Source organism: Dendropsophus ebraccatus, chromosome 3, assembly GCF_027789765.1.
Source record: "Dendropsophus ebraccatus isolate aDenEbr1 chromosome 3, aDenEbr1.pat, whole genome shotgun sequence".
NCBI classification, from domain to species: Eukaryota; Metazoa; Chordata; class Amphibia; order Anura; family Hylidae; genus Dendropsophus; species Dendropsophus ebraccatus.
In genome coordinates, this window is record NC_091456.1 from 4,985,523 (window position 1) to 5,107,418 (window position 121,896).

General features: G+C 45.7%; 1 protein-coding gene across 1 annotated transcript; it reads right to left on the bottom strand.

Moving 5' to 3' along the window:
- Positions 1–74,705: 74,705 nt before the first annotated feature.
- On the bottom strand, positions 74,706–114,899 carry SUDS3 (SDS3 homolog, SIN3A corepressor complex component). Its single transcript, XM_069963966.1, has 12 exons — positions 114,672–114,899; positions 109,240–109,309; positions 99,875–99,930; positions 96,926–96,997; positions 96,415–96,434; positions 96,168–96,324; positions 92,677–92,772; positions 90,283–90,344; positions 86,730–86,751; positions 85,749–85,854; positions 78,296–78,380; positions 74,706–75,332 (listed from the first exon to the last, which is right to left on the bottom strand). Exons 1-12 carry the CDS (start codon positions 114,793–114,795, stop codon positions 75,234–75,236), a joined length of 969 nt encoding a protein of 322 aa, XP_069820067.1. The 5' UTR covers positions 114,796–114,899; the 3' UTR covers positions 74,706–75,233.
- Positions 114,900–121,896: the final 6,997 nt, after the last annotated feature.

Sequence of the window (121,896 nt, forward strand, 5' to 3'; positions counted from 1 at the left end):
CCAATGTTCCAGAAGAAGAAGAAGAGGAGGATGGGGAGTAATATGAGATGAGGGAAGATCATGTTGTAGAATGCTGATGTACACACCGCAGTAATACACAATACACACACCGCAGTAATACACATTACACACACCGCAGATAATACACAGATAATACACAATACACACACCACAGTAATACACAATACACTCACCGCAGTAATACACATTACACACACCGCAGATAATACACAGATAATACACAATACACACACCGCAGTAATACACAATACACACACCGCAGTAATACACAATACATACCGCAGTAATACACAATACACACACCGCAGATAATACACAATACACACACCGCAGTAATATACAATACACACTCCGCAGTAATACACAATACACACACCGCAGATAATACACAATACACACGGCAGTAATACACAATACACACACCGCAGTAATACACAATACACACACCGCAGTAATACACAATACACACCGCAGTAATACACAATACACACACCGCAGTAATACACAATACACACACCGCAGATAATACACAATACACACCGCAGTAATACACAATACACACACCGCAGTAATACACAATACACACACCGCAGTAATACACAATACACACCGCAGTAATACACAATACACACACCGCAGATAATACACAGATAATACACAATACACACACCGCAGTAATACACAATACACACACCGCAGTAATACACAATACACACACCGCAGTAATACACAATACATACCACAGTAATACACAATACACACACCGCAGATAATACACAATACACACACCGCAGATAATACACAATACACACCGCAGTAATACACAATACACACACCGCAGTAATACACAATACACACACCACAGTAATACACAATACACACCGCAGTAATACACAATACACACACTGCAGTAATACACAATACACACACCGCAGTAATACACAATACACACACCGCAGTAATACACAATACACACACCGCAGTAATACACAATACACACCGCAGTAATACACAATACACACACCGCAGATAATACACAGATAATACACAATACACACACCGCAGATAATACACAATACACACACCGCAGTAATACACAATACACACACCGCAGATAATACACAATACACACACCGCAGATAATACACAGATAATACACAATACACACACCGCAGATAATACACAATACACACCGCAGTGATACACAATACACACACCGCAGTAATACACAATACACACCGCAGATAATACACAATACACACCGCAGTAATACACAATACACACACCGCAGTAATACACAATACACACACCGCAGTAATACACAATACACACACCGCAGATAATACACAATACACACACCGCAGTAATACACAATACACACACCGCAGTAATACACAATACATACCGCAGTAATACACAATACACACACCGCAGATAATACACAATACACACACCGCAGATAATACACAATACACACCGCAGTAATACACAATACACACACCGCAGTAATACACAATACACACACCGCAGTAATACACAATACACACACCGCAGTAATACACAATACACACACCGCAGTAATACACAATACACACCGCAGTAATACACAATACACACACCGCAGATAATACACAATACACACACCGCAGTAATACACAATACATACCGCAGTAATACACAATACACACACCGCAGATAATACACAATACACACACCGCAGATAATACACAATACACACCGCAGTAATACACAATACACACACCGCAGTAATACACAATACACACACCGCAGTAATACACAATACACACACCGCAGTAATACACAATACACACACTGCAGTAATACACAATACACACCGCAGTAATACACAATACACACACCGCAGATAATACACAGATAATACACAATACACACACCGCAGTAATACACAATACACACACCGCAGATAATACACAATCAGGGCCGCCGATAGGGCAGTACAAGTGGTACTGCCGTATGGGGCCCGGACCCTAAGAGACACGGGGGGGGGGGCCCGGCGGGCCAGCCGGCCGCCGCCCCCCGACCGCTACGCTAGGGGGGCCCGCACGGCCCCCCTTGCCAACTGTTTTTGAGCATCCCGAGAAGCTGCGGCCACACAGCTTCTCGGGATGCACTGATCGCTTTAATATTCCGCCCGCACAGCGGGCGGAACATTAAGGCGATCAGAATACAGGAGAAGGACCTGTCAGCGTCCTCCTCCTGTATTCTCTCCCATAGGCTGCCGGCACTTCATACCAGCAGCCTATGGGAGGCCGGGCCGTGATCATGTGCCCCTCCGGCAGGCGTGATGATGTGACGTCATCACGTCTGCCGGAAGTCCCGTCCCTGCGGCTCGCAAGATGGAGCCCGAAGAGGAGGAGGAAGAGTTGCTGCCTGCACAGCGCGGATTAGGTGAGTAGGATGTTTGTTTTTTTTAGGGGCACCTCTGGGGGCGTTATTAGTGTATGGGGGGCACCTCTGGGGGCATTATTAGTGTATGGGGGCACCTCTGGGGGCGTTATTAGTGTATGGGGGCACCTCTGGGGACATTATTAGTATATGGGGGCACCTCTGGGGGCATTATTAGTATATGGGGGCACCTCTGGGGGCATTATTAGTATATGGGGGCACCTCTGGGTAGTATATGGGGGCACCTCTGGGGACATTATTAGTATATGGGGGCACCTCTGGGGGCATTATTAGTATATGGGGGCACCTCTGGGGGCGTTATTAGTGTATGGGGGCACCTCTGGGGACATTATTAGTATATGGGGGCACCTCTGGGGGCATTATTAGTATATGGGGGCACCTCTGGGGGCATTATTAGTATATGGGGGGCACCTCTGGGGGCATTATTAGTATATGGGGGCACCTCTGGGGACATTATTAGTATATGGGGGCACCTCTGGGGGCGTTATTAGCTCATGGGGGCACCTCTGGGGGCATTATTAGTGTATGGGGGCACCTCTGGGGGCATTATTAGTGTATGGGGGCACCTCTGGGGGCATTATTAGTGTATGGGGGCACCTCTGGGGGCGTTATTAGTGTATGGGGGCACCTCTGGGGGCATTATTAGCTCATGGGGGCACCTCTGGGGGCATTATTAGTGTATGGGGGCACCTCTGGGGGCATTATTAGTGTATGGGGGCACCTCTGGGGGCATTATTAGTGTATGGGGGCACCTCTGGGGGCATTATTAGTGTATGGGGGCACCTCTGGGGGCGTTATTAGTGTATGGGGGCACCTCTGGGGGCATTATTAGCTCATGGGGGCACCTCTGGGGGCATTATTAGTGTATGGGGGCACCTCTGGGGGCATTATTGGTGTATGGGGGCACCTCTGGGGGCATTATTGGTGTATGGGGGCACCTCTGGGGGCATTATTGGTGTATAGGGGCACCTCTGGGGGCATTATTAGTATATGGGGGCACCTTTGGGGGCATTATTAGTATATGGGGGCACCTCTGGGGGCATTATTAGTGTATGGGCGCACCTCTGGGGGCATTATTAGTGTATGGGGGCACCTCTGGGGGCATTATTAGTGTATGGGGGCACCTCTGGGGGCATTATTAGTGTATGGGGGCACCTCTGGGGGCATTATTAGTGTATGGGGGCACCTCTGGGGGCATTATTAGTATATGGGGGCACCTCTGGGGGCATTATTAGTATATGGGGGCACCTCTGGGGGCATTATTAGTATATGGGGGCACCTCTGGGGGCATTATTAGTATATGGGGGCACCTCTGGGGGCATTATTAGTATATGGGGGCACCTCTGGGGGCATTATTAGTATATGGGGGCACCTCTGGGGGCATTATTAGTATATGGGGGCACCTCTGGGGGCATTATTAGTGTATGGGCGCACCTCTGGGGGCATTATTAGTATATGGGGGCACCTCTGGGGGCATTATTAGTTCATGGGGGCACCTCTGGGGGCATTATTAGTATATGGGGGGCACCTCTGGGGCATTATTAGTTCATGGGGGCACCTCTGGGGGCATTATTAGTTCATGGGGGCACCTCTGGGGGCATTATTAGTATATGGGGGCACCTCTGGGGGCATTATTAGCTCATGGGGGCACCTCTGGGGGCATTATTAGTATATGGGGCACCTCTGGGGGCATTATTAACTCATGGGGGCATCTCTGGGGGCATTATTAGTGCATGGGGGTACCTCTGGGGGCATTATTAGTTCATGGGGGCCACCTCTAGGGGCATTATTAGCTCATGGGGGCACAGCTGGGAATCCTACATACAGGGGGCATCCCACACAGCGCAGTTACTATGGGAGCCTACAGGGGGGAGAAAGGAAAGGAAGTTGCTAGAAATGTGCGGAGCCTAAATTGTTTGTCTCGCAGGTTCTAAGGGGATGAAACGTATCTGGAAGGACTCATCATGGAGGTCCGGGCCGGATGGAGAGGAAAAGGGAAAGTGACGCCTCAGATCAAAGAAGACGTCACCTGTGAGTCCCTGTATGACACTTTTCTTATTTTGTAGAACATCATTTAGTAGGGGCGCCCCGAGGTGACAGCTACTACATTATCTGTACTCAGAGATATCACTGTGTTATCTGTGCTGTTACATAGGACTGCAGGTGACATCTACATTATCTGTACTCAGAGATATCACTGTGTTATCTGTTGTGTTACATAGGACTGCAGGTGACTACTACATTATCTGTACTCAGAGATATCGCTGTGTTATCTGTGGTGTTACATAGGACTGCAGGTGACAGCTACTACATTATCTGTACTCAGAGATATCACTGTGTTATCTGTTGTGTTACATAGGACTGCAGGTGACTACTACATTATCTGTACTCAGAGATATCACTGTGTTATCTGTGCTGTTACATAGGACTGCAGGTGACAGCTACTACATTATCTGTACTCAAGAGATATCACTGTGTTATCTGTGGTGTTACATAGGACTGCAGGTGACTACTACATTATCTGTACTCAGAGATATCACTGTGTTATCTGTGGTGTTACATAGGACTGCAGGTGACATCTACATTATCTGTACTCAGAGGGATATCACTGTGTTATCTGTGCTGTTACATAGGACTGCAGGTGACTACTACATTATCTGTACTCAGAGATACCACTGTGTTATGTGGTGTTACATAGGACTGCAGGTGATATCAGGTGATTTCTCCAGGTTGCAGAAGTTCAAACTTCATCGTGCCCTGGTGTGCTGGTGTCTGTATACATGTGTGCTGGTGTCTGTATGTGTGTATACATGTGTGCTGGTGTCTGTATACATGTGTGCTGGTGTCTGTGTGTGAGATCAATTCTAGAGAACTGGCTCATATATCCCATTTTCCCCAGTGGCTTAAAATGTAACCTCTGTTATACAGTTATAAAATTGTAGAACCTAAAGGTGAACAAGGTGCAATTCAAACAGACACTTACTTGTATAGCTGCCTCTTGTGCTCTGTATGCAGTGCATTATATTCACCCTTGCAACGTGAAATTTATAGCGTGTCTACAAGCCCAGCGGGGCTCATTATGATGGAGACTAAAACTTATACAAGAGTGGGGTAGGGGTTCCCCTGTATTCAGAATGCTGCTGAGTGCTCGGCAATGCCCCATCTGGGATTATTGAATTTCGAGGGTCTATGCAGAGCAGGATAAAGACACCTCTGCTGCACAAACAGGATCTCCTAGAAAGCGTTCTCACCGCCATGTATTCCCTATCACTGGCTTGGGTGAGCTAAACTAGTCTGCCTGGGGGGGGGGGGTGATTTGTATATGCTCACTAACATGGAACAGCCTCATTATATTAGCCTTATCAACATATTCTATGTTAGTGAGCATACCGGGGGGGGGGGGGGTGATATTGGTGAACATATACAAATCAAACAGCCCCCCAGACCCTCGAAATTCAATAACCCCAAACGGGGCATTGCCTAGTACTCAACAGCATTCTGAATACAGGGGAACCCCTACCCCACTCTTGTATAAGTTTTAGTCTCCATCATAATGAGCCCCGCTGGGCTTGTAGACACGCTATAAATTGTACGTTGCAGGGGTGAATATAATGCACTGCATACAGAGCACAAGAGGCAGCTATACAAGTAAGTGTCTATTTGAATTGCACCTTGTTCACATTTAATTTCTACAATTTTATAACTGTATAACAGAGGTTACATTTTCAGCCACTGGGGAAAATTGGGAATATGAGCCAGTTCTCTAGAATTGATCTGAACCAAATTATACCTCCCAGCAAGGCGTGGGGCCAACACACTATTTTTTTTTTTTTTTTATTAATGTGGGGGGCCCAGACACTTTGGTTGTATGGGGCCCCGAAATTCCTGATGGCGGCCCTGTACACAATACACACACCGCAGATAATACACAGATAATACACAATACACACACCGCAGCAGGGGCGTAGCTAATGTCTCCTGGGCCCTGGTGCGAGAGGCCAACTTGGGCCCCCCCCCCCTCCTTTCACGACCAAGTGATGCTATTGGTGTATATATATATATATATATATATATATATATATATACACACACCAAGACAGATATTACCACTAACACCAGCATATTGGAAGAAGAGTATTATCACCGTACATATTACCGCCATACTGTTACCGACCAAATCCTGTATACTGAGACCAATATTACCAGTAATACCAGTATATAGGAAGGAAACATTACCGCCACACCACAACCACTACCATCACCACCATATTGTTACTGACCAAATCCAGTACACTAAATCACCTCATCCAGTCATATAGAGGTGGCCCCAGCTCTACACAGGCTCTATACACCATATACATTACAGTGCAGTTATATCAGGTGACTCACAGGAGACGTCTTTTCTGATCGGAGTTCTTCCCTTTTCATCTTCTTCTCCATCTCCCCTGGGCCGATATGAGAACTTCTCCGAGCCACGAATCCACAGAATCTGCCAGACAGACATATTAGTCTCCTCACTCTGGCACCATCCTCATCTCTATACACACTGCACATTTGTATTGGCCCCTTTACACCCTCATTAAGTGGGTAGCCCTGACTCTATGTGACCCCCTAATAATATATGCCCCCCTCTGTGTATTCCCTCTCCCCCTATGTTTCCCCCCCCCCAAATAGATGGCCCCTCTACCCCCATGTTGCCCTCCTTATAGATGGCCCCCTCTCCCCCCACCCTCCCTTATAGATGGCCCCCTCTCCCCCCACCCTCCCTTATAGATGGCCCCCTCTCCCCCCACCCTCCCTTATAGATGGCCCCCTCTCTCCTCACCCTCCCTTATGGATGGCCCCCTCTCTCCTCACCCTCCCTTATGGATGGCCCCCTCTCCCCCCACCCTCCCTTATAGATGGCCCCCTCTCCCCCCTCCCTTATAGATGGTCCCCTTCCCCCCCCCCCCTCCCTTATAGATGGTGCCCTTCCCCCCCCCTCCCTTATAGATGGTCACCTTCACCCCCCGTCCTCCCTTATAGATGGCCCCCTCTCTCCTCACCCTCCCTTATGGATGGCCCCCTCTCCCCCCTCCTTGATAGATGGCCCCCTCTCCCCCCACCCTCCCTTATAGATGGCCCCCTCTCCCCCCACCCTCCCTTATAGATGGCCCCCTCTCCCCCCCCTCCCTTATAGATGGCCCCCTCTCCCCCCACCCTCCCTTATAGATGGCCCCCTCTCCCCCCACCCTCCCTTATAGATGGCCCCCTCTCCCCCCACCCTCCCTTATAGATGGCCCCCCCTCTCCCCCCTCCCTTATAGATGGTCCCCTTCCCCCCCTCCCTTATAGATGGTCCCCTTCACCCCCCCTCCCTTATAGATGGTCCCCTTCACCCCCCCCCCTCCTCCCTTATAGATGGTCCCCTTCACCCCCCCTCCTCCCTTATAGATGGTCCCCTTCACCCCCCCCCCTCCTCCCTTATAGATGGTCCCCTTCACCCCCCCCCCCTCCTCCCTTATAGATGGTCCCCTTCACCCCCCCCCTCCTCCCTTATAGATGGTCCCCTTCACCCCCCCCCCCCCCTCCTCCCTTATAGATGGTCCCCTTCACCCCCCCCTCCTCCCTTATAGATGGTCCCCTTCACCCCCCCCTCCTCCCTTATAGATGGTCCCCTTTCCCCCCCCTCCTCCCTTATAGATGGTCCCCTTCACCCCCCCCCCTCCCTTATAGATGGTCCCCTTCACCCCCCCCCTCCCTTATAGATGGTCCCCTTCACCCCCCCCTCCCTTATAGATGGTCCCCTTCACCCCCCCTCCTCCCTTATAGATGGTCCCCTTCACCCCCCCTCCTCCCTTATAGATGGTCCCCTTCCCCCCCCCCCCCTTCCTTATAGATGGTCCCCTTCACCCCCCCCCCCTCCTCCCTTATAGATGGTCCCCTTCCCCCCCCCCCCTTCCTTATAGATGGTCCCCTTTCCCCCCCCCCCCTCCTCCCTTATAGATGGTCCCCTTTCCCCCCCCTCCTCCCTTATAGATGGTCCCCTTCACCCCCCCCTCCTCCCTTATAGATGGTCCCCTTCACCCCCCCCTCCTCCCTTATAGATGGTCCCCTTCACCCCCCCCCCCCTCCTCCCTTATAGATGGTCCCCTTTCCCCCCACCCTGCAGGCTGATAAAAAACAAAACAAGACTTAACTCACCTGACAACGCGCTCCCATGTTGATCCTCACTCCTTCGGTCTGTCCCCGGCAGCGCGCGCATCCCAGAGCTCCCTGCGTGCCGGAACCGGAAGTCAGGGCCCAAGGCGCGCAGGGAGCTCTGGGATGCGCGCGCTGCTGGGGATAAGACGCGACACAAGACGGAGTCGGACTCTTGTGACCGCAAGCAAAACAATGCTTGCGGTCACAAGAGTGATTGATCGGGAGGGCCTTGCGGGCCCCCCTTTGTGGCGGGCCCGGTCGCGGCGGCGACCCCCGCGACCACGGTAGCTACGCTACTGCACCGCAGTAATACACAGATAATACACAATACACACACCGCAGTAATACACAGATAATACACAATACACACACCGCAGTAATACACAGATAATACACAATACACACACCGCAGATAATACACAATACACACACCGCAGTAATACACAGATAATACACAATACACACACCGCAGATAATACACAATACACACACCGCAGATAATACACAGATAATACACAATACACACACCGCAGTAATACACAATACACACACCGCAGTAATACACAATACACACACCGCAGTAATACACAGATAATACACAATACACACACCGCAGATAATACACAGATAATACACAATACACACACTGCAGATAATACACAGATAATACACAATACACACACCGCAGTAATACACAATACACACACCGCAGTAATACACAATACACACACACCGCAGTAATACACAGATAATACACAATACACACACCGCAGTAATACACAATACACACACCGCAGTAATACACAATACACACACCGCAGTAATACACAATACACACACTGCAGTAATACACAATACACACACCGCAGTAATACACAATACACACACCGCAGTAATACACAATACACACACCGCAGTAATACACAGATAATACACAATACACACACCGCAGTAATACACAGATAATACACAATACACACACCGCAGTAATACACAATACACACACCGCAGTAATACACAGATAATACACAATACACACACCGCAGTAATACACAGATAATACACAATACACACACCGCAGTAATACACAGATAATACACAATACACACACCGCAGATAATACACAATACACACACCGCAGTAATACACAGATAATACACAATACACACACCGCAGTAATACACAATACACACACTGCAGTAATACACAATACACACACCGCAGTAATACACAGATAATACACAATACACACACCGCAGATAATACACAGATAATACACAATACACACACTGCAGATAATACACAGATAATACACAATACACACACCGCAGTAATACACAATACACACACCGCAGTAATACACAATACACACACACCGCAGTAATACACAGATAATACACAATACACACACCGCAGATAATACACAATACACACACTGCAGTAATACACAATACACACACCGCAGTAATACACAATACACACACCGCAGTAATACACAATACACACACCGCAGTAATACACAGATAATACACAATACACACACCGCAGTAATACACAGATAATACACAATACACACACTGCAGATAATACACAGATAATACACAATACACACACCGCAGTAATACACAATACACACACCGCAGTAATACACAATACACACACACCGCAGTAATACACAGATAATACACAATACACACACCGCAGATAATACACAATACACACACCGCAGTAATACACAATACACACACCGCAGTAATACACAATACACACACACCGCAGTAATACACAGATAATACACAATACACACACCGCAGATAATACACAATACACACACTGCAGTAATACACAATACACACACCGCAGTAATACACAGATAATACACAATACACACACCGCAGTAATACACAATACACACACCGCAGATAATACACAGATAATACACAAGACACACACCGCAGTAATACACAATACACTCACCGCAGTAATACACAATACACACACCGCAGATAATACACAGATAATACACAAGACACACACTGCAGTAATACACAATACACACACCACAGTAATACACAGATAATACATGACTGCAGCTCTGATACCATGTTAGAATTTGTTTAACAAAATGACAACTAAAACTTTATATTCTTATGAAAACTGATAATTCCAAATGAAACCAGGTGAGTTCATACTAAGAAGAGGATATAGTTACCAGTGACCTCTGAACTTGCTATAATATCAGTGAGTTGGCAGGTGTTTGGCCAGAGCACTGCATTTAGAGCAGAGTGGTGGCTGGTAACCTGGACAACAAGCTGTCAGCAATGACGAGCCCTACAAGTTTATCTCTATTAGTTAAAGAGGTTGTTGACCATTTTTTTTCTTTTAAATTAACTGGTGCCAGAAAGTGCCAGAGATTTGTAATTTACTACTATTAAAAATCTCCAGTCTTCCGGTACTTATCAGCTGCTGTATGTCCTGTGGGAAGTGGTATATTCTTTCCAGGCTGACACAGTGCTCTCTACTGCCACCTCTGTCCATGTCAGGAACTGTCCAGAGCAGGAGAGATTTTCTATGGGGATTTACTGCTGCTCTGGACAGTTCCTGACATGGACAGAGGTGGCAGCAGAGAGCGCTGTGTCAGACTGGAGAGAATACACCACTTCCAGCATAACATACAGCAGCTGATAAGTACTGGAAGACTGGAGATTTTTTTAATAGAAGTAAATAACAAATCTCTGACACTTTCTGGCACCAGTTTGAGAGAAAAAAAATTGGGTGAACAATCCCTTTAAGATGTGGATACCCCTTTAAATGATAGTGCGATGCCCTGGCCCCTGGGGGCCACTTCCGCAGTGCTGGTGTTATGAGCGGGCAATGACCGGGGCAGCTGCAGGGGTTATACTTGTCACGGTATAGGCCTGAGGGCGGCACAGCTGTAGGGCCGGTCTGTGGAATCTGCGGGTGATGATGGGCATGCGATTCCTCGCTGCACTTAGTCAGGGCACCAGTTAGTGGACACCAATGCCAGGGTTCAGTAACAGCGGTTTTATTATAGATGAGGTAACTAGTAGCAACAGTCTGTCCGGATGCAACCGGGTATATAGCAGGCTTTGACAAGTAAAGCAGGAGTGGTGCTGCATAGGCTGTGAGAATACGTGCCGGATGATGGGAGTAGGAGTAGGAGAGAAATAGCGTTGCTGGGTGGATTAGCTTGAGAATAATACTTGCTGTGAATCCTTGTAGTGATGATGAGAGATAACGGAATGACACCCAGATGAGAGAGAAGAATCCGGACACTTGAGCAGGCAGATACAGCCGAAGACTTGAATATAGCAGAGCACCTGATCCACACTTCTAGTGGTGAAGTGGGAGCTGCAGAGAAGAAGCCCAACCCCTCTGAGGCAGGAGAGGGACGACACACATCCTCCTTGCTTGGAAGCAGGGGGAAGACTCACTTGTTAGGAGGAAGTGGGAGGTCACATGGTTGCTCCTGGCCAGAGCTAGTCGGCCATTGGAGGAACCATGGTTACAGGTCACGTGATCAACAGCCTTGCATACCACTGTACAATGTAATAATACACAGGAATACATGAGAATCCACATGAGAATGCACATTACCAGAGAATACTAGGGGAAAACCAGCAGAAGTTGCAGTGCAAACACTTACCAGAACAGGCATTGACACAGCAATAGAAATGGCCATAATAGGAGTAGTAGTCTGCATGTTCTGGGACACTGCATACCTCCCTAGCAAATTTGAGCCGACCTCAGCGAATCTAGAAGGCAGCAAACATGAATAGACTGGACAATCAAACAACAGGAATGAATTATGAGAGTGAGTGTGATGAGGTGTGTGTTTCCCACGCCCAAGGCACAGGTGAGAAGAGAGAGAGAATGAGAAACTCTAGTGGCAGGACTTCACCTAGGGGTGCCTAACGTACTCTGGCGACCAGGTAGCTAGTGCGTGAACCATCTGACGTGTAAGCCAGGACAACTTAACTGCTGGCAGGTGACCCTCCATATTCCAGCCAGTTAGACAGTAGGTTTTCTGTTAAATGTGTTACCCTACTGGAGGAGAACGTGAAGACCTGTGTACTACCTTGGCGAGTAGTGTCTTGGATACCTGGAAGAGAAAAGAACAAAATAATAAAAGCAAACATACATGGGGAGCTCCCTTTCATACCACTCAATCACACACACAAGCACTCCACAGGCCAAACACACGAAAAGGTATCCAAGGTGCGATATGTATGGACAAGTGTGAAGGTTAGGTATGACTATGTGTGATAACTACTGTGTTGGGACAAGACAGAGGCGAACAAATACTGGAAACAAAAGGAAGGGAAACACAAAAGACAATAAATACTGCGAGGTCTTGAAGAGAACTGTCTCGCATAAATCTGAATGAAAATCTGAGAAAAATCTGAATGAAAATCTGAGGAAATCTGCATACGAATTGGCTCAACTAAATCTTTCCACCTATAGATATGATAATAATACACAATACTGAGACTGGATGAGAAAATACACTCCTACATAAACTAGGCTTTCTCTGAGGTATATGTAAACTGACTTCTCTTACTCAGAGGAGGAGCTATCTGTCTTAGACACTGGAAAAATATACTGTTTTACAAAAGAGGCGCTCTACTCTGAGGCAATCTATATAACCTTTTGCTTACTCAGAGGAGGAAATACAAAGACTTCGATAACACTGGAATGCAATAGTACAATAAGTGCAATAATACCCTGTGTGGAACACACAATCACAGGAAAGTGCATTAGGAAGGAATGGGTTAAGTGTCTCTGTTAGGTAGAGTCTCTTTTAGGCAATTGGAACATCGTCCATGTAAAAGGCTCTGGGACAGGCACTAGAGAACCTTTTGTTATGGTAAGTGTCCATCAGCTCATGGCTGGTTAGTACAGGGAACTTGGTCAGGAGGACCAGGCACAAACCTTGAACGTTGCAGGAACTGGAACAAAACAGTTAGACAACAAAACAGTTTAAGGGCTCTGGTCTCTATAAGGATACTTAGCAGAAATGTCCTGGAGGACCTGAGTAGGCTTCTTCTTTTTCTTCTTCCACGGATAGCGATAGCATGAAGGGCCTGGAGCAGAAGCATCACTGGATGCCGTAGTGACTACAATGCTGGGCGTCACCGTGGTGATAGGAGAGATGATGGGGGCCACATGATAGGTGACGGTCGTGGTAGAAGAGGCAGCCTTAGCCACAGCAGTGGGGGCAGTAGAGGGGACTGCGGTAGTAGACGGGCCCGCTGTAGTGGAAGCTGCAGGAGTAGCGCTAGGCATAGCGGTGGCAGCTGTAGTGGCAGGCGACAGGGCAGCGAGGGCCTGCTGAATGTCCTCGATCAGCTGCATAATCTTAGGCCCCGGCCCGAGCATCCATTGCGGCAGGGGCGGCGAATCACGTCCTGGAGGTTGCCACAGACCCGGGGATATGAAGGCCTTAGCAGAGTTCTCCCCTTTAGGGCCAGGGACTGAGGACAACAGAGTCGGTCCACTTACAATCTGTTCGCTGTCCGGTGATGTGGACCCTCCGGTACAAGAAGCGAGGTCAGCGGCGCTGGAGTGACCGGGTCCCGGAGAAATGCTGGTCTCAGGTATGGGCCCCTCATTCTGATCAGCAGAGGCCGGGATGAAGGCCCGGCGAAGACTTCCGTCGTCCGACGGGGCAGCGGCCCAGCTGGTGTCGCTGTAGGATGGGAGCGGTGCTAGCAGGCAGGCAGGATTGCTCTCCGGCAGCTCCGGCATCACTGGTGCTGCGGCTGCAGGCAAACGTTTCTCGGGGGCCGCCATCTTGTCACGCTCTGGCCGGAACTTGTAGCAGGACGGGGAGGAGCGCCAGGCTGGAGGATCAGGTTCCAGAATCTGCCCAGCAACAGTGACGTCATCCGGCCTAGGCAGCCAATCAGGAGCAGTCAATGAAAAGTCTATGGCGCCGGACGATTCCCGCGCTTTGGCAGCATGGCTGTTAACCCCCTCCTCTCCGGGGTATGGCACAGCCAGAAATTGAAGAAGATGGTGGCCATCTTGTGTACAGTTCAGGGCCCGAAACACTTCAATCAACCCCATAGCAATCAGCAAAGTCTCTAGGGGGTTTCAGTACAGTTCTGGGGGCACTGACAGTTGGCACAACACAGTCTGTATCCTGTTCGTGACGCCAAAAATGCGATGCCCTGGCCCCTGGGGGCCACTTCCGCAGTGCTGGTGTTATGAGCGGGCAATGACCGGGGCAGCTGCAGGGGTTATACTTGTCACGGTATAGGCCTGAGGGCAGCACAGCTGTAGGGCCGGTCTGTGGAATCTGCGGGTGATGATGGGCATGCGATTCCTCGCTGCACTTAGTCAGGGCACCAGTTAGTGGACACCAATGCCAGGGTTCAGTAACAGCGGTTTTATTATAGATGAGGTAACTAGTAGCAACAGTCTGTCCGGATGCAACCGGGTATATAGCAGGCTTTGACAAGTAAAGCAGGAGTGGTGCTGCATAGGCTGTGAGAATACGTGCCGGATGATGGGAGTAGGAGTAGGAGAGAAATAGCGTTGCTGGGTGGATTAGCTTGAGAATAATACTTGCTGTGAATCCTTGTAGTGATGATGAGAGATAATGGAATGACACCCAGATGAGAGAGAAGAATCCGGACACTTGAGCAGGCAGATACAGCCGAAGACTTGAATATAGCAGAGCACCTGATCCACACTTCTAGTGGTGAAGTGGGAGCTGCAGAGAAGAAGCCCAACTCCTCTGAGGCAGGAGAGGGACGACACACATCCTCCTTGCTTGGAAGCAGGGGGAAGACTCACTTGTTAGGAGGAAGTGGGAGGTCACATGGTTGCTCCTGGCCAGAGCTAGTCGGCCATTGGAGGAACCATGGTTACAGGTCACGTGATCAACAGCCTTGCATACCACTGTACAATGTAATAATACACAGGAATACATGAGAATCCACATGAGAATGCACATTACCAGAGAATACTAGGGGAAAACCAGCAGAAGTTGCAGTGCAAACACTTACCAGAACAGGCATTGACACAGCAATAGAAATGGCCATAATAGGAGTAGTAGTCTGCATGTTCTGGGACACTGCAATAGATCTGTGCTATACACAAGCAGTCAGTTGTACGGAGAGGTACAAAAAATTATTTTCATGTTTATCCCAATTGTCTTTAAATGAGGTTCAGGGAAGAAAAAGAGTGCTGCACCTCACACCTATGGCTGACACCAGTACCTCTCGGCTGCATAAAAAACATCAGAATTCTGTATGTGAATTGATCAAGCCATACTGCCTCATGTACCATCGTGCAGGTATCTGATACACATGGGTCCCTACACTAAGTCCACACTGTGCCAGTCAGCGACCACCACCCCCGCAGGCGTGCACAGTCAGGGAAGGGAGGCCATGGAACGGCCCTGCAACCCCCATGCCACAGGACCAGACCCAAAAATGCCACACCAGAACCCAGCCAGCACCACCGGCGGAGGAAGCTGTGCTGTTTGGGGGCAGCTTCCTCCGCCGGTGGTGATGGCTGGGTTTTGGTGTGGCATTTTTGGGTCTGGTCCTGTGGCATGGGGGTTGCAGGGCCGTTCCATGGCCTCCCTTCCCTGACTGTGCACGCCTGCGGGGGGGGGGGGGGGGGGGGGCGCTCGCCGACTGGCACAGTGTGGACTTAGTGTAGGGTGTGAGGTGCAGCACTCTTTTTCTTCCCTGAACTGTCTTTAAAGGACAACTCCCACAAAAAAATTTTTTTGATCATTTAACACACATTACAAAGTTATATAACTTTGTAATGTGGTTAAATACCCGGCCTGGCCCCCTTCCCCCACTTTCGGACCCCCGACCCCCCACCCCGGAAGTTAAGGAATGTATACATTACCTATTACGATCGTCACGGTCCTCTTCTCCGGGGCGGCATCTGGTGACGACGACGTCAGAGCCGAGGGGCGGTCCGGGTCTTCTTCCTCCTCGGCGTCTTCATGCAAAGTGAATGGGGATGAAAAGGCTGCTGGTGCACATGCGCACCAGCAGCCTTTTCATTGGCTGGAGCGCATCACATGGCTTCCAGCTTGCTCAGCCCTGATTGGCTGAGCTTGCTGGAAGCCATGTGATGCGCTCCAGCCAATGAAAAGGCTGCCGGTGCGCAAGCGCACTGGCAGCCTTTTCCATCCCCTGGACCCGGAAGTTGGAGACATCGCTGGATGGCGGACGGCGGCGACGGAGAGGCGGACGGCGGGCGAATCGAGTGGCGATCGTCACCGGAGAGATGGTGAGTATGGTGTCTGTGTGTGTCTGTGTTTTGTTTTTTTTTGGGGTCCCGCGGGAGTTGTCCTTTAAATGAGGATGAAAGCCTTTTCCTTGGATCGATATGACGGATTGAGCTTTTTTGTGTTAAAACATTCTTGATGTACAAAGATTTTTAGAAGGAAATGTTTGCTGGAATCTCTTAGAATCTGTTCCAGATAACCACTGGCATTGCATCAACTACTCCTTCAGCTACATGAAGGGGTCATAGAGTTATATCAACACAATAACCTCCGCTCCCTGCAAAAAGTAACTCGGCTACTCACTTTAACCCCTCAAAGTAGCAGCCAATAAATTATTTTTATTTATTTTTTTGTGCTTTTTCCTCCTCGCCCTTAAGGAGCCAGAACTCTTCTCATTTTTCATCTGCAGATTCCAATGACTAGAACCAATTTATATATATTCTATACCTTCAGCTTTTCTTCTCCTACTTTTCAAAAATTATAACTTTTTCTTAAAATTCTATTTGATTAAAATTGTTCTATTGTGACCCCTATAACCTTTTTTTTATTTTTGTCAGTACTACAGGTGATTTTTGGATTACTTTTTATTCCATTTTATCTGCAATGTGATGTGACCAAATATCTGCAGTTTTAGAATTTGCCATTTGCCGTTTAAGTCGTGGTGCTCTTTAAAATGTTCTAGGCTATGTTCTATGTTCCCACATTGTGTTTTGGTCGGTATTTGTTACCAAAACCAGGAGTGAAACCAATAGAGAAAAAATAATAATGAAAAGATTTGCAAAGTTTCCTTTTTTCTTTAACCCATTTCTGGTTTTGGTTGCAAAAAATCCTGTGTGTGAACATAGCCCTGTAGTTTTAGACCTTACTGCCACTAACAGGTAACGGTGGGCACAAATAATGATCACTCTAATTATTTGCAGCCATCGTCAATAGATGGCCGCCTTTTCCCAATAAAATCCCATTGCCTCAAGAAGGGATTTATTAAGACACTCCCCTTAAAGGGATTATCCAGAGCTCCAAAAACATGGCCACTTTCTTCCAGAGACAGCACCGCTCTTTGCCTATTGAAGCCAAAAGAAATTGCAGCTCTTTTTTGTTACTGAGCCTTCAAAAATAAGTAAATGGACAGCTGACAACGTGACGACGAACGCCTTTTTCCAACAATTCAGAAGCATAAAAAAACGACATGGGTGTGTAGTCACAGTGACTGTTGAAAAAGTCTAAAAACACCACAATACATGAGTCTGTAAAATTGTTAATCCAGGGTCATGGGTCTCAGGGCAGCCAAAGCAGGAGGCTCAACACCTTATCCCACACTGTACAAATAGAAGTCTGATATACCACAAGGATTGATATTTGTAACGCCTGGAGTAGTGGATCCACTGGACCGTCACCAGCGATGGCACTAACCTCACCAGGGAGCGGAGTCTAAGGGGCCGCTGGTTTTCACCAGAGCCCGCCGCAAGGCGGGATGGACTTGCTGCGGCAGGCGACCCCCAGGTTGCTACCCCTGGCTTGGTTGCTAGTGACGGCAGGCGAGGGCCCAAATCGAGGGCCCAACTTGTAGCTGGGAATCTTGAGACGGACATATTTGGCCGAGAGCCAGACTTTGTCACCTGGGAGAAAATTTTTGGCAGGTCTTCTCCTCTTATCAGCCTGGTTCTTCATGCGTTCAGAGGCTTTGAGTAAGGACTGTCGAGTCTGTTCCCAGATCGATTGAAGGTCAGAGATCAATTCCTCCACGGCAGGAACCTCAGATGATGGAGAGAGAGGCAGAGGAGGACGAGGATGATGCCCGTAGACCACATAGAAAGGAGACTTGCCTGTGGAACTCGAGTCCAGATGGTTATAAGAAAACTCTGCCCATGGAAGTAGATCGGACCAGTTGTCTTGGCGGCTGGACACAAAATGACGTAGGTAGTTACCCAGGATCGGATTGACTCTCTCCACTTGCCCGTTGGTCTGGGGATGATAGGCCGATGAGAAGTCCAGCTTCACTTGGAGTTGCGAGCAGAGGGCACGCCAAAACTTGGAGACAAATTGAGAGCCTCGGTCGGACACAATGTGAAGAGGAAGTCCATGCAGGCGGAAGATGTGTCGGAAGAACAGCTGAGCCAGACGAGGAGCAGAGGGTAGTCCAGGGAGGGCCACGAAGTGAGCCATTTTAGAGAAGCGGTCAGTCACAACCCAAATGACTGTATTGCCCGCGGATGGAGGTAGATCCGTGATGAAATCCATCCCTATATGGTGCCAGGGACGGTCCGGGACTGGCAAGGGCAGAAGTAGGCCGGCAGGTCTTTGACGGGGTGACTTATTCCTGGCACAGACTGCGCAGGAAGCCACAAAGTCCTTGACATCCTGAAGGAGGTTGGGCCACCAGTAGTGACGGGAGATCAATTGCCCGGTCTTTTGAGCTCCTGGATCCCCGGCCACCAAAGAGGAATGACCCCACTTCAAGATGCGTTTACGGAGTGCAGGGCGCACATAAGTCTTGCCGGGAGGCAGTCTCTGCAGAGTAGAAGTGGCAACTGGTACTAGGCGATCGGGAGGTATTATGTGACGAGGAGATTCCTCTTGCCCCATGACATCGGATGCTCGGGATAATGCATCGGCCTGTATATTCTTCTCGGCTGGACGGAAATGAATGGTAAAGTTGAACCGAGAGAAGAAGAGGGACCACCTGGCCTGCCGGGGATTGAGGCGTTGAGCCGATTGGAGGTAGAGGAGGTTCTTGTGGTCCGTGTAGATGTTAACGGGATGTCTAGCCCCCTCTAGGAGATGACGCCACTCCTCCAGTGCCAACTTAATGGCCAGGAGTTCTCGGTCTCCAATCGTATAATTCCTCTCGGCAGGGGAGAAAGTCTTAGAAAAGAACCCGCAGGTTCTGGTCTTGCCTGATGTGTCCCTTTGCGAGAGGATGGCTCCTGCGCCCACAGAAGATGCATCAACTTCAAGAGAAAACGGCTTGGAGACATCCGGACGAACTAGAGCAGGAGCAGAGGCAAAGGTAGACTTTAGACTATTGAAGGCTTGTTCGGCCTCAGGAGGCCAACGTCTGGGATCCGCCTTCTTCTTGGTGAGAGCCACTATGGGTGCGAACAAGGTAGAGAAGTGAGGGATGAACTGCCGATAGTAGTTGGCAAATCCAAGGAAACGTTGGATAGCTCTAAGTCCCACAGGACGTGGACACTGGAGAACAGCTGAGAGCTTGGCTGGATCCATCTGTAAGCCCTGGTCGGAGACAATGTATCCAAGAAACGGCAGGCTGCGCTGATGGAAAACGCACTTCTCCAGCTTGGCATACAAATGATTGGCCCGTAGTCTTCGTAGAACCTGCCGTACATGGGACACGTGGGTCTGCTGGTCGTGGGAGAAGACCAGGATGTCGTCAAGATAGACAATGACGCAGACATAGAGGAGATCGCGGAATATATCGTTCACGAATTCCTGGAAGACCGCTGGGGCGTTGCATAGGCCGAATGGCATGACCAGATATTCGTAGTGCCCATCTCTGGTGTTGAAAGCGGTCTTCCATTCGTCTCCTTCACGAATACGGATCAAGTTATAGGCTCCTCTGAGATCCAGCTTGGAGAAGATCCTAGCTCCACGGAGACGGTCGAACAGTTCGGGGATTAGCGGAAGAGGATAACGGTTCTTGACAGTCACCTTATTTAAGCCCCGGTAGTCTATGCATGGGCGTAGGGAACCGTCCTTCTTCTGTACAAAGAAAAATCCAGCGCCAGCGGGAGACGTGGATTTACGGATGAAGCCCTTCTGTAAGTTCTCCCGGATGTAGGAGGACATGGCTTCAGTCTCGGGCACAGAGAGAGGGTATACTCGACCACGTGGAGGAGAAGTCCCTGGAAGAAGGTCTATAGGGCAATCATAGGGCCGATGAGGTGGTAGAGAGTCCGCCTCCCTGGCCGAGAAGACATCAACAAAGTCTTGGTATTCCTCCGGTAGTCCGGATAGAGGTTTGGCGTAAGCAGGTGACCTCGTAGAGCATTTGGGTTGAGGAGACCTCAGACACCGGTTTGGACAGTCCTGGCCCCAGCTGAGAACCTCCCCAGTTCTCCAGTCCAACTTAGGGGTATGTAATTGCAGCCAAGGAAGACCCAGCAGGATGTTGGAAGAGGAATGGCGCAAGACGTAGAAGGAGATCCTCTCCTGATGTAAGGCGCCCACCTGGAGGACTAGGGGTGTAGTCTGGCAGTGCACAGCTTCGGTAAGAATCTCGCCCGTGACCGAAGAGATAGACCGGGGTTGGGCTAGCTGTATCACGGGTAGCCGCCATCTTTGGACCAACGAAGCAGAAATGAAACTGCCAGCAGCACCAGAGTCGATGAGGGCAGTAGTCTGGAGAACTTGCCCTGAGGGTGTCTGGATGGAGACTGGCATAGTCAACCTTGGAGAGGTGGCATTCACACCTAGGGAGGCCTCTCCCACCGGACCTAGGTGCGAGCGTTTCCCGGACGCTGAGGACGTTGGGGACATCTCTGCCGATAGTGATCAGCGCCACTGCAATAGAGGCAGAGATTCAGCTCCAGTCGACGGGCCCTCTCATCAGTCGTCAGGCGAGCGTCAGTTCCACCTGCATAGGATAGGAACCTCTGGAGATGACTGGGGCATAGGAGCAACGGGATTCTGAAACACCGGTGCCAGCCGGGGATGGCGACGGGGCAGACTCAGACGCCGTTCTTGCCGGACCTCCTCCTCTCTCTCGGAAAACCTGGTGTAGACTCTGGTAGCCAGTAGAATGAGTTCGTTCAAGGAGGTAGGAAGGTCTCGGGCAGCGAGCACATCTTTCACTCGGCTGGACAGGCCCTTTTTAAAAGTGGCAATTAGAGCGGCCTCATTCCAGTCTAGTTCTGCGGCCAGAGTGCGGAACTGGATGGCGTATTCACCAACGGAGGATGTTCCTTGAGATAGATTGAGGAGAGCAGTCTCAGCCGAAGACGCACGGGCAGGTTCCTCAAAGACAGAGCGGAACTCAGCCAGGAAGATTCGGAGATTGGCAGCAACAGGGTCATCACGGTCCCACAGCGGTGTGGCCCAGGCCAGAGCTCTACCCTCCAATAGGCTGATAATGAAAGCCACTTTAGAGCGCTCGGTGGCAAACTGACTGCTTAGAAGTTCGATATGCATAGTGCATTGGGTCAGGAATCCTCTGCACAACTTGGGGTCACCTCCATATTTACTTGGGAGAGCCAGTCATAGTTTTGAAGAGGCTGCAGGAGGTGATGACTGCTGGGCTGTGGTATGCTGCTGTACGGCTGCAGTCAGTTGTTGGATCAGCTGTGACTGTTGCTGGATCTGTTGAGCCTGTAGGGCGACCACTCGGGCTACTTCACGGATATCAGGCACCTCGCCGGGATCCATGGTTGGAGCCTACTGTAACGCCTGGAGTAGTGGATCCACTGGACCGTCACCAGCGATGGCACTAACCTCACCAGGGAGCGGAGTCTAAGGGGCCGCTGGTTTTCACCAGAGCCCGCCGCAAGGCGGGATGGACTTGCTGCGGCAGGTGACCCCCAGGTCGCTACCCCTGGCTTGGTTGCTAGTGACGGCAGGCGAGGCGTGGCAGGAGCAGTAGGCAGGAGATGGTGATAGCAGAGGTCTGTAGGCGTAACCGCAGGTGACAGGCTGAACACAGGAGCAATAGAGTAACAGAGGAGCAGGAACCAGGAACAAGGACTAGGGACCAGGTAGCGGACAGGAATCAGGAACAAGGGCTAGGGACCAGGTAGCAGACAGGAATCAGGAACAACAGGGAGCTGGGCCAAACGCTATGGGAAGCAAGTAGAGGCTCCAACACCTGGAAGGGGGCAGAGCTGGAACTTATAGGGGAGTGATTGACATGTGGACCAATTAGGAGCGCACTGCCCCTTTAAACCTGAGACAGCCGGCGCGCGTGCGCCCTAGGAGGCGGGGACGCGCGCGCCGGCCGGCACAGCGATGGACAGGAGCGCGGTGAGGTGAGGCGCCCCCGGGGCCGGAGCAACAGCAGCGCCGGGTCCCTGCCTATGGACACCGGCTGCTGCAGGCGTAGGAGAGAGGGTGCGGCGGAGGTCCGGAGCACGGGACGCCGCCGTGGCCCTAACAATATCACTATAGGTAACTGAAACTACATGTAGCAAACAAACAATCCAACGTGTTTCCCTGGGTGAGGTTCATCAGGGGTTAAATCTTCCAGTTAGCCAAGTTTTTACAAAAATAATCATAAAAGATACAAAAATGTGCATAAGAGTGATAAGAGTAAGGTGCATCTATAGCCCGATTAGGTGCAGCAATACCAGCGGGCGGCCGCCCATAACCATGATGCACTCTGCTGCCAATACAATGAAAGCATTAGGCTGCTAGGATGTGAGACATCATTCACAGTAGTGGGGGCACAGTAAGAGGCTTGGATGAGCCGTATTAACTATTTTATGTTGTATATTGATTATATTGATTAGGCATTGGTGCAAGTGAGTGCTTTCATTGTATTGGCAGCAGAGTGCATCTTGGCTATGGGCGGCCGCCCACTGGTATCATTGTATCCTTTGTATGTACATACATAAGCTACAGATGCACCTTACTCTTATCATTACTGCATCAGGTTTTATTTGTGCACATCTTTGTATCGTTTATGATTATTTATACTGGAATATTGAACCCCTGATGAACCGCACCCATCAGTTATTATACAGGGAAACACGTTGGGTAGTTTGTTTGCCACACATAGTTACCTATAATGATATATCAGATTTATATTTGTGTACCGTGTGGGATAAGGTGTTGAGCCTCCTGGTTTGGCTGCCCTGGGACGTATGACACTAGGTCAGCAATTTTACTGGTATCACAGGTATTGTGGCGTTTTTAGACTTTTTTAACAGTGTTCAATAAAAGTGATATTTTAGAGTGTTATACCCCTTTGTGATAGTTGTTTTGCTTTTCTTTGTATCCTTTTGCCTCTGTTGGATATACAACAATACCAATGTATTGTATTCTTCCAAATTAAAAAAAAAAAAAAAGAAACAGAAACAGAAATGCTGAACAGATCGGTGTATTACTTTCATCATTCTGTTCAGCCGTTCTCCTAATATGCAGGAGAATAGGATTCTTACCACACCCCTCCCTCCGCCCTCCAGCTGCTGATTGACAGGTGGCTGCCTATATACAGCATGGTTAGATAACTCCCAATCAGCAGCCGGTGGGCGGAGTTTTCTGCTTCTCATAAATATCCAGGACTACTGAGCTCATGCACATAATGGAGAGGACTACTTATTGTCCATGTTATTCAGGAGGAGATTTCTGGATCAGCTGCACAGAACAATGTAAGTGATACATCATCCTGCTCAGCTTCTCTGTCACTATGTTATGCCACCCTGAGATAGGACGCCATAAACCTGCTGACAGAGTCTCTTTAAATAAAACCTATATGAAATACCTAGAATGTATCCTCTATATGTAGTAGAGTGGTACAAGGCCTTCTGATCATTGAGTGTCTGCTGTCTTCTGACATAGGTACTGACCATAAGATAATGATATATCCATAGAATACTATAAGCAGGACCAGGCTGGGTCAGGACGTGGCGGCTTCTTATCACCAGCAGAATTAAGAGCTTGTTACGTAAGAACCATCAATTCTCCTGCAGGACATTTATCTTGGTAACAACTAAGTCAGTCATGTGGAATCCATTAAAGAGGAGGTAAATATCCGTCCACTTCCCTCCTTTTATGCGGATTAAGAAGAATGTTGAAATAAAATGTACTTGGAGGTAAATGCCAGCCTAGGCCTGTAGTGCTCTTCTCTTGTATGTAATGCAAATCCTTCAGGGAGATTCGAGGGATAAAGTTTAACATTTTCTATAATCCCTCGGAGTCTTCTCTGTAGACTGCAGTTATTATACACAGCGAGATAGGAAATAAGAGTCAACCTATACCTTTATTATCTGTACTTAGCAGAGGGACAGGAGCGTATAGTCAGCAGTGAGTGACAGGGCAGCTTTGGCTTCAAGGTAATTTTATATTCAACCTTTCTTTAGAGAAGAAGATCCTGCTGTCTGCGTCTCCGGAGAAGAGTGATGGGTAAGGAAAAGAGAACGGCCAGTGGACGTGGTATAGGTTGTCTCTTAGGGATTTTACAAGTTAGGCTTATAAATCGCATAGTATATTATCTGCATGTATATATCAAATAAGTATAGAAAAATAATAATTCTGTGCAGGAATACGGTTTACACTATACAAACGTCTTTTATCCGTTTCCATGCAATATTCTTTTAAGAACAAGCTCCTTCAGATCATTAAATCCCCCACGGGTTATGTTCCCATTACATTTTTTCCTCTCCGTTTTTGAAAATAAAAGAAAGCGTCCATCATTTCGCTGTTTGGCCGCCATCAGTGCAGTGACATGGACTTGCTGCGGCAGGTGACCCCCAGGTTGCTACCCCTGGCTTGCTAACTGGAGTTACATAGGCAGGCAGCAGGAACGCAGCAGGACTCACATCTGGAACAGCAGGTGACAGGAACTACAGGCGGATGGGAACCACTGGCAGGAACAATGGGCAGAAACTGTGCTGGGAACACACGCTAAGGGAAGCATGCAGAGGCTCCAACAGGGAATATGAGGACAGGGGCTTTATTTATAGGGCAGGTGCAATCGACCAATTAGGGAAACACTGTCCCTTTAAATCTGTGACAGCCAGTGCACACGTGCCCTAAGGGGCGGGGATGCACGTTGGTCAGGACGAACAGGACCGTGAAGCGGGGAGCAGGACCGTGAAGCGGTAAGGCGCCCCCCAGGGGTAGAAGCAGCTACAGCACTGGGCCCCTGCCTGTAGGGTCCGGCATCTGCAACTAGAACACGGAATGCTGCCGCAGCCTTGACGGGCAGCTGTTGGTCTATTGTGGTGTCCCACCACGGGTGTCATTAGCATGTTACAACCCTCGCAACAGTCTGTACTTCAAGTAACTATGGTAATGAAGTAGTACCTAAGTTTTGCCACAAGATGTCGCAATTGTATGTAACTGTACTTGTATTTTGCACAGCTGCAGGTAACTAAAGGGTTATTGTTTGTTGTAATCTGTACACAAATGAAGACCTTCTCTTCTTCTCTACCTATCTCTAAGCTCCTTTCTTTCTATGCTTTCTTCTTCACCACTCACAAGGGACATTACACCTCCTGTAGGAAATTGTCACATGGGGAGAGGAAGTATACACCCACTCTTAGTCAGTCTGAGTCTGGGTTCCGTGTAGAGAGGACACAAGACAAGTTGGTCGCCGCTGTGGTCCAGCTGGGCTCTGGCCTTGCCAGATCCCCACTCCAGAACAAGTCCGCAGTCTTAGTCAGGTTCCTGTGCAGCACTTCTACACACTATGCAGTGTTAAGCTACTCAAGAGAGAGGACAAGTCAGAGAAACCCAACCCACGCCAAGAATCTAAAAGTGCAGTACAGTATCCTGATATCCGGATAGAGCCTACGTATCTCGCAGCACGGGTGTAACCGGAAAATTCTGGCCCCTCTGCTCAACTCAGGTAACAAGGTCTGGGGCTTGTGTCACCCTCGTGGGATGGGTCACCCGACATTGGTGTGCAAACAGGTGGTACATGGCAGATAAGGTCGAAACACGGGCACAAGTAAACGTCTACTTTCAAGTCTTCAGATTCTACTTCTTCTCCTTCTAAAGTTCTGGCAGAGCACACTTCTACCCTGGGTCGGGGCACTCACGACAAACCACTTCTCCACTACTCTGAACTTGAAGCACAAACTCCTCTCCACTGTTCTGGACTCTCAGTACAAACTCTTCTCTACTACTCACAACTCCTCCATGCTAAAGGTCCACAGTACAGCTCCTGTCTTGTCAAGTCTACAGTCTGCCATTCTTTAAAGTGTTCTCTCAGTAAAAAAGGTCTATTTATGATAACAGGACTCAGTGATTATTGTTCAGGCACCTAAACAGTAGATACCTCATCCTTGGGTCATCTCCCCTTTCTGTGGGTGGTGGTACCAATAGTCCGGGTGGGTCACAACTCCACTCCAGACCACCATGATAAGTACCCAAGAGACCCCCTCACAGCCCGGCAGGTCAACGACCACAGGAGAAAGGTATAGCTCGCCACTCTAAAATAAAGGTGTGCCAGCATACCTGTGTGCTCATCTGGCACTGGCGTCACGACAATTTACCATCTGGCTGAGCTATATCCCGACCAACCACCATAGCAGTGGCGTCACACGTTACCACCTAGCAAGTGACTGGTCGACCACTGTAAGGTGGCACCACACCATTACTCTAGGTCAGGTGGACGGATTGCCCTATGTCTTTAATTGAAAATTCCATTGAATTTAATAGTAAAAATGGTGACAGGACAGTGAAAAAAGAAAAACTGTGTGTGACCAACTAAACAACAACGTCCACTGTTTGCAAAAGTTGTCCGAAAATAATTGTCATGATCAAAATTCTGATGTCCGCACAGACAACGTCCATCATTTTATACATTGTGTGCATTGGATGTCCGTCATTCCATTGACTTCAATGCATTCTCTGCAACACCCCGCAACAGGCCGCCCCTCTAGGACCATGAGTGGCTGCTTTCTCTTCTGAGTTTTTGGGCTGATTTGCGATGGGATGATCTTTTGGGATGATTCGTGCTGTTCTGCCAATGGATAATACTCCGAGTCTAACACATAAAATACATTTAATTTTCACAACATTTGCCAAACTCCTCTAAAACCCCGACAAGAAGCCCTTGAAATCCCATTTCTACCTAAATTAGAAGCAATCTGGTAATAATGTAATTATCTCCTTTCTTTCCTCCCAGACCTCTGGCTGAATGGGAGGACGGCGATTATTCCGCTAGGTCCGTATTCCTCGCCTCGTTCTTATCGGGGAAGAAATTACAGTAACTGCAGAGAGAATGAAAAGATGTCTCCGTGATCAAAACGCAACTTTTTTTTTGTGTATACAAAAAACGTAGTTAACCGCATTTTTTTGTACACTAAAAAAACCGCATCTGTTTTGATCCATTATTTTTTTTAATGGAGACCGATGAAAAAACATCCAAATGGATTGCACACCATTGAATCCATTTTCCTAGCCGTTTTGGTTTTTTTTCCCCAAAAAATATATGGAAAAACATAGTGTGAACCTAGCCTTACTAAACCATGGTGAACATCCTTTCATGGTCACCATCATCCAATTGTCATCCTGGTTTTGAGCCTTCCATGAGGTTCTGCATAGACAGCCTCTGCAATCTACAGGAAGATCACACTCCCCGGACACACACTAAGGAACATGAACATGGCCACAACGTATAATATATCTACAAGATCAAAACAAGACAGCGAGCGCTCCATAGTGCAGAAACCTCAGCGTGAGCGGGTGGGAGTGCACAAGCAGAGCAGGACGGGATCTCACCTGAACCTGAAGCTCTCCCGAACTGACCTGAGATAAACTCTCACAAACTGCTCCACTCCAAGAGAACATGGGAACAAAACTGGTGCAGGACTTCAGTGGTGTATTCTCTCCAGTCTTCCAGTACTTATCCGCTGCTGTATGTCCTGCAGGAAGTGGTGTATTCTCTCCAGTCTGACACAGTGCTCTCTGCTGCCACCTCTGTCCATGTCAGGAACTGTCCAGAGCAGCAGCAAATCCCCATAGAAAACCTCTCCTGCTCTGGACAGTTCCTGACATGGACAGAGGTGGCAGCAGAGAGCACTGTGTCAGACTGGAGAGAATATACGACTTCCTGCAGGACATACAGCAGCTGATACGTCCTGGAAGGCTAGAGATTTCTAAATAGAAGTATTTTAGGGACATAGGAAACGTTCATGGGGCTCCAGTCCATACCACATTTATCAATTAGTACAAGTATTTATGTACGTTATGATCATTATTTCTACAATTACCTTCTCTCTGTCTGGTATCTTTCAATAATCTGCATTATAATGTTTACTAACCCTTCCTGTGTCCTGTATAAATGATAAATACAACTTTAGGCTATGTTCACATGCTGTAAGAGACCGGCCGTTCTGTGAAAAAATCATCCGGCCAACACTGCAGTACCGGCCAGATGATCTTTTGGGCCGCAGAGTTCTGATGCATCCATGCGCGCCCGCATCAGAACTCCCTACAGCACACTATTGAGCCTGTGGCCAGAGCCGCTCGCTCCATAGTGTGCACTAACAGGGTTTTCTGCGGCCGGAATTCACTGAATAACGGCCGCAGAAAACTGACATGTCAGCAGTTTGCGGCGCCTAGGAATCCCAGCCAGAGAGTATACTATATGTATGTATATATGTACTATGTGTATACACTCCAGCCGGGATCCCATAGGCAGCAGAGGCACGTATATTTTTGAAATAATCATGGCCGTTGTACAACGGCAATGGTTTTATGAGAATATACGTTGTGTGAACATAGCCTAAGTCTGAGTGGAAGTGACCTTCATAACAGATGTTTTGTCTGTGTCTGTACTCGGCGGGGCAGGGTGTGTGAATATGTACAGTAATATACCGTGGATGTTCACATGCATGTGGTGTACTGTCTATCAGTGCTATTAGTCGCAGCGTGCGGTGCCGATCAGCAGGATACCGCTGTGTATTTTAAGATGCATAATCCTCCCGCTTTAAAAAGCGTTACTGCGGTCTCATCTGGAATCCGCAGTTCAGTTCTGGGCGCCAGTTCATAAAAAGGATTCCCTGGAGATGGAAAAAGTACAAAGAAGAGCAACTAAACTGCTGAGGGGCACAGAGAGGGTTAGTAATGAGGAAGATTCAAATAAAAAAAACAAAAAAACTTTATTTAGTTTAGAGCTTCTGTATTGTCATAGATGGGAAACTCCGCAATAGTCATTTCAGGAACCGATTAACAAATCTGTAATGTGTACATGCCTTCATTTTATCCAAGTAACCTTAAAGGGAATGTGTCACTTACATTTTCTGTTACTGATTAGAGTCAGATACTACAATTTCTTTCTTTTATTATAATATTTCTATTTTTTTACTTACATTTTTTTATTTCCCTTTTGTACGTTGTTATCAGGGCGGCCATCTTGTTTTTAACAGCATTTAGTGACATGCTTTACATTAAGACTCATGGACATGGACGACAATAGACAGACTGTCCCCTTGAGATGAACGTGAGACATTACTGAGCGCGCTCTGTGACCTGTGAAGAGGTCATACCACAGGGAGCTGCTATTGTCTCCTTCATCTACTGGTGTTACATGACACTGCAATGCTGTACAGATCACTTTACTGCAGCCTCCTCTTATCACCACAGACACAACAGGAAGTCTCAGCTTAGTTTTAGCCCCAGTGGTGAGAATGAGAACTGTAAGATATCAGGATTATTTTATAATATAGATAGAAATATGGAAAATTTTGGGGAAAAAAATTAAAAATAAAACCATTATTTATACAATAAGTCATACTGTCCATTTAATTAACATAAGCCATTTCAACTCACCTAGCCTAGTTATTATATATGCAGTCATATTGCGGCTGAACTACAGTAGCCAGGAACTATTATTAGGTGAGAGGTGATGGGGCAGACATTGCACCTCCATGGCCGGCAACCATGAACTCATTGAAACGTCTTATCTAGAAGCCTCAACTTGAATTCCACATCTGTAATTATTGCTCGTTGTCTTTCAGGCCTCTTTCTGTTTGCGTTTTGTTAATGGAAATCTTATCTGTAAGTAAAGATAACACTTGAAATAATTAATGCTTAATGATAGAAAGGCGGCAACAAAAAGCGTATTTCCCAACATATGGGACTTAACCATTCCAACCAGAAGCAATTGTAAACCCTCGTAGTTTGAAGGGAAGGTGTCACCCAATAGTGTTTTTTAATAATTAGAATCGGATACTAAAACTTGTTCTTCTATTCTAATTCTATTTATTTTCTGACTTTAGTTTTATTTATCTCCCTTTTTGTACATTGTTATGGAGGCGGCCATATTGCCTGTGCTGTTTTTAACAGCATTTAGTGAAATGCTTTACAGCAAGACTCATGGACATAGATGACAATAGACAGACTCTGTCCCCTTGAGATAAATGTGAGACATTACTGAGCGCGCTCTCTGACCTGTGAAGAGGTCATTCCCCAGGGAGCTGCTATTGTCTCCTCTATCTACTGGTGTCACATGACGCTGCAATGCTGTACAGATCACTTTACTGCAGCCTCCTCTTATCACCACAGACACAACAGGAAGTCTCAGATTAGTTTTAGCCCCAGTGGTGAGAATGAGAACTGCAAGATGTCAGGATTATTTTATAATCTAGTGAGAAAAATTGAAAATTAGGAAAAATTCTTTAAAAATATGTTAAACATAAAATATTATTGAGACAATAAGTTATTGTCTAATGACACTGTCCCTTTAAACAATAAAATTTCCTATAGATACTGCAAATAGTTATGAATAAATTCTTACAGCTGGAGAATATGTACAGTTGAGGTCAGAAGGTTAAATAGCTGCTTATAAAAGTGTTTAGGGGAGCTGCTTTGTGTGCGCAAAGATGGCAACGGGGGAGCCCACCCCTGCTTATGGCTCCTCCCTCCCCATATCATCCATGTCTGTTATAACTGTTGCATTTCAAAACCCCGCCCTAAGCCAACGCCCTTATGTCCATATTAGCTCCTGGCATTACTGCCCCCAGTCCCGCCATCCAGTGTTCCGGAGTGGGCCGGCTTAGGACTCTCCGATAGGGATTAACAGCCCATCTATTAATGGATGTTTTCACCTGGTGGATAGGAAGGTTAGAAGAAGATTTGTGGAAAGTAGATTTTAGGGAAAAGCAACCAGGCTGTCTGAAAAAGCAGGGTCTATTAGACCAGACGAGGGCATGATTAAGTGTTACACAGTGTGTTAGTATGAGATATAGAATGAGCAAGTTTTACTATGAACGTCAAGAGAAAAGTGATAATTGGTAAACATTAGAGATGAGCGAGTACTACTCGATCGAGTAGGTACTCGATCGATTAGTACACTATTTCAAATACTCGATTTCCATCGAGTATTCGATCAGAAACGCAGTAAAAATTTGATTCCCCTCCCACCTTCCCTGGCTTTTTCTTTTTAATCAATAACTATGCAAGGGAGGTTGGACAGGCACTAGGAGCACACATTCATTGGCTGGCTAAACCATGTGACCTTTACAGTCATAGAATAGTGGATTTAAGATTCAGATGAGACTTGGAGCTAGAGAGGGAGACAGTATGTAGCAGGGACAGTCAGGTGTTAGACAGGGAGACAGTGTGTAGCAGGGACAGTCAGGTGTTAGACCGAGAGACTGTGTAGCAGGGACAGTAAGGTATTAGACCCTTGCCCGCTCCCAGGAGCTCTTTTCAGGTCCTTTTCCCGAATTGGACTCCATGAAAGAATCCCAGGAGTTATAATTTTTTCGGGGGCTTTTTCAAGTGCCTCCATATAATTTTTAAGAGGGCTATGCACATAATTTTTTCAGGGGCTATTTCAAGGGCCTCCATATAATTTTTTAAGAGGGAAATGCTCATAATTTGGGGGGGGGGGGGGGGGGCTCTTTCAAGGGCCTCCACAGAATTTTTTAGAGGGCTCACTTCAAGGGCCATCCATACAATTTTTCGGAGGGCTCACCTCAAGGGCCTTAAGGTAATTTTTGGAGGGCTCGCCTCAAGGGCCTTGAACTAATTTTTGGGGGGCTTAACTCAAGGGCCTATAACTCTGCTTTTAAAAGGCTCACCTCAAGTGCCTCAAGCTAATTTTTGTAGGGCTCACCTCAAATGCCTCAAGCTAATTTTTAAAGCCCTCATCTCAAGTGCCATGCATAGAATAGTGGATTTGAGATTCATTATCAGATGCTACTTGGAGCTAGAGAGGGGACAGTGTGTAGCAGAGTGAGTTAGTTATTATGTGATTTTAGGCAGGAAAGACCCCAAAGGCCCCCAAAAAACTTGTGTTAGACAAAAACTTTTATTTTCAACTTTCAATTATAATCTTGCTATTTTTGTAGGATCCTTGTGTTTACCACTTCAAACCAGTTCATTTCTGAATAAAAACTTGCTGAGGCTGTCCTCTGCCTTCCTTTCATTCTGTAGCCGTTTCAAAGGCAGAAGTCTACAGGCCGGTAAAGGCCACTTTATCCTCTGTTTTTTTAATCTTCGATTTCAAATTAACTCAAATTCAATCCAATCATTCATTTAACTTTTTTTTTTATTAAATCGAATCAATTTTTGGAGGACTCACTTCAAGGGCCTAGTAATTTTCTTTCTATATGTTTTTAAGTGAAAGAAGTCACTTTTTAGCAGTCAGGATCAATCAGGTTTGTAGAGGCGGTAGTAGTGGGTGGTTTTTCTATCAAATTCAATTTAAATTTGCCTTCTCTTAAATACTCTTTAAAGGATTTAAAGTTTGAACATTCAAATTCCAGGGTCTCTTAGAAAGACTGTATTTTTATCAGTTCTCCTGTAACTCCCAGGATTTTTGGAGTGCTCTTCTCACTTTACGTTTTTACATGGTTTCCATGAGAACCACACCCCTTCATGTGTAGAACGTGTCTGACCCCATCACACACAAACAAACACACTATGATAGTCAGAGGTGGGCGCTGTTTGATTTCCCCCATAATGTGTTGGGATTTTATTGTTGAAAGGCTGTGAAAGTGGAGTAATAATGCGACTTTGGCATCTTAGATGCACCCTGGCATGCTTCCCCTGCTGTCCCAGTTGCATATTTCTATGTAACTTTGTATAAAAAATTTTGTTAACTAAATGGGGGACATTTATCAAGATGCACCCCTGTTGTACGTCACTGAAAAGGGGAAGATTTGCCCCCTTTCCATGGTGTACACCAACTTTATCCCCCTCACCTGATGGGGGGATGGGGGTGGCTAATATTAAAGTTTATACCTGCTGAAGAGCAGGTGTAGATTTTCATGCAATGGCCGTGATGGGCACAGGTTGGTCAGCTTTACTAAGAGGCGTCCACCTAAATCCAGACGAGAAAAAGACAATGACTTCACCATTCTTGATAAATGTCCCCCAATATGTTTATTGTGTTTTTGGTAATTATTGTGATTGATATTTCAAATCTAAACGATAAAAAATGTAATTGAATCCCCAAATATTAATGGAGGTTTTATGTTTTTGTGTTGCGTTTGTGTTGTTCTTGCGTAGATAACCCCAGGTTTTACAAATATGGATCATACAAGACAGGATATATACGGTCCCCATGCAGAATGGGGTACCACTACAGTAACCACCCTGCCCGAGGTGTCAGATCAGAAGACAGAGGTGAATACAATCTCAGAGACATGTAAGACGATTGGAGGTAACTGGATGAAGCCCAGGTAGACTTTTAGATCACTGGCTATTTAGGGTCAATCGGCAAATTAGAGATTTTTTTCGGTCCCATGGAAAACCAATAAGTAAAACCGTCCAAAGATCTAGAGGTGCCATAGAGGGTGGCTGACGCAACGTTCAGGTTCACGCAGGCAACTTCTGAGGCCAAATGGTAAAAGGGACGATGGATGAAGCTGCCGATGCTGCAGTTTCCAGTCTCTTCCTGAGGTAACCGTACATAGTGTACAGGTGGATGGGGAGATGTGGATCCGTTTGTTTTTAAGTCTTTTCCAGAGACAAGCAGCGATAAGCTAAGAGACCAGCGGATGGAGAAGAGGTACAGGGGGAAGATGGCATCCGGACAGTAAGTAAGAAACTGGGTTTGCCGGCAGCCTTGTATCTCACCGTGAGTTATCTGACAAAACCTGAAGAAGGAAGCCATGTGTAATGTGGTGTAATACCCTCACACTGGGCGGCCCAGGGGTCAACAAATATAGAAAAGAGGTTTGTATACTATCTACACCTGTTATAACCTACTGTAGGTAACACAATAAAGGTGCCCGTCTGCATAGTCTGTGACCATCCTGCCTGTTCCAGGGACTGTAAGTGGACTTCATCCAACTGCCACAGGTGACCATATTGGCATGTCCTTACAGGTGGCCCATATAGGTATGTCCTTACAGGTGGCCCATATAGGTATGTCCTTACAGGTGGCCCATATAGGTATGTCCTTACAGGGGGCCCATATAGGTATGTCCTTACAGGGGGCCCATATAGGTATGTCCTTACAGGTGGCCCATATAGGTATGTCCTTACAGGTGGCCCATATTGGCATGTCCTTACAGGTGGCCCATATAGGTATGTCCTTACAGGTGGCCCATATAGGTATGTCCTTACAGGGGGCCCATATAGGTATGTCCTTACAGGGGGCCCATATAGGTATGTCCTTACAGGGGGCCCATATAGGTATGTGTAGTGACCCACCAGGCACTACAAAGTTTTATCTGCAATATGACGTGCTTTGTAGAAAGTAACTGTATAATGCTTTATCATTGGTGTCCAGCAGGTGGCAGTGCATTGCCAACATGTTGACAGTGAGCATTGGGACCCAGCGGCCTTCCACCTCAAGTGGGTTGCCTAGGCAACAGTAGGAGGTCTTACAGGTCTTGAGAGGAGTTGAGTAGATGTAGTCGGTGAGGAGGAGCAGACACGTGCTCTCCATCATAGTCAGATATAAGCAGTCGTGTGCTGACTAAAAACTTCAAGTAAGTGAAGTAACCTGCTGAGTGCAGAGCAGGCAAAGTAAGGAGAGAGAGAGAGGAGAGATTCTAACCAGCCAGATAAAGGCTATAACCACTAAGGCAGAGGGAACCCAATGCTCACTTCATGCAGCCTGACTGGAGAGTGACTGAACACCATTCCAATGTGCCGTATTACTGTGTAAACCAGAAAGTAAAGTCCCTCAGTTATATCACCGTCTATTCATTGTCTCCAAACACTGGAAACCAACCACCTCATTGCTGTGACGACCGCCCGGGGCCTCAGGGGAGCCAGGACCGCTAAGGTAGGAGTAAAGCACCGTGACACTATTGCCCCTGACAACACCACCGGCACCCTATCTGGTCCTAATAGAGCCTCCAGTCCACCGTGCAGACGTTGCAAAATTGGCGTCACGAACAGGATCGAGACTTCTGCGCCTTGATCCATCAGTACCCTACTAATATCCAGGGGTGCCCCCCTGACAGAGACTGAGATTAGAAACCCCAAAAGTGACTTTTACCTGCTTAAAACAGCTGAATACTGCATTCACTAATTCACACTGGCAGAAGAGGGGTTAATCGGCCATTTTAAGAGATTAGACTGCCCTCCTGCTGCCCATATATGGAGAGAGGCTGTGTGCTGGACTGTGCTATTACATGCTGTGTCTGTGTGGATTGCTTACAAGTCGCCCTGTGAATAAAATCTATGCTAAAGCCCCCTCTATAAGTGTCTCTTACAGAAATAAGAGTTCAGCAAGCTGCTTGACCAGAGGAGCCAACCTTCTTCAAGGGGGAGCACAAAAATACAGCCAGCATTGTGTGAAAGGAACCCAGCTAGGCTGTACACTAAGCAAGCTCCTAAGTCCCTGGAGTCCAGGATTTCATGCTGTGGACACATGAGTGAGTACTATTGGGGGAATAAAGCAGGGAAAAGTCTGTTTGAAGTATTAGCTATCTCCCTCAGTTGCACATTTTCCATAAACAAGTTGCTGCATTTATTCTTAAAGGAGCCACGTCCCAATTTCCTGCCCGTTGCCCATAGCAACGCTCCCAAAAAAATATAAGTTAGCTCAATTCAAATCTGCTAGGCTGGTGCAGAATGTTGAGGACAATGTCGGACAGCGAAGACAACACCCAAGTGGGCCACAGCAGTTCTTCAGCTCCCATTACATCCAGCTGCATTATGTATGCCATACTATCCAGGCGCATCATGGTATCCTCATTATGATGGAACACCTGGTACCCTTCAAGAATTTAGAGAATAAATGCAAAGTCATTTTAAACTGTGCTCTGTTACTGAAGAACAGAAAGTTGAAATTTTGATCAACCAATGACAAGGACCTGCACTCCGTGAGGTCAAGTCCTGGCCTGGACATGAGCGCCAAAACAGTAAACAGATCCTAGACCGACTGAGTGTTACATTTGAGTCTAGAACTGCTTCTGAGCTGAAGAAGCGTTTCTTTGGGATGAGACAACGCCCCAAGGAGTCGCTTAGAGACTATTCCCTGACCCTGCAGGAAGCATGGCGAGCTGTTATTTGGGTCGATCCTCATGAAGCAGTAGGTCAAGATCAAACCCTTCGTGAACAGTTTATTGAAGGTGTGTTAGACAAGACTCACAGGAGCCAGTTGAAAATGTCTGTACAACATCCAAATGCTTCTTTCCTAGAATTTAAAGAACTAGCCATAGAAATACTAGAGGAGAAATATCTGCCAGAATGGCAAGAAGATAACAGAAGTGTGATGACTCCCATACCAGCACCTGTAAGTCTGATGGTTGAACAGAGTGCTCAGTCCCCGACTGCTCAAGTCTCACATTGCGCTAAAGCTATGGAAAAAGTAGAGAATGAAGCAACACTGGCTAACCAAATATCACACCTCACCAAAGCAATGGAAAGAATGATGAAGCGGATGGATCGACTAGAAAACCCCTCTAGACAAGGAAGAGAAAGTCCTCCCATACGGAACCGAGAGCGACCACCACCACCTACAAGAGAAAGACAGTGGCAACCACCAGTTAGACTCTCAGATACCTAGTTTCAGAGTACCAGAGGATTACAGTGTAAATATTGTCACCGCAAAGGGCACCGTGAGGAAGATTGCTGGCAGTTAAACGACAATCCCCTGAGGCTGCAGGACACCCCTCAGGTGGAGAGGCGATAGGTCCCAGAGATGCTACATGGATGCCAAAGTATGTGGGTTCTAGGCCTACAGTCGAAGTCAGCATTAACGGTGTGAGCTTCCCTGCCTTGATTGACACTGGATCTCAAGTGACCACTATAAGGGCCGCAGCATTTGAAAAGTGTAGTAATGGGGCACAGTTAACAAAAACTCCAGAAGCCTTGCTCCACATCATCGCTACTAATGGAAAATCTGTACCCATACACAGGTATTGGGAGCCAACCTTGCAGATTGGCGACACAGAACTTCCCCGACAAGGAGTGATCGTGATTCAGGTCCCTGAGGATGAAAACTTCTCAGTGATCTTGGCCACCAACGTACTCCGCCATTGCTATACTGAAGTGCTGGAAGCCCTACGAAAGACTTTACTAAATGTGCCTAGAGGCTCTCAGAAGGCCATCCATAAAACTATGAAAGTGCTGGCAGCTCAGCAGAGGTTCACTAATATCAAAGGAGAAATATGCCGTGCTCGCATCAAAGACTCTCAACCAATCCGGCTGCAACCTGGCACTGAGACTATGGTGTGGTGTAGAGCTTCCATGGGACTACAAGGACAAGATTACCCGGCATTGATAGAACCGACCCTAATAGGAGATGACATACCTGTCATGGCGGCTAGAAGTCTTGTGACAGTATCTCGTGGCCAAGTACCCATTCGTTTGTTGAACGTTAGCAACCAGCCAGTGGACTTGAGAAAGTATCAGGCAGTAGCCAGCTTGTACAGTATTCATCAGGAAGATCTGCTTGAAACGTCTGTTACTGCTGCCCAACAAACTTCAGCAGGCAATTCAACTGAAGATCCAGATTCACAATCCTGGCTGTCCGAACTAAGTATCGGTGATGACACCACCTCCACTGAACAGATTCAAGGTGTGCTGGAGGTAGCCAAGCAACATCATCAAGTCTTCAGCAAACATCCTATGGACTATGGACAGACCAGTTTAATCCAGCATACCATACCAACCGGTACGCATCCTCCTATCAGGGAGAGATACCGGCCTGTGCCTCCTGCCATGTACCAACAAGTGAAGAAAATGGTCCAAGATATGAAAACCACCAACATTGTCCAGGATAGCCACAGTCCCTGGGCTGCTCCCCTAGTCCTAGTAAGGAAGAAGGACAGAACAATCCGCTTCTGTGTGTACTATCGTAAGGTCAACAACATAACGCATAAAGACGCCTATCCATTGCCTCGGATAGAGGAGTCACTTGCAGCTTTAGGCTCTGCAGCCTTCTTCTCAACTCTGGATCTGACCAGTGGCTACTGGCAAGTTCCCATGGCACCAGAGGACAAAGAGAAAACCGCCTTTACTACCCGATGGGCCTCTTTGAATTCAACTACATGCCATTCGGGCTCTGCAATGCTCCCGGAACTTTTCAGAGATTGATGGAGAGATGTCTAGGACATTGGAACTTTGAGTCAGTCCTATTGTACTTGGATGACGTAATAGTGTACTCCAAAACCTATGAAGAACACCTACAGCATCTGGCGGAAGTGCTTGAAAATCTTGCGCGGCATGGGTTGAAAGTTAAGCCTTCAAAGTGTTACTTGTTGAAACCACAAGTGAAATACCTTGGTCATGTTGTGAGTGCCGCTGGCGTGCAACCTGACCCAGACAAGATAGCTCCTGTGAAGAATTGGCCTGCACCTAGAACAGTCAAGGAAGTTAAGAGTTTCCTTGGGTTCGCTAGCTATTACAGAAGATTCATTCCAAAATTTGCCCAGATAGCTAGTCCTCTCCAAGAGCTCCTCAAAGGGAATCCTAAAGATCGTCAGATGGATCCCTGTGGAATGGACTAGTGAGAGAGAAGCTGCATTCCAGCAATTAAAAGGCAAGCTTACTGAACCACCGATACTGGGATATCCGGACTATAGCCTGCCCTTCTGTCTATACACTGATGCCAGTAAGAAAGGCCTTGGAGCAGTGCTCTCCCAGACACAGAATGGAACCGAAAGAGTAATCGCTTACGCAAGTCGATCATTGAGAGAACCTGAGCAAAATGATCAAAACTATAGCTCCTTTAAGTTAGAGCTTCTTGCTTTGGTATGGGCAGTGACTGAAAAATTCAAAGACTATCTAGCAGCTTCTACATTCACTGCCTACACGGACAATAACCCATTGGCGCACTTGAACTCGGCTCGCTTGGGAGCCCTAAAACAAAGGTGGGCTTCTCGACTAGCTAGTTTCAACTTTACCATCAAATACCGGTCTGGTAAGGCCAATGACAATGCCGATGCTTTGTCCAGATTACCCGCAGAGAAGGAACTAAAATCCATTGATGAGCAGTGGGAAGATGTGGAAATGCCCGCTTTACACGCTCGATTTGCACGGCAAGAGGCTCAGCAGATAAAGCACAACGCTCTCAGTAGTCCCCAGCAGAGTGATCTTGTTCCTCCAGTTGAAAAAGAATGCTGGCTAAAGCTTCAGGCGGAAAGCAGAGTAATCGGTGAACTATTGGATTACTTCTCCAGTGGGCGAGTTCCAGAGAGAATCCGAAAACACAGAGCCGACACAGAACTGACACGGCTTTGGCGACTGAGAAAATCCCTCTTCCTGTTGAGAGGTTTGCTTTATCGCATGTATCATGACCAATCTGGCCACTTTGGAGTTCAAAAGACAGAAACTACCATCCGAAAAAGATTCTTTTGGGTCAATATGAGAGCTGACATTGATGATTGGTGTCGTAAGGGCCCCACTTGTGTAGTGAACAAAAGTGAAAGACAGGATCAGCGTGCACCACTCCATCCAATTGTGAGTAAAAGTCCCCTTGAAATTCTAGCCAATGACCATGTGAAAATTGGACCAAGCCGATCTGGACACACCCATGTCTTAACCATGGTTGATCATTACACCAAATTTGTTGTAGCTGTTCCTGTAAAAGATCTCACTGCCAAAACTACAGCTGCCACCTTGTGGAAAAGCTTCATCCTACCCTATGGCAGCCCTGACAAGATTCTCACTGACAAAGGATCTGCTTTTGAATCTGAGCTGTTCCAAGAGTTGTGTGCTCTGTACAGTTGCAAAAAACTGAGGACAACAGCATACCACCCTCAAGGAAACGGATTATGTGAGAAAGTGAACCAAATCCTGATTAACAGAGTCAAAACCCTCTCCACAGAGAAGAAGGCAGATTGGCCAAAGTTTCTTCCAGAACTAGTGTTCCTTTACAACAATATTTCCCATTGTTCCACAGGATACACTCCTTACTATCTAATGTTTGGAAGACATGGAAAACTACCTGTAGACGTTGCTCAAGAAATCTCCATGCCAGATTCAGAATCTCTTCTTCCTCAATCAGATTGGGTTAAAGAACATCAGAGACGTCTAGAAGATGCCAAAGAAATTGTTGACTCTAGAATTGAGAAAGCTCAACAAAAACAGAAGCAGGATTATGATCTACATGCCTGTGCTGAACCCTTTCAAACAGGTGATTCCGTATGGTTGAAAAACAATCATCCTACTAGTAAGCTAGATAGCCATTGGGAGCGTGAACCGTACATTGTGCAAAATATTCTTTCTCCAGAAGTGTACAAAATTTATCGAGAAAATCACGGTACTCAGCGAGTACATCGCAACAGGGTAAAGAAATGTTTGAGGGAACCTGATCCTCAACCGCATTCAAGTAAAGAGCCTGAACCTTTTGCACAAGCATCAACACCTCAGCAAAGTACCACTACTGAAGTACTCCCTGGATTAGATCCGTTCCAGTGGTTCCTCCAACCTCATATCAACATACTGGTTCCAGGGCCTGCAAACCCTACTTCAGTGGAGACCCAACAGAGTCCTCTGCCTATGCCTCCTTTACCAACTGAAAATATTGACACTCCAGAGAACTTCTCTACTTCGCTTCATGGCTTGGAAGAAGAAGGTACAGAACCAGAAGGAAGTACCCAAAACACTTTGCGAAGATCCCGAAGGGAGAATGAAGGAAAGCTTCCCGCTCGTCTGAGAGATTATGAACTGTTACCACCGCCAAGGAAGTTATCCTGTGCAACAAAGACTTTCTTGATTTAAGCTAATAACAAGTAAAAGACTCCACATCTGCTCAGGATATCACCCCAGTTGCGCCATGTTTGCGCCAAAGTCCCTTGCTTTTCCCCTTCTCATGTTCAGATGAACTGTTCATTATCCCTGAAAGAAACTTACTCTATGGATCGCAGTCATCGCCTTGTGGATTACAATTATTTCTATTTTTGTGTTTTTGCTATGGAATAACTTATTTTTGAGAACTATGTGATTCCAAGGATGTTCTTGTTGATGCAATGTTCAAGTTGACCGCCCAGAGAAGAGACTCAGACCTATACTTGAGCTCTCTGTGTCCATTTTTGCACTGAAAAGTGATATGTTGAAACATTATTTTTGCATATTTTTATAATTTTTCGTTGGACTTCTCATGGTAACATGGACTCTTCACTAATGTTTTGCATTGCCTTTACTAAGTTTAGTCAGGATTTGCAGGTACCCCGAGCAGTCTTCACCCATTGGTCCAGACGATCCATTGCCTAGTGTCTGAAAGACGATCCAGCTGCTCCAAGTAAAGAACAAGTATAACTGGTTTTTACTTCCTGTTTTGTAAACATGTATTGATCAGCATGTTGTGACACAGTGAAGGCCTACACTTAGTTTGGTAGTTTGACACTAGTAGGTATCTTGGCGATAAAGCGTTCTGAGCAATTAAAGGCCTTGATATTCTTGAAGGGAAAACAGGATTAAGCCACCCTTCTAACGGTAGATTAGCCAACTTGTTAGGTGGTTGGGATAATTACCCCCACACTTTCTGTGTTTCCTGGCCAGAAACATCGGAAGGTTCAAGACTAGTCTTAGCCTTTAGCACACTAGTATAAGAGAGAAGAGTAAAACACATTAGCTATAGCATAGTCAGGGAACTGGGTATGAGTCTGTGGTAACTTTAGGTAACATTGGAGCTACATGCAGCATACAGAATAGCCTAGTCAATCTAGGTCCAGCTCGCATGACAATAGGAACATAGACACTGTACTATACGTTACATTAGGACCAAGGCATTCTTTACAGGTGCACTCCACCAAAAGCCTGGGTGAACATGGTACAATGCCCCGACATACAGGTAGTTTCGTTAGCACAAGCCGGGGGCGGCTTGGGTCTTCTTTAAGGGGGTATGTAGTGACCCACAAGGCACTACAAAGTTTTATCTGCAATATGACATGTGCTTTGTAGAAAGTAACTGTATAATGCTTTATCATTAGTGTCCAGCAGGTGGCAGTGCATTGCCAACATGTTGACAGTGAGCATTGGGACCCAGCGGCCTTCCACCACAAGTGTGTTGCCTAGGCAACAGTAGGAGGTCTTACAGGTCCTGAGAGGAGTTGAGTAGATGTAGTCGGTGAGGAGGAGCAGACACGTGCTCTCCATCATAGTCAGATATAAGCAGTCGTGTGCTGACTAAAAACTTCAAGTAAGTGAAGTAACCTGCTGAGTGCAGAGCAGGCAAAGCAAGAAGAGAGAGAGAGGAGAGATTCTATCCAGCCAGATAAAGGCCATAACTACTAAGGCAGAGGGAACCCAATGCTCACTTCATGCAGCCTGACTGGAGAGTGACTGAACACCATTCCAATGTGCTGTATTACTGTGTAAACCAGAAAGTAAAGTCCCTCAGTTATATCACCCAGTCTATTCTTTGTCTCCAAACACTGGAAACCAACCACCTCATTGCTGTGACGACCGCCCGGGGCCTCAGGAGAGCCAGGACCGCTAAGGTAGGAGTAAAGCACCGTGACACTATTGCCCCTGACAACACCACCGGCACCCTATCTGGTCCTAATAGAGCCTCCAGTCCACCGTGCGGACGTTGCATATGTCCTTACAGGGGGCCCATATAGGTATGTCCTTACAGGTGGCCTATATAGGTTTGTCCTTACAGGTGGCCTATATAGGTTTGTCCTTACAGGTGACTATATAGGTGTGTCCTTACAAGGGGCCTATATAGGTGTGTCCTTACAGGTGGTATATATACACTCACCGGCCACTTTATTAGGTACACCTGTCCAACTGCATGTTACCACTTAATTTCTAATCAGCCAATCACATGGCGGCAACTCAGTGCATTTAGGCATGTAGACATGGTCAAGACAATCTCCTGCAGTTCAAACCGAGCATCAGTATGGGGAAGAAAGGTGATTTGAGTGCCTTTGAATATGGCATGGTTGTTGGTGCCAGAAGGGCTGGTCTGAGTATTTCAGAAACTGCTGATCTACAGGGATTTTCACGCACAACCATCTCTAGGGTTTACAGAGAATGGTCCGAAAAAACAAACAAACATCCAGTGAGCGGCAGTTCTGTGGGCGGAAATGCCTTGTTGATGCCAGAGGTCAGAGGAGAATGGGCAGACTGGTTCCAGCTGATAGAAAGGCAACAGTGACTCAAATAGCCAACCGCTACAACCAAGGTAGGCAGAAGAGCATCTCTGAACGCACAGTACGGCCAACTCTGAGGCAGATGGGCTACAGCAGCAGAAGACCACACCGGGTGCCACTCCGCTCAGCTAAGAACAGGAAACTGAGGCTACAATTTGCACAAGCTCATCGAAACTGGACAGTAGAAGATTGGAAAAACGTTGCCTGGTCTGATGAGTCTCGATTTCTGCTGCGACATTCGGATGGTAGGGTCAGAATTTGGTGTCAACAACATGAAAGCATGGATCCATCCTGCCTTGTATCAACGGTTCAGGCTGGTGGTGGTGGTGTCATGGTGTGGGGAATATTTTCTTGGCACTCTTTGGGCCCCTTGGTACCAATTGAGCATTGTTGCAACGCCACAGCCTACCTGAGTATTGTTGCTGACCATGTCCATCCCTTTATGACCACAATGGACCCAACATCTGATGGCTACTTTCAGCAGGATAATGCGCCATGTCATAAAGCTAGAATCATCTCAGACTGGTTTCTTGAACATGACAATGAGGTCACTGTACTCAAATGGCCTCCACAGTCACCAGATCTCAATCCAATAGAGCATCTTTGGAATGTGGTGGAACGGGAGATTCGCATCATGGATGTGCAGCCGACAAATCTGCGGCAACTGTGTGATGTCATCATGTCAATATGGACCAAAATCTCTGAGGAAGCTTCCAGCACCTTGTTGTATCTATGCCACCAAGAATTGAGGCAGTTCTGAAGGCAAAAGGGGGTCCAACCCGTTACTAGCATGGTGTACCTAATAAAGTGGCCGGTGAGTGTAGGTATGTCCTTACAGGGGGCTGAGCAGGGGGGCACCTAGTTAAATACTGTTTCCAATGGGGCTCGTTCTTCAAGTCGAGAACTCGAGCATTGGAAAATACTCAACTGGAGCAATGTACTATTATTTTGGTGCTCGCTCATCTTTACTAACCACCCATTATATTCCATTTGAAATATCTGATGTTGTCTACAAAAACTCTTTAATAATCTGTGCGCTCGCTCGTTTCACATTCACTACAACACATAAGCGCTTTGCATATAAGAAATCCTTTTCCTGTATCCGGTCTGTTTCCCGGCTATTGCAGTACACAACCATCGGGTATTTTTTGTACCAGTTGCCAGCAGGCTACCATTGGTTTGAAATACTGTAAATGACTTTAGTATTAATGTTAACAGCGTGAAACTGTATATAACCTCCAAAAAAGTTATTCAAAAGTGCTTCAAATGGACGGACCCATTCCCATAAACATCCAGCCATCCAGCGCCTTTAACTTTCAGCTTTCTGTTTTGAAAGACGTCCTGCCGGCCGATAACAAAGGATACAACTCTCTCCCCGCATATATCGTATTCTCACTCCCTGAAATATAATTACTTGTGCATAGCTCCAGCCTAAAAGCAGAAGCCAATGCGGGTTACCACGGAGATATTAACCCTTACAGGAGGAAGTCTGGAAATGATTCTAAGCTTCAAAAGTATTGGAGCGAGAGAAATTTAAAGGATACAATTATGACATACTGTAGATATATCGATGACGTCATTCCTTGATAAGGGTCCATTGTTATCTTTATTGTCTGCAGTTATCTGTGTATAATAAATAGGATGTATCTAGGCATAATTATCCTGGCGAGCAGTTCCCTGTGGAGCGCTCCAGTAACCTGTGATAGCCACTACTCAATGACTGGAGCCATCTGCTTCTGGCCATGTTGAGTGAGTATATGCCGGAGCCGTGACTCTGCAAAACAGCTGATAGGACAGGGTGCTGGTGTCATGACCTTTATGATCGGACATTAATGGCCTACCCTGAGGATAGACCATCAGTATCAAGGTTCCAGGAATCCCCTTTATAGGGAACCTGACACCTGGGGCAGAATGCACATGACCCCCCCCCCCCCCCCAGATAGAGCCCGCAATACTTACCCCACTTCCCGGTCTGGCTCTTGAGGCCGGTCCCACCATGTAGAAATTAATACCCACTTGTCTAAACACTCCACCCAGCAATCCTGTATAATTTCAAGATTGGGGGGGGAGTTTTTTTAAATGTCATAATTTAAAATGGAAATAAGAACCAGCTAGAAATCTGCAGTTACTTCTATCTTGTCTAATAAATCAGAGTCCATCCATTAACATAGAAAAGTTCTGGTAGATTTGGTTGCTCCTGATTGTGATGCCTATGGGGGTCAGATACAAGGCCGGCTATACCTTTCTGTATCCTGAAATGCAGACGGTAATAAAGATGGTTACAGATCAATCAGTGACCGTAAAGCGTTAAAACGTCTGTGTCTATAACAGCAAATAAGCGCCGCTCTCCCATCAGACTGTACATAATATCCCTCTCTGCAGACGGCAAGAGCTAATTAAGTGGCGATGTTTTGGTGTGAGAGCCGGCGCTTTATCTGGAGGGAGTAGAGAGACGCTTTACTGTAGGTGACAGGATGACATCTTTGCATCTTGAAGAGACTCAGCGGGAAGAGACACCACCGGCCGTCATCACACTACACAAACTTACAGCCCTTCTGCACAGGAATGGATTCATCTTCTGGTCCACAAGGGAGGGAAAAACATGAGGCAATTTGCATATAATCAATACCATAAATCAACCCTGGCGCTATTGTAGCTATTTCTTATTCCTGAGCTTTTATTTTGGCAGCCAGACAAGTCTGTAGCATGGATTACAGAGGGAGAACAATGCTGGAACGTCTAAGACATTACAGCGATGAGAGAGGACAGCAGACAGGACACAATGCAGACGACTCCCCGCTCATACCACACCAAATATCCTCCGCTCCTATGTGCAGAGCGGCAGCCATCACACCCATCACACCCATCACGCCCAGCACACCCAGCACACCCATCACACCCAGCACACCCATCACACCCAGCACGCCCATCACACCCAGCACGCCCATCACACCCAGCACGCCCATCACACCCAGCACGCCCATCACACCCAGCACACCCATCACACCCAGCACACCCATCACACCCAGCACGCCCATCACACCCAGCACGCCCAGCACACCCAGCACGCCCATCACACCTTCCAGCCATGTTTGTTCCTTGTAGACTACTACTTAAAGGTGTGCTTCATAATATGGGCATTTAGGCAATGTGTTTGGAAATCTGAATTGGAAATAATGTGTAAGTCAAGTTTAGCATCGCCATCCCCCCTGGATTTATTACATATTAGATCACTGTCAGCAGTTACTGTGGATTCAAAAGGGCACTGAGGATGACTGTTTGTCTCTTACCTTCCTCCTCCCATGCTGTTAGCACTGAATCCTGGGTCCAAAGCACCATTAGGAGCACTGCCCCATCCCCAGAGCACTGATTTGGTCTGCCCGCTCCATTGATAATCATCAGAAGAAGCGGGCCAGGTTGCGCTCTGTGGGCAGTGCTCTGGACCAGGGATTACACTACTAACAGCACAGGAACGGCGCTGAGGAGGAAGGTAAGAGACATAGCTTCCTCCTCAGCTTCCTGTGCACAATGGGGGATATCAGGAGATTAGGTTTCCTCTTTAGCCTGGTGCCTCTTGGTAATGTGTCTGTGAAGTGGATTATGCACAATCTCAGGTCTCCTACTGTAATGAAGAGTCAAAGAGAAGTTGTGGCTCAGCATTTGTGCAGCACTCCGGTACACCTTACCACTCCATCCTCCTCTCTCTTCTTTATGAATAATCTCAGCCTCTTGCTCCCTCAGGCTGTCAGTGTCTCTGAGTGTTGATTTCAGACATAATTGTATCAACTGGAGTCGTGGATCCACTGCACCACCGCTAGCGATGGCGTTAGCCGCACAAGGGAGCGGAGACTAAGGGGCCACTGGTCTTCACCAGTGCCAAGGCAAGGCCGGATGGGCTAGCTGCAGCAGACCCCCCAGGTTGCTACCCCTGGCTTGGCTTGCTAATGGCAGTGGGTGAGGTGCAGCTGGAGACACGTTGGCACATAGGAACACAGCAGGACTCACGGCAGAAACCGATATGATAATATCGGCCACAGGAACATGTCAAACAGTGGCCATTGTTTACACATAGTGTGAACATAGCCTTAGAATGGGACGTCCTAAAAGCTCAGGTGCGTATAATGTGCCCCGATACTTGTCCATATAGTGTAAATCCTTATGGTTTGGACCCAGATTGTGTTATATCCGCATGTAATGGTTGTGCATTAATATTGTATGGTAATTACATTGACACTGTGTAGCCATTTATACTATAATCATGTTTATTTGGGGTTTCACAATAAAACTGAAGCCTTTCACAATGCAAGTCAGTAAAAGTCATACAATATACAATAATATAATCAGAGTAAGAAAACATCCGGCTGTAGCGCAGATAAGAGATGAGCGCAGTCTGAGCGTGCTCGAACCTAATCGTTCAGCATTTGATTACCGGGGGTTTAAGAAGTTGGATGCAGCCCTAGGACGTTTGGGAAAACATGGATACAGCATAGGCCACAGGCTGTATCCACCGGACCCTGTAGAGCTGCATCCAACTTCTTCAGCCACCACTAATCAAATGCCGAATGGTCGCACTCCAGCGTGCACGAGCTGCGCTCATCTCTGACACAGATACATAGTATTCCGGAAATATAACATAATAACCAGACAGCATTGCCAGGGTTGTAGTTGCCATTGGTTGTGTAGCATCTGAATACAAGTAATAGGAAATAAAGCAAATCATCCAAACACGAGTTGCTCTTGAACTGTTGATGAAACTGATCATTTTAAGGTTGATAGTAATGGAATCTGCTCAAGACTCAAGACATACCTTTAAGAAAGAAGAAGGGTGACAGCCCTTTACAATAGGTAGTAAAGCCGGAATAGACGGTCCCAGCAAAGAGAAAGAGGTGTAGTGCAGTGCGGAGAATGGCTGTATCATAAAGCTCATTTTATATCCGGTCATCACAATCGCTCCTTTTTATGGGTAATAAAAGATTATGTTCGGCCGTGGTTGTGGCCAGGACGTTACTAAGATCCAGGAAGATGGCTCAGGATGTTTTTATGTTAAACCTAATAATGCTGAAGCTAAAATGAGAGATTTCTGCCAAGAGATACAGAAGATGAGACTGTCGGACACATCAAGAACCCTTCAAGATGCCAGCAATGGCGGAGGCATAATACCGCTGCGGAAGAAGACAAAACCAAACCGCCATATCTACCTTACTAGACCTAAGTTGTGGACATTTACAGCTGCGAGACAGTGAAAGTGATAGGAACTTAAAGTGAATCTGTAGCGGCACGTAGCTGCCCCCAAACCTCCAGTAGCGTGTTGTAGTGGTCCTCACGCCAGGTCCGGTTTGGGAGTCGTCCTTTTTCCTGGTGCCGGTATTTTAAGTCAATCTGGCGTGGCCTACAGTATCCGTGCCCTAGGCCTGAGACGCCTCTCACCTGCCGCAGCAATGAAAGTAGGTTTGGGGGCAGCTAAAGATTCGCTTTAAGACCACGTTCACAGAAGAATAAACAGTGTTATGGACAGTGCCCAGATAATGTCCATAATTTCTGCCGTGTAAGAGAAGACCCTGGACTCCAAGGTTAGTAATAGGAAAGAATTCTCTTCAGCTCTAAAATAAATTCAAAGCTTTATTCTTATTTAATTAAAACACCCACGCGTTTCGAGCCCTACTGGGTTCTTAGTCATGGTTTCTTGCTGTATATATATCCTTTTGTCAATCCATGTGGGTGACTCAATAAGTTGCTAATATAGTTTCCAGTCCGGCATCCCGTGAGGGTGTGCGATCAGTAGGGTTTAAAACGCGTCAGTGTTTTAATGAAATAAAAATAAAGCATTGAATTTGTTTTAAAGCTGAGGAGTCAAGGAGTCCTGGGGTCCGGAAAGATGGTAGTCCCTTCTCTCAACCCGCGACCCCTGTCCCTGCCTACTTGTCCCCCTAGATTATACCTAGGCAGCAACTGGGCAACAGTCCCCAGCCTAACTAGGGATACGGGGTGGTGGACAAAACACACAGACAGGTATAATAACAAACAGAGTCGGCAACAGGAGGTAACGTCAAAATCCAAATCAGCAAACAAAGGGTCTTGTGATGGGGCGGCAAAAAACCGAGAATGGGCCCTGCTGACCGGGTAAATGGAACTCGCCTGCATTGGCGCAAATACTTTTATGTCATTAATAATCATTCTCAATTGATATTCTGTACGAGCTGTACTTGTAGCCCTAGTGCTTTATAGTTGCAGTAAGGGGCAGCCGACCGTACAATCACTTGTCCTGGCATTTCTGCATTAGGCTCAAACAGAATATTCATGAAAAGAATCAGAAAGCCGTCCATTACTTTAATGGATATTGTCCAAACACCGTTCTGATTCCGAGCAATCTGCTTCTACCTCCGTACACCTATGCTAATGCCGGCCGGTCGTCTGGTAGAAAGCACTTTCTGATGTTCGGGGCTATATTGCTGTATACATTGAGATGCAAAAATCCATTCTCACAGCTCCAGGATTTAGAAAAAAGAGAACAATTTTGGAGAGAAATGAGCTAATATGTCTGGCCACAGGAGTACAGAATGGGATTCGGTTTGCATATAATCACGGCTTTAAATCAAGCAGCAGATATCTCTAATCCAATGTAGAATAACGGCCTCAGCGTCTAACTCACGGCTAGAAACTGCATGAATCAGGACAATGGGAGGAACAATACAACGTGCACTGAAAGTTTCACTAAATCGGCCGTCACCACCATGAAAACTTTGTGATTTGTGGGAATCTGACGGTTATGGGTTATCCTTCTGGCGAGAACATTGCAGTGTTTGGTGACAGAACGCCGGAACCTGAACCCCCCTGTCATTCAGTACTATCCGTGTCCGAACCCATTACACTGACCTATTACAGACTCGTATTTATGTTAAATATTATACAAAAAGGAGAACCTAGAAGAAAACTTTGTCCATCAGGATTCATCACTATGCATTCTTAGGCTATGTTCACACAACCTGCTTTTTATGAAATGAACGGCCGCTGTTTTTAATAAAAATTTCATAATGCAATGATTTGCACTGAAGTCAATGAAAGCAACGGCAGTTGTTTCAAACAATGTATGAAACAACGGCCATCGAAAAAAATGATCATGTCAATTATTTTTGGGTGTTGCCCATAGACTTCAATGCACTGTCAGTTGTTTGTGGTGCCGCTAGGGATCCTGGCCGGAGCGTATACCATGTGTATACGCTCTGGCAGGGATCCCATAGACAGCAATTCATGTATATTCTCATAATAATCACGCCTGTTGTACAACGACCGTGATTTTACGAAAATTTACATTGTGTAAACATAGCCTAATACTGGATAACGATTGCAGACAGAACAACGGATGTGTGAATGAGGCCTGAGGGTGAATTCACATGCAGCTAATATGTTGCAGAAATTTCTGCAGCTGTCCTACTGATATGTCTATATACTGCAATTATTGGACAGAATTAGGGTACTATTACACGGAGCGGTAATTGGACGATTATCGCTCCATGTAATAAATACAACGATCAGCCGATGACAACGATCATCGGCTGATCGTTGATATAGGTTTGGACTTATTTTCATCGGGCGCCGACCACGCACCGCTACGTGTAATAGCGATATACATTACCTATCCACGTTCCAGGGCTGCTGCTGCCGTCTTCTTCTACCAGGGTCCTGCGCGCTCTAGCTTTAGAGTGGCCTGTCAGCTGACAGGCCGCTCAGCCAATCACAGGCCGCGGCGGTCCCGGCCTGTGATTGGCTGAGCGGCCTGTCAGCTGACAGGCCACTCTGGTATAGTTAAGCAAGGGCTGCAAGGACATTGGTAACGATGTTTACAGGTATTATTGGGCCCCCATCGGCCCGTGTAATACCACCCTTCGAAATGCTCCATGTAGCTGCCCTCGGGCTACGGCCGGCCATGCTCATTAGATGGCTGTCAGCTTAGCACTTGTTCAGACAATAGTTTTCACCATCGGCTCAAACATTTGCATCTTCTGCCGAGAAAACATGTACTCTAAAAAAAACTCCTCTGACAGCAGCTTATTTTCCTGAGAACAAAAGGATCAGACAGTTTTAAGCACGCTGCCCAATCTTTCTTTCCCACCACATCTGTTGTTAAGTCAGAACACATTGGAAGGTCGTTCAAGCAAAATGTAATTCCTGTTTTCATTAGCTAGTTTGGGCCTTAGACTAATCAGATAAGACTGGACAGGACGGCCACCAGAGCTTTGACATCGAGAACTCTTTGTTAATTAACAATGTGTCATGTGACCATAAAGACCAACGTATCGATGAGAAATCTACTGGGTTCTTCCAGAGGACGCCCTCTAGTCAGACAACATTTCAACCTGGAAAACCAAGATGAAAAATAGGAGTATCGGGAATGAGAAGATAAACGGGAGACATTTATCCTGTCTAACATGGAGGAGGACGTAACAGATTAACCGTGATTCTCACAGACAGATCAGATGGAGAATTTCTTCCAATATGATGTCCTATAAGTCCGAGACCTCTCTGTAAACGTTAGAGGGAAATTCTCAGCAGGTGAGATGAGTCCAACCTGCTGATATGTCCCTATAGGATGTCTCTTGTAGTATGTCTCTTATAGGATGTCTCTTACCTTCCTCCTCAGCACCCTTCTGGTGCAGTTAGTAGTTTGCTTCACGGTCCGGTGAGACTGTTAGGAGCACTGCCCGTCCCCATAGCACTGCCCGCCCTCATAGCACTGCCCGCCCCCATAGCACTGCCCACCCCCAAAGCACTGCCCCGCCCCCATAGCACTGCCCCGCCCCCATAGCACTGCCCGCCCCTATAGCACTGCCCACCCCCATAACACTGCCCGCCCCTATAGCACTGCCCACCCCCATAACACTGCCTGCCCTCATAGCACTGCCCACCCCCATAACACTGTCCGCCATAGCTCTGCCCCCCCATAGCACTGCCCACCCCCATAGCACTGCCCCCCTATAGCACTGCCCGCCCCCATAGCACTGCCCCCCCATAGCACTGCCCGCCCTATAGCACTGCCCCCCCTATAGCACTGCCCGCCCCCATAGCACTGCCCCCCTATAGCACTGCCTGCCCCCATAGCACTGCCCGCCCCTATAGCACTGCCCGCCCCCCATAGCACTGCCCGTCCCCCATAGCACTGCCCGCCCCCATAGCACTGCCCGCCCCCCCATAGCACTGCCTGCCCTCATAGCACTGCCCGACCCCACAGCACTTCCCCCATAGCACTGCCTGCCCTCATAGCACTGCCCGACCCCACAGCACTTCCCCCCATAGCACTTCCCGCCCCTATAGCACTGCCTGCCCCCATAGCACTGCCCCCCCATAGCACTGCCCGCCCCCATAGCACTGCCCGCCCCCATAGCACTGCCCCCCATAGCACTGCCAACCCTCATAACACTGCCCGCCCCCATAGCATTGCCCTCCCCTATAGCACTGCCAACCCTCATAACAATGCCCGCCCCCATAGCACTGCCTGACCCAACAGCACTGCCCGCCCCCATAGCACTGCCCGCCCCCATAACACTGCCCGCCCCCATAGCACTGCCCGACCCCACAGCACTGCCCGCCCCCACAGCACTGCCCCCCCATAGCACTGCCCGCCCCCATAGCACTGCCCGCCCCCATAGCACTGCCCGCCCCCATAGCACTGCCCCCCCATAGCACTGCCCGCCCCCATAGCACTGCCCACCCCCATAGCACTGCCCTCCCCCATAGCACTGCCCTCCCCCATAACACTGCCCGACCCCATAGCACTGCCCTCCCCCATAACACTGCCCGACCCCATAGCACTGCCCGCCCCCACAGCACTGCCCGCCCCTATAGCACGGCTCGCCCCCATAGCACTGCCCGCCCCCATAGCACTGCCCGCCCCATAGCACTGCCCCACCATAGCACTGCCCGCCCCCATAGCACTGCCCCCCCATAGCACTGCCCCCCCATAGCACTGCCCGCCCCCATAGCACTGCCCCCCCATAGCACTGCCCGCCCCCATAGCACTGCCCGCCCCCATAGCACTGCCCGCCCCCATAGCACTGCCCACCCCCATAGCACTGCCCGCCCCCATAGCACTGCCCGCCCCATAGCACTGCCCCCCCCATAGCACTGCCCCCCCATAGCACTGCCCGCCCCCATAGCACTGCCCCCCCATAGCACTGCCCGCCCCCATAGCACTGCCCGACCCCATAGCACTGCCCCCCCATAGCACTGCCCGCCCCCATAGCACTGCCCCCCCATAGCACTGCCCCCCCATAGCACTGCCCGCCCCCATAGCACTGCCCGCCCCCATAGCACTGCCCGCCCCCATAGCACTGCCCCCCCATAGCACTGCCCGCCACTATAGCACTGCCCGCCCCCATAGTGCTGATCCAGCCTGCTCCATTTATTACTATTAGAAAGGAGTGGGTCAGACGAGGACCGATCAGCGCTATGTTGGCGGCCAGTGCTCCTCACAGTCTCACCGAACCATGGAGCACATGACTATCTACACCAGAATGGCACCAAGGAGGAGGGTAAGAGACCTACTATAAGAGACCTACTATAAGAGACCTACTATAAGAGACACACTATAAGAGACACACTATAAGAGACACGCTATAAGAGACACGCTATAAGAGACACGCTATAAGAGACACACTATAAGAGACACACTATAAGAGACACACTATAAGAGACATCCTATAAGAGACCTACTATAAGAGACACGCTATAAGAGACATGCTATAAGAGATACGCTATAAGAGACACGCTATAAGAGACACACTATAAGAGACATCCCATAAGGGACATACTACAAGATGGCACATACTATAAGAGACACCTAATATTGCGCCTTACAACTGTGGACGTGCTACACATATCATATGTAAAAGGCGCGCTTTATGGGAACCGGAAATAACAGGGATTATCCAGGCAATGTCGATTAGCACTGACTTCCCCTAACGACACAATGACCCTATAATTGATATTGGCAATCAGTAATAACAGGCCAATAATGTATATGAATGGGTAAATGATTTACAGCGGTGATTACCACGAACACAAGGCTGATTACACGAACCTATGTTCATATATACATACATTGCTGAATCTGTTCCATCAGGGAAAAATAGAACAAAGAAAGAATCAAATGTAATTCTTCTTTATGGCAATCCTGTGGTTCACAATGGGGACATAGAGGACAGGACACTGGGAAATAGTAACTAGCCTACAGGAGGCTGGGACATGGCTCGGAGGCTGGCACCTCGCTCGGAGGCCCGGCTGGTTTCACATTGCTCATTTCTAGAAGCAGGCGTGACGCCAGTGATTGCACCATATTACACATTCTCTTCTGCTATACATTCTATAAAAACCCTGTAAAGGTGGAAGCACCATTAAAAACAAGCAATAACAATTAGCAATCTTGGGTTTCAGACATCTGCGCGCTCATATTGTTTTCAGAGACTTTGCCATGCAGCATGTGCAGCGTGACTGCTGTCATTGGCAGAGTGATGCAAAGGCCTGAGAAATAGCCTCAAACATCCAAAAGAACCACAAATTGGCATCAAGTTTTCCCATTTCAATGGGGTCGGGGCGTTTTATATGCTGATTTTAATCCCAGTTTGTTCCTGGCGGCTTCTGATTTTATAAACCGACATATCAGGGATTAAAAACTCACTTTGAGTCCAGCTCCCCAAAACGGGGTTAAACTCTCCATCTTTGAAGATATCAGTTCTCCCAGCTGCTATAAAACTAATTGAAAAAGCCGGAGAGATTCCTCAGGGAATTCTTATAAATGGTTCCAAATGCAAATAAAAATACCATTTAAATATCATTAACAAACGTTCTCAGCCTGTTGGGTAATGCAAGGAAATTGAATTTATATGGCAGAGAGATAGAAGTGGCGGTCGGTGGAATCATTCGAGGATGTCTGGCTGAAAGACGCAAAGTGGTTAAAAGACTCGGCCATTTTAGACAGCGCTTAAACAGTGAACATTCTGCAGACTGGCAATAAGCCGTACAGGTAATAGACTAGACAGGACCTGGCACCGCTCCCGCTCCCCCGGGGTATTCCTTGTTTGTTTTAATATTTAGAGAGAGATAAGAATTTCACCTATACGGCCGAGCAGATAGAAGGCGACTGGATGAGTTTTAATTAATAAAGTCTCTCGGCAGTAATATTACATTGACTATCTCTTATACGGGATAAGTCATAATGACGGTCGTTTTTATTGGACGGCCATTATCTGTTGTTTAATGACGGCCGTGCAATAAAACCAACTGACGGTGTGTGGATATAGCTATAGACTGCAGTACAACATTTCAATGTAGACTTTACGCCTGAAAGCGAATGTTCCACCAGGTACATCACTTTGTGTTTTTTTCCATGAACAGACAGGAGCTGGCGGGGGGTGCCGGGGCCGTGGTCCTTTTTTAGAACTGCTGTCTGGTTTCCAAGTACTGTACTGGTCTATTTCCAAGCTCTGGTCTCGCGCTGTGAAAAAGCGCGCTGTAATGTGTGAAACAGCCATTGCCTATTACTTATCTGCTATTTGTGTGTTGCCAGTTGGAATAAAGTTATTTTTTATTTTTGCTACAATGGGTGAAACTTGGACGGAACTACTATCTTGGCTTGGATGAAACTGTCTTATATTTGGAGAGCACCACTGGTAGCATTGTGTCTGAAGGACGCTATACTGATCACCCTGAGGTCCCATGCTCATCAAAGGGAGTGCCGAGGTTTACCTGCCTGTGCTTGACTGTTCTGTTCTACTGACTGGGCCAGGCCTCAGCAATGTAATGATCCCAGCTCAACGATCATTTACTAGAGGCTTCAGCGGCCCTTAGTAATCGAGTGCAGATTACATAGATCAATGCAGTACATATGTGCAAAACTGCAGATTTTTGGTCAAATGCTGGAAAATTTGAATAAAAAGTACAGAAAAAGTTGGGAATGCAGAACAGCCCCGAGCAGAGACATTCAAATCTAGGAAAATGCAAACGTTTCAATTTTTTTTACTGAAATTTTTGTTTTTCAAAAAAACGTCTCAACCAAAAGTTACTACTAACATAAAGCATATTTTGTCACAAAAAAGAGAATCTCGTTAGACAGTAGTCACGGCGCTACACAGCGTCCCAAACTAGTTTCGGTATAGTCAAGCTTGGAGGAGTGTCTTGAGGTTATCACCTCCATTGCTAGTATTGAAAAGTCGATAGAACTTGAAGTTCATTTGTGTAGTGTCCATGGCCGGGACACTTCTAGTGACTGTATGCCGATCTCTATAGGATTACTGTGCCTGCATTATAAAAACAAATCTAACCCCACTACATTTTTAAATCACTTACGCACTGTTTGTCCTTCGTGTGGGTGTTATTTGGGGAATTTATTAGTATAATTGTTTACAGTTTTATTAAAACACTATTAAAAGTTTAAGTTTTAAGCCGCCAAGGAAACCTAGGTACAATGGGACTTTGTCTCTTAGTAATTGTAATGGCACTGATGGCGCAATAGAACACCGATCTCATTGATCTATGCAGTATATGTATACTCAAAGCAGTAATACTAGAAGTCCTCCAGGAGCAATAACCCTAACCCCAGGCAGACTTCTAGTAAGTGTGTAAAAAAAAATAATGTTTTTTATCAATAAAAAAAATCCACTCCCCTAATAAAAGTCTGAATCCCACCCTTTCCCCATAAGCGCAAAAAAAAATCCAAAATGCTAAATTACGCATTTTTGGTCGCATCAAATCCAGGAAAATTGTAATGAAAAGTGTTCAAAAAGTCGCGTATGCGCAAACAAGGTACCGATAGGAAGTACAATCATGGTGCAAAAAATGACACCTGACACAGCCCCATAGACCAGAGTGATTTTAAGGAACATTTCTTTTTTAAAAAAGGTTTTAATTTTTTTTAAAAGCCATCAAATAAAATAAAAGTTACACAAGTTACATATCGTTGTAATCGTACTGACTTGAGGAACCTGTATAACAAGTCAGTTTTACCCTAGGGCGTAAACACAAAACCTCCCTAAAAAATTTTTTTTAAAAAATGTTTGTTTTTTTTCAATTTCACCACACATTTAATTTTTTTTCTGGTTTTGCAGTGTACTTTATGCAAAAAAAGTACAATTTGTGGTGCAAAAAATAAGGGCTCATCTGGTTCTCTAGTTGAGAAAATGCAAGTGCTATGGCCTTTTAAGAAGGAAAAAACGAAAATGCAAAAACGGAAATTAGCCCCGGCCTTAAAGGGTTCATTCTGATTTGGTAACATATGCTCTTTATGATTCCATACATTTGTTTAAATTTTATAGAGAAGAATTTAGATGTCCCGATAAGCTATAAGTCATTTATACAGAGAGCAGCGGATTCTTCTCCTCCATCTGACCTCTGTAATAACCGGTTCTAGGAGCGGCACTGACAGAATTGTGCGCTGAGATTCTATATGATCAGAGAGTTGTATTCCGGGGCCCCGGAGGGAGGCCAGAGACCCAGCATTACAGCACAGCGGCTCACACACTGAAGCGCACATTAGCATTGTAGGTGGTAATATCAGGGTTGCTGCATGTTATTTCCTCTATAACCTCCAGAACTTGAAAGAATTTTCAGGTTTAGTGGATTCTGGATATTCTGTAGTGTAACATAGATTAGGATTTATAGAATTAGCTAAATCAGTGGTGCAGCTACTATGATGGCAGACCATGCAGCTGCTACAGGGCCCAGGTGGTAGGGGGACCCAGGCCCTGGCAAAGTGTGGTCTGCCATCATGGCACCCTCAGAGCCCCCTCCGATTAACAGAAGGTGACAACAACCCCCCTGATCACCACAGCACCTAACCATACCTCCCTTCCAGCTGTCCTGGGGGAGGGGGGAGCGCTGTTGTGGCGTGCCATCACTGAACCCCATACTCACTCCATTCTCTTTACCTTCCCAGGACACAAGTGACAAAACTCATGTGCCGGAGACCTATCAGAGCGACACAATGCCGAGCCAAGTGAGAAGTAAGTATGGGTTGCATACACTGAGAGCATTCCAATCCCCCCCACACACACACACAGCGCACCAGATTGATGGGCCCAATGAATCCTAGCTACGCCCCTGAGCTAAATATATACTTTGAACTGAAAATAATTGATATATTAGTTAAAAAGGATTGCTTGTTTCCTTTGCTCTTATGAAATAAACAGGGAGTAAAATTGGGAGAAATATCAGAGGGAGCAAAGCAGCTGACGTGTGTGAATGGTGCCAAAAACACAAAGCTAACACAAATAGTAATCCATGAAACTATAAGCATCACTGTAAAATTACCAGAATATTCCGTCACTGTCCCTTTTACTATCATGTATTATGCATTATATCAGACGTCAGTATCTAAGGTGCAGGGAGTAGAAAGGTTATCTAAGGTTCAATATTACGTATGGCTATCCATCGTCTTCACTCCTGAAACATAAATCATTATTTATTTAATTAATTAATTAATTAATTAATATAAATAAATAATCAGAAGTAAGTCATGATTCTTTGGACAATATAAACATTTTCTTCATTCTATTTGCTTGGATACGTCCAATAAGTGTTTATTGAAGGGGCAATCTGGAAGGAACAAAATATTTTAAATAAGCTGGTGTCAGAAAGTTATGTAGATTTGTAAATTACTTCTATTTAAAAATCTCCAGTCTTCTAGTACTTCTCAGCTGCTGTATGTCCTGCAGGAAGTGGTGTATTCTCTCCAGTCAGACACAGCGCTCTCTGCTGCCACCTCTGTCCATGTCAGGAACTGTCCAGAGCAGCAGCAAATCCCCATAGAAAACCTCTCCTGCTCTGGACAGTTCCTGACATGGACAGTGGTGGCAGCGGAGAGCACTGTGTCAGACTGGAGAGAATGCAGGACATACAGCAGCTGAGAAATACTGGAAGACTGGAGATTTTTAAACAGAAGCAATTTACAAATTTACAAGATTGAGCTTGAGAAATTCCGTAAATCAACGGGACAGGCGGAACTTAAAGTGGAGACCGTCGCACGGCCTTCGCTTGAAATTTGTGTGCGTTTTCCGTAGTGGGAACATACCCCAAGGCGGGAAGAGAGGACTCAAGAACTGAGAAGCCCCGCCCCAGTGACACTCTACACTATTTATTTTTAGAATTTTTAGGTATTTTGCGACCGACCAGGAGAAGCTGGCAATGATAGTAAAGACTGCACCAACACACGGGGGGGAGTATACGTCTCAGGGCAGACCCCTGATTATTTCTGTTATCTGTAAATTCATTCCAGTTGTTTATTTATAGAGAAGATACAAAATTACAATAGAGAAGAATTTCCTCCAGGATTGTGCGGCTGTTTCCTTCCTCTACAAACATTCACACCAAGACGGGAAAGTGAAAATAATATTATTATGTCTATAGCAAAAAAACTCCGCAGCCTGGTCGGTAAATGTCACGAAACTCAGAAATGTTATTGTGGAGGAATCGGCAGCGGGAGAGAGACGTAATGTTGACTCTGCAGCAGGAGAACCGACCGCACTGCAAACAACACCGACCTGCATTCTGCGACCGGAGACGCCATATTGGCCGTTCTGTAACAAGGGTAATTGGGGGTGTTGGTTATTTTATAATAATTAAATTTTTATTCATCTCAGTTCTCCAGAAATTATTTAAGACGAAATCAGCAGCAGTGGCCTTTGTCATTAGAAGTAGTGGCTATTCCCGGTAGCAGCAGTGGCCGTCATCAGCAGTAGCAGTGGCCGTCATCAGCAGCATTGGCCGTCATCGGTAGCAACAGTGGCTGTCATTGGTGGCAGTAATGACTGCCCCTGGTAGCAGCAGTGGCCGTCCGCGGTAGCAGCCGTGGCCGTTCCCGGTAGCAGCAGTGTAGTTACCGTTGTCAGCTTCCACTGAATTTCTGATTCATGGTGAATTAAGTCAAAGTCAGATTATAAATCAGTAGTGATGATGATGATGATATAATATGAAGTAACCTCCACGCCCCTCTATATCCACACCCCCCACAATGCCGAGCCATGGAAACTTGGTCTTGTTTGAAACTGATCCTGGGTGGTCGGCGACCGCTGATCCTGACTTACAGATAATGAAGCATGTTTTTATTTTCTAATCTTTTTTCTAATCTGATTTTCTTTTTTTATCTCATTACTTTGCTTACAGGTCTTTAGTATGGAGCCATAAAGTCAGAATCCATCTCACTGGACCAGTCAGTGCGGAGTATACGGACACCTGGCGTCACTTGGTTTTGGTCTCTTTTTTTGCTCTTAATAAAGACTAAATGGCCTAAGGCCGGGTTCACACTGCATTTTTGCAGTCGGTTTAACGTATCAGTTTCATGAAAAAAAAAAAAAAGGATGAAAAAAACAAATGCAATTGTGTGCAATTTATTTGGATCAGTTTTTCCATTGACTTCCATTATAAAAAGGAAAACAGGTCAAAATGGATGTTTTTTCTTTCTTTTTTTGTAGTATAAACCACACAAATGTGGTTGACCATGTTTCTTTATACGTTAAAAAGCAACAATTCTATGGTGAGCTGGAACTTACTGTCAGTTTAAATGGGTTATCCGGCACTTCAAAACATGGCCGATTTCTCCCAGCACCACTCTTGTCTCCAGGTCAGGTGCGATTTTCAATTAAAGGGATTATCCAGCTCTACAAAAACATGGCCACTTTCTTCCAGAGACAGCACCGCTCTTGTCTCCAGTTTGGATGGGGTTTGCCACTTTGTTCCATTGAAGTGAATGGAGCTTAATTGCAAACCACACCTGACCTGGAGACAAGAGTCTCTGGAAGCAAGTGGCCATGTTTTTGTAGCGCTGGATAACCCCTTTAAGCTCAATTCACTTCAATAGAACTGAGTTACAAAACCTGCACCCTACCTGGAGACAAGAGCAGTGCTGTCTCTGGAAGAAAGTGGCCATGTTTTTGTAGCGCTGGATAAACCCTTTAACAAAAAAATTGGATTGAAACAAAAGGTCATTTTCTCATGATACATCCCTTTAAAAATGGCCTCTCAGATGTCCCTATCAGCTGGACGCCAAGGAGAAGTGTAAGTAGCAGAACTGATTCCGAGAGGAATTTTATCCACCTAAAATAAAGACTATTTATCAATCCATTTGATTAGTGACCCTAATCCTTCCGAGGAGCGTAAAGCGATAGGAGCGGGAGCGTATAGCAACAAACACCTAAAACAATTGCAGAAGGACTCCGATGCAGAATACTGAGCAGGTGCCCCAGACATTACTTCATAAGCCATAAAATCATCTCACGCCGCTTTCCTGGAATAGATGAAATTGAGACTAAATGAAATTCATCTGAATTCCAGAAATCCTTTCTAGCACTGAAGCCTTCGCTAGATACCGCTAATCAAGTTGTCATTCAAAGAGAAGACAAAATGTGCATGTACAACATTAAAATGGAAATTCAATTCTCCGAGGTGAATCCGTGTAGTAATAATCTCTGTAACCGCTCCGTGTGCAGACGACTGGCGGATCGGAGAGAACAGTTTAGGCCGTAATACACAATGCGCTTCAAACAGACGGCCAATTGTAGACCGTTCCCGTATTATTCTCTAATGAGGTGAGAGCTGATAGGTTAAGGAGGAGGACTACCCGGAATATGAGGAGCTCCGGAGATAAAACTCAACGCTTCCCTCCAGAGAGAACTATAAGGAGGGAAGGACTGATTTCTACCAGCAAATTTATTTACTTCCATCGTTCCATTTCAGCGGTGCCATGAGAAACCTCGGCAAGGACGGCAACCAATAGAGTGGTTCCATCCCATAACACCACTGTATGAATCACGTCACCACCATTGAGTGCTAACACTAGGAAATAAATATTACATTAAAGGGGTACTCCCATGCTGAGAAGTTATAACTAGCCGATCATGGGGGTCCAACAACTGCAATCTGCCCCCCATGAGCTGAGAAAAACAACCAAACATTGTACTGGGCTGTTTGTAGAATAAATGGAGGAGCGTGCCCTCCCGGTGAAGTGTGAGGAGCCCCAGTGGTCGTCCCCCCCCCCCCCCCCCCCCCCCCCATCTGCTGGTTATTCTCTATCCTCAAGGTCTGTTTCTTTGCTGCTTAGAGCCAGATACTCAGATATGTTCTTCCACTCTACTTCTATGGTCTAATTATATTTTTTAATTTCAGTCTAGTACATAATTCTGAAGACGGCCATCTTGTCTGATTTTAACAGCATTTAGAGATATGCTTTACAGCATAGACACATTAGACTGGCCCACACTCATAGAGGGGGAATGTTTTCTGGGCATATTCTGTGACCTGCGCAGAGGAGGGATGATGTGTGAGCTTCAGCTATATACAGGTCTCACCTTTTACTGTAAACCTGTCTGGGGTATAAAGGAGGACCCTGCTGAAAAGTGATTTGTACAGAACAGGAATGTCATGGGATGAAGTCTGTGCGCCCCTTAGCTTGTGCTCAGTGTTTTTGTATGTTTTGTGCAGTAACCTGAACCCTGTCTGAACACTGGCCTATTTCTAGCAAGATGTTCAGCTCCACCCGTCTGCTGTGTGCTCTGGCTATTAAGGAGTTATGGTGCGTTTACACAGACAGATTTATCAGACAGATTTTTTAAACCAAAGCCAGGGACAGAGTATAAACAGGGAACAGGTCATAAAGGAAAGACTGAGATTTCTCCTGTTCTCAAATCCATTCCTAGCTTTGACTTAAAAAATCTGTCTGATAAATCTGTCTGTGTAAACGCACCAAAACACTGCTGCCAGTTCTGGCCACAGGTGATCTTGTTTGGAACCAGGAGCCTTGGCCAATAGGGGCTGGGACTGTCTCCTTGTTCCCTATAAGTTTTTGGCTAAGGCTCATTCTAGTGCCGGATATTGAGCTTGTCTCTGCCTGCTTGTGTTTCTGCTATTCTCTGTATTTACCCTGACCCTTTTGCCTTGTATTCTGACCATCCCTGCTAGCCGCTGCCCCTGACCATATTGCCTGACTTTGACCTTGCTTATTGCATTGTGTTTTGTACTGTGCTGCCCGATTGTTGTGACCCGGACTGTCGACTCTTTTTTATTGTGCTTGTTTGTCTTGTTTTGTGTTCCACCTAGCCAGTGCAGGGGTTGCCGCCCAGTTGCTCGCAGTCTCCTAGGGCAGATTGAGGCAAGTAGGCAGGGCCAGTGGGCGGGGTTCAGCTTAGGGTCCACTATCTGTTTCCGCCATCTTGTCTTTCTGAGTGACCAGTCCTAACAAGGAAGCTTCATTTTTTTAAAGTCTTCTAGAGACTAGGTGACTCACTTCGATGAAATCTACTGTCCGCTGCCTGTTGTCAGTGAAACTTTGTCTTTGGCAACAGCTAAAGCAGGACAGATTACAGGAAATGAGTATGGGACATAGAATGAATTATGTGTAAGGAGACAGAAAGCTTAGGCTGTGTGCCTATAAGCTGAGCCCATCTGCCTGCTGAAAATGATCCCTCTCACCTCTGACTACCCATAAAGCAAATACAATGTACTTACTGCTGTATGTCCGCAGAGCTGCAGGGTAATTCCCCCCACCCCCTCAGCTTATTAGCAGCGACAGTAGCAGCTCATTGCAAAATGCATCCCTTTCCTTGCTGTGATCCTGCTACTCCTCTTTCTTTCTTTTCTATTCATATAGCACCTGGCAAACCCTGTCCATGTGGCATCTGTGGTAATGTACTGTGTAATTCATCAGCCCAGCAGTGCCAGTATGTTCAGTTCAGTGCACTTTCTCCAAGACTATATCATGGCATGGCAGAGAGGAGTATGTGTTGTGATTGTACTACTGGCATACAGCCCCAGGGGCCTACACAACGGGCAGTTCCATGGTTCTGGGGGCCAAAACACTAGGAACCTGTCTACCTATTGGAGTGATCTACCTAACTATTGGGGAGTCCCACCTAACTGTTGAACCCACCCACATTATTGTGGGAAACACCTAAAGGTTTTAGGTCTGGGAAAGGTAAGGAGGGTGTTGAAAAACTGCAAAGATGTTTGTCTGGCAGATTTAGCAGAGATCAGTCAGGGGTAGAAGAAACTACCATGGTAATCTGATGGAGGAATTAGAAAAGCTTTTAACCCTTACCACTACCTTGGTGTTGCTGTACATGAATTCCCTTACACTATGTGCTGGTCTCTTCTATTCTGATTGGCTGGTGCCATCCATAATATAGAAGAGTAATCAATATCAAGAGTGTAAGGATAAAGAATTAGATGCAAACATGTTCAGAAAATAAGCAGAAAATCCCAGAGCCCAGGCACACTTCCCTTTGTGTTCCTGCACTGAACTCCTCCGACCTCTCCATGTTTTAATCTCTGGTTCCTTTGACAGGGAGCAATGCTGTTTGCATGTGCTGAAAAGCTCTTTGTGGCTGTTTAATTTGTGTTTCCTTTATGGATTTATTCAGCACCTGAGATACAAGTGGAAAAGTCAGTTCTTTGTCCATGGATTTTAGACTTAGCATCGCAGGCAAATTATCTAATTGTGTGAGTGCGTTTCTGCAATGTTACCGTAAGCAGCGCTATCTGCAAAGCTTCAGAGACGCAGAAACGCCGAGAAGTAAACACTTCAATAAATGTCATGCAATTACGATTAAGAAGAATGGATAGACTGGAGCACACATTGCTTCATCACAGACAGCTCATTTAACTCCCATCACTTCCACATTATGAAGTGTACCTGGCTGTAACTGCAGGGATATCGTCTAAATGTCTCATAAGAATATAAACTGCTGCAGACCATGCTTTATAATAACAAAACCATTCCACAGTATAAGCTGTAAGAACAGAAGTAATGCTCCAGGCATCCACCTAACATTACAAACAACTCGCCGCGCTCAGACATTGGCCGAATCTGCCCGTTTTGTCCGTGTTATGTAGATTTGTGCCTAAGATTTACTAGTTTTATGCTTCTATGAGACCTGGATGCCAACCAGCGCTACACAGCAAAATATCAGCCAAGATTATCACGCTCAACTCTGAATGCCACTAACAGGTTAAAAAATCCAGGATTAGCAGTTACCATTTGTAGTCTTCCATGTGCTGAAAGAGACTCTGTCAGTAGGGTTATGGCGTCCTAAGGGTAACATAAACAAGTGACAGAGAGGCTGAACAGGATGATTTATCACTTACATTGTCCTGTGCAGCTGATCCAGAGATCTTCTCCTAAATAACATGGACAATACGTAGTTCTCTCCATTATGTGCATGAGCTCAGTAGTCCTGGATATTCATAAGATGCAGAAAACTCCACCCACCAGCTGCTTATTGGCAGTTACTTATCCATGCTGTGTATAGGTAGTGAGCTGTCAACCAGCAGCTGGAGGGCGGGGGGAGGGGTGTGGCAAGAATCCTATTCTCCTGCATATTGGGAGAACGGCTGAACAGAATGATGTAAGTAATATACCGATCTGTTCAGTATTTCTCATTTAGGGTGGAATATACCTAGTGACAGATTCCCTTTACGCATATAGATGTGCACTTTATTACATTTGAAATGTTACATTATTGCAGCATCTGGTTTTGCTGTGCTGTTTATGTTCATTTAATAGACAGGAAAGAACTGGATTATTTGATAATCTCTTTATCGTGGTTGTATAACTTACAACGTTTTGTTATACATAAATGTGATTAGTTATACTGGTTATACATTTTAATAAAACTGACCGGAAAAAAAGTGGACGATCTATACAATAAAGGTGAATCGAAACGGAGACTTCCCTATTATCAATAAACCTATAAATTGGGGGGGGGGGCTTCCTAGAGACAGGTGAGCAGGTTTAGGTATGAGCTGAAATTTTACGAATGCATATGCTACTGAAAATATGTAGAAATCTTCAAGCAGTATGGGGCCCAGTCATTTGGGGTGGGAGCCCTAAAGATTATCACACAGCCTTCAGGAAAAAAAAACCTGAAAGATGAAGAGAACAATAAAAATCAATAGTAGATTATTAAGGAAATGTCAAGTAGGCAGAACTGAGACAATAGAACACATCGCCAACTAAGAAAGCCTTTGGCCATAAGGAGCATAGTAGTTTCCCTATATCTAGACTCTCCTATTCCTGTACTGCCAGATGCAAAGAATTTGTGATATAATTTATAATTATTAAAGGGGTATTCCACTCAAACATAACTTTTGATATGTTGCTGCCCATGGTGAGACTAACAATTCCTTTCCTACTTGTTATCTATTTAGTCTGCCTTCCCCCAGTTCTCAGATTCTGCTTTCTGCTTAAGACACAAAAATCTGTGTGTGAGCCTCTCTCTGTCTCCCCTTCCTCACTGTGATTAACACTCTCGGCATCACAAAGCAGCTACAATGTTGCAGAAAAAGCCTGCTAGGGACTTGTTTATATCAGCTGTCTCAGAAGGGAGGGGGAGGAGGGGGAGACAGAGAAAAGATCATGTACAAATTTTTGTGTTTTCAGCAGAAAGCAGCAGCTAAGAACTGGGAGAAGGAGACTGAATAGATAATGACAAGTATGGAAGGAATTGTTTGTCTCACCATGGGCAGCAACAAATCAAAAGTTATGTTTGAGTGGAATATTCCTTTAATTTCTGTGTTTTTAAGTTATGGTAAAATTCCATCAAAAAAATTAGATGTGCAGTTGTTTGGTGGTGGGTGATGCTGAGTGACCTTACTGCTCTGCAAAGAGTTCAGCATTTACTATGGAACAGCAAAGTCCTGTATGTAAAGTAACAGATAGAAGACGAGGATGGACACAGCTGGGAGGAGAGCAAAGCAGAATTCAGAATTACACATAAAAAAACACAACATATGCACAAAAGCTTGTAAAATAATTCTCACAACCTGTCACAGTCCCACATCTTCCTCATTGTATAGGTGGATGCTAAGCTTTAATCTCACATTTTATAGTTGATATTATTCCAGGCAAAAGATATTAGAAACAAAAACTAGGACAGGATTCAACCCATAAAACCTCATGTATATTGTGCGATCTATACATCTAGACATCTACAGGTCCATACTGTGCCATTAGTGATTATATATATATATACACACACACACATATTCCATATGGCTTTGTGAGGAAAGAAAAGCACATTCAATGTCCCCCTTATTGTGCCCTTTTAGAAAAGATCTCACCCTTATTGCCTCTACTGAGTCTTTATGTCCCTTTATTGCCCCCAGTTAGTAATAATGCCTCTGTAGAAATGATACCCCCCTGTAATAATCACAGGGAGTTCATCAGCAACTTGACCTCAGAATAATCCTCCCAGCATTACAAAGAAACTACAATGTTACAGATACAACCTGCCAGGGACTTGTTTACATCAGCCATCTGAGAAGGGAGGGGGAGGAGGGGGAGACAGGGAGAAAAGCTCACCCACAGATTTTTGTGTCTTCAGCAGAAAGCAGCAGCTGAGAACTGGGGGAAGGAGACTGAATAGATAACAACAAGTATGGAAGGAATTGTTAGTCTCACCATGGGCAGCAACATATCAAAAGTTACACTTGAGTGAAATACCCCTTATATTTAATAGATAGATATAATAATGAGGATAATGAATCATAACCATCATTTATTTAGCACTAACATATTTTACCGCCCTTCACTACACAATGGGAGATTATACAGCTGTACAAGAGCTTGCAATCTATCAGGAAATATAAGAGGGGGGGGAAAAAAACGGTAAAAGAGTGACAAAAATGAGTAACACTATGAGCAATACTCTAAAGAACAAGTCTAAAGTCTCCGGCCCTTTTTAAATATTAACAGTCCCATTCATCACCTTTAAGATGACACATTCATAGAATATACTTTGTCTTACGTAATTGCTATAAACAATCCACAGGTAACATTCCTGTCCTCGGTTCCGATGCCGTAACGTGTTTTTGTATTTTTACTTTACGTCCACAACTTGGTTTTCTCATTTTGTTCGGTTAGGTGCGGTATTTGCTCAGATTGCCACTTTCTTATTTGTAAAGCTTTTATTTCTATAATCCATATCGATGTGTCTGGAGAGCCCCCTAGCTGCAGCTACAGAAACTGTCAGATATGAAAACCTGCTACAAGGTGGACAATATTTCTGTGACACACTGGGTTGGTTATGATAGATTCTGGGACTGTAAGGCTTCCTCTTTTATAGATTTAAAAAGTTAAAAAAAAATGTATGGTTTTAAAAAATATTACAAAGCCCCCCCCTTTCCCATTTTACAACAGAAAATACTGTATATGTATATATATATATATATATATATATATATATATATATATATATATATATATTTATTTATTTATTTATTTATTTTTTTTATATAAAAACAAAAAAAAACAGTATTCCATTGTGTGGAATTGTCCAAACTATTCAAGTATAATGATATTGTCCCCACATGATGAACAGCGTGATGGAAATGAGAAAAAAAAAGGCCACGATTGCACTTTTTGACACATTATATATTGGAATAAAAAAAACAAATAAAAAGGCGCACGGGGCTCAGCTCTATCCTCTCCTCCATTTTCTATAACTGATGAAATGGGAAATCAGGGAATAACAAATTGGGCCAAAGCAGATTCCGTGTTACGTGTAAATATATGAAGGTGGAGAATAGAGTCATACTGTGTTACCATTTATATAAACTGTAACATACCGTTCATCGTATACTCAGCCACATGGAATACATGGAGAATGTAGCCTACAGGACGCACAGATCTCCCCTTAAAGTGTCACTGACTTTTTTTTTTTTTTTAACCAGAAATCAATAGTACGGGCGATTTTAAGAAACTTTGTAATTGGGTTTATTAGGCAAATCTGCCATTATCTGCATTCAAAAAGACTTTCCCCAGCCCCCCCCCCCCTTCCTCTACTGCTCATTATATGAAAATTATGTCTTGTTGCATCAGACATGCCCCTATCTGTTCTATAGAGAGGGGAGGGGGGAGGAAGGAGATTAGTTGGCAGCAGAGAACAAAGGATTATACAGTGGGAGCTGTGTGAAAGCCGGTATTCAGAGGTTAGAGAGGTCAGTGCTGACTTAAGAGAAGATAGCCTGGTGATGTAGCTGTAAATTAACTCTTTGTTGTCCTGTTTTGGTGCCTCATCTTTCCCTTATATTACCCTTTCGGCTAATAACCCCAATTACAAAGTTGTACTATTGATTTCTGCAAAAAAAATTAAATGACAGTGACACTTTAAAGGTTACAATTCACTGACATGTCTCACATGTGAATAGTAATGCTCATTACCATGTTATCTCGCCATTGTAGAGACATTGTGCATTCTGGAGACTGCAGCTCCCTTGATTTAGTAGCTATACAGAAGTTTTTTGGGCCGATACATGGAAGAGATCATCAAAGAAAACGGTTAGTGAAATTTTTTTTGCATAAATCAATAGTCCAGGCGATTTTAAGAAACTTTGTAATTAGGTTTATTAGCCGAAAAAAACATTTTTATCATGAAAAAGCAGTTTGAAGCTCCCCTCCCTGTCTTCATTGTTCTCCTATGGAGAGAGCTAAAAGACCAAAACAGGACAACAAAGTTAATCTACAAATACATCGCCCTTTATCTCCTCTGACAGTCAGTACTGACCTCTCTGAGCTCTGATTACAGCTGTCACCCAGCTCTGTGCCTTCTCAGCTTTCTGCTGTTGGCTAACTCCCTCCTTCCTCCTCCCCCCTCCCCTCTCTATAGAACAGACTGGGTTGTGTCTGATGCAACAAGTCACAATTTCCTGATTTTTTTGCAGTGGATGGAAAAGAGGAGGGAGGGGGGGGACCCGGGAAAACGCTTTTTAAATGCAGATAATGGCATATTTGGCTAATAAACCCAATTACAAAGTTTCTTAAAATCTTCTGGACTATTGATTTCTGCAAAAAAACAAAACAAAAAAAACAGTAACTCTTTAAGCAGAGAGTCGTATCAGACGTTCCTGCTGGGGAGGAGAACACCTACTGCCTGATCTCATACTCATATCATTATTTTATATCCAGGTTACTCCGCTGTCACTCCTTACCGCTCACGTTCCCGACATTTGCATGTAAAATTATTGTATTGCCATATGATGAGACTTTTCCCTTTTTTGTACATTGTTCAGGTCTTAAATAGATTTTGGAGTCATGTGTCTTTCCCCATGGGTATTTTAGTCTGTCTGTTGATAGGATGCTACATGCCATGACTAAGTGTAGTTGGATCCGAAACATGTTGGTACGGGGTTTCATGTGGCAGAAAACCTAGAATCGATGAGCTGTGTCATACATCCATGTCAGGGACTTCCCCAAACACTACTAGGTGATACAACACTTCCAAAACGCTTGTGGGATGCTCCCTGTTCACAGTGGTTAGTACCTACAAAAACTGGTCTAAGGAAGTACAAGCAGCATATGGGCATCCATGATACCCAGCAGCGCCATTGTATACCATGCAATCAACTGCCTGCGCTGCCGGAACAATTCCGTCTCTAGGATGGTACAGCTTATCCTGTCTCTGTGATAGTCTGGGGGGACTTATGTGCATCATTCCCCCATGGACTGTTTAGGGGCCCTATGCGAGGACTGTATGGGGCTCAGCTCCTACATGGCCGCTCCCATTTTCCTAATCCTGGATAACCCCTTTAGTAAAATGTGAAGGGTGGTGGTGTTGGTCGTCAGCACCTGTGACAGGTTACCGGGGTGTGAACAAACATTTAACATCTGCAAAGAAAGAAAATCACACAAAATAGAAGTAAACATTTTATTTACAGATCCTGACTATGTCACATAGTTCCCCTGAATATACATGTAAGATTATGTATTAACCTGGAGACGGTGAGCTAAGCTCCGGAGCTGCAGAACAGCAGCAGCAGAACCCTGGCAGTGAAGCTGACCGTATGTGCTGACAAAGTACTGAATGTAAAACAGAGGGGGGGAAAATTATTGGCTTATCTGGTCTCATTGGTGCGATCATACAAGATGCAGCTTTCTATCCTGCATGGTAAATGTATCATGAGCGCCGGCTCAGATGAGGCTTGTGGCACTTACAAATACACGGGAAAAAATATACAAAATGCCAAGGGACATCAAATAAAATTCACATAAAGTCCTATGAAAATGACCGATAAAATAATAGTATAAAGCAATTCTATCGCATTAATCAAACCAAAAAAAACACAAAACCAAACAATAAAAACTTTAGATGTCATCAAACTGTCAACACTTAACAAAAAACTTTAAGGGCTCAGGAAGATTCAATGGATTTCCGAACGATACCTGTGTGTATTACTTTCTTGGATTTCCAATAGGTCGGCTTCCCCAGGTCTACACTGAACACCCCCCCCCCCCCAGTGGGTTTTCTTCATATGTTTTTTTTGTTAATAGTTTTTACCACCTTCCCAAACCACAAGATTTCCACCGAGACGACATTTACAGGAATATAATCTTTCAATTTCTGTGGAAACTAGTAAATAAATTTCACATAAAATGTGGCAGTGAAAACGGGATCCTGACTAACCACTGAAATACCTGTCCCCGATAGAACAATATGCTAACGCTAAGGCTAAGTTCAGACCGTAAAAATGTGTGAACAGGTAAATAACAAATAATGAGCATATTCATTGTATGGACGGTCATAATCAGTTACGGACGTTATTCTATACGCGCTTGCCGGCCAATTTCCCGTTTACAATTGTATTGAAAATACAGTTGTATTATGACCTCAAAATTACAGCTGCGTTTTTCTTTTATTTAACGGTGTAAGAACATAGGCTAAAGTCAGAAGGCTCCGTAGCTTTATCTAGGAATACACCTTCTAGACATTTCAGAACTTCGTAACACCCTCATGCTACGTTCACACACTGTTAAAACAACGGCCGTGTTTTATTCCTATTAGTTCTGTCTTTTAATCATTTAAGCATTAACTTTAATTGACTTATTTTTCACACACGAATTTGCAAACTTCCTGCACTGGAAAACTTTGCACCATACAAACTATGAAGAAGGTTCAAAGTTCAATTGTAGCTTAAAGGGGTTATCCGGGATTATAAAAACATGGCGTCTTCATCCAGAAACAGCGCCATCTTTGTCGTCCTCGGTTTGTGGGCAGTTTTGCAGCTCATTTCCATTTGTGTGAATGGAACAGAGTTTTAATACCACATTCAAGCTGGAGGACAGAGGTGGTGCCGATTCTGGAAGAAAATAGACTAGTTTCCCAATTCTCGATAATCCCTTTAATTTACTAAAAGCCATCTACCTACTACTTAAAGTAGAATACAGCTGGCTGGGGTCCAGGAGTGGGATGCGGCTTTGCGTGGGCACCGAGACAGGTGAATGACTTCTTTTTTATGTTCCGCCACCCTCAGCCCGGAGTCAGACTTCCCCTTTAATATTTAGCTTTGGTGGAACTGGACAAAATATAAGAAACCTGCTGTATTTCTATATAGCAGGCCTAGTTATAAAAGTATAAAGGAACACTGTGGTTCCAAAGAAACAGACTAGATCTTTATATATCAAGAGTCCAAAAACAATGAATTACAATCATGTCCATTAAGAAATCCATTGGCCAGGCTACAAACATGGATATCCTCCTCATAGTCCCCATAGTCTATTTTCTCTGCTCCTCAGAATGTTCCTCTATAGGAGGGACTCCGGCCATTACACTAAGACATATTATATCTCTCCTGTCCTCTATGTGCCGTATTTGCATATAGATTTCCCATCTGGCAGCATTTCATTTTGAACAGGGAAAAAAAAAAAAAAAAAAAGATTTCTGGCAAATTTTTTGATCATTGGAACAAAAAATTCACTCCATTGGAAACCAAAGATTATAATATCACAGAGACAACCATACTCATTAACTATGGTTGTTTACAGTCACATCCTTAAAGGGGTTGTGCACCAAAGATTTTTTTCTTTCAAATCAACTGGTGCCAGAGATTTGTAATTATTTTCTATTCCAAAAAAACTCCAGTCTACAGTACTTATCAGCTACTGTATGTCCTGCAGGAAGTGGTGTATTCTCTCCAGTCTGACACAGTGCTCTCTGCTGCCACCTCTGTCCATGTCAGGAACTGTCCAGAGCAGCAGCAAATCCCCATAGGAAACCTCTCCTACTCTTGATAGTTCCTGACATGGACAGAGGTGGCAGCAGAGAGCACTGTGTCAGGCTGGAGAGAATACACAACTTCCTGCAGGACATACAGCAAATGATAAGTACTGCAAGACTGGAGATTTTTAATAGAAGTAAATGACAAAACTCTGGCACCAGTTGATTGGAAAGAAAAAAATAGCTAAATAGCCCCTTTGAGGGTTTTAGAATAAAATTGACACTTTGGGGCAGTTCACACTGAGTAAACACGGTGCAATCCCGCCGCGCGTCTGTCCGCTTCTTCTCCGCTCAAAGAATGAACATGTTAGTTCTTTGAGCGGAGAGCGGCGGCGTGTTTGCTCAGTGTGAACTGGCCCTAACTGTCACTTAGCATTTTTGGGATGGATGATGTAGATAAACATATATACCAAAGTAATTAAAAATAATGTAAACCTCGTAGCTGGAGAGCTGGGGACTATGAGACTATGTTGATGATGGTGATAACCTCATCTCCAGCGCCCCCCCCCCCCCTTACGCTAAACTCCTGAGACCTGTGTGGTAAGAAGGCATCACATGACCTATGAAATGCTTGCAGCACATTTTGTTTTTTGTTTTTTACATCAAAACATTTTGTATAAAAATAAGGGCTACTTAAAAACGTAAAATGATAAAAGGAAAAAAAAATTACCAAAAACCGATAAACCTCCTGTCTGAACTTTTCAGGATATCATGTAACCAGATCTATAGGCGACTGGTAACAAGCAGATTTGTTATTGCAACAAACACCAGCGAAAAGTAAGTAAGTGTCTAGCTGGACTCGCACACGTCGGGTCATATCCCTATAAAATCCGTCTACTACACAAAACGTGGAGAAGCGTCTTGTCAGGGAGCTCTCGGGGTCGGCGTCTTTGTTGCTTTGTGTCATTTACCAATGTTATAAGGTATTTCTGAGAATTCTGCTTCTATGGAGGACAGGCTGGTCCGGACAATCACTATCGTGAAGTCTTGCATCGACTTAACCATCTGTAGAATCGGTGGCGAAAACGAAAACTTCTCTAAATGTTACGCGATCAAAAACGGAACCTCTCTTCGTTCTGATCGGCGATCGTTCATTTTAACGTATATTAACTTCATATAAAGTCACTGGAGAGTCTGCTGGTTCTCAAGCTGCTGACCGTCTGCGGATAACAAACAATCCTCGCTGTAGCTGGCCCAGGTATATCCGCATCTTGGTACTGTCGCTGCTTTTCCTGACCCAGATCTGAAAGCAAGGAGAGGAAAAGCAGTGTTAGCGGGGATGATGGCCGGGCTCAGGCTCCTACTGTATACACCGTATCTGCAGCTCTCCGCGCTCCACTGATTGCACAGTCAAGTGACTCCGCCGCAATCAAGCAGGTCTAGATTTAATTTGAGAGACTGCAAATGAATAGTCGATGCAATCTGATCATCGGGATCGATGTCCTTAGCACCAACCTTCCTTGTAAACACATCTCAGGATAATAAGGTGACCTTACGTCGTGGAGGAAAACCGTAAACGCATCAAGTAAATGAGATGAAGGCGCAGAATGTATTGTACATTAGTTTAAAGACTGGAAAGACATTTGGAACATTTTTATGGATTAACAAAAAAAAAAAAAAAAATATAAACATCACTCTCTTCTAACAGGTGTTTAAAAAATAAATAAAAATTAACCGTTTGGCTTCTGCAGCTTGTATGTATCCGAGCACAGTGAGATCCATCTGGCAGCCGGTCCTATGGCCAGCTCTATAGCCCAGCCAGCGGTCTCCTGGGGGGTCATTTATGTGGAATCAGTTTATAACCTGAATGTATGACGGCTCAGGAGAAGGCGGCAGTGACAGAGAGGACGCAGAAGCCAACAATGTCAATAAAATCTATCCCAAGGAATTTCATCCTAAAATAAACGCTTTTTAGTAAAAAGAAATCATGCGTCCCTACAGATTATATTATTTTCTCTGTCCCTGTATCTTCCTGGTCAGTATTATGCTGTTGCCCCTACAGATTATTATATTCTTCCTCCCTGTATCTTCCTGGTCAGTATTATGCTGCTGTCCCTACAGATTATTATATTCTGTGTCCCTGTATCTTCCTGGTCAGTATTATGCTGCTGTCCCTACAGATTATTATATTCTGTGTCCCTGTATCTTCCTGGTCAGTATTATGCTGCTGTCCCTACAGATTAAATTATATTCTCCGTCCCTGTATCTTCCTGGTCAGTATTATAATTCTGCCTCTACAGCTTATTATATTCTTTCCCCTGTTATCTTCCTGGTCAGTATTATGCTGCTGCCTCTACAGATTATTATATTCTGTGTCCCTGTATCTTCCTGGTCAGTATTATGCTGCTGCCCTTGCAGATTATATTATATTCTCCGTCCCTGTATCTTCCTGGTCAGTATTATGCTGCTGCCCCTACAGATTATTATATTCTTCCTCCCTGTATCTTCCTGGTCAGTATTATGCTGCTGCCCCTACAGATTATTATATTCTTCCTCCCTGTATCTTCCTGGTCATTATTATGCTGCTGCCCCTACAGATTATTATATTCTGTGTCCCTGTATCTTCCTGGTCAGTATTATGCTGCTGCCCCTACAGATTATTATATTCTGTGTCCCTGTATCTTCCTGGTCAGTATTATGTTGCTGTCCCTACAGATTATTATATTCTGTGTCCCTGTATCTTCCTGGTCAGTATTATGCTGCTGCCCCTACAGATTATTATATTCTTCCTCCCTGTATCTTCCTGGTCAGTATTATGCTGCTGCCCCTACAGATTATTATATTCTGTGTCCCTGTATCTTCCTGGTCAGTATTATGCTGCTGTCCCTACAGATTAAATTATATTCTCCGTCCCTGTATCTTCCTGGTCAGTATTATGCTGCTGCCTCTACAGATTATTATATTCTGTGTCCCTGTATCTTCCTGGTCAGTATTATGCTGCTGTCCCTACAGATTATTATATTCTTCCTCCCTGTATCTTCCTGGCCAGTATTATGCTGCTGCCCCTACAAAATATTATATTCTTTCCCCTGTATCTTCCTGGTCAGTATTATGCTGCTGCCCCTACAGATTATTATATTCTGTGTCCCTGTATCTTCCTGGTCAGTATTTTAATGCTGCTGCCCCTACAGATTATTATATTCTTCCTCCCTGTATCTTCCTGGCCAGTATTATGCTGCTGCCCCTACAGATTATTATATTCTTTGCCCTGTATCTTCCTGGTCAGTATTATGCTGCTGCCCCTACAGATTATTATATGCCTTGCCCTGTATCTTCCTGGTCAGTATTGTGCTGCTGCCCCTACAGATTATATTATATTCTTTGCCCTGTATCTTCCTGGTCAGTATTATGCTGCTGCCCCTACAGATTATTATATTCTCCGTCCCTGTATCTTCCTGGTCAGTATTATGCTGCTGCCCCTACAGATTATTATATTCTCCGTCCCTGTATCTTCCTGGTCAGTATTATGCTGATGCCCCTACAGCTTATTATATTATTTCCCCTGTATCTTCCTGGTCAGTATTATGCTGCTGCCCTTACAGATTATATTATTTTCTCTGTCCCTGTATCTTCCTGGTCAGTATTATGCTGCTGCCCCTACAGATTATTATATTCTGTGTATCTGTATCTTCCTGGTCAGTATTATGCTGCTGCCCCTACAGATTATTATATTCTGTGTCCCTGTATCTTCCTGGTCAGTATTATGTTGCTGTCCCTACAGATTATTATATTCTCTGTCCCTGTATCTTCCTGGTCAGTATTATGCTGCTGCCCCTACAGATTATTATATTCTGTGTCCCTGTATCTTCCTGGTCAGTATTATGTTGCTGTCCCTACAGATTATTATATTCTCTGTCCCTGTATCTTCCTGGTCAGTATTATGCTGCTGTCCCTACAGATTATTATATTCTTTCCCCTGTATCTTCCTGGTCAGTATTATGCTGCTGTCCCTACAGATTATTATATTCTCTATTGTATTATGATAATAGTGCTGAACTGATTCCCTACTGAGCAGCTGCGTGATAGAACTGAATGTGGGGGCTTATTTGGTTTCGTAATGATGACTCCCCCTTAAAACATAGCTAACACACCAGTATTACTGAATGTCAATCATTGTGACGTTGCTTTCCCACATGTTCTGTTACGTGAGCTAAGTCGGGGTTCACACTTGATATCTGTATCTGTAGGAAAAGGGGGAGAACTTACCTCATTGGTTCCCACAGAACTAATGACACAGCTGATCTTTGTGTTGTCCTTGGATTCCAGGTATATTGCTTGGCTCTTGTGGTACCTGGAATGAAGAAGAAACAGCCCTTAGATAAAAGCTGCGCTCCGTATCTGTGCTGTACATTGCGGATCTCCCCAGTTTGTTCAAGGCTAATGCTGCAAACAGAGCAAAAGGAAGAAAAAGATTTCATATCTGTCTACTTTTCTTTCTTTTCTTTATTTTTCCCACAATGAACCCGCGACATACTTACCACTATAGTAACAAGGATACATGCACATTTCTGCATGAAGTCAAAGCAGATTTTACTTGTGCTACTTTAAGGCCATGTTCACACAAACTTTTTTTTTTTTTTTTTTAAACAGCGGCGTTCTTTTCAGCCTGTGCAGCATTGTACTGAAATCAATGCAATGCCGTCCATTCCATGCACACACAGCACCGACAATGGCTGTTGTTCGGTGTGGCCGTGCAAAAGAATGATCACATCAATTAAAGTTATTAATCTTCCATGCACGCGGATGCAGTCCGTTCATGTATGGTGGGTAAGGAAAGCTTAATTGTTTCACATACAAACCCCGAATGGGCTGTAGGGAAATAAATGTTCCTGCAGCTGTCGGAGCTCTGACAGCTGCAGGAACATGCAAACACCAACCAGTGTTTGGCTAAGGGCCCTATTCCACTGGACGATTATCGTTCAGATTATCGTTAAATCATTCGAATCTAAACGATAATCGTTCGGTTGAAATGCAGTTAACGATTAACGACCGGACGAGAAATCGTTGATCTCTTTATAAGACCTGGACCTATTTTTATCGTTGCTCGTTCGCAAAACATTCGCAAATCGTTCGCATTGAATAAGACGTAGTTCGGTCGTTCGCAGTAGATATGAACGCAATAGCGAAGAACAAACGATCGCAAATACGATCATAAGTAACGATTATCGTTCCATGTAAATGAGTGAACGTTTTCAGGTCTTTCGCAATAGCGGTCGTTTGAGATCGTTAACGATTATGTGAACGATAATCGTCTGGTGGAATAGGGCCCTAAGTAATGCCATTGTTATACTGTGTGAAAAGCCAAAACGGACAGGTTGAGAGCTTTACCATACACAGCACAGGGCGATGTCCACACTCAGGGGGTGTTTACTGCAGGAGGAGAGAGGACGCCACACACTCGTCTGGCAATAGCTTACCTCCCTACAGAACAAGAAGTGTTGAGCATGTGTTAACCAAACTGTCCAGTCCGTTCTCCCTAACATCTGCCATGAGGGAAATAGTCTAGAGGCTCCCATACACATCACATAGTAGGCTAATCCCACTGAACACAATAGATTCAGGTAACATCAATCTAATGGCTCCATACCACCCATTATAAGTCCTACTCGCGCTGCGGTCTTCTCCCGGCTCTATCTCCTGATCGGTACACAGACCTGGACCGATCAATACTTTTGACAAGTCAAAAAATTTTTTTTTTTATGACAGGTACACTTTAAGTTATCCCCTATCCACAATAACAAGCCGACTGGTGCATAACTGGCCCCAGAATAAAGAGGAGGGCGGTTTGTCTCTTACCCACAGTTCCCTTGCTGTTAGCAGTGTAATCCTCAGTCCAGAGCACCACCCCACCACCAATGTGTTGAGCCAGCCCGCTCTATTGATCATCATGTGAAGGAGCAGGCCGGCTCACGCGATGGGGGGGGGGGGGAGGATAAGACTGCTAACAGGACAGGAATGGGGCCGAGGAGGAAGGTAAGAGACGAACTCTCCTACTCTCCACACTGTGTGCAGAAAGGGGCTGTCAGCAGGTTAGGTTTGTCTTATCCTTTAAATAACCAACACTCTATTCATTATCCATGGGGCCACTGAACTTTGCCAATCAGCTTGTGGATAAAGGATAACGATATGACGGGAATACCCCTTTAAAGGCAAGGTTAACATACAGTAGTAATAAACATTCCTATAGCAAGAGAAACCCACCTGATATCAGGGATGCTTCTTGACACGTTTGTAGCTGTTGCACAGAGACTACAGCCGGGACCAGGTGACAATAAGTGGAATCTGTATGTAACCACCACCTCCCGTCTGAGGAAGTACTTCCAAGATGAGCAGAGATAGAGCGAGCGCTGGGGGGCAGAACAGGGGAGGCTTTTTCTGCTCCCCAGACAACCCCTTTAAACTCAGCACTCCTGACCAAACTTTTTTCCTTGGGTTAAAGAGGTACTTTGTGGAAAATGTTTTACTTTCAAATCAACTGGTGTCAGAAAGTTTTATAGATTTGTAATTTACTTCTATTTAAAAATCTCCAGTCTTCCAGTACTTATCAGCTGCTGTATGTCCTGCAGGAGGTGGCATATTCTCTCCAGTCTGACACAGTGCTCTCTGCTGCCACCTCTGTCCATGTCAGGAACTGTCTAGAACAGCAGCAAATCCCCATAGAAAACCTCTCCTGCTCTGGACAGTTCCTGGCATGGAAAGAGGTGGCAGCAGAGAGCCAAACCAGTTGATTTGAGGGGGGGGGGGGGGGAAAGGTTTTGCTGGAGTACCCCTTTAATAGTTGTATTCATGAAACAATAATTCTGGAGCCCCTTTTCTTATGTCTCTGTCAAGTGATGTTCCCATTATTCTTACTAGAGATGTACGACTCAATAACAGAGTGGGTGTTACCAGCTGGGGGCATGTCCTTACAGTCCGGCCCTAGCAGCTCTGATTGGATAGTGTGACTGTAGGACACGCCCCTTCAGTTAGAACATTATCGGAACGGCTAGAGTGGCGACAGGTCCCCTTTAACCAGTAAAACCTCTATATTACGACTATATAGTGAATCAACCAGTCTTATAGATAGGTAAAATGTAATTAAAGGGCTCGTATGTACCTTCCTTTCCTTGTCTTAGTTACATAATCTAATATACTGAACCGTATTGTTCTGACCACAACCACAGTCCACTGTAATTTGGGAGTTTTTACATAAGGTGTTGTATGGAGAAACCCTTAGGGTACAAACCCACTTGCCGAATCTGCAGCGAGTCTCCTTGCTGCGATTTTGCAGATCCCGGCCCTATACTTTCATTAGCAGAGAAACATCCCTGCTGCGATTTTGTCTGCAGCCCTCCCCATTAACCCCCTAGCCGCTGGACATTATACATTACCGGGTCCCCGTTCCTGCTTGCTTCGGGGCTCCCGATGTCTTCACGGCCGCACCCCCCGGCCGCACGATCGCCCCACGCAGCCCCAGGCCGCACGGGCTGCGGGGGGCGATCGTGCGGCCGGGGGCGATCGGGGCTGTGGGGGGCTATCGTACGGCCGGGGGGTGCGGGGGGCGATCATGCGGCCGGGGGCGATCGGGGCTGCGGGGGGCTATCGTACGGCCGGGGGGTGCGGGGGGCGATCATGCGGCCGGGGGCAATCGGGGCTGCAGGGGGGGGCGGGCAGGATATACATTACCAGGTCCCCGCTCCTGCTTGCTTCGGCGGCTCCCGGCGCGTTCTGCCCGGCCAATCAGTGCGCTGCCCCGCCGCAGTGCACTGATTGGCCGGGCGGGCCGTGAAGACACCGGGACCCCCGAAGCAAGCAGGAACGGGGACCCGGTAATGTATAATGTCCGGCGGTTAGGGGGTTAATGGGGAGGGCTGCAGACAAAATCGCAGCAGGGATGTACATCCCTGCTGCGAGTTTCTCTGCTAATGAAAGTATAGGGCTGGGATCTGCAAAAACGCAGCAAGGAGACTCGCTGCAGATCCGGCAAGTGGGTTTGTACCCTTATTGTGACTACTTTATAGGAACCTGGAAAATTTACTTTAGCATGGAGCAATTGGCATCCACACCACAAGGGTTCTTGTCTTCCTCTGGATCAACACCACATAAATGGGTTATAGGCTGGAGTCGATGGACCTGTTTCTTTTTATAACTTTAGGGTATGTTCACGTTGAGTAAATGTGGCGGAATTCCGTGGCAGATTTCTCCGCCTGCCTCATGTCCCATAGTTTGTCTACGAGAAGGCTCGCGCGCCTCCACTCTAGCCGCTCTCTGGGCAAAGAATTGACATGTCAATTCTTTGCAAGGAGAATGGCGGGTGCAGACACGCATGAGCCCTCTTATAGACAAGCTATGGGACACTGAGGCAGGTGGGACTACGTGGTGGAGAGATTCGCCACAGAATTCTGCCACATTTACTCAGTGTGAACATACCCTAAAAAGTAATCTGTCACTAGGTTTATTCTGCAGCAAGAACTAGTGATATAAATGCTGAACAGATCGGTGTATTACTAACATCATTCTGTTTAGCTGTTCTCCTAATATGCAGGAGAATAGGACAGTATAAACCTACTGACAGAGTCTCTAACTACATAGCTTGGTGAATGCAGTGAGCTGTTAGTGGTATGACTATAAAGTCAGTCGATAAATTGTACATGTACCACGTAGCTGTAAAAACGAATTCAGGACCAGTACAGGTACGAGGCAAGTCAAACGCTGTATTTGCAAACTCAATTTTTATTAAGGTTACGTCTATATATAAAGGGAAAAACTCTGACCCCCCCAAGCATTAAAAGAACAAAGAATAACAATAGTGATAATAAAGTAATGCAAAGTGACCAAAACACATTCATCTTACTACGTCTTAAACAATCAAGACAATTATTGCACCATTATAAGACTAGGGGAGAATTCCCAGCCGGTCACCCGCAGACACAGACGGGAGGCATGCTTTTCTAACAAGACTGGCTGAGGATCATTCTTAGTTTCCTGCAACTAAAGAAGTAGAATATTTCAAGACATTGATAAACTGATCGACTGACAAACATCACACATTATTATCAAGGAGAATGTCAGTGCAAATGAAGTCTGTGCAGAAACAATGATCTTTCCCCCATCGTTCAGAGGGAGTGGAGCACTGGAGAGCAGAAGAGGTAGGACCTTCCCTGCTTTCTGGATAACCCCTGTAAGATGCCACACAGTGCTGGCTTCCTGCCTTACTGTACGACCCCCCTGGAGAGAGGGGATGACCAGGTTTGAATCTCCCTGCTTAAAGCGAAGGATTGTGCTGAAACACTTCCCAGCAGCACAGTATAGAACTACTCTGCAGGATGAGTGACTCCCTGCCCAGATAACTAGTTGCCGTCCCTCTCCCGGCATAATAAAACATATTATTGCCCTTTGTAAGGCTACCGCTGCAGCCCTGGTCAGTACTGCTGGGAACCATATCAGTACAATCCAGCAGAGGTTCCCTTTAAATTAAAGTAGAGCCTGTTTCCCTGGGATATAGAAAGGAACGCGCTTAAGAAAAGTCTTACCATTTATTTTTCTTTGCACAACCTAAATCCCTAAATTACTTTTTCTTTTATTTTTTTTCTATGAATTTTTCTTTTTCTATTACTTTTTGATATTGGGGGGTGTAGGAGATCAGTCAGCATGTGCAGAAGGATTCACTGACTTACTGAAATAAAACACGTTTCCCCTTGTGATTCTCCTGATATTTCTCACCGTACAGTCCCCTGTAGAAACCTCTGCTCTGCATATTAAAGCAGTTGGTTATTTAGCTAAACGACTGAATTGATTCCTGTACAAACAGCACCACCTAGTGGCTGAATAGGAGATCACAACCCGAACAAAACCGACACATTCACAGCACAGTCACATCACATACACGTTAAAAAGTGATTCAGTGAAACGTATTGATATCTGCTCGTTGTCAAATATGTTAAAGTGATATTCCACTCACACATAACTTCTGATACGTTGCTGCCCATGGTGAGACTAACAATTCCTTCCATACTTGTTATTGTCTACTGCGTCTCCTTTCCCCAGTTCTCAGCTGCTGCTTTCTGCTAAAGACACAGAATTCTGTGTGTGAGCCTTTTTCTGTGTCTTCCCCTCCCTTCTGAGACGGCTGATTTAAGCAAGTCCCTGGCAGGCTGTATCTGCAACATTGTAGCTTCTTTGTAATGTTGGGAGGGATAATCACTGTGAGTTTATCAGCAACTTGACTCAGATTAACCCTCCCAGCATTACAAAGAAACTGCAATGTTACAGATACAGCCAATCAGGAACTTGTTTACATCAGCCATCTCAGAGGGGAGGGGGAGGAGGGGGAGACAGAGAGAAAAGCTACACACAGATTTTTGTGTCTTCAGCAGTAAGCAGCAGCTGAGAACTGAGGGAAGGAGACTGAATAGATAATAACAAGTATGGAAGGAATTGTTAGTCTCACCAAGGGCAGCAACATATCACACTATGTATATATCAGTCAGGCCACTGCTTTTAGAGCAGAGTGGTGGTCGGTAACCTAGACAACAAACTGTTAACAATAAGAGGGAAAGGGCAGCATATCAGGAGAAGGAGACAAGTTTACCAAATTATTGTATTTGCAAAAATATTTAACTTGAGAAGTCCTACAAGTATAACTATATTAATTGCAATGAGAGTCTCTTTAAGAATATGGTTATTGAGGAGAAGACGGTCTGCTTGGATTTGGAGGGGAAAAGGTAAGAAAATCTGATGTTGCTTTTACTGTTACTGCATCTAATGTGACATTCACAATTCTCTGGAATCACGTTTATACTAAATTACTAATTAATATTTTTTTTTTTTTACTTTATTTATTCTTTTTTTTTTTAAACCTTTACAAACTCTCAAAAAGATATACATCAAATAATGTTCATCAATCTTGCATTTTACATGAAACATTTACATTTTCTCATATATATAAAAAACCCTTCCTACCAACCCCCCACTCCCCCCCCCCCAACCTATGCCATTAATCAATAGAATTTCTCATATATTGTCATAAGTCTTTCCCAACAAATCACTGATGTGGGTACCGGGGAAATCCAGCTCTTAACCAGGGCCAATTTCACATAAAACAGCATCCTAAGTATATTCTTTATTTTACCCTTGGGCATCTTTAATCCAGAGGTGTCACCCAATAACGCAACCTGGGGGGTTCTTGGTATATCTACTGCCAGCCTTTCTTTAATTGTATCAAACACATAATTCCACAATTCTGCTATTTTTTTTGCAACTCCAAAGTAAATGTATATACCCCGTTCCATCTAATCCACATCTGGGACATCTATCATGCGACCATTTTTTAATTCTACACAAGAAGACAGGCGTATAATAAATTTGGTGTACAATATTAAATTGGATAATCCGATGGTGAGCTGCAGATGAAACCCTCCTTATATTTGTATATATGACCGACCAATTCAGAGACGGTTCTCCTACCAAATCGGCTTCCCACTTCCTCCGACTTTTAAACTAATTAATATTAAAAGCAAATCCAAAATCCAATATCCAATAAGTGAACTTACCTCTTAAAGGAATAATAAAGCTAAGCTCTAAGAAGGAACAAACAATCCCTATAGAACTATAGAACACTGCTCCCATGGTAAACCCGAACCCCCGATCACCAATTTTTGCTACAAAATAAGATAATTACCATCTTTTATCGTAATAGAGCTTGCCATCCTCTATCCGAGCTTCAAAGCGCTGGGCGGGAGATTCCGCTTGTGCTGCTGGAAGGTGTTCTGGCGTTGATGGCGACACTGTAAAAGGAAACATACAAGTTCTACACCACAAGCCAAACTTATACTTTTGTAGGACTACGCAAAACAGCCTCCTCTCTGATATCGTGCTACTAAGCTAAACGTGCTGCCACTGTAGACAAATGTAAAAGAGTAACACGCTCCATAACCAACACCTTTCTCTTGCTGCACCAGTTTTTTCAACTGGAGTCACTCTATTTTCCCGACATCCATAGCTTTAAATGGCAGTTTACTAAACCAAAAAATTCTTTTAAATCAACTGGTTACAGCAAGTGCCAGAGCTTTGTAATTTACTCATATTAAAAAAATTTTTTCCAGTTTTCCAGTACTTATCAGCTGCTGTATGTCCTGCAGGATGTGGCGTACTCTATCCAGTCTGCCAGTACTTATCAGCTGCTGTTTGTCCTGCAGGAAGTGGTGTATTCTCTCCAGTCTGACACAGTGCTCTCTGCTGCCACCTCTGTCCATGTCAGGAAGTGGAGTGTATTAAACTCCTGTCTTCCAGGATTACTGTGTCAGACTGAAAAGAATACACTACTTCCTGCAGGACATACAACAGCTGATAAGTACTGTAAAACTAGAGACTTTTTAATAGAAGTAAATGACAAATCAATGGCACCAGTTGATTCGGAAGCAAAAAAATTATGGTGAATGACCCTTTTTAAAAAGATTGACCAAGGGGCAGGAAACTCATTAAAACAGCTGTCCAAAAGGAGACTGGAAGATTCCACTTACGAGGTGAACATTTTTATATTTTTGGGGTTATACCAAGATAGTTATGCAAAAAATAATAAATTTTATGCTGTCAACCATTATCAATGCCATCAATGTCGCCCAATATAAGCTTCATTTTTATAAACAAGGATGAAACTTACCCGGCCTTTTAGGGGATTTTAACTGTTAAAAAGAAGAAAAGTAAAAAGATTAAATTTGGAATAAAAAAAAAAAAATGTTTTGCATTATTTTGACGATTTTTTTTTACATTAAGGGTAAATTCACATGGGGGGATCCGCTGGGAGTCTCCCGCACGAAATCCGCAGCTAATCGGCAATACACCTATTAATAATAATAAGAAGAATATTACGTGTATTGCGGATTAGCTGCGGATTTCGTGCGTGCAACTCCTGGCGGATCCGCCCGTGTGAATTTACCCTAAATATTGGAAGGTACAAAAATATAAATTTGGGCTGGGTAATAAATCAAAATATTTCAAATAACTCGCCCTTAAGGGGGGCTCAAAATGTGGTTCCACCCTTAGAGTTAGGGCCCAAATACACATAGCGATAAACGGCTGAACCAGGCTGATTGGGCTGATTATCGCTCTGTGTAATAGAGGTGGTGATCAGCTGATGAAACCATCATCGGCTGATCGCTTCTTTAGGTCTGGACCAGAAATCATTGGCCGCCGATCGCACGTCGCTATGTGTAATAGCTACGTGTAATAGTGACACACAGCTGACAATTGAGTAAACTGCTATACATCACCTCTCCACGATCCAGGTCTCCTCCTGCCCTCTGCTTGCTTCCCGGCACTACACACTGTAGCTTCTCTAGGCAAACATGCCGCCCAGCCAATCACCTTCCGGGACTGCCACAGCTAGTGATTGGCTGAGCGGCCTGGCAGCTCTGAAAAGCTGCGGCCGTGGTGCCAGGAAGCAAGCGCAGGGCAGGAGAAGACCGGGATCGTGGAGGGGCAATGTATAACAGTTTAGGGCAAGGGCTGCATGGATAAATATATTGATCGGGCCACCATTGGCCCATCTAATAGGACCCTTAGTATGCAGGGGCCCGATGTGAAGACGCACCAGGGAAACAGGACATGGCTGGACCAAGCGACCGGGAGGAAGGTGAGGTTGGATCGGGGCAGAGTGGTGTTGGAAAAGTGTGTGGTCTCTGCTGGGTGAGTGGGCTAAGCGTATGCGTCACCGACAGCTTGTGTTTCCCTTCAAGCGCCTGTGTGCTACCGTATCCTCCTGGTGGAATTGTTTACATGCAGCCATGCTAAAGATCAGGCAGTGGGATCAAGGGTTAACCCCTTTCACAGTGGTGGCATGGAGTTACACAGAGGAGGTGCTTCTGGCCAACACGCTGTGGGGGACAGACAACCAATGGCGAAAAAATGGCATCAGCTGGGCCGGGGACCAGAGAGGGAGAGGGTTGGGGTAAGAGCAGAGAGCAGGTATAAACAGCATCAGGGCTGATACATCATAAGGCTATGTTCACACTACGTATATTTGAGGCTGTATGTTTGAGGCTGTATAGCAACCAAAACAAGGAGTGGATTGAAAACACAGAAAGGATCTGTTCACATAATGTTGTAATTGAGTGGATGGCCGTCATATAACGGTAAATATTTGCTGTTATTTTAAAACAACAGCTGTTATATTGAAATAATGGAAGTTATTTACCGTAATATGGCGGCCATCCACTCAATTACAACATTATGTGAACAGAGCCTTTCTGTGTTTTCAATCCACTCCTGGTTTTGGTTGCTATGAGGACCTGACATGAGGACCAAATACAGCCTCAAATATACATAGTGTGAACCCAGCTTAAACATGGAGGAGACTCAGCATGGTATACACTGCCCTGCCATAGTATATACAGACACTGGAGAACACAGATATACTGCCAGAAGTTCCCCAGTGTCTGTATATAGTGTGGCAGTGCAGTGTCTTTATATATGAGGGCATGTATACAGTTCTCCAGTGTGCACTTCCACTCTATATACAGATATATACCCCAATGTATAAATACTCTGCACTGACACAGTGATACAGTGGACGCTCTGCCCTGGTATATACAGACACTACAACACGGCTGTAAATATAGACACTGGGGGCACAGAGGGGGCTTGTCTACTATATGGATGCACAGAGAAGACCTCCTATACTATATGGGGGCACAGAGACCTCCTATACTATATGGGGGCACAGAGAAGACCTGCTATACTATATGGATGCACAGAGAAGACCTCCTATCCTATATGGGGGCACAGAGAAGACCTGCTATACTATATGGATGCACATAGAAGACCTCCTATACTATATGGGGGCACAGAGAAGACCTGCTATACTATATGGATGCACAGAGACCTCCTATACAATATGGGGGCACAGAGACCTATACTATATGGGGGGCACAGAGAAGACCTCCTATACTATATGGGGGCACAGAGAAGACCTCCTATACTATATGGGGGCACAGAAAAGACCTCCTATACTATATGTGGGCACAGAGAAGACCTCCTATATTATATGGGGGCACAGAGACCTCCTATTCTATATGGGGGCACAGAGAAGACCTCCTATACTATATAGGGGCACAGCGAAGACCTCCTATACTATATGGGGGCACAGCGAAGACCTCCTATACTATATGGATGCACAGAGAAGACCTCCTATACTATATGGGGGCACAGAGACCTCCTATACTATATGGGGGCACAGAGACCTCCTATACTATATGGGGGCACAGAGACCTCCTATACTATATGGGGGCACAGAGACCTCCTATACTATATGGGGGCACAGAGAAGACCTTCTATACTATATGGATGCACAGAGAAGACCTCCTATACTATATGGATGCACAGAGAAGACCTCCTATACTATATGGATGCACAGAGACCTCCTATACTATATGGGGGCACAGAGACCTCCTATCCTATATGGGGGCACAGAGAAAACATCCTATACTACATGGGGGCACAGAGAAGACCTCCTATACTATATGGGGGCACAGAGACCTCCTATACTATATGGATGCACAGAGAAGACCTCCTATACTATATGGGGGCACAGAGACCTCTTATCCGATATGGGGGCACAGAGAAAACATCCTATACTACATGAGGGCACAGAGAAGACCTTCTATACTATATGGGGGCACAGAGAAGACCTTCTATACTATATGGGGGCACAGAGAAAACCTATACTACATGGGGGCACAGAGAAGACCTCCTATAGTATATGGGGGCACAGAGAAGACCTCCTATATGGGGGTACAGAGAAGGCCTCCTACACTATATGGGGGCACAGAGAAGACCTCCTATACTATATGGGGGCACAAAGGAGGCCTCCTATACTATATGGGGGCACAGAGGAGGCCTCCTATACTATATGGGGGCACAGAGGAGGCCTCCTATACTATAAGGGGGCACAGAGGAGGCCTCCTATACTATATGGGGGCACAGAGGAGGCCTCCTATACTATAAGGGGGCACAGAGGAGGCCTCCTATACTATATGGGGGCACCTGCTTATATTGGGGCACAGCAGGGGCTCTATTACTGTGTGAAGTAATACAACTGCTGCCTCAGACACCATTGCAATAGTATTTGAGGCATCTGCAAGTAGAAAAATGTTCTGTTTATTTAGCAGAACAAAATCTACATAATATAGAGAACGGCCCAGCGCATCTCCTCTTACCTTGTTTAGTGTCCGCAAATCTTCCATGATTTGCTCATCTGTGAGAAGATAGTTAAGCTGGGGTGCAAGTGTTAAGGGAAACGCTGATGAGAAGCCGCACGACAACATGAAAGCACCGCTATATAAGCAGCAATGGGTGCAGGACTGTGATATGGAGTCGCTGATAGGAAACCTGGATATAGACAATGGAGTTTTATTACAGGATCCTATCTAGTATCTATAAAGCCAGACCCAGGGCTTCCATCTGGGGAGAAAATTTACTTGTTTGGCTCTTTGGTTTCCACCAAATAGTTACCATATACCTCTTATCTAGAAACAGTTCAGTATAAGGAGGAAAAATGCCTCCATATCCATTAGGAAGCCGCCATAAACCATTGCTGGCTGGTTGGGTCTCATGGCTACAAACTGTGTACATGGCTACATATCTATAACTTTATTACAGCTGAACAAGACTGCAAGTACCCAATAGAATTATTTCTTTTATTGCTACTGTGGCAACGACCCTAAAATAACTAGCTGACCGTCTTTTTTTAAAGGGGTACTCCAGTGAAATTCTTTTTCTTTCAAATAAACTGATTTCAGAAAGTTACATAGATTTTTAAATTACTTTTATTTAAAAATCCAAAGTCTTCCAGTACTTATCAGCTGCTGTATGTCCTACAGGAAGTGGTGTATTCTCTCACGTCTGACACAGTGCTCTCTGCTGCCAACACTGTCCATGTCAGGAACTGTCCAGAGCAGCAGCAAATTTCCATTTCTCTCCTGCTCTGTACAGTTCCTGACATGGACAGAGGTGGCAGCAGAGATCAATGTGTCAGACTGAAGAGAATACACCACTTCCTGCAGGACATACAGTAGGTGATAAGTACTGGAAGACTGGAGATTTTTAAACAGAAGTAAATTGTAAACCTACATAACTTTCTGAAACCAGTTGACTTAAAAGAAAAATAATTTTGCCGGAGTACCCTTTTAAGGAGGTTTTAGTGAGATAATCAAAAATTGAGCTAAGGGAGGAAATGCAATAAAAGAGCAAAACATCAGTCACCTTTTAAAACTCGCTGCCACTCCAGCACTTCTGCTCTGGTGACCCCCATTGACTTGTTTACTTGGCTGTAACGATGACATGCTCATATACCCATGTGACAGATGGCCTCGTTGGTCTAACACTCTACGCTGTGTAGACCGTAGATTGGCTGCAGTAGTCAATAGGTATACAAGCATATCACCACTGCAGAAATGGAATTATTTTACATTTTCTCCCTTCACTCACTGTTTTATATGATGTCTGACACCTTTAAGTGTATTTTCAAAGCTGTGACCTTCAAAATGGCCCTTCATATTATTGGCTTATTTGTAGCAATGGGCAAATGTGGCAAAAGTTTGGGTTTGGCAACAGTTATTTTACTCCTGGTGGCTGGTAAAATTGGCTGCTGCCCTAGGGAGCCTTGGAAAACATTGATACAGCCATTGGCCATAGGCTGTATCCATGTTTTTCTGGCAGCCCTAGGGCGGTATCCAGCTTCACCAGACCCCAGAAGTCAAATGCCGAGCGTTCGGGTTTGGACAAATGTTGTCGAACCTGAACTTTCGTCATGTTCGCTCATCACTACTTATTAGAAGAAATTTGGCTTTGACTCCACCTACAGGCTACTGAGGTTACTGCGAGTGCTTTCTTATCGCAATATATTTTTATAGTTTTTAAATCAAATAGATGAAACTAGAACTAGGTCAGACGAGAACTGAGAGCATCAAAACTTCACTGTAACAATGGAGCAATTCCATTTCAAAGAGGCAGAGAAGAACAGTCAACTTTCTCCAGGTTTTTTCTTTCCCTTTAGAAAGGTTTCAAGCTGAGCTCGTGACTCTGGCTTATATGATATATTAACAGTTCCAGCACTAAGAAGCCTACTCCACGGAGCGGTAATCTGCCCGATTCGGCTGATTATCGCTCCGTGGAATAGAGACAACGATCCGCCAATGATTGTGTCATCGTTTATTTAGGTTCAAACGTAAAATCATCGGGCACCAACCGTGCATCGCTGCGTGGAATAGCCAGTGATTTCTGAGCGGTCTGTCTGAGCGACAGGCCCCACCGAAGCTGCTGCTGTGCGCGGGACCGGGAGGAAGAAGGAGCGCAGAAGAAGACCTGCAACATATTTAGGTAAAGCATGGTGTTTATACAAGGGCTGCAAGAACATTGGTAACGATGTCCCTGCAGCCCTCACTAAACGATTATCAGGCCGTGGAATAGGCCCAGTAAACAAGCACTGATCTAGCAGATCGGCACTCATTTTACATTATTGATCGGGCCCCCATTGGCACGTGGAATAGGACCTAACAATACCAATCTGATCTGTGCAGATTGTAAATTACAGCCTTGTACATAAAGGATATCAGGAGCTGGTTTCCTTCTTTTGTCAGGAATCGGTACAGGATCGTTTGGTCGGCGTCGTAGTTTTCGAGTCATAATGGGTTTGACTTCCATGGAATCTGTGAAGAGAAAAACACTTTAAAAGACTATAACACGACATTCATACCGCTAAAGTATCTGAACATCTGACATGGAAAGAAATAAAAGATTTTTCCATATGTTAGTTGGTATCTGTTAATTGGTTAAAGGGGTATTCTACTCAGACATAGGGATGCACGATGCACCGAAATATCGATACTATCATCGATATTTCGGGCAAAAAAACGGTTCGATACCAGGATTTCCTGGTATCGAAACTTTAAGTTAAGCAGAGAACACGGTGGGCGGCTAGCTGAGCGCCGGCCGTGTTCTCTATGGGCCTCCCCCTGCCCCCTGCAGTCTCCTCCTCTGCTCTCCCTCCCTCCGCTCCCATTGGCGCCAATTTCAAATAGCCGGCACTTAGCTATTGCTAGTGCCGGCTGTTTAAGTATATAGATGCCGCTGTCACACTGACAGCGGCATCTGACCCCTCCTGAGCCCGCTCCATATACAGCGGGGGTCGGCTACTGTGTGTAACAGACCCCCCGCTGCTGGTGTCTCTCTGATAACAGAGTCCGGCTCCACCAGACTCTGTTATCAGAGACATGATTTATGCAGAGGAGCCGGAGCTGCACGGAGGAGAGCGGGAGAGGGAGAGCGGGAGAGGAGGACGGAGGAGAAGGCTGGAGGGAGAGCGGGAGGTCCGGGAGAGGAGCCGGAGCTGCACAGAGGAGAGCGGCTGGAGAGGGAGAGCGGGAGGTCACGGAGAGAGGAGGACGGAGAAGGCTGGAGGTGGGGAGGATGAAGAGGGAGAGCGGGGGTCTGTGAGATCCGGGAGAGGAGGCCGGGGGAAGTGCAGCACATGTGAGGATCCAGCCGGCTGGCAGGTGGGGGAGGTGGCCGGGACTGAGAGGAGCAGATAAGATCGGCTGTAGTGTGTGGGATCCTGTGTAACCTCCTCTTCTCTTCCTCCGCAATCTTGGTAACTGGTGCAGCAGAGCTGTCTTAGTGATGGGTGGTGCAGCAGAGCTGTCTTAGTGATAGCTGATGCAGCAGAGCTGTCTTAGTGATAGCTGATGCAGCAGAGCTGTCTTAGTGTTATCTGATGCAGCAGAGCTGTCTTAGTGTTATCTGATGCAGCAGAGCTGTCTTAGTGTTATCTGATGCAGCAGAGCTGTCTTAGTGATAGCTGATGTAGCAGAGCTGTCTTAGTGATAGCTGATGTAGCAGAGCTGTCTTAGTGATATCGGATGTAGCAGAGCTGTCTTAGTGATATCGGATGTAGCAGAGCTGTCTTAGTGATATCGGATGTAGCAGAGCTGTCTTAGTGATAGCTGATGTAGCAGAGCTGTCTTAGTGATAGCTGATGTAGCAGAGCTGTCTTAGTGATAGCTGATGTAGCAGAGCTGTCTTAGTGATAGCTGATGTAGCAGAGCTGTCTTAGTGATAGCTGATGTAGCAGAGCTGTCTTAGTGATATCTGATGTAGCAGAGCTGTCTTAGTGTTATCTGATGTAGCAGAGCTGTCTTAGTGATATCTGATGTAGCAGAGCTGTCTTAGTGATATCGGATGTAGCAGAGCTGTCTTAGTGATAGCTGATGTAGCAGAGCTGTCTTAGTGATAGCTGATGTAGCAGAGCTGTCTTAGTGATAGCTGATGTAGCAGAGCTGTCTTAGTGATAGCTGATGTAGCAGAGCTGTCTTAGTGATAGCTGATGTAGCAGAGCTGTCTTAGTGATAGCTGATGTAGCAAAGCTGTCTTAGTGATAGCTGATGTAGCAGAGCTGTCTTAGTGATAGCTGATGTAGCAGAGCTGTCTTAGTGATAGCTGATGTAGCAGAGCTGTCTTAGTGATATCGGATGTAGCAGAGCTGTCTTAGTGATAGCTGATGCAGCAGAGCTGTCTTAGTGATAGCTGATGCAGCAGAGCTGTCTTAGACAGATATCACTAACTTTATTTTTAACACAATAAAATAAAAATAGTCCAAAAATTGGTATCACTGTAATAGTGCAGGGGTATTATATTTCTACCACTGTATTTTGTTTTGTTTTTTTTTATACTTTACTAAGTATCGAACTGGTATTGAGTATCGAAATAAAAAAGTTAGTATCGGTATCGAACTCAAAATTCTGGTATCGTGACATCACTACTCAGACATAACTTTTGATATGTTGCTGCTCATGGTGAGACTAACAATTCCTTTTATACTTGTTATCTATTCAGTCTCCTTTCCCCAGTTCTGGACTGCTGCTTACAAATCAATTTAACTAAATGAAACCAGATGATTTTAAAGAAAAATATTTTCGCCAGAGTACCCCTTTAAAGGCTCGTCTTTGCTTCTATTAACTATTAAAACAAACTCAGAAAAACAAGCAAAAAACATATCTGTAAATCTAACACATCACAGAGAGCAGATGACATTTAAGAAGCATCTCAGATTCCCAGAAGGTCTGAGGAGAGAGACCTGGTGCGATCAGTAACTTTAGCAATGTCTGATGTAGTGTCAAAAGTTACTCTAAATGACAGTCCTCAGCCTGGGAGGAGAAGGTTTAAAGGGGTTATCCAGCGCTACAAAAACATGGCCACTTTTCCCCCTACTGTTGTCTCCAGTTCAGGTGTGGTTTGCAATTAACCTCCATTTACTTCAATGGAACTGAGTTTCAAAACCCCACCCAATCTGGAGACAACAGTAGGGGGAAAGTGGCCATGTTTTTGTAGCGCTGGATAACCCCTTTAAGGCTGACTTGTGTGCCCCCCCATCAATCACAGCAGTGTCCAACCACAACCCCAACCTCTGACTAGCTGGACGAGCCGTCCACACACCAAACCCAAAACATAGCAAGCCCTGTGAAATGGGACCGGGGACAGTGACAGCGTGGGTCATACATATCTCTTGTGCTACCACACAAAAAGTACATTTTTTATCTGGTTAGAAATAATGTTAGCTCCTTCAGGAGAGACAGCATCATATCACACAGTACAATTATTAGCCAAAAAGGTATATATACCCTACTTAACAGGGCCACACACCTCCCTGTGTAATTGGGGGTTATGGAGGAAGAAGCTCAGAGGAAAGGGCCACACAAACAATCCAGTGACCAGTCGTGCAGCCCTCCCCAGATGACAATAGAGCCAAGCGCCCTTGATGGGCCATGTAATAGGGTCCTCAAAGATAGATAATAAAACACCAAACTGGGAACAGATTCTCTGACAGAAATTCTAAGCTAAAGAAAAAAAGGAAACTTAAAAAAAATATATATATATATATATATATATATATATATATATATATATATATATATATATATATTTGTTAAAGACCTGTGGTTTCACACCCTAACGCGTACAAGAAATGATAGCTAAAAGGTATCCACGCCTTTAAGCTTCCGGAAGATTCTCCTACAACTGCTCAGATATTTCACTTCGAGGAACTTACCTCCTGTTAGCTCCATTGTTAATTTTTCATTTTCAATCATTTTCTTCTTTTCCTCTAATTCGGCGATCAGATTCTCCTTCAGCTCAATCTTTTTGTCTTCAAACTCTTTGACAGCCGCTTTCTTCTCCTTGATGTAGTTCCTCTCCACCTGCTCGGTCTGAGAAGATGATAAAAATTCATTGTATTAAACCAGTTCATATGAATGGAGCTAGACGCATCTACACCAGGAGCTAGAAACGTCGCTTACCTCTAGTTGTAGGAAAAGCTCTGGGAAAAGAATAGAAAGAAGACAAGCTGTAAGTCATGGTGGTGGATTGTGACAGATTATAGTCATCTTACAAAACTAAACGTACTAAACCTAAAAGGGGTTGTTCTTTCAAATCAACTGGTCCCAGTACTTATCAGCTGCTGTATGTCCTGCAGGAAGTGGTGTATTCTCTTCTGTGTATAATATCCCTTCTGTATAGCAAACAGGTAGCAGCATAGGTCTAACATACCTGTAGCTGATACATTCTGATATTCAAAATTACTTTGTAGAGTTCTAGTTTAATCTTTTTAATTTATACCATTGTGCAAAAGCAGCCATAGTCTTGCTGGTTTCCCAGCCTTTATATTTGCATGATGTCTGACTACAGGTCATTGGCCGTGTGGGGTAAATTAACCTTTCCATAAATTACACACAAATTCTATAAGGGGAAATCATACAAAAAAAAAAAAAAAAGAGAGATTTTCATTGTCATTTTTTATTAGGTTCTTACCAGCATTTCTCAGTCTCTCTTTATACTGTTGATCTAATTTTTTCATGCGTTTCTGGTATTCTTGTAGCGTACCTAAAAATAAAGAAATAAACGTGTAATATTGTAATAAAGATTTACAGAAATAGTATATATATATATATGTGTGTGTGTGTGTGTGTGTGTGTGTGTGTGTGTGTGTGTGTGTGTGTGTATATATAGCGCTAGATGTTCAAGATAATTTTAACATTATAAAAGTAGGTAAAGGAACTATTACTATATTACTACAATGTAAGCACCAGGACATTTTAGGCAATGAGACTATTCTGAAAATGATGCTGATCAATCGTTCAGCACAGAGTAAACTACAAGTCATGGCTGGCAGGGCAGACAACTGTAGGGTTCCCCAAGCTGTGGCTTTTCAGCTCTTGCTCCAACTCATATTTTTTATGTAGTTTTACAACAGCTGGAAAGTCACAGGTTGAGACACACCAGCCTACTGCTGAATTATGGAGAGCTTAAAGTCCAGCAAATTTTTTAATTAAAGTACTGTATTGCCCCACAAAAGTTATACAAATCCCCAATATACACTTATTACGGGAAATGCATATAAAGTGCTTTTTTCCCCTGCACTTACTACTGCATCAAGGCTTCACTTCCTGGATAACATGGTGATGTCACTTCCTGGATAACATGGTGATGTCACTTCTTGGATAACATGGTGATGTCACTTCCTGGATAACATGGTGATGTCACTTCCTGGATAACATGGTGATGTCACTTCCTGGATAACATGGTGATGTCACTTCCTGGATAACATGGTGATGTCACTTCCTGGATAACATGGTGATGTCACTTCCTGGATAACATGGTGATGTCACGACTCCCAGAGCTGTTCAGGCTGTGGCTGCTGGAGAGGATGATGGCAAAAGGATGCTCAGTGTCTTTCTGCCATCATTCTCTCCAGCAGCCACAGCTCTGGGAGTCGAGTCGTGTCGTCGTGTTGTCATCACCATGTTATGCAGGAAGTCACATCACCGTGTTATCCAGGAAGTGACATCACCATGTTATGCAGGAAGTGACATCACCCTGTTATGCAGAAAGTGACATCACCGTGTTATGCAGAAAGTGACATCACCGTGTTATGCAGAAAGTGACATCACCGTGTTATCCAGGAAGTGACATCACCATGTTATCCAGGAAGTGAAGCCTTGATGCAGCAGTAAGTGCAGGGAAAAAAAGCATTTTATAAGCATTTCCATTAATAAGTGTATATTGATGATTTGTATAACTTTTAGGGGGCAATACAATACAAAATATTTTCGCCGGGCTTCTCCTTTAGGCTGCGTTCACACTACGTATATTTCAGTCAGCATATGTATATTTCAGTCAGTATATTTCAGTCAGTATTGCAACCAAAACCAGGAGTGGATTTAAAACACAGAAAGGCTCTGTTCACACAATGTTGTAATTGAGTGGATGGCCGTCATTTAATGGCAAATATTTGCTGTTATTTTAGAACAACGGCTGTTATATTGAAATAATGGCCGTTATTTACTGTTATATGGCGGCCATCCACTCAATTTCAACATTGTGTGGACAGATCCTTTCTGTGTTTTTAATCCACTCCTGGTTTTGCTTGCAATACTGACTTAAATATACTGACTGAAATATACGTAGTGTGAACGCAGCCTAAGGCTGGGTTCACACTACGTATATTTCAGTCAGTATTGTGGTCCTCATATTGCAACCAAAACCCGGAGTGGATTAAAAACACAGAAAGGCTATGTTCATACAATGTTGAAATTGAATGGATGGCCGCCATATAACAGTAAATAACGGCCATTATTTCAATATAACAGCCGTTGTTTTAAAATACCAGCACATATTTGCCATTAAATGACGGTCATCCACTCAATTTCAACATTGTGTGAACAGAGCCTTTCTGTGTTTTCAATCCACTCCTGGTTTTGGTTGCAATATGAAGACCACAATACTGACTGAAATATACGTAGTGTGAACCCAGCCTTAGGCTATGTTCACACTACGTATATTTGAGGCTGTATATTTGAGGCTGTATAGCAACCAAAACAAAGAGTGGATTGAAAACACAGAAAGGATCTGTTCACACAATGGTGTAATTGAGTGGATGGCCGTCATTTAATGGCAAATATGTGCTGTTATTTTAAAACAACGGCTGTTGTATTGAAATAATGGACGTTATTTACCGTTATATGGCGGCCATCCACTCAATTACAACATTATGTGAACAGAGCCTTTCTGTGTTTTCAATCCACTCCTGGTTTTGGTTGCTATGAGGACCTGACATGAGGACCAAATACAGCCTCAAAGATACATAGTGTGAACCCAGCCTTAAAGTGTATCCATCATGAAAAAAAAAACATTTAACATGTCTCAGTTTTTTTTTCTCTTCTTCTTCACATTCAACTCTGGGGGAAACTAAAAATCCAGCACCAACAGGGGGTGGGGGGAACTCAATAAAGAATGTATACTTACCCGTCCCTGTGGCCCCGCAGCGCAGCATCACCGCTCTGATAGCTGCCAGCCTCTACTGCTACTTCACGTCCCGACAGGAAGTACCCACTCAGCCAGTCAGTGACTGGGATGGGACATTATTGCAGTCACAGGTTGGCTGAGTGGGTACTTTAGGCGGATGGCGGAGTTTACGTGGGGCATCCTAGTCTATCAATAAAACAAGCAGAACTTCAAGTGGTGTCCGCGGCATGGACTCTCTTTGAAATTCTACCCTAATTCCATAATTTGAACTGATCCTTATACTAACAGATATTCTGCGCAATTTATTTTATTTTTTTGTATCGAGTGTTTGTGAACCCCTGAACCCACAATCTATAAGAACACAACTTATGACAGCGCTATACACATTTGTCTATGAAGGCATACTCATTAGAATGAACACTATATATGAATACACCTGTTCATTTAAATAGTCACCTTCTTGAAGTTGCTGCAGTTGTCTCTTGAGAGATGCCAGCTTATCCTGATACATCCTGACGAGGAAAAATTACAATGTTACAAAGTCTGTAACGTTATTATATATCAGGTTCAAATAAGTAACAAACATTTCCATTTAGTGTTAAAGGGAATCAAACAAATAAGGATTACTATTACCCTCAGGAAAAATAGTACTGAAAGGACCTAAATGTGGGAAGGTTATTATGGTCATAGGAATCTCTAGCAGTCAGTTATACACACTACCTTCTATATACCACGTTTGTGCAAAAAGCACTCATATATATATATGTTTTAATAGATTGCCTACCACTATCAGCTGTAAGCCTGGTTTTTTGGTCCTTAGAGCTTGTAAAATCCCATTTAAAGTAACAATGTGACCCCCCCCTTAGGGTCCTATTACACTGAGCGATTTTTAACGATTAACGACTAATGATCGCAAACGAGATTGTTTATCGTTAACCTAAAATCGTTCACCATATTACACAGAACGATAATCGTTAGTTACGTTAGTTACTATGATCGTGATTGCGATCGTTACTATGATCGTTTATTCCTTCTGATCCCAGAAAAACAATGAACAATGTGCAATTACACTGAACAATTAGTAAAAATGTGGAACTTGAGCGAACATCGTGGAATTATAGCGAGCGAACGATTAACAATAATTTTAGGTTCAGATCTAAATAAACAATCGACATACGAACGATTTTTCGATCACTGCCTGCATATACACAAAACAATTATTGTTTAACCCCTTAAGGACAGAGCCTGAAATGGCCTCTCCAACACAGGAGCCAGAAGCAACAAACTCTGCAAGCTAAGTACTTCTATATTGTATTGTGAGCGAGTTTTGGAGCGTGCGAGTTTTTGATCTAAAGTGTGTTTTTGTCTCAAGTGTGGGACTTTAATATTCTGGGACTTTAGATTCGGGGAGTTTTAGAGGAAAACAAATTGTTTATTTGCTTTTGAACACATTGTTTGCTTTTGTTGCTTGTTTGTTTTTACTTTCTTTATACATAATATCCCCATATAAATGAGCGCCATGTTTAACAATGCGGCCCAATGTACATCTTGTGCGATGTATGCAATCCTTGATCAACCGATCGAGGGTGCATACCATTGTGGGAGATGTGTGCATGTTGCTGGTTTGGAAGCCCAGATCCTGGATCTAAATGAGCAGCTGCAACGATTGAGATGCATTGGCAAACTGGAAAGGGGTCTGGTGCTCACTGAGCAAGCACTCCAAGGGGTAGATGGGGGAGAGTGTGATAGCATGGAGGTACAGGAGGAAGAGGCAGCTAGTTGGGTCACAGTTAGAAAAAGGGGTAGAGGGAAGAGTGTGAGGGAGGCCAGTCCTGATCTGGCACACCCCAACAAGTTTGCCAAATTGGCGGATGAGGGGGATGTTGATTCAGGGGTGGCATTGCTGCAGCAGGACACTGCCTCTGAAAGCCAGGGGGGTGTCTGCTCCAGTAAGGTGGGAAACAGGAGTTCAGGGCAGGCCAGGCAGGTACTGGTAGTGGGGGACTCAATTATTAGGGGGACAGACAGGGCAATCTGTCACAAAGACCGGGATCGTCGAACAGTGTGTTGCCTTCCTGGCGCTCGAGTTCGTCACATCGCGGATCGGGCTGACAGATTACTGGGAGGGGCTGGCGATGACCCAGCAGTCATGGTGCACATTGGCACCAATGATAAAGTTAGAGGTAGGTGGCGGGTCCTTAAAAATGATTTCAGGGACTTAGGCAGGAAGCTTAAAACTAGGACCTCCAAGGTGATTTTTTCCGAAATATTACCTGTACCACGAGCCACACCTGAGAGACAGCGGGAGATTAGGGAGGTAAATAAGTGGCTCAAGAGCTGTTGTAGGATAGCGGGGTTTGGGTTCATGGAGAAGTGGGCCGACTTCTCGGTCGGTTACAGGCTGTACGGTAGGGACGGGCTGCATCTCAATGGGGAGGGTGCAGCTGTGCTGGGGGAGAAGATGGCTAAGAGGTTGGAGGAGTGTTTAAACTAGGGACCGGGGGGGAGGGCAACTGCAATATAGTAAGTGAAGACAGAGTAGATGGAGAGCTGGGCCTAGATTATGGAACTGGGGGTGGAGCGGCGGGAGGGGTTAGAATAGTCACTAGTGATAAAAGGAAAGGGAATATGGACAAATATATTAAATGTATGTATACTAATGCTCGAAGCCTCACTAATAAAGCTGAGGAATTAGAACTCATAACGGTTGAAGAGAAATATGATATAGTGGGGATAAGCGAGACATGGCTGGACAAGACCTATGACTGGGCCGTTAATATCCAGGGTTATAGTCTATTCAGAAATGACCGTAAAATTAAGAAAGGGGGAGGGGTCTGCCTATAGGGAGAGGGGTGCCATCTATAGGGGGAGGGGTCTGTCTATATGTTAAATCATGCCTTAAGCCCATTCTGCGGGAGGATATATGTGATGATAATGTGGAGTCTCTTTGGGTAGAAATAAGTGGAGGGACAAAGAATAATAAAATTCTTATAGGAGTGAGTTATAAACCTCCAAGTATAGTGGAAGAATCAGAAAATCTTCTTATAAGACAAATAGATGCGGCAGCGAAGCAGGGGGAAGTCATTATTATGGGGGACTTTAACTACCCAAATATCAACTGGAAAGCAGAAACCTGCAGCTCCAGGAAGGGAAGCGGGTTTTTGGAAATAGTAAAAGATAATTACCTTTCCCAACTAGTAGAGGAACCAACAAGAGGGGGGGCCCTTCTGGACCTGATCTTAACCAATAGGCCCGACAGAATATCAAAAATAGAGGTGGGGGGTCACCTAGGTAATAGTGACCATAACATAGTAAGTTTTCAATTATCCTTCAATAAAATGATTAGCAGAGGGGCTACAAAAACATTAAATTTCAGGAAGGCTAATTTCCAAAAACTAAGAGAGGACCTTGGGAACATAGACTGGGACAATGCCTTCAGAAATAAAAGTACACAAGAGAAATGGGACATATTTAAGAGCATCCTGGGTAAATCGTGTGAACGACACATACCATATGGGAATAAACGTAGTAGAAGTAAGAGAAATCCAATGTGGTTAACTACAGCTGTAAGGGGTGCAATAAATGATAAGAAACAAGCATTCAGACTACTAACACAAGAAGGTAGTGGGGAAGCATTGAGCAACTATAGACAGAAGAATAGAATGTGTAAAACGCAAATAAAAGAAGCAAAAATAGCAACAGAAAGAAGGATAGCCACAGAAAGTAAAACAAATCCCAAAATGTTCTTCACCTATATAAATAACAAAAGACTTAAAACCGAAAATGTGTGTCCCCTCAAAAATAATCTGGGTGTAATGGTGGAGGGGGAAGAGGAAAAGGCCAATCTACTAAATACATTCTTCTCTACTGTATTCACAGAGGAGAATCCCATAACAGACGATATGACTAGGGATAATGTTAATCCTCCCATAAATCTCACCTGCCTAACACAACAAGAAGTGGGGAGACGCCTTAAAAACATTAAAATCCATAAGTCACCGGGCTCAGAAGGTATCCATCCTAGAGTTTTGCAAGAATTAAATACTGTGTTGGACAGACCGTTATTCCTAATATTTAAAGATTCTATTACGACAGGGATTGTTCCACAGGACTGGCGCATAGCTAATGTGGTACCAATATTCAAGAAGGGGTCAAAGAGCGATCCTGGAAACTACAGGCCCGTAAGTCTAACATCTATAGTAGGTAAAGTATTTGAGGGGTTTGTAAGAGATGCTATACTGGAGTATCTTAATGAAAATAATCTTATGACGCAGCACCAGCATGGATTTATGAGGGATCGGTCCTGTCAGACTAATCTGATCGGCTTCTATGAAGAGGTAAGTTATAGACTGGACCTGGGGGAAGCTGTGGATGTTGTGTATCTGGACTTTTCAAAGGCATTTGATACTGTGCCGCATGAAAGGTTGGTCTACAAAATGAGGATACTGGGACTCGGGGGAAAACGTATGCAAATGGGTAAGTAACTGGTTGTGTGATAGAAAACAGAGGGTGGTCATTGATGGAACATATTCAGATTGGGTTTTAGTTACTAGTGGGGTACCACAGGGGTCAGTGTTGGGTCCACTTCTTTTTAATATTTTTATTAATGATCTTGTAGAGGGGCTACAGAGTAGAATCTCCATTTTTGCAGATGATACTAAACTGGGTAAAGTAATCAGCACAGAGGAGGATAATATCATATTACAGAGGGATTTGGAGAAGCTAGAGGCTTGGGCGGAGAAATGGCAAATGAAGTTTAATGTGGATAAATGTAAGGTTATGCATTTGGGCCGTAGAAATAATAAGTACAGTTATGTGCTAAATAATAAAACACTGGGTAAAACTACTTCCGAAAAGGACCTGGGGGTATTGGTGGACAGTAAACTCAACTTTAGTGATCAGTGCCAGGCAGCAGCTGCCAAGGCTAATAAAATAATGGGGTGCATCAAAAGAGGTATAGATGCTAAAGATGAGAACATAGTTTTGCCTCTTTATAAATCACTGGTCAGACCACACATGGAATACTGTGTACAGTTTTGGGCACCGGTATATAAGAAGGACACAGCTGACCTAGAGCGGGTGCAGAGGAGGGCAACAAAGGTCATTAAGGGAATGGGTGGGTTACAGGACCAGGACAGGTTATCAAGCTTGGGGTTATTTACGCTAGAAAAAAGACGTCTTAGGGGCGATCTGATCACAATGTACAAATATATGAATGGACAGTACAGAGATTTTTGTAGTGGTCTCCTTACTCCTAGGTCTGTAACCATGACAAGGGGGCATCCTCTACGTCTAGAGGAAAGAAGATTTCATCATCAGCATCGACGCGGGTTCTTTACTGTACGAGCGGTAAGACTGTGGAAAACTCTGCCACATGATGTTGTCATGGCTGATTCATTAAATAAGTTCAAGGGAGGCCTGGATGATTTTCTTGAAAAATATAATATTACAAGTTATGGGCATTAGATTTCTGGTGATACGTTGATCCGGGGATTGTTCTGGTTGCCATTGCAGTCGGGGGAGGGGGGGGGGGGGGGGAGTTTCTCCCGGTGGTGGGGCGTTTGTCTTCTGCCCCATAGGGGTTTTCCGCCTTCCTGGATCAACACAGTAGGATTTTCCTAGGTTGAACCTGATGGACTCTTGTCTTCTTTCAACCTTATTTACTATGTTACTATGTTACTATGGCCTTAATGACAGAGACAAATTTTATGAATTTGACCTGTGTCACTTTATTCATTAATAACTTTGGGATGCTTTTACCTATCCGGCTGATTCTGAGATTGTTTTCTCGTGACATATTGTACTTTACATTTCTGGTAAATTGGAGTCGATACTCATAACGAATCTTTATGAAAAAAACCAAAATAATGTGAAAAAATTTGAAAAAAATGCATTTTTCCAACTTTGAAACTTTTTTGCTTATACAGAAAGTGGTTATACCACATAAATTATATATTAAATAGCATTAGCAACATGTCTACTTTATGATGGCGGCATTTATTAAACGATCTTTCATTTTTTTTTAGACAATAGGAAGCTTAAAACATTAGCAGCAAATTTCCAAATTTTCAGTAAAATTTCAAAATCAGATATTTTTAGGGACCTGTTCAGGTGTAAAGTGTATTTGAGGGGCCTGTATGTTAGAAAGCCCCACAAAGCACCCCATTTCAGAAACTGCACCCCCCACACTCTGCAAAAGCATATCCAGAAAGTGTTTTAACCCTTTAGGGGAGTCACAGAAATAAAAGCTAAGTGTGTAAGAAATTTGAAAATTTTAATTTTCTGTGCAGAGATTTTATTGTAATCCAATATTTTTCATAATTATAAACCTATTACCAGAGAAATGCACCCCAATAATTATTGCCCCGTTTCTGCAGTTTATAGAAGTACCCCATATGTGGCCCTATTGCGCTATTTGACGCAACCACAAGCCTCAGATACAAAGGAGCGCCTAGTGAATTTCAACGCCTCCGTTATATTTGGTCATTTTTGACTGTACCACTTCAGGTAGGCAGAGGCTCTGGGGTGCCAAAACCTAAAAAACACCCCTAAAGGGACACCATTTAGAAAACTACACCCCTCAAGGAATGTAACAAGGGGTGCGGTGAGCATCTGGACCCCACAGGTGCTTCACAGATTTTCCGAACAATATGGCGTGAAAAAAGAAAAATTAATTTTTTACACTAAAACGTTGTTCTAGCCTTCAATTTTTCATTTTCTTAAAGGGATAAGAGGAAAATAAAGACACAAAATGTGTAGCGCAGTTTCTCCCGAGTACGGAAATACCCCACATGTGGCGATAAAGCGCCAAGCGGGCACAGGACGAGCCTCCAAAGGGAAGGAGCGCCAATTGGCTTTTGGAAGCTGAATTTCACTGGAAAGGATTTCAAGGGCCATGTCGCATTTACAGAGCCCTCGTGCTGCCAAGACACTGGAAACCCCCCACAAGTGACCCCATTCTGGAAACTACACCCCTCAAGGAATCTAACAAGGGGTGCAGTGAGCATATGGACCCCACTGGTGACGGGCACAAATGTGGAACAATGTGACGTGAAAGGGAAGATTTTAATTTTTTTCACTTTCATGGCACAAATGTGCCCGTCATCCAGGGGTCCATATCCTCATTGCACCCCTTGTTAGATTCCCTAAAGGGTTCAGTTTCCAGAATGGGGTCACTTGTGGGGGGTTTCCAGTGTCTTGGCAGCACGAGGGCTCTGTAAATGCGACATGGCGTTCATCATCCATTCTAGCCAAATCCAACCTCCAAAATCCAAATGGCGCTCCTTCCCTTCGGAGGCTTGCCCTGCGCCCACATGGCGCTTTATGTCCACATGTGGGGTATTTACGGACTCGGGGGAAATTGCTCTACACATTTTTTTTTCCTCTTTTAACCCCTTGTGAAAATTATAAATTCAAGGCTAAACCAACATTATAGTGTAAAAAATGTACTATTTCATTTTCACGCCACATTGTTCCACATTTGTGCCCGTCACCAGTGGGGTCCATATGCTCACTACCCCCCTTGTTACATTCCCTGAGGGGTGTAGTTTCCATAATGGGGTCACTTGTGGGGGGTTTCAACTGTCTTGGCAACACAGGGGCCTTTTGAATGCAACATGGCCCCTCGAAATCCATTCCATCCAAATCCAGCCTTCAAAAGCCAAATGGCGCTCCTTCCCTTCGGAGGCTTACCCTGCACCCGCATGGCGCTTTATGTCCACATGTGGGGTATTTCCGTACTCAGGGGAAATTGCGCTACACATTTAGTGGTTTTTTTTTTATCTTTTAGCCCCTTGTGAAAATGAAAAAATCATGACAAGATTAATGATTTAGAGTAAAAATTTTACAAAAATTACACTAAATGTTGGTCTAGCCTTGATTTTTCCATTTCCACAAGGGGTTAAAAAAGAAAATGAACACAAAACGTGTAGGGTAGTTTCCCCTGAGTACGAAAATACCCCACATGTGGACATAATGTGCCATATGGGCACAGGGCAAGCCACCAAAGGGACAGAGCGCCATTTAGAGGCTGGAATGGAGGATGGAGGCCATGTCGCAATTACAAAGCTCCTGTGCTGCCAGGACAGTAGAAACCCCCGACAAGTGACTCCATTCTGGGAACTACACCCCATAAGGAATCTAACAAGGGGTGCAGTGAGCATATGGACCCCACTGGTGACGGGCACTTACGTAGAACATGTGCCGAGAAAATAAAAAATACCATTTTTTTCATTTTCACGTCCCAAATGTGGCCGTCACCAGGGGGCCATATCCCTGCTGCCCCCCTTGTTAAGATTCCTTATCGGGTATAGTTTCCAGAAGGGGGTCACTTGTGGGGGGTTTCTACTGTCCTGGCCGCACAGAGGCTTTGTAATTGCATCATGGCATCCTCTAATGGGAATAGCGGCCATACCTACTTAGCTGGGGAAAAGGGACAATTCTAATTTATTTTGGGGTATTAGGCCAATTATTAGTTTATAAGGTTGGAAATGACAGGTGTCCATCAAACTCAACCTGTGTTGATCCAGAGGAAGGCAAAAAACCCTCGTGAGGCAGACGACAGTAGCCTCATCACAGGGGAAAAATTCCTTCCCGACTCCATAATGGCGATCAGAATAATCCCTGGATCAACGTGACCCCTGAAATAGGAATAAGGGACAGAATTTAGATAATGTAGAACCCCAATGACGTGTAGTGCGCCTTGAAGCAATCCAGTATGCAGAGGCCGGGGGGATCAGGACAGGCGTCACACTGGAAAATGGTGTCCTTCCTGATCCCCCTGTTACCCCACACTCTGCACTTCTTCTGGGGTCTCCCTTTCTCCAGTGTGGGGGACGTCACCTGGAAAATGTTGTCCTGGTGCGATACGGGGTCCTTCATATCCAGAAGCGCTGGGTCCGCTCCATGGCTGCTAAATATTTGGGCTCTATTACTACTTCTGATATGTTCGGATGGTGCCGCAAGCTACAGGGCAGCGAGGGACCGGAAGAGGGGGTGCTGGTATAAAAGTTATCCCCGTACAGGTGGTGGTGACCTTTATCCAGCAGTGGAAAGATCAGTTCCCGGACAATCTTCCCACTTGTTCCGAGGATGGGTGGGGGGGCATCCGGGGGCTGGATTCGGGTGTCCCTTCCTACATACACTCTAAGGGTACGTGCACACTGCGGAATCGCGACAGATAACCCTTCGTGCATTCAGCAGTTGGCACCCGCCGGCGGACTGATGCAGGCGCACGTCTCCACGCGTGTCATAGACTCCATTCTATGGACGGGCAGATTCCGCTCTCCGTCCAATGTGTTCATTCTTTGGATGGACGATGGAATCCGCCTGTGCATAGAATGGAGTCTATGACACGGGTGGAGACGCGCGCCCGCATCAGTCCGCCGGTGGGTGCCAGCTGCGGAATGCACAAAGGGTTATCCTTCGCCATTCCGCAGTGTGCACGTACCCTAAATCTGTAAGTGTACCCTGAGGTGTTCTCACAGAGTTTGGAGAATTTCATGCCATACCGTGATCTCTTATTGGGACGGTACTGGCGGAAAAGAAGTGTCTGGGGGGTAGTGTACGCTACAAAAAGAACAAGGTACTGCACTACAAAGATATCAAAATGTATGTCTAAAGAGATATCACCCAGAGCAACACAGGATAGATGTCGGTGCCTTAATGGATCAAGGGTCATGGAGCTACTACCCCCGGAAAGGAGCCCTTGTCCATTGTGGCTCGGAGTAGTAGGGCCCTGACAGTGACAGAACACCTACACTATACAGATAGCAATTCCCAGGCAGAAGCATTCTATTACAGATGCCAGGAAATACACTTACTGTTCTTTCATCTCCACGTAGTCCACATTGTCATGCTTTGCTACATCCGTCTCACTTGCATCTTCTGTATCTATAAAATGGAAAATGAAGATGTTAGCATAGAGCAGAATTACAAGAAAAGCATCTACCACAACTAACGGCCGCTAGTACAAGCGATTTTAAGAAACTCTGCAATAGGTATTATTGAACAAAAGTTTCCTTCTGCCCTCCAAAAGCTGTTTTCCTCTCCCCCCCACTTCAAAAGAAGCAGGATTTCAGTGTCCATTATGGTCTATGGAGAGGGGAGAGGCCGAGGGGGATGAGCGAGCATGGAGAGGAGAAAAGCAGCCCTGCACAGCACAGCGTCCTGCAATCTTCTGTAACCAAGTTCCCACTGACCTTTCTGACCTATGAATCTAGCGGTTTATGAGCCCAGACAGTTTCCAAACTGTACAGCTGCTTTTCTGCTCTCCCTGCTCACTCATCCCCCTCAGCCCCTCCCCCCTCCATAGGTTATAATGGACTCAGCAGAACCAGGCTTCACTTTGCTTCTCTGTAATAACGATAGCTTTGTCTGATAATGCACAGATAAGACGTGAGGGGGTGTGGGGAGAGAAAAAGCTTTTTGAGTACAGAAAGAGGCTTTTTTGCCTAATAAAATCTATTACATAGTTTCTTATAATCACTTGTACTATTAAATTCTGCAAAAATATGTTAAATGACAGCTACACTTTAAAAGTGTCCCAGTCATTTGAAATAAAAAAAAAAAAAAAAAACCCTGACATGTCAAGGAGAGTGGGAACATTACTTAGGCTGGGTTCACATTTTTTTTTTTTATAATGGAAAAACTGATCAAAACAGATGCACACATATGCATTCATTTTTTTTCATTCGTTTTACATCCGCTTATTGCAAAAAAACGGATGAAAAAAAAAAAAAAGATTGCAAAAACGTAGTGTGAACCAAGCCTTACATGTACTTGATAAGGGCCTGTTCACACTGCGAAAAACATGTGAATTCTTTGAGCAGAAGTGCACGAGGCATCCCACTGAAACAGCAGGCATGGCACAGGGTTCCGCTCAGAATTTCCGCCTGTTTTCCATAGTGTGAACGGGCAATAAGGCCTTGAGGATTATTTGCACTCTTTTGGATGCTGTGGTACAGAGACACGTGAGAAGTTTTGATTATGATTGTTCTGTCTAATGATCAGTGGGGATCTGAACAAAGTGAAGCCCTAAAGTCAGTCTGTGCCCACAACAATGCTGGGAAAGGGGCAGGACTGCAACCTTCTGTAGTTCTCCTGATTGATGTTAAAGAAAATGCCCCAAACACTGCGGGCAGGCTGGTGGGGGCAAACACTGCGGGCAGGCTGGTGGGGGCAAACACTGCGGGCAGGCTGGTGGGGGCAAACACTGCGGGCAGGCTGGTGGGGGCAAACACTGCGGGCAGGCTGGTGGGGGCAAACACTGCGGGCAGGCTGGTGGGGGCAAACACTGCGGGCAGGCTGGTGGGGGCAAACACTGCGGGCAGGCTGGTGGGGGCAAACACTGCGGGCAGGCTGGTGGGGGCAAACACTGCGGGCAGGCTGGTGGGGGCAAACACTGCGGGCAGGCTGGTGGGGGCAAACACTGCGGGCAGGCTGGTGGGGGCAAACACTGCGGGCAGGCTGGTGGGGGCAAACACTGCGGGCAGGCTGGTGGGGGCAAACACTGCGGGCAGGCTGGTGGGGGCAAACACTGCGGGCAGGCTGGTGGGGGCAAACACTGCGGGCAGGCTGGTGGGGGCAAACACTGCGGGCAGGCTGGGGGGGGCAAACACTGCGGGCAGGCTGGTGGGGGCAAACACTGCGGGCAGGCTGGTGGGGGCAAACACTGCGGGCAGGCTGGTGGGGGCAAACACTGCGGGCAGGCTGGTGGGGTAGGACAATAATAAAGAAGTAAACTCACCCATCCTCGCACCGCCCATGCACTGCTCCCAGGTCCCAATCACATCAGCCGGCTATCAACTTCAGCTGGAAACCAGGTACATCACGTCTCCGGCTTCACCAGCTGAAGAATCATGGCCCGGCTGAGCGGTCACCTTGTGCCCCGCCCCAGTCACTGATTGGCTGGGCGGACGATCACTCAGCCGGGGTCATGATGTTAGCTAGCAGAGCTGGAAGTCAAGGGTTGATGTGAACGGGACAGGGGAGCAAGGAATCAGAGGAACAAGGACAAGCGAGTTCAGGTCGCTATTATTTTCCGGCCCCCGGCAACCTGCCTGCAGTTTTTGTCCTTCCATGGGAAGTCTCTTCTTTAACTTTTTATTGATAACTACCGTCAACAAGGCTGCGTGTATCACAAGGTCCTGCATCATGGTCGCATCTCAACCACCAGATGTGAGGAAGGACCATGTAACGTTCAGGTCACACAACCAAAGCCTGGAAAAGCACCTGTGACGTGGGGGGTGGGGGGACACCAGAGTTACTGACCACCGTCTAGCCACAAGTAACCTGTGTGTTATTTTTTTAAAGACATACTGTTCCCCCTCCACCCCTTACTTTTGCTTCATTTCATCAATTAAACACCTAGGCGGGGAGAGGGGGCCCAGCTGTCATGAAGAACGCCCTAGGTGACACTGTCCACCACATGAAGCTCCGCCTTGGTGACATTGCCCACCAATCAAATAAATCCCCAGCTAGGGGGCACTGTCCACCAAACAAAGCCCCGCCTTGGAGCAGAAAGAAGACAGACAAGTTTTATACAGGTGTATATCACATGTGCAGCATCTAAGTTCTCTTCTAACTTCTCTTACTCTGCTCTCCAACCTGCAGCTCCCCGGCTGTTGCAAATCTAAAAAAACAAAAAACACATCAACTCTGAAAGTCCTCCAGCTCCACGACCGATAATTCTTAGCCGTCCTTATTCACGGCTCTGATAGAATTCATATTCAGTTAGATTTCAGTGAAGAGCGAGTGTAGCCTAAAACGCGTCATTAAGTGGGCATTAACTTTGGATACACCCTGATAAAATAGAAGTGGTTGCTGATATCACCTTATCTGCAAAGCCACCATTTTGGATTCAACTTTCCTTTTTTTAATGGGAAGGGGGTCATGTGATGTATCAAACACAGAGAAATGCACAAGAAAAACATTGCTGTGCTCATTTTTAATGTAGCTTTATTCATTGTTGAGTTATTGACGCGTTTCTTATTGTTTTAGCCATTGAGGTGTCACAGAGGTTAAAGCGGAACTATCAGCAGGTTCTGCCCAGAGAACCTGCCGATATGCTGCAGAAGCAGAGTAACTTAGGAGTAGATTGCCATTACTAATATTCTTCCCCCCGCATTCCTTATTAATTCCCTAATTGTCCCTATGCAAATCTGCTGCCTAAGAGCATTTGGTGCGTCACCCTCCGACCCCGAGCACCACCCCTTCCCGCCCAGTTTCTCCCCTCCCGTACCGACATATATGCATAGTGGCCTTTATGTACCGCGCTGGCCCAGGGAACATGTCCCGTTGGAGACAGGCTGCTTCCAGCACATGCGCGATTCATCGAGGCGGAGGCCAATCCTCCCGGAGGTCACACAAGATGTAAGTATAAGTCTATGTTCGTCTGTGAATGTGTCTGGATTGAAGTGATTGGTTTTTTTTTGCACAGGGTGCACATGTCATCATACCCCCCCATATCACAGGGTGCTCATGTCATCAGCCCCCCCCCCCCCTAATTACAGGGTGCTCATGTCATCAGCCCCCCCCCCTAATTACAGGGTGCTCATGTCATCAGCCCCCCCCCCTAATTACAGGGTGCTCATGTCATCAGCCCCCCCATATCACAGGGTGCTCATGTCATCAGCCCCCCTCCCCATATCACAGGGTGCACATGTCCCCCCCCCCCCAATATCACAGGGTGCACATGTCCCCCCCCCCCCAATATCACAGGGTGCACATGTCCCCCCCCCCCCATATCACAGGGTGCACATGTCCCCCCCCCCCCATATCACAGGGTGCACATGTCCCCCCCCCCCATATCACAGGGTGCACATGTCCCCCCCCCCCATATCACAGGGTGCACATGTCCCCCCCCCCCATATCACAGGGTGCACATGTCCCCCCCCCCCATATCACAGGGTGCACATGTCCCCCCCCCATATCACAGGGTGCACATGTCCCCCCCCCCCATATCACAGGGTGCACATGTCCCCCCCCCCCATATCACAGGGTGCACATGTCCCCCCCCCCCATATCACAGGGTGCACATGTCCCCCCCCCCCCATATCACAGGGTGCACATGTCCCCCCCCCCATATCACAGGGTGCACATGTCCCCCCCCCCCATATCACAGGGTGCACATGTCCCCCCCCCCCATATCACAGGGTGCACATGTCCCCCCCCCCCATATCACAGGGTGCACATGTCCCCCCCCCCCCCCATATCACAGGGTGCACATGTCCCCCCCCCCCCATATCACAGGGTGCACATGTCCCCCCCCCCCATATCACAGGGTGCACATGTCCCCCCCCCCCATATCACAGGGTGCACATGCCCCCCCCCCCCATATCACAGGGTGCACATGTCCTCCCCCCCCCCCCCCATATCACAGGGTGCACATGTCCCCCCCCCCATATCACAGGGTGCACATGTCCCCCCCATATCACAGGGTGCACATGTCCCCCCCCCCATATCACAGGGTGCACATGTCCCCCCCCCCCCCATATCACAGGGTGCACATGTCCCCCCCCCCCCCAATATCACAGGGTGCACATGTCCTCCAGCCCCCCCCCCCCCAATATCACAGGGTGCACATGTCCTCCAGCCCCCCCCCCCCAATATCACAGGGTGCACATGTCCTCCCCCCCCCCCCCCCCATATCACAGGGTGCACATGTCCCCCCCCCCCCATATCACAGGGTGCACATGTCCTCCCCCCCCCCCCCCCATATCACAGGGTGCACATGTCCCCCCCCCCATATCACAGGGTGCACATGTCCTCCCCCCCCCCCCCCATATCACAGGGTGCACATGTCCCCCCCCCCCCCCATATCACAGGGTGCACATGTCCCCCCCCCCCCCCATATCACAGGGTGCACATGTCCCCCCCCCCCCCATATCACAGGGTGCACATGTCCCCCCCCCCCCATATCACAGGGTGCACATGTCCCCCCCCCCCCCCCATATCACAGGGTGCACATGTCCCCCCCCCCCATATCACAGGGTGCACATGTCCCCCCCCCCATATCACAGGGTGCACATGTCCCCCCCCCCCCATATCACAGGGTGCACATGCCCCCCCCCCCCCATATCACAGGGTGCACATGTCCCCCCCCCCCCCCATATCACAGGGTGCACATGTCCCCCCCCCCCCCCCCATATCACAGGGTGCACATGTCCCCCCCCCCCCATATCACAGGGTGCACATGTCCCTCCTCTCCCCCCCGGGCGGCCCCGTACATCCCGGACCCGGTGGCTCCTCTCACCCTCATCAGACTCTCGGCCCCTGAAGCTCCGGTCATCCTCCTCCTCCGCGCTCTCCAGCTCCTCCTCCTCGTAGTAATCATTGGCTGCGGCCGCGGCGGGGGACATCACACCGACCGAGCTCATCACTGCACCGGCGGCGGCTCACACACCGGGGGGCTCACTGCACCGGCGGCGGCTCACACCGGGGGGCTCACTGCACCGGCGGCGGCTCACACCGGGGGGCTCACTGCACCGGGGGGCTCACTGCACCGGCGGCGGCTCACACACCGGGCAGCTCACTGTACCGGCGGCGGCTCACACACCGGGGGGCTCACTGCACCGGCTCACACACCGGGGGGCTCACTGCACCGGCGGCGGCGGCTCACACACCGGGGGCTCACTGCACCGGCGGCGGCGGCTCACACACCGGGGGCTCACTGCACCGGAACCGCAGAGAGAAACTTCCACACAGAACCGTCAGACCAGCTACAACAATCGGCGCACAGCAACGGGGTCCTCAGCCGCCCGAGTTCCTGTGTCTCCGTTGTGGGTGTCCTGATTATTGCCTGAATTATCAGCACACCGGAGACGCCTCGCAGGGTAGTATATCATTGCTTACGGAGATAGCTGACACCCGTATGGATGTAGTTTTACCTTAGGGAGAAACAATATATTATATAAGGACAGAAATAGTTACTTTCATCGATAGGCCCACGCAGGCAGCGCCATGGACAGCCCCTGGCGGGAAGGACAGCGGCCGATGGAAACAAACCGCTGGGTGGTTGGACAGTGCGTGTGACGTACATAGAGTGGCCGCTGGGTGGCAGCAGTCACCTACAGTTACAGTATACCGCCCCGCTCCTCCGCTGTATTACGCGCCATATCAGATGGATGATGAGGAGACCGGTGACCCCGCAGTGTCTGATGCCTATAATGTCATCTCACATGGCAGCCGCTGCGGCCTCAGGAGACTCATCGTCATGGTCTTCTATAAGGGCCCTATTCCACCGGACGATTATCGTTCAGATTATCGTTAAATCGTTCGAATCTAAACGATAATCGTTCGGTTGAAATGCAGTTAACGATTAACGACCGAACGAGAAATCGTTGATCGCTTTATAAGACCTGGACCTATTTTTATTCTTGCTCGTTCGCAAAACGTTCGCAAATCGTTCGCATTAAATAAGACATTGTTCGGTCGTTCGCAATAGATACGAACGCAATAGCGAAGAAATACGGAAGAAGAAACGATCGCAATTACGATCATAAGTAACGATTATCGTTCCATGGAAATGAGTGAACGTTTTCAGGTCTTTCGCAATAGCGGTCGTTTGAGATCGTTAATCGTTAACGATTATGCTAACGATAATCGTCCGGTGGAATAGGGCCCTAAGGTTACTGATAAGTCGCCTGGTCTGTCAAAAATGTCTGCTCCTCTATTATTGTGTGTGTGTATGTGTGTGTGTGTGTATATAATATATATGTATGTGTGTATATATATGTGTGTGTGTGTATATATATATATATATATATATATATATATATGTGTGTGTGTGTGTATATGTATGTGTGTGTGTGTGTATATAATATATATATATATATGTATGTGTATATATGTGTGTGTGTGTGTGTATATAATATATATATATGTATGTGTGTATATATATGTGTGTGTGTGTATATATATATATATATGTGTGTGTGTGTGTGTGTATATATATATATATGTATATATATATATGTGTGTGTGTGTATATAATATATATATATGTATGTGTGTATATATATATATGTGTGTGTGTGTATATATATATATATACAGTATATACACTACTGTTCAAAAGTTTGGGGTCACATTGAAATGTCCTTATTTTTGAAGGAAAAGCACTGTACTTTTCAATGAAGATAACTTTAGGGTACAAACCCACTTGCCGAATCTGCAGCGAGTCTCCTTGCTGCGTTTTTGCAGGGAGACTCGCTGCAGATCCCGGCCCTATACTTTCATTAGCAGAGAAACTTGCAGCAGGGATATACATCCCTGCTGCGATTTTGTCTGCAGCCCTCCCCATTAACCCCCCGGACGCCGGACATTATACATTACCGGGTCCCCGTTCCTGCTTGCTTCGGGGCTCCCGGTGTCTTCACGGCCCGCCCGGCCAATCAGTGCGCTGCGGCGGGGCAGCGCACTGATTGGCCGGGCGGAACGTGCCGGGAGCCCCGAAGCAAGCAGGAACGGGGACCCGGTAATGTATATCCTGCCCGCCCCCCCTGCAGCCCCGATCGCCCCCGGCCGCATGATCGCCCCCCGCACCCCCCGGCCGCATGATCGCCCCCCGCACCCCCCTGGCCGCATGATCGCCCCCCGCACCCCCCGGCCGCACGATCGCCCCCCGGGGGGTGCGGGGGGCGATCGGGGCTGCGGGGGGCGATCGTGCGGCTGGGGGCTGCAGGGGGGGCGGGCAGGATATACACTACCAGGTCCCCGCTCCTGCTTGCTTCGGCGGCTCCCAGCACGTTCCGCCCGGCCAATCAGTGCGCTGCCCCGCCGCAGCGCACTGATTGGCCGGGCGGGCCGTGAAGACACCGGGAGCCCCGAAGCAAGCAGGAACGGGGACCCGGTAATGTATAATGTCCGACGGCTAGGGGGTTAATGGGGAGGGCTGCAGACAAAATCGCAGCAGGGATGTATATCCCTGCTGCGAGTTTCTCTGCTAATGAAAGTATAGGGCCGGGATCTGCAGCGAGTCTCCCTGCAAAAACGCAGCAAGGAGACTCGCTGCAGATCCGGCAAGTGGGTTTGAACCCTTAACCCTTTAAGGACATGGCCCATTTTCGTTTTTACGTTTTCGGTTTTTCCTCCTTGTGTTTAAAAGGTCATAGCACTTGCATTTTTCCACCTAGAAACCCACATGACCCCTTATTTTTTGCGTCACTAATTGTACTTTGCAATTACAGGCTGAATTTTTGCATAAAGTACAGTGCGAAACCAGAAAAAAATTCGAAGTGTGGTGAAATTGAAAAAAAAAACGTATTTCTTTTATTTGGGTGAAATGTGTTTTTACGCCATTCACCCTGGGGTAAAACTGACTTGTTATGCATGTTCCTCAAGTCGTTACGATTAAAACGATATATAACATGTATAACTTATATTGTATCTGATGGCCTGTAAAAAATTCAAACCGTTGTTAACCAATATACGTTCCTTAAAATCGCTCCATTCCCAGGCTTATAGCGCTTTTATCCTTTGGTCTATGGGGCTGTGCGAGGTGTCATTTTTTGCGCCATGATGTGTTCTTTCTATCGGTACCTTGATTGCCCATATACGTCTTTTTGATCGCTTTTTATTACATTTTTTCTGGATTTGATGCGACCAAAAATGCGCAATTTTGCACTTTGGAATTTTTTTGCGCTGACGCCGTTTACCGTACGAGATCAGGAATGTGATTAATTAATAGTTCGGGCGATTACGCACGCGGCGATACCAAACATGTTTATTTATTTATTTGTTTACTTTTATTTAAAACCTGGGAAAAGGGGGGTGATTCAGACTTTTATTAGGGGAGGGGGCTTTTTACTATTAACAACACTTTTTTTTTTTTTTTTACACATATACTAGAAGCCCCCCTAGGGGACTTCTAGTATATACACTTGGATCTCTCATTGAGATCTCTGCAGCATAGACATGCTGCAGAGATCCATGAGATCGGCACTCGTTTGCTTTCGGCTGCTGCAGCCGAAAACGAAAGAGTGCCGAGCCGAGGACGGCGCCATCTTGGACGCGTCCCCGGCCGGCATCAGTAACGGAGATCGCTCCTCCGGGACAAGGTCCCGGAGGAGCGATCTCCCCCACTAGACACCAGGGAAACGTTGCCTCCGGTAATCGGAGGCAGCTGTCAACTTTGACAGCTGCCTCCGATTAGCTAATTAGCGGGCACGGCGATCAGACCGTGCCCGCTAATAGCGGCGGTCCCGGGCTACACGCGGCACCCGGGATCGCGGCACTTCAAAGCGGGGCCGCCGCGCGGCCCCGCTTTGAAGTGCAAGTGAGGACATAGGACGTACCGGTACGTCCTATGTCCTTAAGAGGTTAAACTAGTCCTAACTTTAAACAAATCCCCTCTATACATTGCTAATGTGGTAAATGACTATTCTAGCTGCAAATGTCTGGTTTTTGTTGCAATATCTACATAGGTGTATAGAGGCCCATTTCCAGCAACTATCACTCCAGTGTTCTAATGGTACAAGGTGTTTGCTCATTGGCTCAGAAGGCTAATTGATGATTAGAAAACCCTTGTGCAATCATGTTCACACATCTGAAAACAGTCTAGCTTGTTACAGAAGCTACAAAACTGACCTTCCTTTGAGCAGATTGTGTTTCTGGAGCATCACATTTGTGGGGTCAATTAAACGCTCAAAATGGCCAGAAAAAGAGAACTTTCATCTGAAACTCGACAGTCTATTGTTGTTCTTAGAAATGAAGGCTATTGCATGCGAGAAATTGCTAAGAAATTGAAGATTTCCTACAAAGGTGTGTACTACTCCCTTCAGAGGACAGCACAAACAGGCTCTAACCAGAGTAGAAAAAGAAGTGGGAGGCCGCGTTGCACAACTAAACAAGAAGATAAGCACATTAGAGTCTCTAGTTTGAGAAACAGACGCCTCACAGGTCCCCACCTGGCATCTTCATTAAATAGTACCCGCAAAACACCAGGGTCACCATCTACAGGGAAGAGGCGGCTGCCGGATTTTGGGCTTCAGGGCAGAGTGGCAAAGAAAAAGCCATATCTGAGACTGGCCAATAAAAGATAAAGATTAAGATGGGCAAAAGAACACAGACATTGGGCAGAGGAAGACTGGAAAAAAGTGTTGTGGATGGATGAATCCAAGTTTGAGGTGTTTGGATGACAAAGAAGAAGGTTTGTGAGACGCAGAAGAAATGAAAAGATGCTGGAAGAATGCCTGACGCCATCTGTTATACATGGTGGAGGTCATGTGATGGTCTGGGGTTGGTGCTGGTAAGGTGGGAGATTTGTACAGGGTAAAAGGGATTGTGAATAAGAAAGGCCATCACTCTGCACCGCCATGCCATACCCAGTGGGCAGCGCTTGATTGGAGCCAATTTCATCCTACAACAGGACAATGACCCTAAACACCTCCAAATTGTGCAAGAACTATTTCCAGCAGAAGCAGCAGCTGGTATTCTATCATAGGTAATGGAGTGGCCAGCGCAGTCACCAGATCACCACCCCATTGAGCTGTTGTGGGAGCAGCTGGACCGTATGGTACGCCAGAAGTGCCCATCCAACCAATCCAACTTGTGGGAGCTGCTTCTAGAAGCGTGGGGGGCAATTTCTCCAGCTTACCCCAACAGATTAATAGCTAGAATGCCAAAGGTGTGCAATGCTGGAATTGCTGCACAAGGAGGATTCTGGGACGGAAGCAAAGTGTGATGGAAGAACAATGTTATTTCACATACAAATCATTATTTCTAACCTTGTCAATGTCTTTTTTTTCTATTCATTTCACAACGTCTGGTGGTGAATAAGTGTGACTTTTCATGGAAAACACTAAATTGTTTGGGTGACCCCAAACTTTTGAACGGTTGTGTATGTGTATGTGTGTATATGTATATGTATATATATATGTGTGTGTGTGTGTGTGTGTGTGTATATATATATATATATATATATATATATATATATATATATTGTGGACATGTCACTGGTAAACTGCTCGAGGGGATGTACATCTCACCCAGGTTAATACATAGCGTGAGATGGTGAGTCCAGGAGGCATCTGTGCTCAGCAGTGTTATGCTGCTAAGCTATTATTTATTATTGCCGGGCCTGGACTTACATGGAATGGCAGGTAGGTTTTTGGTAGTGGGACTTGCCATTCCCTCCCCCCCGATCCAGGTCAGGTTTTGGGGTCAGGTGTTTCTGACCCTAATCAGCCTGACAAGGTAAAAGCCCTGCAGAGGATCCAGTGTTTGCTCTCAGCCAGGAGTGAACAGCCTGTGTGTTTGGTGGGAGCATATATATACCCTGCGGTATCCAGGTGAAAGACGCACTGTTAGTCTAGTGTCAGATAGGTGAAGAAACCTGTTAGTAAGCGCCCAGACGGGCAAGACCTTTTTGTTTGTTTGGTTCTTAAAAGCACAGTGTTGCTTTATTTCTGTTTGATGGACTGTTTATGCTGCCAATAAACGCCAAGCTGTTATTTTACAAGTCCAAGTCTGCTGTGAACTGTGTCCAAACACACCATCCCCCGGGAAGATCCCTACAATATATATGTATGTGTGTGTATATATATATATATATATATATGTTTGTGTTTATGTTTATATATATATATATATATATCAGAAGAATACCGCAGCACTCATGGGATAGAATTCAACACGTGTTTATTTCCCCAAACTGCGACGTTTCGCTCTCCACACTTTTTCAAGCAGTGGTCAAAAAAAAAGCTTGAAAAAGCTCTCAGTGTGGAGAGAGAAACGTTGCGGTTTGGGGAAATAAACACGTTGTGTTGAATTCTATCCCATGAGTGCTGCGGTATTCTTCTGATTTATATTACCTATACCGGGTGGTCGCTGGTATATACCGCCTGGCACCACATTTATCGCTACACGAGTGCTGTATTCATTCTGAATTTCTTATATGTATATATATATATATATATATTTATATGTGTGTGTATGTGTATGTATGTATATATATTTGTGTGTGTGTATATATATATAATATATATGTGTGTGTATATATATGTATGTGTGTTTGTGCATGTATGTATGTATGTATATGGTGTGTGTGTGTGTTTTACAGTCTGTGCATTTAATAGAGAAGAACCAGTATGATGGTCCATTGTGGAGTCCTCTTCATGAAGATACCAATGTGCTCTCCAGGCCAATCTCCAGCTATGGCTAAGACATAGCTGAGGGACTCATCGCTGAAGAGGATAGCCTCCATTCCTTCCTCCGTTCCACCATTCCTTCCTTTATTCCAGCCTCTATTCCTGCCTCCATTACAGCCTCCATTCTTTCTTCCATTCTAGCCTCCATTTCAGACACCATTCCTTCCTCCATTAGGGTGGGTTCACACTACGGAATTCTCGCGGATAAACTCCGCGGAATTCCGACGACTGTCCGTACGCCTTTCGGCGCGCGTGACATGTCAATTCTTTCGGCGGATAGCGGAATACGCCGGCCCATAGAATGGTGTCTATGGAGCTGACGGAAAGGCG

Bases quoted from the DNA above. Each gene is read 5' to 3' on its own strand.
- SUDS3 (XM_069963966.1), bottom strand. From the start codon at position 114,795: ATGAGCTCGGTCGGTGTGATGTCCCCCGCCGCGGCCGCAGCCAATGAT. The intron at 99,931-109,239 runs GTAAGTGTATTT...TTTCCTCGTCAG, and splicing joins TACGTGGAGATGAAAGAACA to GATGTATCAGGATAAGCTGG. The intron at 92,773-96,167 runs GTAAGTTCCTCG...TTCTCTTCACAG, and splicing joins AACAATGGAGCTAACAGGAG to ATTCCATGGAAGTCAAACCC.